The sequence below is a fragment of the Ictalurus furcatus genome, chromosome 21 (assembly GCF_023375685.1).
Source record: "Ictalurus furcatus strain D&B chromosome 21, Billie_1.0, whole genome shotgun sequence".
NCBI classification, from domain to species: Eukaryota; Metazoa; Chordata; class Actinopteri; order Siluriformes; family Ictaluridae; genus Ictalurus; species Ictalurus furcatus.
In genome coordinates this window covers 13,800,320-13,944,498 of record NC_071275.1, presented here as the reverse complement: position 1 = coordinate 13,944,498, position 144,179 = coordinate 13,800,320, and the positions used below count along the sequence as shown (strand labels likewise).

At 39.1% G+C, this 144,179-nt stretch overlaps 2 protein-coding genes across 3 annotated transcripts in view; both read left to right on the top strand.

The window, feature by feature from the left end:
• foxp4 (forkhead box P4) overlaps nt 1-36,098 on the top strand; it is a 146,482-nt gene extending 110,384 nt beyond the window's left edge. For both annotated transcript variants that reach the window (XM_053652984.1, XM_053652983.1), the window contains exons 9-18: nt 1,803-1,907; nt 11,440-11,527; nt 15,551-15,634; nt 18,034-18,235; nt 18,370-18,446; nt 18,949-19,050; nt 23,394-23,515; nt 25,319-25,385; nt 29,409-29,581; nt 30,706-36,098. In XM_053652984.1, the coding sequence (XP_053508959.1) occupies nt 1,803-1,907; nt 11,440-11,527; nt 15,551-15,634; nt 18,034-18,235; nt 18,370-18,446; nt 18,949-19,050; nt 23,394-23,515; nt 25,319-25,385; nt 29,409-29,581; nt 30,706-30,853 (1,168 nt within the window). In that variant the 3' untranslated portion in view covers nt 30,854-36,098. The remainder of the gene's footprint in view (nt 1-1,802; nt 1,908-11,439; nt 11,528-15,550; nt 15,635-18,033; nt 18,236-18,369; nt 18,447-18,948; nt 19,051-23,393; nt 23,516-25,318; nt 25,386-29,408; nt 29,582-30,705) is intronic.
• A 6,635-nt stretch (nt 36,099-42,733) lies between these two features.
• Nucleotides 42,734-102,849, top strand: mdfi (MyoD family inhibitor). The gene is made up of 5 exons (XM_053652608.1): nt 42,734-43,357; nt 44,246-44,392; nt 72,149-72,280; nt 96,021-96,311; nt 97,602-102,849. The coding sequence occupies exons 2-5, from the start codon at nt 44,284-44,286 to the stop codon at nt 97,853-97,855; spliced, it is 786 nt and encodes a 261-aa protein (XP_053508583.1). The 5' UTR covers nt 42,734-43,357; nt 44,246-44,283; the 3' UTR covers nt 97,856-102,849.
• The last annotated feature ends 41,330 nt before the right edge of the window (nt 102,850-144,179 follow it).

Below are 144,179 nucleotides of genomic sequence, written 5' to 3'. Positions count from 1 at the left end.
AAACACATCACGCACGTTTGGTTAGCACGTTTGCCCCGCACCTCCGGGGTTGGGGGATTCTAATCCCGGCTCTACCCTGTGTGTGCACAGAGTTTGCATGTTCTCCCCATGCCTCGGGGTATTCCGGTTTCCTCCCCCAGTCCAAAGACATGCATTGTATCTAATTGTACATAGTTTGTGACTGTGTATGTGATTGTGCCCTTTGATGGGTTTACACTCTGTCCAGGGTGCCCCCTGCCTCGTGCCCAGAGTCCCCTGGGATAGGCTCCAAGCTCGCCGCAACCCTGTGTAGGTTAAGGGAACAATCACACGCACATTCACACACTACCAATACAATACTCATGTACATGTCGAAAATGTCAGAAACATCCAATCAATCTGGAAACATATCATAAGGTTTAAGATTAGAGAAGTTAAACAGAAATTGCATGTATTTGACGCACCCTGCTCGTGATATGAGACAGCGGTGTATTGGCCTGATCGGAGATAAACACACGACTCGGCCTGCTTTAGGAGATGATGGTTTTCATTTAAAAGCTATGCAGCAGATGTCAGAAACCTCGCACCATTGCATTGTTCAAGCCTTTCATCCTGCAAAAGACACATGCAGTATAGACAGTAAGGCAAGTTTGAGAGCCAGCATTAAATATTATTGCTGTGACACTCACACGGTGTGGCTAATGTGCTGACATGCGGTTACTGTATAGCTAAAAGCTATTTGACTTGCTATTGCGCCTGGAGTGTGTGTTCAGATTATGTGTGTGTGTGTATTGGTGCAGTTGGCCTCTGTTTGTGTAACCAGACCAGTTCCTCATTCAAGGTGTGTTTGGGGATCATTTGTCTTATGACAAGTGGAAACAATGACCTTTTTGTGGGTTTTTTTAATTAATTTATTTTTTTAAATCCGCTTAAGCTTCGGCAGTTACAATTTGCCTTATTGTAATCTTAAGAAATCTTGCATCACCGGCATTTCTGAACCCTAATCGAAGAACTCCTTCTTTTATAATTATAGTATGTTCTATTTTCTCTTTCTGTAGGTATGTGGAAGTTTGATTCGAGTTTGAAATGATTCTTTAGCTGTCTTGATTCTCAAGTTTTCATTCATTTTGGATTCATTTTTCTCTGTTTAGTTTTATTATATGTCTTCAGAAATGTTACTGTTGTTACATAAATGTACTTTTGACAATCCAAAAAAAACCCCATAAGCCTGTGTAAAAGTCATTCCATGATGTTTCATGCATCAATGCAAAATTAATACATATGAGAATTTAAATATTTTGTTCTCCTTCCTATTCCTGCAAGATAGATAGATAGATAGGTAGATAGATAGATAGATAGATAGAGTCAGCATGGTGCTGTACAGGTGCAATAGATAGATGGATGGATGGATGGATGGATAGATAGATGGATGGATAGATATATGGATGGATGGATGGATAGATAGATAGATAGATAAAGTCAGCATGGTGCTATACAGGTGCAATAGATAGATAGATAGATAGATAGATAGATGGATAAAGTCAGCATGGTGCTATACAGGTGCAATAGATAGATAGATAGATAGATAGATAGATGGATAAAGTCAGCATGGTGCTATACAGGTGCAATAGATAGATAGATAGATAGATAGATAGATACTTGTGTAATTCTACATAATAAGTAAGCATTTCAGAGAAAAGAAACCGTCATGTCTGCTGTTTTATTTATTATTATTATATTTTTAATTCAGCTGTAATGATGGAAGACTAATCACACCTCTTTGTTTTTCTCTCCCTCTTTTATTCACCTCTCTGTTTTCTCAGTTCATCCCATGAGGAACACACAGCTTCACACCCACTCTACGGCCACGGAGAGTGTAAGTGGCCCGGCTGCGAGGCGCTCTGCGAAGACATGGGCCAGTTCATTAAGTGAGTGACGCGTGTTTGTCCGTCCCCTCAATACACCTCGACTCGGTCATCCACACATGCCACACACACACTTAGATCTGTCTAGAAGGACCTGAAAAAGGCTAATCGAGAGAGAGAAGCCATGTTTAGGTGCAATGTTTGAACAGAACGAGGGATGAATTCCACGGCGAGGTGGAGGATTAGGCTGCTACTGCCTGTGACGGAGTGAGAGATTCTTCGTTGCTGTGGGATTGAGCGTTGTGTACAAACACACAACGATGTTAAATGAAGCGCTGGTAGTGCACTGATCATGTCTTTTTCCAGGTCTTTGTATGGTTTCCTGTACCCTTATGTTCAGTTTATATAGAATAGAGATTATATTTCAGTCCTTCTGAGCTTATACTAGGAAGATAGGAGCAAAAAAAAACCTCACATTCCATCACAAGCATATGAAGGAGTTTCGTCTGCTTATTGCCATTAATATTGTTTATACTGCTAATATAGATTTGTATCTGGTCATTTCATGGAGCTTAAGCATCAGGGTTTTATCTACCTAGTGCTCGTTCCTATAAAAATACAGGTGCAAGTGTTTGTTTGGTGGTTTTTTGTTTGGATAATAATAATAATAATAATAATAATAATAATAATAATAATAATAGTTGCTTATTAGTAGTAGTAGTAGTAGTATATTAATAATTATATAATAATAATAATAAGTAGTAGTAGTAATATATTAATAATTATATAATAATAATAAGTAGTAGTAGTAATATATTAATAATTATATAATAATAATAATTAGTAGTAGAAGCAGCAGCATTAGCAGTAGTAGTGTTTTTTGTTTGATTTGATTTATTTATTTTTATTTTCATTTTATTTTTAATTTAATCTACACATGCCATAGCTGACCATCGAAACCCCTCCTAGAATTTAAGACAAGACTGACTGCCCACATTGGCACCTTCCAGCTAAATTTTAGGAAAATTCCAAACACCATGCCAAATCCTGGGAAGCATCGTTTGGATAAAGCAGCTGGAACCAGATGTTAGAAGTTGAGTTTCTCATTACATTTCAGTCTGTCTACATTTCAATACTTGGGCACTTCATTGACTACAAGTGTACAATGCTCTACAAGTGCATGTGGTCCAATCCAGATACTAGACTTATATTCATATGAGACAACCATGAAAAAAAAATGACTTATTATTTTGCCCAATTTGGAACATGCATTGATATCTAGCGTAGAGTAAATGTGGGTTAAAACGGAGCTTTCATTCCATTTTTATTTCACCTTACCTTTCCTTCTGACTAAATCAATGCATTATGAAGGTAAAATATTCAGAAATTTCGGTGATTTTTTTTTTCTCTCAATCTTCAATGTTACTTTCTTTTATGAGTTCCTTCCCAAAAGAGGCACTTAATACTCGTGCAGGAAGCCAGTCTACACACGTCCAGAGGTCATGCCCTACTGAGCAACCATGGTGTGACATATCCCTTGAAAACCTCTTTCCTTCCTATTGCCCTCTTCTCTCTCTCTCTTGTGTGTGTGTGTGTGTGTGTGTGTGTGTGTGTGTGTGTGTGTGTGTGTGTCAGTCATCAGGTAGCTGTAACTTCTTGAAGCTGCCAGGCCCTGATTAACTCCCTGCTCCCATCTTTCCCTCTCACGCTCTCTCTCTCTCTCTCTCTCACTCCCTCCTTCCCAGCATCCCTCTGCCGGGTCAGGCAAATTGTTTTCACGCTTCGTTAGCGGCTTACTTAATTAGCTCATTTACAATTAGAGCTCTTTGTTTCTCGGACGCTAGCAAAGACATCAAAAAGAAAGCTCCCTCTGCTCTTCTCCATCCCACCCGCCCCCACCCCCCCTTTATTCTCCACATCCCTCGCTCTTTTGGAGCGCAGTGCAGTCTTTGGGGATGGAGGGGGTTCGGCGAGATAAAGAGAGGAGCAGATCAGAGCAAGGACTGGGCCGTAAACAGCGCCGTTGTCTTTGTGTGTTAAAATAATGAGACTTCACAGCGGAAGAAGGCTGACACATCCGCCTGTCATATGAGGCTGAGTCACTGCACTGCCCTAGAGGCCTGTACGCCTCTTCTGAGTCTCTCTTCTCTTCTCGTTCTGTATCTCCCTTCCTTTCCTTTTTTTTCCTCTCCTTTCTTTCTTCTCTTTCTGTTTAGTGAACATGACAGATTTGTCACAATATTGGTAAAGCAGGAAGGGAATATCAATACCAGTGTCACGCGTCTCGTCATCTTTTGTGATTTTCTTTTTTCATGAGGAGCGTTTGCAGATACTGTATGGGTTAATATTGGGAAAATGTCCCTCGTAAAGGTCACAAAGGTTAAGTGTGAGAACATTGTTCTTAATTGTTAAATGTTTTCTAATAAATTGGAATATACAAAGTACAGAACAACAGTCATCAAAATTCCTCCTGTATTTGAAATTGCAAACTATGCATACTACTCATACTACATTTACATTTATATTTATTCATTCAGCAGACACTTTTATTCAAAGTGATTTACCAAATGAGGAAATACAAGCAAAATGATATATCAAGCGGAGAACAATACAAGTAGTGCAACCATACACTAAACAAGTTCGAGTCACAGTGACTGATAATAGTTAACAGATAAATACAGTGGTCTGAGGTCATTCTGAAGGGAATTCGACTGGCAGGTAGTCACGCGATAGTAAACCAAATGATAATTCTAGCACACCACATGCTACTATGAGGGAGTTTAAGTAAAATACAATACCGAGGTAGTATGCCGTTTTGAACATAACCCCTCTCTCTCTCTCTCTCTCTCTCTCTCTCTCTCTCTCTGTGGACTTCACTTCATTTATTTCTGTCACGATATTGACAGCTTACCTCTGTTAGCCTCTGATTTTTTGTATACGAGTCGCTCACGTACAAAGTGTTGCTCTCATTCCCTCATTCCATGTGTGTTCTTTACCGGGCCTAACTAACCCCTAGACCTGGCAGACATGACAGGTGTCTCGTCCACATCACCCCGCTTTAGATGCAGAGGTTTAGCCTCGGGCTCACGGGCTCCGCCTCTTCCAAGACATTATTCAAATTTCCCGCCAGCGTCCCTGGCGACCGGCCTGAGGAACGCGCTCAGTGCGGGCGAGGGGGTTAAGGGGGAGCTGGAGTGGCGGAGAGATGACGGCTGCTGACACAAACATCAAAGAGCCGGGGAGTCTGGGAAAGTTTTAAAAGCAAAGCTGTTGTTTGGTTGCATGGTGTCTCGTTTCACAGAGCCCCGGGGCATGCAGAGAAAGGGATGTTAGGGGAAAAGAGAGGAAGAGAAAGAGAGGGAAAGAAAAAGATGGAGAGAGGGAAGGGAAGGGAAGGGAAGGGGGGGACAGATAATGCTGTCAATCCTGCCCTCTGTGGCCCAGCCAGCGGTTTTTATTCATCGCTATCAGAAGAAAGATAGCATAGGGTGGACTTTTTTTTTTGTACTCCCCCTTCTCACTTTTTTTCCCTGCTGTATAGATCCATCTGGCTGCCTGCCACTTGTAGCGTCTGTTCCTCTACTGTGTTTTTTTTTTCTTTCTTATAGAGTAGTGCAAGTTTGATAAAATGCCCATTCACTACTAATCCCTGTCGTTTCCCTCTTTTCGCTCTCCTGCCCCTGAGCTCTTAAATGATCTTTAGTTTTCTCTGGCATGTCCAGACTACATGTGTTAGAATACTCAGGCCTTTTTTGTTGGCACTTGACTTTTTTTTTTTTTCTTTTTTTTTTTTTCTCAGTCGTCGTAAATGCAGCTTAGATCCCAGTGAGTAAACAGTACCTCATTGTCGGCTCCGTCGGAAGAAAAAAAGTGCGGCTACTGTTTATTATATGCCATAAAGCATGTGGTGTGTCTCTCGGTTCAGAGAGAGAGAGAGAGAGAAAAGAGAAGGGAAAGCAAAGAGTGAGATCATGTTTTTATCATCATTCACATGTAGAAGGGGGAAAAAAAGCTATCTGCGTCTGGCTTAGTGGAGCATATGACATCATTGTTTTCATTTAATTTCCTTGCGTCTGCCTCCTCGCGATTTGAAGAGAGAAAAAAAACGTGGAAGAAAGAAATTTCTAACACTGTTACTGTACTTCAATCACTATGTGATGAAGAGATAACCGAAGATGCTGGGATCAGAGGATGAGCGATTTGCGACGGCACGGGAATTTCCCGATGAGTAGAATGATCGCAGGAGATTTCGACCGAGAGTGATTTGTAGACCAGTGCTTATGAGATATGACTCAGCATATCTCAGTGAGAACGGGGTACGTGTGTGTGAGTGTGTGTGTGATGTAGCCTTTGGTTTTTAAGATCAGGATTTCCCCATGGGATCAACTAATCCCCGAACCTTTGGACCCCAGAGAGAGGATGCGTTATGGGGCTTAAACGTGCGGATGAGAAAGTTTTTTTTAAGTTTCTTTCCACTGAAGGACATCTTAAAACACCTTTCTCTCTTCCCTGGGCTTTCTCATGACCTCTGAACTCTAGGTAATGTCACCCCGCCAGGTGTGTGGTCATGTGACCTCTCCCACACCTGCGGTTTATGACATCATAGTTGGCGCTTAGTGGGCAAAGGACTACTGTATCAGCGAATTAGAAAGTGGAAAGTTTGTGTGTGTGTGTGTGTGTGTGTGTGTGTGTGTGTGTGTGTATGTGTGTGCACTAAACTGTTTGCTTCCTGTAACGGGGAATGGCGGGAGACCTTGTGATCTTTCTCAGCATGTTTCTATCCTGCCCTATCCGGGTTATTTACAGTTTAACACCCAGACCTTCCATATTCTGGACACAGTCACTACACACACACACACACACACACACCAAAGCTCTTGAACCTCTTCTGTGTATACTTTTCACTCCAAATTCTCCATGTCTCCACATTCTTCCTTCCTTTTTTCCAACTTTCAACCCCTTGGATCCTCCGCACTCCTCTCGCCGTGACTTCATCACTCTTTCCCGCACTCTTTCAGCTTATCAACTCTCCGTCGTTCTCGCTCCTTCTCTCTCCGGGCATCATCTATTTGTTTTGTTTTCGGCGAGGTAGATGATTGCTTCATGAAGAAAAACACGGTTTGGATGACTCGCTGATTGGGAACTGGATTTACTGACTATTCCCTGAAAACAAATGATATCATATCCAGGTGTTTTTTTAATTCCCCTTCCCACTCAATAAAGGTCGTGATCTGCAGCGACTGATTCTTTTTTTTATTATTATTATTTCTCCAAACATAGTTTAAGTGAAAGAAAAAAACTTGTCTTTATTGCTTTTCCAAGATAGGACTCGGACATCTGTGACATTTATTTATTTCTTTTTAATAAGCGACGTGACTGGGTTATCATGCTTGCTTATTTAACAGTCCACACTAGAACTGAAAAAAAGAAGTGGTTTGTGTGTGTGGGCGTGTGTGTGTGTGTGTGTGTGTGTGTGTGTGTGTGTGTATTCCTGTTTCCCCTCCTAATGTTTATCCCAAAACAATTGGCCAACACTATATTGTTACATGCTCCCCACACCCAAGCACACACACGCAATACTACACAATACTACACTCTTTCACTGCCCCTTTCATGTGCTAATATTATTTATATTTTCACAATACAGGAAATAGAGTTTATACACGCGTCGAAAAAGTGTTTCTTTGGGTGGAAATCCGCCATTGTGGAGCGTTTCCTTGAACGTAGAGCCCAAACGAGCTCGGACACAAGCCTCCTCTTCTCCGAATGGGAAAATAATCAAACTATCTAGCGGCTGGATTTTTTGATGTGGCTGTTTGTTTATATGAAGTCATGCTTGGCCGGGACATCTTCGCTTGGATGCGACCTCCGTGTTTGTGTGTGTTGTCAGGCTGCGGTGGCTGCAGCACTAAATACACGCTGCATACGCCCTAATCTGTCTCCACAGCAGTCCTAAAAAATTGTGTGTGTTTGTGTGTTTGCGTGTGTTAAACGGAGGCAGGCAGCAGACATACGGATAGCAGCAGATGCGTTGGTGAAAGATGCCTCAGCATGTTGGCAGATTTCTCTTTAAGCCCTCGGGTATATTTATGATCTTCTACAGGCAAAGCTGGATAGAGTTTCAAGTGTGGTTTTGCGTTTCTGTTTGTAGTGTTTAACTCTTGTGTTTTTTTTTTTCTTTGGCCCGGGTGAAAAGGTTCCTTTGGAGTTTAGTGCGGAATTATTTTTGTAAATTTGTAATATATTTAGCACGCTATATTTAAGTGATTTTGTTTGCATGATCCTATTGAAAATTTTTAACTTTAGCAAAGGAATAGTTGTAGATGAATCAAGTTTATTGGAACAAAAGGGCGAAATTCTTCATTCCAATTAGACACCCTCTTAAAATAAAAGTTCTTCGGTGGTTCTTTACCACACCATAGGTTCTGCAAAGAACCTTATTCTTGTCGAGAACCATTTTTCATTGTATAAGGGTTCTTGAGTTGAGCTGTATGGTTTATGCTTCATTATAGGTTCTTCACTGCAGTCTATTAGTTCTTCAAGGTAGCGTATCATCCCTTAACAGGTTAAAGTGAACCCTATAAGGTTCTTTGTGGGACTGGAAAAGCTTCTCCTGGCATCTCTTTTATTTTGGTTCCTTAAAGCACTAGCTAAGGGTTTTTTAGAGAACTTATGATAAAATAATTCCTTGTGGCACTGCTGTGAAGAACCATTTAAGGGTTCTATAAAGCACCAGTAATTAGATGCTTCTCTAAATAATTTGAGAGTGAAAGGTTCTTTGTGCAACTTAAAAGGGTTCTCCTATGGCATAAGGCTTGGTTCTACGTGGAACCTTTATTTTTAAGAGTGCACTTTTGGCCACAGATTTGTTTGAGATGTATAATGAATAAGAATAGCACCAGCCTTTAAAAACACACTCATTTAGAGTGTGTTATTTTGAACTGGTAGATAGATAAATACTGTAGATTATGACTGGATTATGATCTGAGAGTGAGCCGTTGAGGTTTCCTGCTATTCCGTATCATTTTGTTTGGTCTGTGCCAATAATAATGGTTAAACTGTAATAAAACAGAGTGATCGTTCAAGTTATTCAGACCTGAGAGTAACGAGGCAAATTTAAAAATATTACCATGGAAACATGAAACAAAGTAGTTATTTTAATACCTGTCACATAACCTAGATTTCTCATTTACACTCACACCTTTGCACACAGATCTTCACTGTTTATTTGTATTGTCTAGTTGACGTTGCGTTATTTAATGGCATGAAGCACATCTTTAGCTGTAAGTAGAATAATTGCACGGAAACCCAACAAATCATCAATGATCATATTTCTCTTTAAACTATGCAACCAGCTATGGGGATATGTGCCACTGACGGCTTCTGGTTGCTTCAGCTTCGATTAAATCATTATGTTAATTCCAGTGGAAACATTGTGTAGCGATGATAATCTTACACTTACTTCAGATTAGGCTACTCCCAATATTTTTCATTCTTCATAAAGAAAGACATTACAAATGTATTATGCAGTACTATCCAAAAATACCTGTCACTCATTTGATAAGAATTTATAAGGGAGGCCAGACATCTACTACAGACCGTAACACACTTTTTGATTTGATCACCATCTATGAATCGTTTGATTCACATTGATGAACCACATGGACAGAATTTGACTCCCAGCTTAGCGGCTTAGCAGTACAATGTCTAAGTAAAGCTCTGACTGGATAATAGTAGCTGATCCAGAATGCATTATTGAGGTACTGCACTTGAATGCACATGAATGACTATGCTGGTTGAATCAGCAACAAATGCACTACACTAAAGCAATCAAATATTATTTGAATAGGTGAATTGTATGCAGATAGGCAAATGGGCAATTTGATGGCACAAATTTAATCATTAGCAAATATCTGTCATGATATGGAATCTTTTTAATTATTTAAGGTTTTTTCAAAATTTTTTGCTGGTAAAAGTATCATTAAATTTAAGTAAAATTATTACTGTTTTATATATATATATATATATATATATATATATATATATATATATATATATATATATATACACGCACACACACACACACACACACACACACATATAGTGCCCTCTACTAATATTGGCATCCTTGGTAATGAGCAAAGAAGGCTGTGAACAATTGTCTTTACTGTTTAACCTTTTGATATTTTGTTAAGAAAAATTCACAAAAATGCTCTGCTCTCATGGACATTAAACAATTGCAAATAAAACACAGGTATATCCAAAACAATATATCTTTGTTAAATATATGTGTGCAACAATTATTGGCACCCCTATGAATTTATATGAGAAAAATGTAATTGATGTATATTCCCATTGATTCCCATTTTATATATTTTTGTACATCTGGGTGACCAAGACAGGAATTTGTTCAACCATGACCTCCTGTTTCACAGGGGTATAGATATGAGATAACACATAGGCCAAATTCCATTAGTCATTCATAACAATGGGTAAGACCAAGGAATATAGCTGTGATATGAGGCAAAAGGTTGTTGAGCTTTACAAAATGGGAAGTGGCCACAAGATAATAGCACATGCATTGAAAATGCCCATTTCCACCATCAGGGCAATAATTAAGAAGTTCCAGTCAACTGGAAATATTAGATGAAACCAAAATTGAGCTTTTTGGCAATGAACACCAGAGGTGGTTTTGGCACACACAGAGAGGTAGCCAAATGGAAAAGTACCTCATGCCCACGGTTAAATATGGTGGTGGCTCTTTAATGTTTGTGGTTGTGTGGTGGGTGTTCTGGCGCACTATGGCTGCCATCTCATTATCCAGGTGGATGCTATACACTGATGGTGGTTGAGGAGACCCCCTGCACCCCACCTGCTTTTCTGCCAGAGGACCTGGACATTTTGTTAGGATACATGGCATCATGGACTCTATCAAATATCAGCAGATATTAAATGAAAACCTGACTGTTTCTGCTAGAAAGCTTAAATTGGGCTGTGGTTGGATCTTCCAGTAGGACAATGATCCAAAACTTCCATCAAAATCAACACAAAAATGGTTTACTGACCACAAAATCAAGGTCCTGCCATGGCCATCCCAGTCCCCTGACTTGAAGCCCATATAAAACCTGTGGGGTGAACTGAAGCGGAGAGTGCACCAGCATGGACTTCGAAATTTGAAAGATCTGGAGAGATTCTGTATAGAAGAATGGTCTCAGATCTCTTGCCATGTATTCTCCAACCTCATCAGGCATTCTAGGAGAAGACTCAGAGCTGTTATCTTGGCAAATGGAGGTAGCACAAAGTATTGACTAAAACCTGTGTTTCGTTTGCAGTTGCTTGATATCCATGAGAGCAGAGTATGTTTGTGAATTTTTTGAACAAAAGATCAAAAGGTTAAACAGTAAAGAGAATTTTTCACAGCCTTCTCTGCTCATATTTACCAAGACTAAAATAGTGGAGGGCACTGTATTTTGCTGCAACCAGTTGTATGTCTATAAATAAAAAAAGAAATCAAGCTAACTTGGATGTATTTTGCTAAATCTTGAACGTGAGGATTAACTGTTTTTCCTGTGTCTTCTCTTTTGTTCTCTCTCAGACACCTCAACAGTGAACATGCCTTGGACGACCGCAGTACAGCCCAGTGTCGGGTGCAGATGCAGGTCGTTCAGCAATTGGAGATACAGGTTAGATGCACACACACACACACACACTCACTCACACAAACCGTTTCCTTATATAGAAAGGGAATATATATATATATATATATATATATATATATATATATATATATATATATATATATATATATATATATATATATATATATATATATATATATATATATATATATATACACACACATATTTGGTATTACACAGAAATGCAATCCAAAATGATATTATTTCATACCACAGAGCTGCCATAAGCAGTCATATCATGGGTAATTCAAATAACCGGTTTATATCAATGCACTTGTTCTAATGCATTATAGACACAGGGACGTGTATAGTGGACACACCACACAATCTATCACAGTGGCTTAGTGGTGAGAATGTTTGTCTCACACCTCCAGGGTTAGTGGTTCGAATCCCGCCTCCATCCTGTGTGCGTGGAGTTTCCATGTTCTCCCGGTGCTTTGGGGGTTTCCTGCAGGTACTCCGGTTTCCTCCACCAGTCCAAAGACATGCATTGTAGGCTGATTGGCATTTCCAAATTGTCCATAGTGTGTGAAAGGGTGTGTGAGTGTGTGTGTATGTAATTGTGCCCTGTGATGGTTTGGCGCCCCATCCAGGGTGTCCCCTGCCTTGTGCCCTGAGTTCCCTGGGATAGGCTCCAGGCTCCCCGCAACCCTGTGTAGGATAAGCAGTATGGAAAATGGATGTCGAAACTTTCTACGTGGAGCAGTTTATTTGACCTTTATGGAAGGAGTATCCAGTGTCAGCACTTTCTCAGTAACATGACAACCTGCATTTTTGCCTTATTAACTTCAAGAGAGAGGAAAAAAGAGAGGCTGGTGACAGACTGACGTTTTATAGCTGTTGTAACATAAGTGGCAGGAACTAACTTGTCACGCGGACATTCCCAAACATTAAATGTAACTATAAATGGATCAAATGCATCACACGTTGTTCAAAAAATAATCTTAGGCCATTTGCACTGGTTATAAAACACTTCAAGATGTGCCGTTATTGGAAAATAATCAATAATCAATATTTTTCTTATAACAGTATGTCTCTTTGTGTTTTATTTCTTACTTGAATATCACTTTCAACCCAAAAAAAGGCCTCGTTATACCAAGCAAAAGTTCTTCCTCCAGGTCAAATTGACTGCTAACACGCATCCGTCTTACTGTCAGTCAAACGTTTAGCGCACATCAAACTGGTGAGATGTTATCCAGTGATCAAACTGGATGTTGATGCTGTCTGGAGAATGTGTAGTGATGTTTAGCGATGGCGCAAACTGACACACCATTAGGTCGCATTAAGAAAAAACCCAGCAGCTACAGGAAATATAGTCTGGGAGAGAAACACACACACACATAAGCAGTTGCAGACTGTAATGCACAGCGACATGAGCGAGGTAAGCTGTCAGAGCATGGAGCGGGGGCTTTTCTTTCTTAAAGACTAGTGAGATAGCCCAGTTGGCAGGGTTTTACACCATGATGGCGCACATTAGGACTTCAGTTCTTCAATTAGCACACTCACCATATCTATCGCGCTATACTTCACAGTCCTTCTGTTCATTCCTAAAAATAAAATGCTTGTAAAAACAAGCCTTCCAGGCTCATCCTGATGAAAAAAAAGAAAAAGTATGTTGGTGTTTATCTCCATCTTGTTCCAAGGTTGCTCTCTGCCTTGTTACACGCAGATTAGCTAATGGGCAAATAAACAGGCCGGAGCTAGCGGAACACAAACAGAGTGGAAAACAGAAAGGGGGGAAACTATCCTTAAATAAGGGTTAACAACAGGAACCTTTTCTTCAGCTGAGATCTGCGGCTGTGTGCTGAAGGGCCTGTGGAATAAATACGCTGCATTATTTGGAATTTCCAAATTACATTACGCTGGTTGTTTTAGTCGTGACTGCAGTGGTGAAATATATTGCAATATGGAATGGAGTGTTCTTTATTAAATAATTAATACTGTCATTTATAACTGTAATGCCCAGTCCAGAGGTCTGAGTGCATTACCAGGAACTGGGTTTATTTAACTAGTTGTGGAAATCATAGCACGCTTTGCAAAGCATTACATCATCTAATACTGATATAAACCATACACTACATCCTGCGGTAGAGTTACAGTACAATCTCCTGGAAACGGGAAAGATGTCATATAGTTTATTGTACGTTCGACATTACAGGATCGGTAATGTATCCATCTGTTCATCCAGTCATCTGTAATGTTATGAAATATCTCGAATGATTTGAACAGGGATGGAGCAGACACGTTTAGCCGAAAACTCCTGACTTTAACATGAAAATGTATCTTTTCATACAAATCTATTTATCCATACATTCATGTAATCAATTTAGTTCTGTATCAATGCTGTAAGAATTACATGTGGCATATTTGCTTGTTGATTGAGATTTAATTATATGTGATTATACTGTATCTGTCAAATTTGTCAAATTCTACAAGATACACACTGCATGTACGGAATAAAACATAACGAGGAGTGCTGCTAAGCTGGGGTTTTACTTTTTATTCATTTATAGTTACCTTTAGGAAACCTTTTCGTTTTATCAACAGTTGTTTCACCAGCCTCTTTGTTCTTGCTAAGACACAAAAAAAATATGCTGCTTTTGTATTTACCGAGTTGTGCCGACAATGGAGACTCCTTCCAAAAATGCTAAACAAACATCACAGGATAAACAAATCCGCCTCCACAGAAAGCAACCTCTCAACAACAAAAAAACAAAAGTGCACCATATCAACGATTATACACATTTGATTCATCTGTTTATGGAGAGCATCAACCTTTCCTGTAAGATGTTACTGTAGAAGAGTGTTGAGACATCGGCTGTAGTTCATGAGCGCAGGAAGTAGTGTTTATGCAGGAAGTAGCGTTCAGCAGCGTCATACACAGTCAAGACTACCTGAGTCATGAGTCCAGATGCATGGAAAGAGAGAGCACATGAGGGAAAGAGGAGTTTTATTCCACACTTAAATATATATAAAACGGGAGATGCAACATGATCTCACTGAGCTCTGGACTAGGGTTCATAATTACAACCGCAGGAAGGAATCCAGATTCCCTCTTCCTCGCCGTCTTCTCTGGCTCTCTCACTTTTTTCTCTCATGTAATCTCGTTTCTTGTTGCCTCTCAGCTCAATTGAATTTAAACTTGTTACACTCTTTAGGCATTGTAGACTTTATACTGATGATGGGGCCCGATTTCTTGACAGCTCTCATCCCAAAATATCTATAACATGCATAAAAACATCATAAATACCCTATATATTTAGAATTATTATTATTAAGTTTACATTCTCTCATCAGTCACACTGTTATCTCACTCTCACAGAGAGAGGAAATAAAAAGGTATCTATACTGCAAAACCATGCGGCACACAAGAGGCCTCTTTTTGACCTGAAGAACCAAAACATGGAGATTGTAATGAACAGAAATAGAGCAGAATGACAAGAGGCAAAAAAAATAATAATATTTATACACAAAGACTTCAAAAAGCAGGGCAGTATGATAATATGATTATTAGACTCAGTGTGTAATAATCATATTATTGATTACATGTGACCGAGTCTGATTTGTTGGTTTTACTGTAATCAGATATGCCCACATATCTGAAAAATAAAATAAAATAATAATAATAATAATAATAATAATAATAATAATAATGGATCACACCATCTCTTAAGTCTTACATGTCATCTTAATTTCTGTGTTTATGCAAGAAAATTCCTGATTTGACTGATCCCCATGTACAGCAATCACATAAATCACATAAAACATAAGCTTTCATCTGAATGGAAAATTCTGATTTTGTGTTTCAGGGATTTTCTTTCTTTCTTTCTTTCTTCATCCAGAAAGTCTTAAATCTTGCTGAAATTGTATATGCCCAAAAACAAATAAATAATCATGCTGACTCTCTGAAACTGAATAAACTCTCATATGGTTCTGTAGTTTATCGTTCTGTCATTACTAACATTTGTGTTTGTGTGTGTGTGTGTGTGTGTGTGTGTTTGTCTGCAGCTGGCCAAGGAAAGCGAGCGTCTGCAGGCCATGATGACCCACCTGCACATGCGTCCATCAGAGCCAAAGCCTTTCAACCAACCAGTACGTATTCAACCTTTAACCCCACCTCAGTCGTTGCATCCTCTTTTAGGATCATTAGTATTTGTCCTGCGTTTTTGTCCATGTCCATAAACAAAATAGGTAATAAAATGATTGTTCAGTATGGTCCAACAAGTCAGAACAATTCAGTCTCAGTGTAACGTAGTGTGTAGTGTATGGTTAAAGTCAAAACAGTGCCCTCTGTTGGTCTTTTAAGGAACTGCGCTGCTCTTTTCCTGCAACTTTTGAACGCTTGCACTACTTTGTAGAGGGCCATGGAGGGAAAACAAAAAAGACCTGGCCTGTCTGTTGAATTTTACCGCGTGCAACACAAACGCTTAAATGTTTACCGATTATCCGAGTACACATGTTTTCTTGAGTCATTAATCTTGTGTCTAAACAAGCGTCTCAAATGCAGTTTAAACACAGACTCAGTGTTAGGCTCTACATACACCAACTAATCACTTACAGCTGGACTAGTCTCTGCTTCTGCACAAATGAAATGAGTTGTGGTTGTGTGTGCTGTCTGTAAGAGTGTGTGTGTGTGTGTGTTAGGGAGAGAGAGAAAGAGAGAGAGAAAATGTAGGCTACCTTCTCAGTTAATACAAAGCTCTGCGTAATTTTTTTCTCTCTAGCCGCCATGCAAGCCCGGCTCGCAGTGATTAGGTGTCTAATGAATATTTCATGGCAAGATTGATGAGGAGTCTTATTAAAATATGAAGATGTTGAAATTAATTGACAATTAGAACTGGAGTGTCTTAATTTGGAATAGGGATATAAAAAGCGGGACGGAGGGGCGGAACAATAGGCGGCATCTCCTGTTCTGTTTGGAGACAAATGCACACGATGGGGTCCTGTCAGAACGGTAATGGGGTGCCAAGTCGGGGCTGGATCACCGACGAGAGAACGTGAGAGAGAGGCCCGCTGAGCTAGCGAGGAGGAGGAGCTTAGAGTCATCCCTCATGAGGACGTTGTTCTCAGTCACGGCTGTTCAGCGGGCATCATGGCAAGCTGGCATGGTGCCAGTGTTAATTAAGTACCTGTTAAACAATTTTGCCCCCCTAATTACTGGAGATGGGCCAGGTTGGCTGGGTGATGAGAGGAGGTGAGGAGAGGCAAAAAAAAAAGGCGGGGGGGGGGTGGGGGTGAGGTTTAATTCGCCATATTAGCTTCAAACCCATCGCTGCTACATCTCCTTCCCCTCCTTTCTCCGTTATTGCACGTGCTTGTGATGGTTTTAATTAGAGGAAAACAAGCAGCCCTGGAAAAGCCTCCTTCCATCTCCCAGCGCTCCTCCACGCGCCCGCCAGAGCTAATTGGGCAACGCTCGCGAGGGCGGCTAACCACAGCCACGTGCGGTTTGTTGCCAGATTGTGTTCCTCCTCCTCTCTTTTGTATTGCTTTGTTTTTGTTCCTTTTGCATCACTCTAATTGCGCGCCGCTAAGGAGCTTTGGCGCATATGCATGTGTGTCAAAGATGCACAAGGGGATTTGTTTTTTTTTTTTTTTAAATCCCATCTTAGCGGATTGTCTTATAATGGAGCCTGTGTGCCAACTGGCCCTGGCGTGGCTGGCGTGGCGCTCGCCTCTCAGCATGGGAGCGATAGCAAGTTTACGGCGATTATATTTCCCTGCGCTGTAATGAGAAGGCAGGAGATTATTGTACAGCACTGCGTGTAAGAATCAAAGCCGCAATGAAACTGGATAGCATGATCCTGTAAACCAAGCGTGTTTGAACTTCTAAAAAGCAATTTTGTGGTCGACTGAGGAGCTTTGTGGTGAGAGGAAAGATCGAAATTCATACAATTGATTTTTTATAATCACTTACCAACTGTTGAGCATACTAAATCTTACACAATGTATTTTACTTTCATCCCAATTATTAGCACGACCAGTAATTTTTATGGAAATAGACAAACAAAATATAAACAAAATTTTCGTTTTCCTTAGGCATAAAAAAAAGAAGTTTTATTTAGAAGTTTTTTTTAGGGGGGACATTTTTGCTAGCAAACAATCAAAATGACCTTAAAATTCTCTGTAGTACAGTATGATATTTAAAATTATTTTCATTGCTCATTAGAAAGTTAGTATTCAATATAAAACCAATCACATTTTAAAACTTTACCGGAGCATAAAGATGATATTTTCAGCATACGAATATGAAAAAAAAAAAACAACAAAAACAACTGTGATTTTATTAGTTTTCATTCGAAACGTATTTCCAAACTATTTATGTTGATCATTATAAAAATAAATTTGCAGAGTTGACTTAAAACATTGATAATAGTGTATTTGGACCTAGACAAAATATAAGGGCTCATATGTAGTATCTAAATTCACTTTCCCCTCTCTCTCTCTCTCTCTCTCTCTCTCTCTCTCTCTCTCTCTGTGCATTTCTGTAGCTGAACTTGGCGTCGAGCGCCTCTCTGTTGAAGCGGGACAGCGAGCCTTTCCCCGAGGGTTTACCTCACCCTCCCACTTCGGCTGCAGCTCCCATCACCCCCCTTAGGCAGGGCCCGTCCGTCATCAGCTCCTCCAGCCTACACGGTGTCGGTCCCATCCGCCGGCGCAATTCCGACAAATACTGCACCCCCATTGCATCTGGTCAGCACACACACACACACACACACTTTTACACACATTGGCTACACACTCACCATATATGGGTGACCTTATTGAAATGTGTTAAATTAAGTTTTTAACTGAACTGTATGGGGGTTTTATTTGTCTGTTGGCAGAGCTCGCGCAGAATTGTGAATTCTACAAAAACGCTGACGTCAGACCACCGTTCACGTACGCTTCTCTGATACGGCATGTAAGTCACCCGAACCCGAATCTGTATAATCAGAGACAACCATCCGAAGCTAACCATTTAACAGTCACACGTGTGGGTTCAACTCTACTGTATTATAAAAAAGTTACCCAAGTGTGCTTTGGCTATATTATACTTACTACAGATGTGTAACAAAGATGCTAGTACTGAACTAAAATAAATAAATGGACAGAAAGCGAAATACGTGTTTTGAGGGTCAGGGTGTTAGATTTGGATCTTTGCACTTTGTGTTTGAGTTCTGCGCCTGAGCCTGTGTGTGGGAGGAAGAGAGGAGTGTGTGTGTGTGTGTGTTCATGTCCATAATTGTGGATTTATGATCATTTCCAAGCCCAGTGTCAGCCATGCTGAATTGCGCACCTTCAGTTCTAGCACAGTGACTGCAGATGGCTCATCAGCTAATGTGTCTCTAATAGCAGCCATTTCAATCACTTTCACTCTCTCTCTTTCATCCTCTCTCGCTCTCTCTCTCTCTCTCTCTCTCTAGGCTATTCTTGAATCCCCCGAGCGACAGCTGACTCTCAATGAGATCTACAACTGGTTTACACGAATGTTCGCCTATTTCAGGAGAAATACAGCAACCTGGAAGGTGAGACATAAAATAGTTATCATACTACTGTAAAGTAAGCAGATTTCAGGGTAATTTTTTTCCTTTTTTTCAATTTTCTTTGCCACAAGACAGCCCTGATGTTTGCTCCTGTTCGATTAAGATTTAGATTTAGTTTAGTTTCCTGCCAAGTTAAGAAAACCTTTCTAGTTAAATGATTAAGGTTTATTTGTTTGCTTTACCGTCGAGTCGTGTTTCATACGGTCATTTTATTGAGTAAGCGTCCTGGCCGTAAGGCTGGCTGCTCCCTCCCACCTAGCAACATGGCTAAACCGCAGACGCACTGAGTCAGCCCCATTGTTCTGCCTGATGCAAACAGTAGTAAATTCCGCCCCTGTGCCAAGGGCCACATTCTGATAACATGCAGCCGTAATTAATGATGCCAACTCTGTTCCCGGCCGGCCAGGGCACGACCCCGCCCGCTTTCTTTTCCGTTCTGTCTATCCCGCTCTTTTGTGTTGTCCCAATCCGCCGTCTCTATTGTCTCCTGTGTGACTGTGGGAGAAAAAGCAGGCCAACGTTCTGCCTGGTGTTTTGTAGTGGAGAAATATTCGCCTTTTTTTTTTTTTTTTTTTTTTTTGCTCGTCCTCCTGTAAGTGTTAATCATGAGATGCCGAGACGATATTCCTGTACTGAAAGCAGAAGCTTTCCCTTTCAGAAAAGGTTCCAAGTAGAAACTAGACAGCTAGAACCATACTCCTTTTTAGAAGTGCACAGACAAATTCATGGTACTTACAAAGTCAGTTTGTTTGAAGAGATGCAGGTTCCGCTTAGGTGTAAATTGCTACCTTTTCTCACAATTTAATTAGAGTAAAACTGAATCAAATACAACCAAATTGCCCTTGATTGAATTGAAAAAATAATTTTCTCATGAGATCTGGTTGATATGCCATATCCAGGTGTTAATAAAAAGAAACAGATTAAACCACTTCAAAAAGACTCTGTTAAATGTAATCATACTGTAGTCTTAATGCACAGCTTTCAACTAACAGGATAAAACTTTTGGAGAAAAACGGTTATATCCGGAGGGAACCTTAATGGTTCTGTGTAAATCCCAAGATCCTAAAGTGTTTCCCAGTCAAAGAGGAGTTCAAGTTGAACAACTTTAGAATGCAAAGAACCCCTTAACTATCCACAAAAAGCCTTGAGGACTTCTAAAAGCTAGATTGCGTCACTCTTCTCTCTTCACTGCAAGTAAAACCATGCAATGAGGTTTAGCGCATGTGTGTGTGTGTGTGTGCATGAATGTGTGTTTTTCATTAGGCTAATTTCATTTTTCACAGAAGGCCTACATGTCACTGTTTAATGTCAGCCTTGTGATTTTCTGCTCTCAAACCCAAGCTGAAAGCGAGAAAAACTTTAAAAAATAAAAGTGCACCACACCTTTGGAACTTTGAAAACTAAAAATACAAGTTTGATATACAACAAGAACACACACAACATAATGCTCACTAAGCACCAGTTAGGAATCACAGGTCTAAACTGGTGGGGAACCGGATGGCCTTGAAGTTTGAAACTATTCCGATAGCTGAATTCATTTCACCGTATGTGAATGCATGAGACCAGGACTCCTGCTCTGTCACTCTCAAACGTGTCTCCACACTCACACACACACAAACAGAGTTGTTTTATCGCACCACGGGCACGTCGCTCCCTTATCAGTTGGTTTAATTCGGTCCGCTGATTAGCGTCCTGCTCCACCGTGCCGCTCTATCGCAGCCCTGCATCTCTCCCCAGGAGCCTGGTACTCCTCTGGGCACCACAGCTTGTATGTCTTGTCTACACTGACCCCCTATAATCATCCTACTACTCTGTGTGTGTGTGTGTGTGTGTGTGTGTGTGTGTGTGTGTTTAAACCACATGTGATTCACATAGACAGGTAAGACCCGACACTGAAAAAGAACAGAAACTTCCTCCCAGTTCTTTTCTCTTTAGTGAATTTCTGTACATTCCTCTGTATTGCTCACTTGGTTGTTGTTGTTGTTATTGTTGTTGTAGCTTGTCAACAACACCATGCCAGTATTAGGCAAACCTCAAGACATTTTAAGGCCACTTTAGTACTGCGATCTTATAGAACTTCTGTCAGGTGCTGTCTGTACAAAGAAAAAAAAATTACATGGAAGGGGGGGGGGGGGAGGTAGCAATGACTTAGCCCTTGAGAGCAGTTTAGAGAGGTCAGAGATGGAGTGATGAGGAGAAGAAAAGAGAAGACAGGTGGCTTGAATATCTGTAACGTCTCATTTCACTTTTATGAAATTTAACAATTAATAGATGCAGTTCCTCGTGTTCTCATCTGCCACTGTCTTCCTCCCATTTTCACCCTCTCTTTATTGTAATATATCCACACAATCTCTCTCTCTCTCTCTCTCTCTCTCTCTCTCTCTCTCTCTCGCGCCAGTCATTTGGCCGCAGTATTAAATATAGAAATGGGGCTCTATGTTCTCTGGCTCGGTTAATGGCCATTCATATTTCATGGAAAGAGCAGGGGGAAGTCATTGATCAGTCACAGGCTGTCCCTTAGGTGTAAAGATGGACCTAGCCTAGAACCATGATTCGTATCTATAAATCTTAATGCTCTTTTCTTGCAGCACACACTCCTGTCGTGCGTTTGCAGACGACTGTTTGATCTCAGGTCAAGTGTTTCTTGTTACACTTCAAGCCCAAACAGTCCATCTTTTTTTTTGTTTTGTTTTATTTTTTTTTGTCAAACACAGCATCAAAGAGGGACAACCGTCTGATCTGTGAAGCTCTAGGACCACTTTACTGTAAACACCGCTATTTATTTAGGCTTGTTATGTCTGGTTAATTACTCAAGCGGAATTAAACGTCTGTTGCACTGAAGATCGACTACTTAGCCTCCTGGTTCAGAATTTAGTCACATTAAAGTTCCTCATATCCTGGAGTGTTTAATTGATGGAAAGCGTTTAACTGGACATCCGCATTACGCCGATCGGTATTTAAAACCGCTGTAAAACGGTTAATACGGCCACGGGAAGAGGAATAGCCAACCCTGATGAGATTCTAAAATGGCGTCTGACACGCCAGTTCCTTTGTGCGGGCACTGCCACTCGAGTAGGCGAGACCCGTTTGACACCCACGTCACGAGTTCCATCTTTTCTAATATCGCTGCCCCTCTCCAGAGCATCTACGCCGTCATCTCTCACACGCCACGCGCACACACCCAGCCAGCAAAGCATTTTGTTTATGTCTGCCGAGGCTGACCCCCTTTAAATTGCCGCTAATGTTTTAACTGGGAGAATTAGTCTTTCATCACGGATGGGAATGCAAATAAAATTGGCGAGGTGGCAGGCTGAAATTGGGGTCATACTAATTTGCAAAACTAAGCATCATCGCTCCTGCGCCGGGAAATTTATTCAAAGGAGGGAGGCCTCGTCTGATTATGGCACTTGTAATTACGGTTAGGAGTGATTCCGGCATCAGCAGTCCCTCCCTCATGGGCTGTGGAAAAAAAAAAGGAGCGTGTCAGAAAAAATACACAGGATTTAATTATACACGAATTAAAATTGGTAATGAAATTGGGCATGAACAAACTACAAATAGCAGATGAAAAGGAAGGGGCTTCCCTCGGGGGTGTTATTCTGGATAGTGGCTGATTAGTGAAATTTAAAAAAAAAAATTATGGGGGTTTGCTGGTGGGGGAAGAACGGCACATCTTTTATTTATTTTTTTTTCTTATTTTTAGCATTTGGAGACAAAAAGCTTTTTTCTTCTTCTTCTTCTTCTGTTTCTCCTCCTACTAGTGTGACGGTGTGGCACCCCGGTGTCACTGCTACTCGGTGGAATATGCACTTAATTGGTGCTGTCTGTGTGTGTGTGTTTGTGTGTATGTGTTTGTGGTGGAAGGCATAATCGTGTGTGTGTGTGTGTGTGTGTGTGTGTGCAAGGAGGAATATGAGATGAGGAGATAAACTCACATCCCTCATTGAACTGAACTATGCAACCTTTTTTTATGCTTATCACCACAAGCAGGCTTTTAATTAGAAAGCAGGTATACGATTTATGCCGTTATTAAAGACTGTTTAGACAAAGCAGTGCTGTAATTGCATTTCAAGCAATAACATGTGACCAACGCTTATTGTGCCTTCTCTCTCTCTCTGTCTCTGTCTCTCTCTCTCTCTCTCTTTTGCATCTCGTTCTCTTCCCATTCATATTTGCTATAAATATTCAGACTGAATTATTCAAGCTTGTTACTGTTAATAAATTGTCATCTGTAGCTGCACCTTTTGTCTCATACGCACCTTAGAGTATTTCTAATTGTTTAACTCTCTCTCTTTCTCTCTCTCTCTCTCTCCTGACTTGCCCAGAATGCCGTGCGCCATAACCTGAGCCTTCACAAATGCTTTGTGCGAGTGGAGAACGTCAAGGGTGCTGTTTGGACTGTGGACGAAGTGGAATACCAAAAGAGGAGACCACCAAAGATGACCGGGTAGGTTGTTTGTTTTTTTGTTGTTGTTTTTTTTTTCCAGAACAGAGTTTTCCTACCTTTTTAAGAAAATGCTTATAGGTTTTATTACATCCATGTCCATGACTTATACACACAACTCCTTTGCGGCTACATAAAGTCAATGAACATCATATAATTGACACGAATTGTCTGACTTGTAATTAAACTTGCCAAATGTATTGCCATTCAGAGGTGCCAGTACGTACCACATTTACCATTTTTGATCATGATGTCTCATTGAAACGTTTTGCTCTTACTGTGCATCCATGGTGTAGTGGCATTTTTGCTCACTGCTCTGGTCTTTCTGGAAAGTTTTAAACCTTTGGTGGCTCCGCCCCTTCAGCTTCGTAAAGCAGACAGCGATCTCTGAGTGCAAAACGTCTAGCAATCTCCACTTTTCAGTTTTAGTAAAATGATCAGCGTATTAACACTACATCATGTCTCCTCAGGTTTCCCAGTGTGAACACGCTACTCAAACTAGAAGAAATACAGAATTATAGTGCTTGAAGTAAACAGGACAGGAAAAAAAAACCACTGTGCGAACTCTTAAGTGAAATCTGTCATTATGAAAGCATTAAGCATTTTGAACCCTTGCAACAGTGCTGAAATATAATTTCTTGCTTTTCTAGCTAAATCATTGGCCATAGCAAACATGAATAAAATTGCCTGGAAGAAAAGGTTGTTCAATGAAAGGGAAAAGAGTGCCCTGGTCTTGTAAGCCAATCGAAAACAAGAAGGCGGGGTCTCTTTGATTGGTAAAAAAATAAAAGTAAAAATTGAGGAGCTGCTAATTATGAAGTAGCGTCACACCAGATTTTTCCTCAGCATTTTCTTACTATTACTTGCTGCACATATAAACAGTATATAGCCACTGCTGTGATTTCCTAGCTCACAGACCGAATGAAAGGAGCGAAATTGATTAACTATTGCAGCTGCTTGCCTAACCACACCTTCCCATAATAAGGTGCAGCTTTTGCCGATGGTTACATAAACACGAGAATCTATCAGGCACAGCCAGGTGCAAACCCTGTGATCATATCTCTGATATTTACTTTGAGTTACGATCATGAAAATGGAGCCTTTAGGCAGAATGGATTAATGCCAGCTATCAGTGAAGCTGATTCCTGAAGTCAGCACTCGCATTCCTGCAACATAGCTGAGGTTCCTACTGTAGCTCCTACAGAGAGCTACAGTAGGAACCTGTAATAAGTTTGTTTATCTGGTATATTCTTAATAAAACTGCATATGGATCTGGTGCTAGTCTAAGGTGTAGCAATGTGGTAATCGTTATTGGCATGCAAGATTGCCTTAATAAGCTTCCTATCATTACCGTTTTACTTCAGAGGAATCACAACGGTCCGTTGTGTGTATGTGTGTGTGTGTGTGTTTCCCTTCAGTGTCTTTAGCATTTAGTGCACAAGGCAAGCAGATGCAGGGCAGAGAAGCACTCCTGCTTACGTTTGAGCAAACAGATGTTCGAGACCTGACAGAGCGATGACGGCAAATTACCCACCAGATTTCGTGTCCTGTAGCACACATGATGTGTGTGTGTGTGTATGTGTGTGTGTACACAACAATACGCTGTCAGAGAGAATAAGTGCAGAGTCAGCTCAGTTCTCAGTTTATGTTTGCGGGTCTGCATGGACGCATACAAAATGCTGGAGTGAAACTGCTAATCGTCAGTTTTCTTTTCTTTGTGCCTGTAATTATTCCATCCATATTACTCATTTCTCATCCTCATCCTCTCTCTCTCTCTCTCTCTCTCTCTCTCTCTCTGTTTTCCAGAAGTCCCACTCTGGTGAAAAACATGATTTCTGGATTGGGCTTTGGCTCCTTGAATGCCAGCTACCAGGTGAGTGTGTGTAAGAGTGTGTGTCTGTTAGATATCGCTCGATCCTTGTACACACACACGGCCGGATCGAGAGCGCAAGGGCCCTGATATCAATTTCCTCCACTAATTAGCACGTTCTCCCAAACCTCCTCTCATGTCCTCCCCACCACACACACACACACACGCACGCACACACACTGAGCTGTGATTTATAGCATCAAGTATTTGTCAATTAAGGTCACAGCATAAAATTAGTGTCTGTCCTAGAAAATCCATTTGAAAGCCACTGTGTCATGTGGCTTATGTTATTTCAGTCGGTGTTCAGAAACCTCAGTAGTGTGTGTGTGCGTGTGTGTGTGCGTGATGTACTGAAGTTGTACGGTTCTGTAAGGTTCATGGGATCATGTGAGTGTGACTTTGTGTGTCTTAGTACTTGTGTGTGTGTGTGTGTGTGTCTTTCCCGCACTGTGAGGGAACAGAGATGGATCTGGGAGGTCAGCCCCTGTGTGCTCAGTCTGTAAGTGTGTTTGTGTGTGTGTGTGTGTGTGTGAGACTGTGTGTGAGTGTGTGTGTCCTGCTTACTCACTCTCTGTCAGGTCTGTACCCATCCATCTCCTCACAGGACAAGCAATGTCGGCGCCTGAAAAACAAACAGCCCAGCTAATCACGGCCACACACACACACACACACACACACACACACACACACACACGTACGCTTCATCTCGGCCCAGTTTGTCCCTCACTAACCCCGCAGGCCATCACTATGGAAATGGGACTGCTCATCCCGAAAAGGCCACAGATAAACAAACCTTAAACAAAAGAGCTGCACGGATTTACACAACAGAGGCTCAGCAAGAAAAATGGTGTTAAGTTCTTTGTTTTTTTTCTATTACTTTACCGTTTTTTTTTTTTTTTTAATAAAAGGAGCAACTATTTCTATATCCAGTTAAGAACAACAAATCTTGTTTAATTTTTGGAGCTTTTCAACATGCAGTGCGTTTTCACACAAATGTTAGAATTAACGCTGTGATCTTTTGAGCTAAACACATCATAACATGCTGGAAAACAGATCCGGTTCATGTCATTTCTAAAGCGCACTTTATTACATCCACTGAAAGTTAGAATTCATTCAAAGTGAAAGACGTTGGACAGTTTAACACTATGTGCTGGACATGTGCCATTTTCCTGCTTCATTTTAAAACAGTTTTAACACACTACGACACACGTCGTGTTAAAAATGTAAACTGTAAATGGAGTGTTGTTAATCAGCACGTGAACAGCAACTAACATAAGTAGAATTAGTATAACTATCTTTTAGGTTTTGTTCAAGATGTAGAATATCAGTACATGTTTTAATTTTTAAACATGAAACGTTCACTACTTGGCAGATCAGTGGAAGAACACTGAACATATATGTAACAATATTAGTGGCGAGGGGGGAAAAATCAATACTTCATACACAATATGAAGTAAGTCAGAAAAAAAATTTAAATTCTAAAAAAAATAAAACAGATATTTAAAGAAATAAATAAAGAAATAAAACAAGCATGATGAGAAGTATGTCATATTTAAAAAAAATAATAATACATCTAAAATATAATATAATTTTGGCCAAACTATTTATTTTTTTATTTTTTTTGAGTTACGGTTAGGCTAGCACATACAGCATGTGTACATTAGAAACGATCTAAGTTAGCTAGCAGATTTAAAGATGACAAACACCGATCTGTGCCTTGACTTTGAAAGCAACTGTTTGCAGATTTTATAAATAAAAAGGAGAAAAAAAAAGAGTTGAACACGAGTCATGCCATGTCATACCGAGATAAAATATTTCAGGAATACAATGAACATGTGAAATCCTAACGCTTGTTTCCTTCCTGATTTGGAGGAAATGGAGAACACTCGAGCAAGCGGCAGAACTTCTACATAATTCAGAAAGGGCAGCGTGAACTCAGCAGGTCAACTGTGTGTTTCTTCTCAAAAGCATTTGTGCCTCGATGTTGCCGTCGCTGAAATACCTAGGCTCCGGCTCAGCGTTAGACACGCCGGAGCCAAGGTACAGTGTTTTAGGTTATGCTTTAAAAGTGATTAAAAGGAAGTGATAAACCATTAGTATTATAATCACGATGCACAGAGAAGGATTTTATAATGGCACCATGGATTAAAAACCATATAGGGGAAATCATAGGGGACATAAAAATGTGCACCCCTTAAACAAATCATGCTTATATCATGTGACTTCATCGTGTGAAACAAACACCATTACGTGATTGGATGACGAATACAGGAGTCAGCTGATATCTGTCCTGTTGTATATTGTGTATGAAAGAAGCTTATTGCACATAATGAATGTTCTCTGATCGCACATGAATATTATGTCCGGTATACTGTAGACTTTACTTAACTTGTTGAGATGTAGCTTTGCAGATTTAATGTGTCATCATCAGCACGTCAGTATGAATAGATGGCACACACTTAAGCATTTTACCACGTCTATAAATGCCGATTGTTTCTCGTTTTGTCATTTTCTTTAAACAAAACAAAAAACATTATTTTCAATCAGGTCTGACACGGTCTGCATGTCCCACCTCCACCCTTTCCCTCTGAAAACGATATGGACGCCTATTTTTCGCCCTCTCGTTCTTGGCTCCACGTTTTGGCACGTCGTAGCCATTTGGGTTGGCATGAAATGCACATAAAGTTCTCAACTCTGCTTATTCTGAAACCACTGCGCCAAAATGGGAGACACTGACCAGAACTCCTTTCGTCTCAGCATTAAAATGTCAATATGTGTGTTTTTTTTTAATCCCGCCAACCATCACTTTACACTTCCCTTATACTATTAAACCCTTTTTCCATTTCTCAAACTAGGAACAAATCAATTTTATGTGTTGGCATAAGATTTCAGCAAGTTATTAATTTATATATGGTGGTAAATGGTACAAACTGTTGGCTTATTTATTTATTTTTTACTTTTCTATGAATTGAGTCTTAATTATTTTTTTTAAATGCTGTCTTTCGTAACATAGTTTTGAAGTAGTAGTAGTAATAATAATAATAATAATAATAATAATAATAATAATAAGGCCATGAGTAAGCATGCTCTAAGGTGACTAAAAACATCAGAAGTCTGAGTAGCTGAGGATTCAAAACATTTGAAAGGACGCACGTCTGAGCGAAGCCTCTGAGCAGAGCCGAGCTGTTGTGCGTCTGCTGTGTGGAAGTGAGGGGACCCCTAGTGGTGACATGTCTCAACCTGCACTTCCAGTGATCCCATCGACTCAGCTTCATCAATCTTTAAGTATTGCACTGGCATTAAATTAGCAGTGCATTTAGTACGAAATTTCTGATTAGTCAGCTTTTGTGCCTCTATTAACTGCTGTTATGAAAATATTTTAACATGTTCAGTGAGATTCCATCAAAAGGCCACCAGACACCAGCCATGTTTAAAAAACTTAAACAGAGGGAATTGTAAATGTCAACAAGAAAAGATGTGATGAAGCCTAAATGTTACTAGCTATTTTTGAAATTCATCTACTGTAGATGCCTTTCTGATCTCAACTGGTAAATCATTAGATTATTTTGAAGGTGTAATAAAAAAAACCAGAATAAAATAAACAAAATAAAAACAGAAAGCTGCTTCACCGTGTCTTTTCTTGTTGACGTTGGGTACACTGAGCAAGCTCTGAGATGCAGCGTTACAGGTAATACAGGAGTAGAAACACGGCGTCTGAACATCAGTTAAAAGCGTGGAAATGTTCAGGCCTGTACAGAGCGTCCGTCATAAAACAGGCCAGCTTTGTGCTCCTGTACTGCAAGTCACTACCTGTTCACAACATGCCTCCACCGCCTCTCAACTTTAATACGGCTATAAATCCTCTCACTGCCTACTCTGACCTGTGCCTGCTGGTCCAGGCATACATGCTCAAATGTGAAGTTTTAAGCTGACACTGTATCATGAATGTGATATCTCCACCCACTGCATGATTTATATTATTAGCACACATCACTAATAGGTGTGTCCGTGTGTGTGTGTGTGCAGGCGGCGCTGGCGGAGAGCAGTTTGAGCCTCCTGAACAGCCCCACGCTGATAAACAACAACACAGGAGCCAGCCTCAACATGCTGCACATAGGTCATGATGATGTGAGCAGCACCGTGGAACAGGTGAACAGCAATGGCAGCTGCAGCCCCGGCCTGTCTCCACAACAATATGGGTAAGACAGGACAAGATATAGACACACACACACACACACACACAAATACATTTACATGCCTCACAAATCTGCATTTTCCTCCAAATCTTACCAAAATTCAAATTCTGAATACTTCACTGTGAAACTACATATCACAGGTCACCTGAGAGTATAAAGGTGAAATAAATGTGTCTATTTTTTTGGAAATATGAAACAAAAAGCTCATTTTAGTGCCTGTCACATGACCTAGTTCTTAACTGCACTCGCATCTGTAATCTGAAGGGCAATCCTATAACATAGGAAGTAGATTATTTCCATAAATGCTGTTTATGTCACTGATAATTGCACTGAAGATAAATAAATGCTGTAAAATCAGAAGACCTCAAAATGTCTCAAGCAAACCGGGTCAGCGAGGCCGCTATGTAGGGAATTATACACAACAAGGTGTGATCTAAAAGAAAAATAATCCATGATGCAGCCCAATGCGAAAGCAGTTACAGTAACTTCCTATTCCTTCCAGTAACTTCCTATTTTTCCTATAAGAACACATCCCGAAGTGTTTTAATCCTCTTCTACCACAGACATTTACTAACAATTAATGAATTTTTGATTTATTAAAGAATGACGTATACTTTTTATCCATTTATAGTTAAATTTAATTTTATGGAACGGCCACAGAACAAGTTCATTCTTGTTATCGGTTGCAATATATCAGCTATAAACCGTATTTCCCTCACTAGCCTGTCTTTCCTCTCTCTGTTGAAGTTAATAAGACAAAAAACAAAAACACAGTTTGTCATATTACAAAGAAACTTGAACATGCGAAGTCCTGAAGACTTTCCATTGGTGGAAAACTTACTGTGCTGACACTGGAGACGCCATACAAGTCCTAGAGATTTACTGTAGCTGTTACTACAGAAACAGCAGCACTGATTTGCCTTATAGCCGACACTACAGTCAGAAGTTATGCTGATCTAACCAATCAGATTTAAGAATTCAACTGAACAAGATTGCCACCTTCTAGAATTCATACTGGCAATTCATAACAGATTATGAATCACAGCAAAACGTATATAATATGGTAAGTGTTATTGAATTTGTGTGTGTGTGTGTGTGGGTGGGTGTGTGTGTTTTCGGTGCCTCAGACACCAGATCCACGTGAAGGAGGAACCCGCAGAGCTTGAGGAGGACAGCCGGCCCGTGTCCCTCATTGCGTCCGTCACTCAGAACCTGAGCATGCCCAGTGACGAGCGCGACATGGAGGAGGAACTTCCCACGGAGGAGCTGGAGTAAAGGTGGGCGGGGTTTTGCCGTGCCCGCCTTTCCTTCTTGCGCAAGGCCTAAATAACCACAAAGAGGAAAAACAAAGAGAGATGATACATAAGCAACCCCAACACCAAGAAACCAAAACAGGGTGTACCCCTCATCAGTCCATCGTGCATTTTATTTTTTGTCTTTTTAGCTTGGTTTTGATTTTTTATGTCTCTCTACTTTTCCTCAGTTGATCTCTTCACTAAGAAAATGTTTTAAAGTCCCAGAGACAAGTTCTAAGCCACTCGTGTATTTGAGACTGGTGCAGCCGGTTTGTATCTCGTACTCGGAACAGTCCGTCTCAGACTGACGGGCAAACGCATCACGAGTCCCCCAAAGCGTCTCACTCTGCTCTTACTGTCTTATCAGCTTTAGTTCATTTTTTTACTTATTTGTTTTGCCTGAGAACTGCTTTGGGATAAAAATGCAGCTGTGGTTTACCTCGGAATGACGTTCACACATCCAACAAAGGAAAACATGAACTAAACCATTAGAATGAACTGGTTCAATCCTGGACTTTTAGGTTCTGTCAGGGGTGTGATGCCCCTTTGCTGAACAAAATAAAATTGAAAAAAAAAAAAAAAACCACCAAGGGATCAAAACATGACCAGAGCAACTGACTCCCTTTGTCCTACCCTGACCTTTGACCTTAAGATTTCTGGACTCTTGAAAAAAAGAGGGGTGGAGTTTTCCAGTCTTGGAGCAGTGTTAACATTTTGTGATGGCTAACCGGCTCAATCTGTCTTCGTCTGACATCTGATGGCGAGAAACCAAACAGCTCTCTCTTTCTACTTTTGTTAGACCAGTCGAAGAAAAAAAAAAGATGAAATTGCCGTCGTCCCCCGGAAAAAAAAGACATCTTTTTCAGGAAAAGGAACCAGGACCAACTGGTGTGTCAGCACTGGCAGCAATGATGAGGCGTCAAAGCTCAGAGACATGACTTAACTTTGATTCGAACGTGTGTGACGTAGCTTCTTGATGCTCTTTTAAACATTTATTTCACATTCATTATTTCACAGTCAGCGACTTCTACAGGATCAGCCTTTCACATTGTGGTGTACTTTAGTTATAAATATGTAGGTTGATTTTCTGTTGTTATTGGGTTTTTTGGTTTTTTTTTTTAAAACTGATGAATTGTTATCATTCCAAATGGGCTGGGTTTTCCTTTACCCAAAATGCTCCATTACCTATTACTTAAAGATTATTGAGAAGAGCACTTACCATCAAGGTAGCAACAGAAACAAGGACTACAAAAGAAACAGAGGACATTTAATACCAGGAACATAGGCTCGATCAAAGTGGGTTTGAATGTGCAGGTTCTCTGTAATATCCCTCCCTACAGGCACTCTTTTTTTTTTCCTTTTTTTATTTAACATTTAACATTTAATTTCAGAAATTCCTCTTGAAATTCAGCTGCGATACAAAGCGTTGTTTTAAAGAGATGATATTGTGGTCACAGAATACCTCAATCCATGGTATTCCCTCGCAATGTCAGGGGGATTCTTACTGTGGCCTAACTATTTCAAAGATTTATACATCATCTAGATATACGAATGCTTATCGAAATGTCTGATCAGCATGTGAGATTTACAAACTTTAGCTTTCACCGAACTTGGATAAACACATAAACATTCATGGCAGTGGCATACCAAATTCAATTTTTAATTTCATTTCTTCTTTTTTTTCTCTCCCAATTTATTTTCGTTACAGGTTACCAAAGAGATTTGTAGTAAACCAAATACCCTCCGATTTTTAAATTTCTTGTCTTTTCTTTTCTTCTTACTAAAGAAACTGTCCATAAAAAAGTTATTCCTTAAATTATTATGCTGTTATTTTATTGTTGTTGTTTTTTTTTTTTTAAGTTGAATATTAAGTGATCTGTTAAAGACTTCTAGTGCAGAACATTCCAAAAACCAAAGTGTGAGATGCAAAAGAGAATTTGGTGGTTACACTGTTTTAAATATAGTATGTAAAGTGAATGAGTTAATCCTATGGGGTGTAAGGCCAAAAAGAAGCAGTATTGTCAAGCCTCTTTCAGTTCCTTAGATGATAAAGCACTTAACAAAATAAATAAATAAATAAAGCTCTACCCTCTCATGCTCAGGCAACGGCAAAGTGTTAAGAACACAACCTTCGAAAACGCCTCAAGGTCTCAGATATGAATACTTTTACAGACATAAGGCACTTGAATGACAAATGCTCAATATACAAATACTCATTTTTCATTAGATTGTTTTTATTTTTCAACAAAACACTCATTTTTCACATTGCCTTTGGTTTTATTGACGGAGTCCATTGAACATTACTGTTTCAAACATTTCAAACGTATTCATCTGAAGGATAACCAACAGGAGATAAATAGACATCTGTTCAAAAAAGATATACAAAACAGACATTTGAGGGACAGCTTCAATGACAATTGCACTTCAACAATCGTGTTTAATCTGAGAGGAACTTTTTAAACAAAACACACTCATTCTTTTTTTCTGTTTTAACTGAGGTTTGTTTAATGCACCTGCTAAAGGAATATTTCATTTCATTCTTTACACACACAAAAAAAGATAAAAACCAAAAATGTTGCTACCTCCTTTTTGAAATAGTCCACAGAATAAATGGCCAATGAAAAACATCCATAGTTATATACACCGTCTTGTTTCCCATTCATCCTTTAAAAAAAAACCACAAAACCAAAATATGCTTGTGAACAAAAAGCTTGTCTGGCGATCCTTGATCCTGAATTCATTTGCATGAATGAAACCAAGCAAACAACACACACCATGCTGACAAAAAAAAGTAATAACTACCTCTCCCCTTCCAAAAAAAATAAAAAATGCTGAGTCTTGTTAAGTGCGAAGCATTAAACGGTTACCATTATTTAAAAAGGTCTATTCCAAATTGCGCGTCCACCATCTTTAAGCGATCTATTAGCATAGTGTCTGTGTACAGGTCTGCGGCGAGGAGGCATTAATTGCGCGCTCTAATTCCGCATGCATAACGAGGGGCCAGGCCCTGCTTTAAGCCAATGAGGCGGCCGGTCATTAGAGTGCGCTCAATGGGCCAGTGTCAGAAATGATGATGGGCAGAATGCATTAACGCAGGTCCTCTCGTTCAAACACCCCAATCCCCCCCCCACGTCCGGCTTTCCAATTAACGCAAAGCATGGCTTTATGGCGGCTTCGGGTCAGGGGGAAAAAAAGAGCACAGACGCCCGCACTGAGCAGCGCAGTTGAGTGTAGCAGTGACTAATGACTAGTTTTTTTTTTTTATTTTTTTTTTTTTGTGTTGTTGTTTGTTTGTTTTGTTTTTTTTCATCCTGTAGATCACTCAAAAGACGAGCTGCAAAGAAGCCGGCTAAGTAGTGCTGGTGAAACCAAAATATCCCAAAGATAAACATAGAGCTTAAACGTCCATGCTAAAGATGACTACGATAAGGCATATAAACAGGAATTGTGCTGAATCTCTCAGTAATAAGGAACTGCTGCATTTACGCATTTACGAAAGAACGTCAATCGTGCTTTAAGGTACACACCTGTAAACAAAGTTGTTTTATAAAGATGTAGACTGATGTATGTCAGTGGTATTAGCGATCACCATAATGTTTTTGTTAATCTTGTTGTAATGATGTATTATTGTATATTACAGCTTGGCTTAGCTCTCGAGGGCATTTCTCTCCCCCATACTTTTTGTCTTTATATATTTTCTGCAGGTTTTTTTTTTTCTTATTGTTAATTTCCTACATCCTTCTAGCTATTGTAAAACTTCCTATACTGTATTGCTTACGCTGTATCTATTTATCATATTATGTGCTGCAGGTATCATTATTTTCACTCCTGTTTTATTTTTTTTCTTCACAAAACATCTGGGACGATGCTTTTTTTAAAAGTGTATTATCTCAAAAAAAAAGGAAAAAACGACGTAAAGATTAAAAAATTAGGTTATGTGGTTTAGGTAAAAACACCAGTTTGTATATTTATCTTAGTTAGGTCTATTTTGATACTTTTTCTTTTCTTTTTTTTTTTTGTCTCTGTATTGCATTTATGCATTTTTAAGGAAAAAAAGAGAGAAAACAACATTTAAAAAAAAAAGTTGAATTCATTGTTGCAATGATACCTCAGAAGGACTTTTTTTTTCTCAAAGGACAGGACCAAAACCTCAAACAAGGAGAAAGAGAAAAATACAAATCCTGAAGAAAAGAAAAATATGTAGCCCTCTCTTGCTTTAAAAAAAAAAAGAACTTTGAGGTGTTTGTTGGTCCTTTTTAGGTGCCAATAGATGTATTTGTACAGATTCCCTTTAAACCAAATCATTCCTGTAGTTTGCAGAAACGTCTCAAAGCTGTCGGTCACTTGGCAATGGTGTTTTATATTACAGCGAGTCTGTCTTTATTCGTCACGTTGGTTCAGAGCCCAGTGGACTGCGCAGCAAGGCTCTCGTTAGCTTAATTGGCATTAATGGCTTAGTAATTAACAAGAAGCTGATGTGTTGTTGTCGTTTTCATGCCATCACTGATTCTATTGATTCTTTATACTTTTTTCTTTTCTTTAAATACTGTCCTCGATCTCTAAAACAATGGGACCATGATTTCTGCTACAGCCTGTTCTTTTTCTGAAATCGGCTCTGTTGATGGTTATTTATAATATCATCGAATTCCTTCCTAGTCAGTGCTAATTGGTTAGAAATTTAAAGCTTTTGCATTGTGGGATACCAAACATGATTCCAGTGTCACTGAATTACACTTAATCTGAGTTTAATCATGTAGGTCACCTCCTTTTTTTTTTTTACCATTACTTCTATTGAGCTGTCCATCGAGCTCCATTTCTGTGTGATTGACAGCTTTAATGTGACGTTATCCAGGAAATGGATCCTTACCGAGGAGCTTTGCCTGATGGTATTATTATATTATTTTATTTTTTTGGCCAATCGAATGGATCTACCACTTTAGCTCTTCTTTCATTTGCATCTTAAGAATGTGTGTACATTTTTTATCAGCAGTGATTTCTATGTACTTAGTTTAGTATAAATATATATTTTTTTGTTTACCTTTTTATTTTGTTTGAAACTTTCGAATGAAAACTTTAGGGGAAAGAACACATGGTGGTTCTGAGATGGTATTGAAAAAAAAGGCAACTAGCCAGCCACCGTTATTGTTTTTAACCCTGGGGTGACCGTGTTTATGCCAGTCACTGCCATTTTTCTTCATGCTGTATAAAAAAAAAAAAAAAACACATATATCTGTGTATTTGTAACCTGAATCTTCTTGTGTCTGCCCATGCAGACAATAAAAAAACTGTACAGTAGTTCTAGTTGCATGTAATCTGTACTAATTATTGACAATGGCATTATAAAATGCAATAAAATACTTATTACACTGTCCACAGCTGTGTCCACTGTGTGCGCTCATTTACAGACACAATGGTTGAAGTATTTTGGTTTAATTCAGGATGATGGATTTTAGAGATAATCATATGGAAAACGTGAGAAGTGCTTATGTGTTGCATCTGTCTTTCTGTACAGCTGCAAAAAAAAACAACACACAACTGCCTTTGGTCCAGAAACAAAAATGTGTTCTTGATTAGCAGCAGACAAAAGAAAGGGGAAAATGAGCACCTTATTTGACTCTAACCATATCAAGTTTGGCATGAGCAAATTATTGGACCTCATTTGCTCACACCAAAGGCCCTGAAGCTGTTTACGCAGCACTTGCTATGCAAATTTTAAGATCTGGACTGACTGGTGGACCAGGAAGTGGAGAGGGGAAGAAGGGAAGCATCCGTTTGATGGGCTTTCAGGCGATGTCATTTGGTAAAAACATCTGGAGAGAGGTCTGTCCAAAGCCTGGCTGGAACAGACCTCCTTAAAATTAGAGTAATAGGGTAATGTTTACAAGTGCCACTTTTGTCTAAGAGGATCAAGATAATGATAGTTATTTGCTTTTCATTTTTACTCTCATTGCACGCATGCATTTTTTTTCTGAACTCCTCTTACAAGCTGTCTGAATTGCTGCCAAGAACCTTCATCTCAAAAGGACGAAAATAATATGTAGATATTGTTAAAATGATAGTGATGCATGACTCATGAGTTATCAGGCTTTACAAAAGTACATTTGGTCAGATACAAAATTGCAAATCATGCCTGTAATCAACCGATCCAAGGCAGTGACCCCTTCGGCAATCTATTGCTTTAGCTTAGTGATTCACAATGATTGGAAGGTGATTCAGGAAAAAAAAAAAAAAAAGAAAAAAGAATTTAAAAGGAAATCGGGTTGTTTAAGCAACAAATGAGATGTTTATGGACATATAGTTGAATTTGAATGTTGTATAATTTAACAAAAGTTTGTGTCTGAATTTCTATTGAAATAATGAGTTTTTCCACAGCCAAAAATGAAATCATAAATCACAATATAACACCTTTCACACATTAAAATTCTGATTTTTATAATGCTTTAGAAAGAAAAATAAATTGAACAAAAACAATATAATGGAACAAGCAGAAAATGATGTAAGAAAAATGCAGTAAATTAAAAATAATGAAATAAATAATTGGTAAAATTGTATAATAAATAAATAATTAAGACAATGATAAAAAAAAATGGGGTAAAGCGGGAAATTTTAGCTTCAGGAAAAAAAATTTAATTAATATTGAATCCAAATTTAAACAAACAAATAAATAAATCAATAAATAAATAAGAACTGAGACGACAAATATAAAACTAGAGAACAGCTAAAGTAAAACATGTTTTACGGTATATGGTTTTAATGCATCTTCTGTTCAGATCTTCCCCTGTGCCTCGGGGCATGATGTCATAGAGCGCGATGCAGAAATTCCGAATGCCCCATGGCCTCAGTTGCTGTGTTTCAGGCTCCGTCCACCAGGAGGGGTAAATAAACCAGCCAAAAAAGTGAGTGCGGCGAAAAAAGAAAAAAAAAAACGCAAGGAAGAAAAAACAGAGCAGGACAGGCCCAGCCAGAGTCCTTTCACACTCCTGAGAAAATCTCATGCTGACACACAGACAGGGTGTGGAGTGTTATTGCAACCTGCTTAGACTTGGGATCGGGTTCTCTTCTTCAATCTTGGCATATGTCAAATATGCATAGCTTAAAAACCTGAAAAAAGATGCACTGAGTGCTTGAGATGGGGTTGTTAGAAAAAAAAAAAAAACAGACTGGGCGTTTTTTTTTTCAGGTGCAAGCTGTGATTATTACATTTCATTTATTTTTCAAGAAAGAATGGTTTGTCAGACCAGTCAACAGAAAACAAGAAAGGAAAACAAAGACAAACATCCCATTGCACAGCAAACAAAATGATGTTACATGAATTCACAATTGATGTAATGCACCTATATTGACTTAATCTCATAATGCACACCGATATAAAGCCCTCATGGACTTCATGACTTAGAAGTATAGACTGCACACCTGCAAGACCATCCACCCCAGACTCTGACTCTGTCCCAGAGCTGTTTACATAATGACTATGACTATTAAAAACCATCTTACAACACACTGTCCACATCATGTCCCAGACTCTATTGCACAATCCGTCTTGCACTCATGGCCACCCTAATGAGTGTAATTAAGAAGTCCCTGACAGACCAGGACTGGCCTGGATCACTGGCTCATACAGGTCTCGAGTGGGAGAACAAAAGCATCTTTGTGAGTGATTGGAACCACATTTTCATCCAGTTCCTTTTCTTACTCTCGTACCATTCCAAACTGCTCAAAGTCCCTGAAAACAATCAGCATCAAAAGGTTAAAATAACACCTCAAAAAGTCCTTCTAGATATCTGTGGAATGTTGTGCATTTCTCTCGCACTACCTTGCTCTGCCTTTTATCTTTTCTTAAAACACCTTTCTCTAAAGGCTACTCAAATTGCCATTGGTTCAGTCTAACACTCTGTTACATTCCATCTAAAGTATCTGTCTCCTCTTCTTCTCCACCTTCTCCATCAATCTCATGATCTCATACACAACTTTATGAAATAGACTTGTTTGCTGTGTCTTCATATTGAATGGGACTGCTAAAATTCTACCATCAGTAACTTGGCATTTCTATTATGAAACCATTATGATTGAGCCTTATAGCACGGGATCTCATTATAGGCATACAACTATTAAATACACACATAGACACATACACATTGAAAGACAGATAGGCAACACCATTTGATCTGAATCATTTTCTGTGTCCATTTGCCTCTGTTGTGTAATTGTACTTCAATTGGACTGTGCTTACTTAGTCTATTTACTTCTAGATTCTCCTCCAAAGCCATTTTGAAAAATCAATTATCAAGAAAAGAATCAACCTCATTAATGTTTATTACAGCTGCTATGATCTCAATAACTGATGATGATGTACTGTATGTGTCAGGGCATCAAAGCAGGTTTAAATAAATTAGCTCCAATGCACAAAATGTAGGAGCCTTTTTTGTTAAATGTGTGTGAATGTACAACCTGGGCTAGAAAGAAATCAGCCCCAGCTTCAACTTCATACCATTCTGTGTATTTTACGTTCAGTGGTTAGTGGTGCTATTGGTGGCTTAGTGGTTAGCACGTTGCCTCACACCTGCGGGGTTGGGGGTTCGAATCCCAAATCTGCCTTGTGTGCACAGAGTTTGCATGTTCTCCCCGTGCTCCGGGGGTTTTCTCCGGGTACTCCGGTTTCGTCAACCATTCCAAAGTTATGCATTGTAGGCTGATTGGCGTTTCGTCCGGCTTGTGCCCCGAGTCCCCTGGGATAGGCCCCAGACTCCTCTGCAAACTTGTGTAGAATAAGCGGTATGGAAAATGGATGGATGGTTAGTGGTGCTGTTATTCTTGGTTCTACATTTGTTAACAGAAAATAATATGATGCATATGCCAAATAAGTATGCCCTTTATTTTTTTATGTATGTTTTTTTTTCAGTGCAGAAAAGGGAGGTCTTAGCCCTGCTAACACATCTATACCAGCCAGCCCTGATCATAGCAGCTATTGGTATGAATGAACTCTAAGGTGTTACCACTGCTTATCTTAAACCTGCCAATTTCTGAGAAACTCCCAAGCATCTGTAGACAAAACCTGAACCTCCAAGTTTAGGTATACACATTCTTTTATCTGGACATTCCAGGTACCCATACTGCATGTTGATATACATTATAGTTTTATTTAAGCTTTTCTTTAAGTAGATAGCATGTATAACAGTGCTGGTGGTTAGCCAAGGACTATTAGGTCTGTTCTGGGTCATATTATTTCATAAAAACTGTGCCTATAGGGAGGAATAGCATCCCATGGTCTCCACGGACCAACGTATTAAACTGGGTCCTACAGAACCCAGGAAGATGCATTTGGTATGCATTATGGAAGGTATATAGTGTTTATTTTTGTCTCAATCTCACTCAAGAGAAGCGTAAGTGATCCTTTAACTGAAAAAGTGATAGTTAAACACTTTTAAGTTTAACAGTGAACTGTAATGTTTGGTAGCTATACAAATGAAACTAAGTTGTAATATTGACTCATTCATTTTCAGCAATTGCTCTGATCACAATCAGAGTTACGTTGGATCCAGATCCTATCGTAACACTTGGCATGAGATTGGACTACTTGCACAAACACTTCTGCATTATAACTAAAACGGCACTTCTGCTTCTTCCACTATAATGGCAGTGGCGCTACTTTACACACGGTCTCCTCAGGAGTAACAGAATTCAATGTCAGTGATGTTCATCGTATGTGTAAGAACCCTTGCAAAGCTCCTTTTAGTAAGCTGGAGAAAGGCATCAGACTGTATTCTCCGTCATACATAAACAACCATGATAGCTAGAAAATCTGTTAATAGGATGCAAGAATGACATTATTGTAAGACTGGAAAAAATTAATAGATACAAGATTCTCACTATTTCAAGACGGAAATACAGCATAGCCCTGAGTGCAAGCAGCCCATTTCACCCCAGATGGGATGGTAGTCCATCACAGTGCACATACACAAATTACACGTAGGGGCAATTTAGCACAACCAATCCACCAATCTGTATAGTTTCGCACACTGAGAGGAAACTAGAAAACCAGAAGGAAACCAGGGCAGACACACGGAGAATATGCAAACATTGAGTTCCGGATTGAGGCCTCAGGATCAAACCAGGGACCCTGGAGCTGTGAGGCGGCAATAATGTAATAATCTTTACTCATTTTTGACTAGTTCTTTAGTGCAAATGTCAAGGTTTGCCCATAACACACATGGTCTCACACATGCAACATAACATGACAATTTCCTAACAACTTGCACTACTCAGTGGTTATGAAAATATTCAAAAGTTAAAGTTCATGCACTTTAATATGCATGAAATCAGACAAAACAAATATTTTGTTCACATTCACATTTTTACAAACAACAAACTTTTAAACACCCTCCATATACAGTATATATACAAATGTATAAATTATTTGTCATGAATTTGATAGATGCCTAAGAAATATCTGTGATAGTAAAAACAAAGGAATTCAAGATTAAAGCTGACAAAATAAATATAAATTGGAATGCGTAAAATCACCCAGATAAAAACAAAGCGCCGACAGCAGCTAAAACTGATTTACGAATCACAAGACACCAGCCATTTCTTATCATGTCAAATGCACCTGTGATTCTCATCTGTTGAACTAGAGACAGAATAAGATCTGAGGGATGAGCTGATTCTTGCATAACTATAAACCATTCGAACAAAATATTACAATCACAAAAAACAAAGACTTGGAAATCCGTGTACACCAAAGATCACATTGTGTCATATTATGTGTATATAGCGTGTTTTGCATGTAAAATGTGAATGAACAGTAGCTCTTTGTATGAAGAAATAAATAAGAACATTAATTATAATGTAAGGTGTGTTATGGGCAAAGTGATCTTATGAGAAATCGGGAATAAATTTCATTCTCATATCTTGCACTAGAGACTAAATGAAGTCTGAAGGATGCCATGATTCTTTTAAGTACAACTGTAAAATAATTTTTTAGGAATAATATTAATAATAATAATAAACATCATCATCGTCTTCCAGGGTCACAGATTCAATTACTGAGCTTGGGTTACTGTCTGTGCAGATTTTCACATTTTCTCCTTGTGTCCACATGGATTTCCTCGGGGTTCTCTTGTTTCCTCCCATCTCCCAAAAAAATGCCATGTGAATGAGTACTACGTGTGAATAAGTGTGTGAATGTGTCTGTGTGTGCATGGTGCGATGGATTGGCATTCCATCCAGGATGTGTTGCCGTCTCACGTCCAGTGTTCCTGGGAGAGGCTCTGGATCCACTATGATGTTGACCAGGATAAAGTTAATAACAATTTATTATTATTATTATTATTATTATTATTATTATTAATAATAATAATAATAATAATAATATGGAGGTTTAAATCCCGCCTCCACCCTGTGTGTGCGGAGTTTGTATTTTTCCCCAAAAGCTTTCGGGGTTTCCATCGGGTGCTCCAGTTTCCTTCCCCAGTCCAAAGACATTCGTTGTAGGCTGCTTGTCACTTCCAAATTGTCCATAGTGTGTGAAAGTTTGTGTGAGTGTGTGATTGTGCCATGCGATGGGTTGGTGTCCCCAGCCTTATATTATATATCATAATATTATATATTATGTATTATTAATAATTATATTATACCATATAATATTATTATTATCCATCACTGGACACTACTGGGGGAAAGGTTACTGCTGTGTGATCACAATTAAGTTAATAAGTAAATAACAACAACAATAATAATTAATATTATTACTATTATTGTTATTATAATTATTATTATTATTAGTAGTAGTAGTAGTCGTAGTAGTAGTAGTAGTAGTATTTTATTATTTATTTTTATTATTCTATATTACTTATTTATTTGCGATCACGCAGCAGTAACTTGCCCCCTTGAATATTACACTGTATAGTTTTCCCTGAAGGCACAGTAATCAGGCTCGGATGCAATTTCCTGTTGAAAACTCTCGAGCACTCCGTGTGTGTGTGTGTGTGTGTGTGTGCGTGTATGTGTGCGTGCGTGCGGTGTGTGTGTGTGTGTGTGTGTGTGTGCGTGCGTGCGTGTGTGTGAGAATCTCAGTTTGAAAGTCTTCAAGCTGAAACTTAGAAATCAGAGCGACCTGAAAACAACACGGCGTGTTAAACTTTGTGAGGACCTCCTCTGATTCCGTTGTGTTTGTTTGCTTGCTTCTTTTTAAACGTTTCTTGGTAATAACGTGAACTTTTTTTATTTATTTTTTTTTATTTGATGTTTGCTATACCGAGAGGGCTGTCAAGTCTTTGGAAGTTCGTGAAGGTTGAGCGTTGTGTGGTGCAGACTGTCATTAGGGGCAGTTCAGAGAAAAAGTTTCTGACACACATGTTGGTAGAACAACATGACGAGGACGCGACTTTTCACCGCACAAACGGGACTTTCTGAAGTCCGCTTAAAGTCGCTGCAGAGGAAGAATATGAGTTACTGAAATAGCGGTAAATAACGACGTGTCTCAAAGGTAAGGCTTGAATTTGGACATGTTCAGCAGGTTTGTAGTCCGGGCTTAAGACTTTGTCAACTTGTTTGGACTTGTTAGAGAGCGAGATTAGTAAGAACTGGATATTATACTTATTTGATTCATTTTCTAATCAGTGCTTTTTTTTTTTTTTTTTTTTTTACATATAGGCTGAGTTAAAGACATATAGATTGCCTTTGTCTTTTTTTTCAATTCAGAACTTCTGTTCACAGTCAGTATTCTCCAAAAAGTCTACCATAAGAGCTCATGGTCTCATGATCTCATGAAGTTGGACTTCAGTATTATCTAGTTCCATCTGTCAAATTTGTGTTTGAACATAGGTCTATAGAACTTTATAATACAGTCACAAAATTCCAGCAAATGAAAAAGGCGATGTTTTTGGATTTTTATCCATTTTACAAATCAAGTCATAAGAAAAGATACGAATGTTAACCCTGACCCAAACTCTAACCATACCGTATGATTGTAAGGATGTATCATATGTAATGTGAATTGTTATGAATGAAGTGCAAACCCATGTTGAAATGAATAGCATGTTCTCAAGAGCAACATTTTAAATGGTATAGTTTGAAAAATTATTATTATTAAAAGGGGGAAAAAACACAAACAAACAGAAATTTGATTTGCCTACAACAAATGTTCAGCCTCAGTCCAATTAATGCTTGGCTCAATGATTATGCCCACTTGTGCCCATGCTTTTGCTTATTCTACTACATCTTGCCAATCATCACACCCCATCCAACTTATTGCTTTAAAACTATGGGAGATTTCCAGTAATGCGAGTTGGATTGCCTAAAATGCCAAACACAAGGAGGGCTTGTGTTGGCAAGGTCTCTGGTAAACCATGTTCTTGGCTGTCTGTGTGTGCAGGATAGATTCTGGTCTCCTGACTCTCAGCTCCAGAGCAGATGTGGGAGGAGGACCGTAGCCCTGGTGCCAGCTCGCCTCAGCCTCCAGATGGTGCCCATCTTGGCCCAGAGAACTCGCCAGTGGTGGCTCCCAATGGTCCCAACACAGGTGGGCACATCAACAAAGTTTTCTGCTTTGTTGAGCATGCTTGGTTAGGACACAAAAATGAAAATATTTGAAATTGGCCTGTATGATCTACTACTCCACTAGCTGCTTTTGTATGCAGGCTGATCTGTAAATAATCTGACAGGAAACGGAATCGTAATGAAAAACCTTCATGTATATCTAATTCGGAGGCAACAAAGTTTGTATAATAAATATCATGATTTAAATCTAATTGCCAGGTTGAATGTGTATAAGATTTTGAGAAACTACATTTTCTTTCTTTCTTTCTTTCTTTTTAGTAGGGTATTTGAAGTATAATTTTAAACAAATAATTTGAGACACAAGTAAGGTGATTGAAAAAAAACATTACATTAACATTAGACACTCTGATACATATCACATGCTTCTCATTTTTATGGCAACATGGATACTAAATGCCATACCTTGCATGCACATACTGTATATTTGGTTTAGATAACATAAAGTGTACTTTCTTTAGTTCCTAATGCACTCTTGAGCATGCTCAGTGAAGACATACAGTTTTCCAAAATGTACATTAAATGGCAGCATCACCTACATAATTTGTATTAGTTTGCAATAATTATGATAGAACGTGGATGTGATCTGTTCCGTGTTACAGAAATCACAGAAAGTATTTAAAGGAAATTTGGGGCATGTCAGATTATAGCACTTCTGCAGTGTGTTCTGAATCATGTATTCTTTTAATTCTGCACTGCATATTCTGCAGTAAAAAGCATGAAATATGTTTGGGATAAGTGACACAAGAACACATCTATCAGAGCACAAAAGTGGATCTAGCATTTTTAATTAAGAGTTTGCAATGCAAACTGAATCCATTGAGTTATGTATCTTGTACATAGTAGATTTACTATTGGAGGAATTTTCATTATATTGGGTGGAGACTGATAATTTTGTTAACAAATTGAACAGCTCTGAGCAGTTTGCTCCTCTTACTGGTAGTCTTGATAGGGAAATTGTTCTCACCACCAGCTCCCACTGATCCAGTTAGATTGTGCTGTTTTGTTGCCTGTGTAAATATCACTTTATTATTCAATATGCAAGAGCAACAGGTTGCATGTTTTTTTAAAAATGCGTTTAACCACATTTCTGATTTGAAACAAACTCGGATGTATCTGTCTCAGACACAATTCTACCTATTCTAAATAACCCACGCCGTTTTGACCAGATGCATGCAGTCAGAATTGGGTGGCCTGTTATTTTACTGTGGTAGGATGTTTATAGTACTTTGGTTGGGTAAAAATGCTGTCAAATGCATGAAAATGAATCGCAGATTGGTGACAGATGAGTTAATCCAGTACCTGATGTCTGGACGCTCAATGTCTGGATTTTTCTTTGATCTCAGTCACACTAAGGAGAGTTGAAAATAGTCTATTTGGTTGTTTATGTTGTGTTTGTTAGCATACCCTCTGCCTATGGCGCACAGATATCCAGCAGTGGCCTGTGCCCACAGCTTTTGGTGTGGCAGAATGACATTAATAATAATGACATAGACTCAAACAAAATTAAATCAAGAGGCTATCATACATGACTTATATTATAGGTTACTATAGCAACCTCGTAATAGACATGTTGAAAGACGACAACATACAGTCATCCAGCGTAAAGTCTAGAAACTCATTTTGAGATGTTTTTTTTATTTTTATTTATTTATTTTTTTTACCTTTGCTCAACTGTGTTCACTACAGCAGGTGAATTTGGAAATCACCACTGAAGCATACATGCCAGAGCTAATATAATTAACCAGGGTTGCCAGATTTCTGCAAAGTTTCCAGCCTAGCTATATCTCAAAACCACACAATGGACCTGAAACTCTGCAAAAAAAAAAACAAAAAAAAAAAACAGGCACTGTAAAAAGGTACACATTTGGTGCACATGCTTTTCTGACTTATACACATTTCTGATGCATGTTCATTATCCACTTCAAAAGCCCCTGTCCCAATATTTGCAGTATAAAGCTATACCATTTTGGTGTAATGTGGCAACCCTGCTTTTACCTGTCCCCTCCACTGAATATGTTTATAGAGCAAGCATGGGGCAGCATGATTCCTTCCCCAGTAAGCCTCCAGTTCTGATTTTTGACCATTATGTGCAATAATAACACTATGGAGCTAAATTACATTTAAACAGTTGTTGAACTGTTGATATATACAGTGGCGCCCTGCCACTATAGATGAGCCACCACTGCTAATATCTTTTGTACATTTCACAACAAACTTCAGAATCCACACAAACATTTGACTTCAGTGGAGCAGTTAAAAAACAAGGTTATTTTAGAGTTTTGTTTGAAACAGTATTAAGTAAACATGGGTGGCAGTTTGCAGTCAGTCAAATGTTTAGTGATGAAAAATACCAGACGCTGGCCTGTGAGACTGTGTAGCATAGCATTGCTCTGAACATTGGGTAATGGTCTGAAAAACGTGGAGTACAGTAATGGAGGAATGCATAGGATTATAGGGTCTGTGATTTTTTTTTGTACAGAGGAGACTCTTGGGAATAAAACAGTTAGGAATGATCCTTTCTGGAATGACTGGCTGATCTTGCTGGCAGTGGAACCTGATCTGACATCCTAATCTTAACCAAAGGCCATTGGTTTGTGCAAGTGTAGAAAAGCACTTATGTGGTCTGTGCTTCCATGTGGGTATGTGCATCCGTGCATTCTTGCATCAGTGCTTGTATATTTAAGTGTGTGTATATTTCAGGCCTCTGAGTGCAGCAAGCCTGTATGCTACCACACTTGTTTGCCACTGGAGTTTGCTTAGCAGGCTGAGTTTAGCAAGTCTTGGCCCAGCGCTTCATTTGCACCAATCCAAGGCGAGTCAGTTCCTGCACGACTGCCACAGCCAGTAGGCCATGGAAACTCAACCACAGTCAAAAATTTGCCCACTAGGCCTTGTTTAAGTCTGCCTCGTACCCACTAATTACATTCAGCTATGCATTGTTCTTCTCTATGGCTTTGTCTTAACATGAAGCGTAGTATTCAGTATTCAGACTCACACCTTTCTTTGCCTTTTGCATCTTTCTCGCTATTATACTCTTTCGGTGCATTTTATTCTTCGAAATGGCACATCAGTTGTGTGGGCTAGCTTGGCCTACTTCTGAAAGCAAACACCTGAACTGAACTCACACATGACACAAAAGCGTCCTTTCATTGCTTGACCTCATAGGATTGCACAGTATAGAACGCTGTTTCTAGATCTGTTCTTATTAATGACTCAGATCAGTGCACTTGGAGTAGATCTGATCCCAGATCATCAGAATAAAAATGTGTCTATTTTGAGATACATTAAAAGTACAGGCTTCAGGCCAGAGCTTGATTGAGAATATGGAGCTTGTCTGAGCTTCAACACTGACTCCATTGACTTAGCTGGCGTGTTCTGGTTTCACAGCAGTGTGTCTGTCTGCTCTCTGTCCTCAGTGAAGATCAATAGTGAATGTTGATGCTTAGATGCAGAGGTAGATGTAAGATTCCTTATTTTACATAATTACGATGTGGGCAATATGTGTTGACCATAAAGCAATATACTGCCTGTTTAGTGAAGTCATGAAATTAATTTATAAATTGAATCTCAATTGCACCGATCAGCCCTAACATTAAAACCACTGAAAGATGAAGTGAATAACCTTGATTATCTCATTACAATGGCACCTGTCAAGGGATGGGATACATTAGGCAGCAAGTGAACAGTCAGTTCTCGAAGTTGATGTGTTGGAAGCAGGAAAAATGAGCAAGCGTAAGGATCTGAGCGACTTTGAGAATTGTGATGGCAAGCCGATTGGGTCAGAGCATCTCCAAAATGGTAGGTCTTGTGGGGTGTTCTCGGTATGGTTATTACTCACCAAAAGTGGTCCAAGGAAGGTCAACTGGTGAACCGACAACAGGGTCATAGGCATCCGAGGCTCATTGATACAAGTGGTGTGCATAGGATTGCTCATCTGATTAGTTCTCTCAGAAGAGCGACTGTAGCACAAATTGCTGAAAAAGTTCATGCTGGCTATGATAGAAAGGCATCAGAACATACAGTGCATTACAGCTTGCTGTGATGACCGGTCAGAGTGCCAATGCTGACCCAAGTCCATCTTAAAAGCGCCTACAATTGGTCCGTGAGCATCAGAACTGGACCATGGAACAATGGAAGAAGGTGGTCTGGTCTGATGAATATCATGTGGATGGCCGGTACAGGTGCGTCACATACCTGGGGAAGAGATGACACCAAGATGCACTATGGGAAGAAGGCCTAGTGCTAATTTTAATGTCATGTCATATACTTTTGTACAGTTTAAATATTTTCTACAAGTATAGTAAGACAAATTGAATGAAAAACCTGAATAAATGAGTAGAGAAACAGAATGAGTGCAAAACTGTTATACAGTTAAGCAATTAACATCCTACCATGCTCTGTGACATATATAAAATCCTGAGCAGACCTATTTGACCTTGATTTTGGATTAAGAGGAAAAGATCTAATTCAAAAAGACTGCACAAGTGGCTAATGTTTCAATAGGAGGAGTGAATAAAGTGACAGCTGCATTTAGATTTATGGATAAATAAGGCTGGAAATTGTGGTCGAAAACACACTGAACATGATCCTTGTTCATTCGTGTGATATGTAAGGAAAAACAGAAGAGCAACTGTTCTTCAGGTGACTCAGAATGTCTAGTCTAGGGTGTGGTCAGACTGTAAGAACAGTCTAGAGAGGGATATTATAATAGCGTTGCAGTGCATAAAGTTCAAAGGTAAGAGTGAGGGCTGGTGTGTGGCATAAACCAAGAGAACGGTACAGGCCGGTTATGCTGTGGAGGAATTTATTTTGCTGGCATGGTTGGAGTCCATTTGTGCCCTTAGTAGGAAGTCTCACTACAGATGAATACAAAGTTCCCCTGAATGATCACCTTTAGCCTATGATGACACATTTCTATCCTGATGGGTGTGGTCTCTTCCAGGATGACTCTGCCCCATCCACAGTTTTGATTTCAAAAGGGCTCACTGAAAGGTCTGATGAGGATGAAAATGATATAAATCATATGTTATGGTCTTTTCAGTGACCACATCTCAATTGAAAACCTATGGTAGTTTTAGTCAACTAGGAAGCAAATATCTTTTAGGAGAATGGTGTTCATCTCTCCAATACAGATGTAGAGACTTGTAGAAGCTATGCCAAGGTACACTGAAGTTGTTCTGGAGGCTTGCGGTTGGCCAACACCTTACTAAGACACTTTGTTTCTTTTTCCTTTAATATGTCACTTGTCCGTATATCGTAGTATACTGATGGCCAGATGTGTGTATGTCAGAAGGTGGAGGTCAAAATGTAACTTGATGCAGATTCAAAATGCTGGCTCAGTGTGTCTGAAATTAACGTTTATATTATTAAGGCTGTATCTCATCAAGCAAACTGCGACTGGGACTGCCTAGTTAATGCACACGGTGTGGGGAGCTAACTGTGGTTGTTGTGCAGTGGTGAAAATGGTGAACCACAGAGGCATGAAAAAGCTCAGGACTAAAGCGGAAATGCAAGATGGCACAATAAAGTTCTTATTAAATAAAGACTCTGGTGCCAAAACTTGAAAAGGTTGTTGAGGTTTAGTACAGGGGTTATGACATTTGGCTACTTATTGGTTTCAATCAACTAGCTGCTGTGTGAAGAATATGCTGCTTCATATAAAAATGTGCAGTTAAACTCTATTTCATTTTTTGTGGACGACTGTGACTTCTATAACACTTGGATAAATGGCAATGTGACAAAAGTCCTGTTTAATGTGTTTAAATTCTTGACGTATGTGCTCTGGGCAGGGTTGCCAGATCTATGGGAGTCCAACTGACAAGCAGTATTAAAGGCATTGTTACCCTAATAGATCTTTCAACAAGGTCCTAAAATAGTCTTATATAAATTAGTATTTCTCATACTTATAAGTATTTATGAGGCTGAATAAAAACCCCAAACCCAATTCTGTGAGAAAACCTTGCACCTGGCAACTCTGTCTATAAAACTTACATAGTGTTAATTTACACCTGGATTAGGAAAATTAGACAAAATCATGAAGAAAACTAACTGCCATTAATTTCCTGAATTTTGGTACATTTGAACAAATTAAATTCAGCCTAATCATCTCCACCAGTTTGTATTGATTTCATATTTTTGGCATGATCCTCCTTCAAATAAATGGGTATGAGTGAGAGAAGTGCAGGGTTTTTTTTGTTGTTTTTTTTTTTGCTTCGTACAAATCGCACAAGGATTTACAACAGCTTAGTACATATGGGTAGTATATAAAAGAGAGAACATATGGTTCTCTCATGTATATCCTACCCATGTGCTTGCTCTGTAGTTGCTTCAGACTAAACTGGGAGAAAACATATTTTTAAGTAAACTCATTACATTTTTTAAGTTTACTGTGAAGAATCATTTAAAAATACTATTTGATTAATAGTATGAAGAAAGTAAACTACATTTGAGCTCATTTCTGAAAAAAAAAATGCTTTATAGGGAATTATATATACACACATACACATATATACACATATACAGTATCTCAGAAAAATGAGTACACCCCTCACATTTTTGTACATATTTGATTATATCTTTTCATGTGACAACACCAAAGAAATGAGACTTTGCTACAATGTAAAGTAGTGAGTGTACAGCTTGTGTAACAGTGTAAATTTGCTGTCCCCTCAAAATAACTCAACACACAGCCATTAATGTCTAAACCGCTGGCAACAAAAGTGAGTACACTCCTAAGTGAAAATGTCCAAGTTGGGCCCAAAGTGTCAATATATTTTGTGGCCACCATTATTTTCCAGCACTGCCTTAACCCTCTTGAGCATGGAGTTCACCAGAGCTTCACAGGTTGCCACTGGAGTCCTCTTCCACTCCTCCTTGATGACATCATGAAGCTGGTGGATGTTAGAGACCTTGTGCTCCTGCACCTTCTGTTTGAGGATGCCCCACAGATGCTCAATAGGGTTTAGGTCTGGAGACATGCTTGGCCAGTCCATCACCTTCACCCTCAGCTTCTTTAGCAAGGCAGTGGTTCTCTTGGAGGTGTGTTTGGGTTCGTTATCATGCCGGAATACTGCCCTGCGGCCCAGGTCGACCATGGCGAGGCCTGTTCTGAGTGGAACCTGTCCTGTTAAACCTCTGTATGGTCTTGGCCACCGTGCTGCAGCTCAGTTTCAGGGTCTTGGCAATTTTCTTATAGCCTAGGCCATCTTTATGTAGAGCAACTATTCTTTTTTTCAGATCCTCAGAGAGTTCTTTGCCATGAGGTGCCATGTTGAACTTCCAGTGACCAGTATGAGGGAGTGTGAGAACGATGACACCAAATTTAACACACCTGCTCCCCAGTCACACCTGAGACCTTGTAACACTAACAAGTCACATGACACTGCGGAGGGAAAATGGCTAATTAAGCCCAGTTTGGACATTTTCACTTAGGGGTGTACTCACTTTTGTTGCCAGCGGTTTAGACATTAATGGCTGTGGGTTGAGTTATTTTGATGGGACAGCAAATTTACACTGTTATACAAGCTGTACACTCACTACTTTACGTTGTAGCAAAGTGTCATTTCTTCAGTGTTGTCACATGAAAAGATATAATCAAATATTTACAAAAATGTGAGGGGTGTACTCACTTTTGTGAGATACTGTATCCTATCATTTAAATAAAAACAAAATCTACTTAGTTCTTACCTTCATACAAAAATACACCAATACACTAGAACTAATGGCATATTTTAACTAGGAGAGGAGGCCAGACATGCTGTAGCATCATCAGGATACAATATCCTGACCAAAGGCCTAGTGCCTTACTCTTGAGACGTGGTGTTTTGAATGAATTCTTACATTTCCAATAGTTTTTTGAATTTGTATCTTTTTTAATTTGTAAAAAAATAAATAAATGTCTTATCTCTTGTGTACTGGTTAGTTTCATCACTAGTATTTAGCACATTTAAAGATAAAGTGTTGCCTGCTTTATCAGTTCATTCTCCAAATACATTTTAAAATACTTGATAAAATGTATTCTTACATATTGTATATTTGATTAAACCTTACAAACATAAATAAACTAATACATCAACTATGTGGAGCTCATGCGTATATAGACCTGTATATTCAGTTTATTCAGATGTAAGATTCATAACCATGTTATTACTTGAGTGTCTAAAAGTAAACAATATGCATACTTTTTGCTACAATTCCCAAGTATTGTTACGAAACGGGGACTCGAGGCGGATTCAGGTGCAGGTCAAAGTCTTTATTAATTAGCAGACAAACCAAACACAGGGAGCGCGGTCTCTACTGACTATATTTAAACTCTGGACATCTAGCTACGACCGCTAGCATGCTACACGTTAACACATACCGTCATACTTCCTCGACATGACAAACGTAAACCAAATAATACTGCGCGAAGTGCGCAGTCACCGAGGGGTTTAAATAGTCAACATAATCAAACCAAAACATGGACACCTGGGGCAAATCAGAGACATGATCAGACTTAAATCAATGTCCAAGCAGGAAGCAAACGAAAACAAAAGAGTCACGTGACCAGTCAGAAGCCGTGCCGCAGTGCCATCTGCTGGTCGTGGCGTAACAGAACCCCCCTCCAAAGGGTGCTCCTCCCAGAGCACCAAGAACCCCCCTCCAACGGGGGTCCCGGGCCCCTGTGCAAGCTGTCTCTCGCTGCCACGGAAAGCGAGGCAGCCTCCATCGGGCAGCAGAGGGGCGGAGCAATCCCCCCACCGGGGTTGAAAGTCGGAGCACCGCCCCTGGCGGCACTGGAAGTGGAATGCAGGGCGCCACCCCCCGCGGCTCTGGAACGCAGGGTGCCGACCCCGGCGGCTCTGGAATGCTGGGTGCCGGCTCTGGAACGCAGGGCGCCGCCCCCCACGGCTCTGGAACGCAGGGCGGCGGCACTGGAAGACTGGGCGCTGCCCCCGGCGGCACTGGAACGCTGGGCGCCAGCTCTGGAACGCAGGGCACCGCCCCCCGCAGCACTGGAACGCAGGGGGCTGCCCCCGGCGGCACTGGAACTGAAACGCTGGGCGGCGTCCCCAGCGGGACTGGAGGGCTTGGCGGCGTCCTCGGCCGGGCAGGGCAGCGGGACGGCTTCCTCGGCCGTGCAGGGCAGCGGGACGGCCTCCTCTGTTTTGCTGGACAGCAGGACAGCTTCCTCGGCTGTGCAGGGCAGCATGACGACCTCCTCGGCTGGGCTGGACAGCAGGACAGCTTCCTCGGCTGTGCAGGGCAGCGGGACGGCCTCCTCGGCCGGGCTGGACAGCGGGACAGCTTCCTCGGCCGTGCAGGACAGCGGGACGGCCTCCTCTGTTGGGCTGGAGAGCAGGACGGCCTCCTCGGCCGGGCAGGGCAGCGGGACGGCCTCCTCAGCCGCCTCAAGCTGTCGCTCTGAGGTCGCCATGTTGACCTCAGATGGGAGCTCCACAGCTGAGGCCTCCCCGTAGGCCTCAGGCTGGAGCTCTGCTGTCCTCATTGCCCCCCCCCCCAAAAAAAATTTCTGGGCCAGCCTTCACCTCTGGACTGCGCAGCATGGTGCAATTCCCCTGCAGTGGGCAGCCCCAGATGCTCAGGTCACTTTGCTGGCTGCGTTGCACGGCGTCACTCTTCGGCGGCGGGGACGGGGTAAATGACGCGAGGGATGACGCGGCGCGCAGCTCGGCTTTGCACTGAGCAATTTCCTCTTCTAGCTGTTTGCTCATCTCCAGGGACGAACGGTAAAGCACCCAAATCCTGGCCTCTTCGGCGGCGCTCATGGCTACCTGCTGCTTCCGCATTTTGGGCTCAGTATTCTGTTACGAAACGGGGACTCGAGGCGGATTCAGGTGCAGGTCAAAGTCTTTATTAATTAGCAGACAAACCAAACACAGGGAGCGCGGTCTCTACTGACTATACTTAAACTCTGGACATCTAGCTACGACCGCTAGCATGCTACACGTTAGCACATACCGTCATACTTCCTCGACATGACAAACATAAACCAAATAATACTGCGCGAAGTGCGCAGTCACCGAGGGGTTTAAATAGTCAACATAATCAAACCAAAACATGGACACCTGGGGCAAATCAGAGACATGATCAGACTTAAATCAATGTCCAAGCAGGAAGCAAACGAAAACAAAAGAGTCACGTGACCAGTCAGAAGCCGTGCCGCAGTGCCATCTGCTGGCCGTGGCGTAACAAGTATATACAGTGCCCTAGGGATGATCCTCGCTTTATTTGAAATGAACAATAGCATAGGTTGCACACCAGCTTCAGAGCATCAATTATATGTTTGCTGTCATCTGCCTTGAACGTGAAGTATTTTCATATTCCATACCACCTTTCCTCTCAACAAGTCGGGGCAGAGCTAAACTTGATGTCTTCTTCTGTAGTTTTCCCCATGTGCTTGTAGGCGTTCTTCTTCTTCTTTACCACTTATGGACCGAATAAAACAATTACGCGTATTTGCTGCCCCCATCAGTTCCTGAAGAATTGCAACCTTGGTACCTTCATTACCCATGGTACCTATGCTACTGTAGAACAACAAGTACCGTCACGTTTTAAGAATGTTGGTACCGACTTGGTACAAAAGTATCAGTTCTTGTGACATATCTACAGTGCCCTCCACTTATATTTGGCACCCTTGGTAAATATGATCAAAGAAGGCTGTGAAAAATTGTCTTTATTATTTAACCTTTTGATCTTTTTGTTAAAAAAAATTCACAAAAATACTCTTATCCTATGGTTATCAAACAATTGCAAACAAAACACAGGTTCATTGTTAAATATAGGTGTGCAACAATTATTGGCACCCCTATGAATTCATATGAGAAAAATATATTTGAAGTATATTCCTACTGATACTTTACTTTTTTGTACACCTGGGTGATTAGGAACAGGAAATTGTTCAACCATGACATCCTGTTTCACAGGGATATAAATATGAGGTAACACGTAGGCCAAATTCCCATAGTCATTCATAACAGTGGGTAAGAGCAAGGAATATAGCTGTGATGTGAGGCAAAAGGTTGTTGAGCTTCACAAAATGGGAAGTGGCTACAAGACAATAGCACAAGCATTGAAAATGCTCATTTCCACCATCAGGGCAATAATTAAGAAGTTCCAGTCAACTGGAAATGTTACAAATCAACCTGGAATTTGGACATGTGTCTATATTGTCTCAACGCACTGTAAAGGCGATAGTTCGAGTGGCCAAAAAATCTCCAATGATCACAGCTGGAGAATTGCAGAAGTTAGTTGCATCTTGGGGTCAGAAAGTCTCCAAAACTACAATCCGAATTCATCTACATCACCACAAATTGTTTGGAAGGCTTTCAAGAAAAAAGCCTCTACTCATCCAAAAACAAACTCGGGCATCTTCAGTTTGCCAGACACTACTGGAACTTCAAATGGGATCGGGTTCTATGGTCAGATGAAACCAAAATAGAGCTTTTTGATAAAAAGCACCAGAGGTGGTTTTGGCACACAGAGAGGTAGACATATGGAAAAGTATTTCATGCCCACGGTTAAATATGGTGGTGCCTCTTTAATGTTTTGGGGCTGTTTTTCTGCCAGAGGACCTGGACATTTTGTTAGGATACATGGTATCATGGACTCTATCAGATATCAACAGATATTAAATGAAAACCTGACTGCTTCTGCCAGAAAGCTTAAAATGGGCTTTAAATGGATCTTCCAGCAGGGCAGTGATCCAAAACATACATCAAAATCAACACAAAAATGGTTTACTGACCACAAAATCAAGGTCCTGTCATGGCCATCCCAGTCCCCTGACTTAAAACCCATAGAAAACCTGTGGGATAAACTGAAGAGGAGAGTCCACCAGCGTGGACCTCGAAATTTGAAGGAACTGGAGAGATTTTGTATGGAGGAATGGTCTCCGATCCCTTGCCATGTATTCTCCAACCTTATCAGGCATTATAGGAGAAGACTCAGTATTGAATAAAAGGGTGCCAATAATTGTTGCACACTAGGGATGTGACGATGAGGAAATTTTCCCACCGGTTAACCGATGTGTGACAACACCGGTAATACCGGTATCACCCGGGGTGCAGGGCCGAGGGGGGTGGGGGTGTGTGTGTTTTCCCCTTGCTTATTAATGCCCATGGTCTCATGCACATTTTAATTTCGCTTTCGAATTAGCGGCAATTCGGGGGTGGCAATTGCTTGAATGGTGGGTTCATTATTATTCTTAATGAAAAACACAACAACTGCAAAACAGTACAATGACAAACTTGCTTATATTAAATATAGAAATTTTTAAACCAAATCATCCGCCGTCATGTTGTCAGTCAGCTCGCCTCACTCTCACTCGTGCTAAATGAAATCTGATTCTTGCTGATCTGTGCTGCGACTCTGACTCATTTGGCTCATGGTGAATTGACCAGACGTGTTCAGTTTTTAATTGTAGCGTCCGTTCTCTAACTGAACTAAATGATATTTATTACTGTAAAAAGGCTAAATGACCATGGGGCCGGTGCCATGGTGGGCAAGTGATGTAATCGGTGTGCAGCCCCAACATTGGGAACACCGGCTCTCGGTGCTAGATTTTTTTTGTTGATAAACCTGTGTTTTGTTTGCAATTGTTTTATATCCATGAGAACAGAGCATTTGCGTGAATTGTGAAGATCAAAAGGTTAAACAATAAAGTAAATTTTTGACAGCATTCTTTGTTCATATTTACCAAGGGTGCCAATATTGGTGGAGGGCACTGTATAGACATGATATATAAAACTAGTATACTAGACACTTACAGCTCTATTAGTATACCCATAGTAAACTTCCATAAGTTGAAACTTGGTGATATTAAAGTTTTATATTGTTACTTTTTCATAATTGACTGGTTGAATAATGTTCTTTGAGTAAATCATGGTCCAAAATGGGATCAGATGTATGGTAGAATAACGCTCCATGGTCATTCAGATATACAAAAAGCAGTCAAAGAGGTTTGAATGAGCTACTCTGCCAGTAACAGACTCTTTCACTCACATCAGCCAGAAAATAGTGATTTGCTCTCATTCTGTTAAAGATACAGATTCCTTTCTGTTGTTGTTTACCTGGAGGCAATTGTAGACTCTAAAGTTCTACTGGTAATATCATCTATCCTCTATTTTTCTCTGTTGTATAGCACCCTCATTTCTCCATTTTCTTTCACATTTTGTCTCGGGTTCTTCACCAGGCTAATAGTAGTTCCCGTTCAAAGGGAATTCAATGTCGTGTGAGCTTCACATTTTGAGAAGCGCCCTCAAACCTATCTGAAGCTTGTGTAACATTATGCCTATTTATAGGCTTGCTGTGATCAGATGACGTGGCAGTTAAGCGCATTGCGGTAGATCTCCTACTTGCTGGAGAGATGTCAGGGCCAGCAGAAGAGCTACCTTTAGAGTCAGAAGCTTCTCAGAGGCTCAAATGGGGCACCTGACAGACCTCTCAGGACCACAGGAAGGTCCCAGGAAGGTATGCGTGGTCTGCAGATAGGCCTCAATGCCTGACACCATGCATAAACCTCTAAGTTAGAGGATGTTGCCCCACAGTAGGGGTGTGGCTGGTCGAAATGGTGGCCACCTAGACCCTGAAACGTCCTTATAAGAACTCCAGGACTGTAGCTATTGCACAGTTCACTGGGTCTAGCTGATGTTCCTCACACCATGAGACAAAAAGTTTCCACTTGAGTGCATACAATTTCCTCATAGGTGGTGCTCTAGTGTTCAACATGGTCTCTACAACCTCAGTTTCGAGACCAGAATCTATGAGCTGGAGCCCCTCAGGTGCCAGACCCACAGTTTTCATAGTTCCGAGGGTGATAAATCAACTGTAGATCCCTGTGGACGGGAGTCTCCCAAGGAGTTCCATCTAGCAGGGATATTATCTCTGAGAACCATGTTCGAGCTGGCCAATAAGGTGCTACTAGCAGCAGACGTAGACGGTCTTGGCGAACTCTAGCTAGAACATGTGGGAGCAGAGTGACTTGGGGAAAAGCATACAGATGTGCCCTCAGCCACTTGTGCACCATGGCATCCAGCCCCAATGGTGTGCGAGGAGTGAGGGCGAACCCCAGCGGACAGTGTATCGTCTCCTCAGAGGCGAACACGTCCACTTTGCTTGGCTGAACCTCCGCCATACAGATTCCACCACTTGAGGATGGAGCCTCCAACCCCTGAGCCTCGGCCCCTGCCTCAACAGGATATCTGCCCCCACGTTCTGGTTGTCCGGAATGTACATTGCACTAACTGACAAGAACTTTCCCTCTGCCCAGAGAAATATTAGTTGCGACTGCCTGAACAGGGGTCGTGAACGTAACCCTCCTTGATGGTTGATTTATGAGACCACTGCTGTGTTGTCTGTTACAACTAACACATGGTGACCTCTTAATTTTCTACCCTTTTCTTTGGTAGACAGAACCCATGGAGACACATTTGGCAGCAGTTCCCAAGCTGCCAGATGGTCTTTTAGTGATGTTATGATAGTGATGGTAGGCCTGCAACACTGTCATTGAATGCAGTGACCCACAAGAAAGACCCACTGCCTCATAGGCCTTGCCCACCAATGCTGAGGTGGCCTCACGTGGCTTGGATGGCAAAGCCCCCCCCAAATTACCTGCTGTCGATGGAGAGAGGTAGCTCGCAAACGCCTCCTCCACATTCGGCATAGCTAAATAGCCTTGCTGTTCATTCCCCGCGATGGCCAAATAATCCGTGTACAAATGTCAGGCAAGTGGCACTGACTGTGAGGGCGGGTTTCACACACATGCATTGTGAGTGTTTCACACATCGTGAGGTTAAAGATACGGCTTATGTATGGTTTTCCCCAGAAGCGTGATATTTCGTCATGCACTTATGGACAAAGGGGAGTTTTCTGCGGTGTGAGGAAGATTTGTTTTCAGTGGGGAGAAAAAAGCTTGTCCAGCCTTAGTAATCACTTCAAGCAGCACTTTATATTCTGGAGAGCTGCTTGGCACACCCATCTGGCTCCTCGGAGTCAGAGAGGAAATTTAGAATTTTTTTTGGCTTTCCATAGCCATAGGAAGGAGGAGTCGCAATGCGCACAGTCAGACCTCTTGAGGGCTGCCCTGGCATGCTCCAACCCTAGACACTTCACACAAAAAGTATGTCCGTCCTCCCTCCGTGATGAAATGGGAACAAGGCGTAACACACTTCCTGAATTCTCTCTCACTCATACTTTTCTCTCTCTCTCTCAAATCAAAGAGATATTTTTCTTTCTTTTTTTGCGAGCATTATACAAACGACCGACATGCAGTTTCGCAGAAGATAATAAGTCTGATGGCGCAGTTCAAAGGTGCCGTTTTCATGTCACGTGATGTGCTTAATTTAAAAGTCACCTGATCACAGCAGGCCTATAAATTGGTCAGTCACGTACAAGGGCACTTCCCACAGCTTAAAGCTCACACAACGTTGAGTTCCCTTTGAAAGGGAACAAAAGTTATTCAGCTGTCTGGCAGGAGAGACTGTTCTTATCAAGAACATGAGATGCTGCACTGAATAGGCTCTCACTCTCTGTGCTGGTGCTTGGGGTAGATAAATACCTCACAATCCTCGCAAGTAATGGAAAACCTAGCTGCAATTTTTGTGGCACTGCTGTGGATCAGGGCGCTTTCCTGTAGAATCTCGTCAAACATGTTAAAGTGAGGGAGTTTGTGCCTCATCACTTGTACACACCCATTTCTCTGGCACACTTTACTCTGTGCTGTGTGCCGATCCTTCAGCAGATGCATTCATCACCTCTAACTCCGCCTATATCATTTCCTGTGCACGCTGCTTTTTCTCCATGACAAAATAATGTTCTGTAAATCACGGATCTAGTAATGTTGCAATGCAATGGTGACTGTCAGCAAGATTGAGAGTGGAAACTGAGCGCTGAGCACTCAGGGGGGTGAGGGGTGGGGCATGGCGGCATATAATTTCAGCCCATGTTTTCTGCCTTTTTTCTCTTTCGGCCAAAAATCGAAATACCATTTTCAGCGGAAGATTCTCGGTTGCCAAATTTTGTTGCATCCCTAAACCGTTGTCAACGAATCTCATTATCAATTAGTTGGTCTGCGTGCGGCACGAGGCACATTTACTCATTTTTGCGTTACTTCTGTTCTGAAAATATGCATCAGAAATATGGCAGAGAGTACAGGCCAAAGTTGTGTCCCAAATGACATACTATACACTTACACTATGCACTATGTCCTCCACCGGCTAGTGTATGAATTTTAGAAGAGAAGTATCGTCTCAAATGGAACACTAGGGTTTTTTTTATTAACCAGAAGTATGAGCTGTTTCCAAGTCGATGGCACATGATGTCAAACGCACGTAATGCGACGCTGCTAGCATTAGCTGAATACCCAAAGTCAACGGCAATGAATTTCTTAAGTTTACTGTTTATGTAAACGTTACCTTTAATGCCCAACATGATTTCAGTCAACATCAGACAGAGGCCTAATCATAAAATGACAGCAGAAAAAAGTGTGCAACCTCCAAGTCCTGAACTTGTGTATAGTTTATATTTGTAACACTCAGTTTGTGGATTTTATTTTAAATAACCAAAAAATATGGTATTGAATTAAAAAAACAGACATATTTGATTAATCAAATAAATAAATAATCGGTCGATTAATCGATTATGAAAATAATCGTTAGTTGCAGCCCTATCAGTGACCCCTTTAAGAGTACAGTAATACAATTCTATGGACTCCCTCCGAACGTAATCCGATTATACATATATTTTCATTATTTAAATGTGTACATTTTGTGTATTTATTGGAGCCATAGCTTTTTTATTTCTGAACCTTCCACTGACAGAACACAGTAGGTCCACTTTGACATTATTTATAGGTTTATTTGTTTTTGAGGTTTTGAATAAACCTGTTTAATTATAGTGGCCAGTTATACAGGCTTTAAGATTTCAATAACAAACATGACCCCAATTCGAAAACCACTGAAGTGTTATACTGGAGTTCTTTAAAGTGAAATTGTTTAATTTTGCACACCTTTACAGTGTGACATTATTATGATTATCATAATGATTATGATTATTATTATTATTGTTGTTGTTGTTGTTATGAGTATGATCATTTTCAATGGTCATTTTAAGAGAAGTGTTTCAATGTACTAATTTTAAAATTGAAAATAGCAAAAAAAAGTTTGTTAAAAAAGTTTTTAAAAAAGACTTCTGTCTCGACTGATACCCAAATGATATATAAATGTCTCTTGTGCATGAAAGCATAACAATGTTTCATTATTTGAAACGGCCTTTCATGTCCTGCTGATGGTTTTCAGTCATTTTGAGAGGAATTAGTCAGTGTGTGAGTCACAGCCAAAACCAAGGGATGAATAAAATCTCCCAGTATCCATATTCCACATGCAAGGTGGCAGACTCAAACTGCTGTTAGTCTCTCCTGGAGTGCATTTTAACCTCTGGAGACACAACAGAGGAAAAGAAAAGAACTAGAGAGAGCAGGATTAGTGGTAATTTCCGAGACTGGCCAGTCACCAGCATTGTTTCACTTTCAGCTTCCTGTTGATTTGTGCTCGCCAAACGTACAAGATTGTATAAGCATGTGTTTTTGTCTTTAAGTACACGTAGACAGTTGCAAAGCACAACATCTGCTTGTGTGTTGTTAAATGTAGATATCACCCCCTGGCCTCAAACTCAAGACGTAGCTTGAATAAATCCATCTGGAGCCTGTTAAACGCCACGTAGTTTCTCATATAATGAGCTTACACTTTTTCTTCCGCCCCGCGATCCCTATTCTTTTCGCTAAATTGGCGTATTTGGACAAATTCCAGCATGCAGCTTTGAAGCTTCTCGTCGGGTATCTGTTTTCTCTCCTGGCTGGCTTACAAGCGCCGATTAGGAGCCTATTGTCTTAGACCCGGGGCTTAGTGAAGACGTCGACACAGTTATCAGTGCATCTCACTGCCAGATCCGTCTTGGAAGAGCAGCTAATTATTTTCTCTTTACCCATTAATTGTACCCCTGAGGGGTCAAAGTGGCGAAATCAAGTAAAATTTTGCAACAGACCTGCGCAACACGCAGGGGAGGAAGATGGATGCACACCTTGATACCAGCCACGGCGTCTTTCTTTTAATCCATTCGAGACGTTCGGTTAAGCAGCACCACCTGTTTCTCACAGCCCACTGCGCTGCATTTACAATCCTGCAGCTGGATAGGAATAATTATGTGACAGCCATTGATTGTCAGAAATGGTGTCATTTTGCATGGGTTGATTATTTCGATTCTTCATATGAGGAGAGCCTAGAGGGGCATCGCAGCATGTAAAATGTTATATGACGCATGCTAATGCTGTGAGGGACCATTGAAGATGAAGCATGTGTAGAGAACTAGGGCTGAATAGTTGGGTTGCATGGCTTCACGCGATCCTGATTTTTGAATGGATGAATAGAGAGAGGGTAAGAAATGAGAGACAAAGAGAGAGTGAGAGCGAGGGATAGAGCAGGAGAGAGAGTCAGTGGGCTTTATTGACGCACTTTCTCTGCTGGAATTGCTGTTTTCACTGTATCTATTCATCCACTACATTCCCTCACAGCCCAATGTGCACGCACACAAACACACACACACACATAAACACATGTAGAAATATTTTCACACTACACACACTCTTTAATCCTGTCTGACCCATCACATACTGAGATGCTCACCATTAGGCTTTTGTCCTGATTCACAAACCATGTAGATTACAGATTACAGATGCCACACTTACAGATCACATGCACATAATTCACGTATATTTATAAATTCTTCAAAAATCTGAAATTTGTGTACTTTGGTGTAACTTTCTTTATAAATATTTATAAAGAAATCTGGAACAATATCGATCCATGATTTTATCGCAATTTTTTTTTTCTTGTTTGTTTTTGCACAATATTTTTCAACCAAATTAATTTTCATGTTTCTGAACATATAGCTCTATAATGAAACCTAACCTCAAACTAAAAGAATAACAGAGACACCAATTTAGGCTGTCCTTAGCAACAAAATGTAAACAATTATTTCTCTAATGAAAAAAAAAAGTCACCAAAGCAGATCACCTCTAGTAATGCCTTCAGTATGTAAACGTGCAATAAATGGAAAGTTGATTGACAGGCGAGTGAATATTTATATCTGTTTGAATATTGAATACATTATTAAAGTTGGTTTATGTTTGTATTTAGCATTTTTAAAATAAGCTATTTGTGGTTCATAGTTTTTGTTTTTTATTCCATGTCTCTCTGTGTTCTTTGTACAGCTGAGGAATGGCAGTGTTAGAAAAATATTTGTGACTCGTGTGTAAGTTGTAAAGAGGCACACTTATTTTTAGGTTGCTTAAAACCCTCCTTTTTGACCATTTTGAAGGATGTGAGTAATGTCTTTCCAACGCTTATTTGTTTTCTTGTTTTCAGCGCTGTTTCTCGCTGCACCTTGTTATCTGGATTGCAGCACATTCTTTGGGGTGTTTTTTTTTGGTGGTTCAAACAACCATTGTTTGTGCTGTGCGTGTGTCATTGTGTGAAATCCACTAGTTCCATATAACTGATCTTGAATATTTCAGGCACAAACTCCCCCATTTTGTCATCCATACTATTATGTTTCTAAACAAATCATGAAACAAGCATAAGCTACTAGTAAGGAACCACCTACTCTCGGCTATTATTGGTTTGTTCACATGTCACAAAAGTCTGGTTCATAAAACAACTTGGGATGTCTGATTGAACTGACGACATGAGATATGTGTGTAAAAACAGATTGTGGAGACATTTTAATTGTTCACGATCTAAGATCATCAAATCACCCACCGCTACATACAGCTATTCAACAACTTGGTCAAAGTGTGACATTTGCTGTTTGAGGAATACATATTTAGCTAGCAAGATTTTAGATATCTTTAATAAACTATGTTTTATTTTTTTTGTCCGACTGGCCCTGTAGACAACATGATCTTTGCAGGAACAAACACAGCATAGGCAAGATTAAAAAGTCAACAAAAACACTGGCACATTGTTTAGGTGAAACATGTTTATGGTTTCTTAACATTGAAGGTCAAAGTGTATATGTTACATGTAGGAAAATTAAAAATTAGTAGGTAAATGTCATATTTTTCCTCTTTTGTGGTAGAATTAATCCACATCGACATCCGAAGGGATATTAGAAAAATAGAAAATTACTCAGATGTTTACTCAGATAAATGATTACCAAATGATTATTAAGTTTGTCGCATTATCAGTTACACATATTTGAAATTCTCCATCGATTCCTCAAGCCATTACATCTCTACATCTCTCCTTTGGACATTTATTTTATTTTTTTTCAAAATGTTTGGAATGCTACAATGTATTTTGCGTAATGAAAAGTTGTATACCTTTAATATATTTTTGTAGTATTTAGAAATCCAAATCTACTCTTAATTAATTGATGTATGTCTGTTAAAACAAGACAGTGTGACTTGGTGATATGACTAATGCTATTGCAAACCATCAGCACTGATATTAGACACTTTATATCACTCACTGTAGTATATTGTGGAATGAAGTTAATCATTCCTGTTTATCATATGGCCATTAATTTCACACCTACATCTTTACTTTTTGACCATTTATATATTTATACATAGAAAGTCTTGATGAAAAAGTGTATCATGTTCTTTTAACTTTTTAATTTTTTTTTATTTTAAATAACAAAGATTTTCTAAGTTGGATTGAACCTAAGTGTTAATATTTTTAAATGAAAAATATATTTCGTGCAAGTTTGCAACGTTTCCCAGATTTAAAAAAATAAAAATAAAATCTCAAATGCCAGCTTGAAAAGTTTTGAAAAATTGATTATACTAACAATAGGCTAATACAGTGTGCATTTTTTTTTTTTATAATTGATGTGTACTAGTGTGCTAATACACAGTGTGTGTGTGTGTGTGTGTGTGTGTGTGTGTGTGTGTGTGTGTGTGTGCATGCTGCCCTGCATTGAACTGGTCTCCCATGCAGAGTGTATTCCTGTCTCATGCCCACTGTTCCAGGGATAGGCTTCAGACACTGTGACCCTGAATGAATGAATAACTAAATGATAACTTTTCCATATGTGAAATGTACATACACAGCATTCTGCCACCCTGATTAAGATCATTGACTAAAAGCTGCCTTGCTTTATTTGAGCATGTGTATCACCTTCAGTGTCTTTTTAACGAGTGATGGTTTTAATCAGACTAGGTAATTAACTTCCATTGCAAACACCCAGCACATTGGTCTTCAAGGTCCACCTTTTGCTTTTGGCAGAGATTGAATAGTTTGTCTCTGCTCCAGCCTTGGTATGAAACTGCAATTGCGACATTTAGGGAATTAAAACTGAAAAGGTTTTCAGATTGATGTGGATAATTGTGTTCCATTAAAAACAACATGTTATTTAATAGCTGCTATGTCCTCAGGAAGGTCTTATGGAGCCTAAGTAAAAGTTTTGTGTCTGCAAGACTTTGAGAAAGTAGGGTTGTTTTTTTTTAATTTAAGCATCACTCACTCACTCTTGCCAAGTTCACTGTTTCAGCCGGGTGTAAAACATCCCTAAGTCTCTTGTCTGTTTTCTTTTCTTTTTTTTTTTCTGTTGAGACGACATGTCTAAACCAATGTACTCTTTTCTCTTTCGCTTCATTGACTGACTTTGGAACAGGCATTAGTGAGGAGTTATTAGGAGACAAAGCAACTCTGCCACAAAAAGGGGGATAGGGAGGGTTTGGAAGGACTGGAAGAATTTCAAAGTGTCCCTGTAAAGCCACATGGCTCCTCTGCCTCTAATACCAGACCTCATACCTGCCTACTCTAAGCTCCTAAAAGACTGACTGTGCTCTCACAGGTCTCCAGAGAGTAAATAAGGGAGCACTCCCTGCAGGTATAAAGTCAACGAGAGAAAAACTTGACAGAGGAGATGTTAAGGTTAGCCAAAGTCTCTCAAACTTAACTTTTTTCAAGATCTTAGCCAAATAACTATACTGCTATTCTTTCTTAAGACATACGCCATACTTAAATTTCAATTTAAAGGGACATCTATCAGTATATTTGCTACATGTGTTTGCTTGCATTTTCTCTCATTTGCTGTGATCTCTACCACCCAGAAGTGACATTTACACCACTGTTGACTTCCAGACACAGATGGCTATGGTATTGCTGAGATTCAAACTCATTATTTCCGGATGATAGAGCAAATACTTTTCTGTTGTGCCACTGTGAAGTTGTCACCCTATAGATATGTGAGGTCGAGTCCTGTCAATGCCAAGGGAGCAAAATTGGCTGTGCTGTCTGGGTGGGAGTGATGGAATACTCTCTCCCCTGGCAATCACAACAACACTAGCCAATCGTGGGCATCTGTGAGGTTATGTATGTGGAAGATGGTATACAGCACTTTTCTCTGAGTGTGTTATGTTGCCATGTGATGCAGCATGAGCAGCAGTTGTGGTTGGCTGGCTTCATGTGCCTCAGAGGAAGCATGTGTTAGTCTTCAGCTTCCTCGGTTGGAAGCTGTTGTAATATTATTAAGGAGAGTGAGTGGGAGTTTACATTTGACCAAATTGAGGAGATAAATGGGGAAAAACTAAACAAAATAAAAATAAACGGTTGATTGACCACTCACAGAAATTCCTTTGACAGGGTTGGTCAGGCTGAAGTGGATCCAGAGCCTATGCTAAGAACACTGGGCATGAGGCAAGAATAAACCCTGGAGGTTGAGGATTGAACCATTTGAACCAGAAATTTTGCATGTAAGGGCAAAGCCAAAATTCTTGAAAGTCACCCTGTTGGCTAGGTAGTGTGGGCATGTATTGCTGGGTGTAAATCCCTTGCAGAGCAGTTGGAACATTAAATCAAGTTTTTATTTGGTCTAAAAATAAGTGGAATTAGTTTTCATTTTTACACTCCATCTTGCAAAAGGATACTTTGATTTGTTTCACTTAGGGTTCTATGTAGAGCCCTACAACAGGTGGTTTCCCTGTCTGATAGGATAGGCTCCTGAGTAGAACAATGAGATTAAGTACCTTCAGCTTTCTTAAGAACTCTTGAGGAACCCTTTGTTTCATGATGGATCTAATTCTTTGGTGGTTTCTTTTTCAACAAGCAGTTATAACAAATCTGAATTCTATCCAAGAAACAAAAGTATAAATGCCAATCATACTTGTATACTGGTTCTAGAATGATCAATTTATATGGGTATATACATACTGTGTCAGGTCAAGTTTTTTTCCGGTTCTTTTTTTTTAATGCTCTACCAAAGACAGAGTGGTAAAACACTAAACCTTGACTGTAGTATACGTCTCTATATTGTTGGCTTCTTGAACCCTGCAATTCAGTGTAAGTGGTACCTATTATATCTTAAAGTGGGATATGCTAGTTGCTACTTTATAGTTTCCAAACAGCAATCTAAGATACTAGCCTGTTCCTGTTATTGTGGGGGAAAATATAATAAAATTCAGCGAGCCTCGTACGGCTAAACAAGTGGTCACATAGTTTACCAGGTCTTTATGACCAACAGCCATAACAGTATATTTTTTCATACAATTTTTTTTATTAGGAAACGTATGAGTTGTGTTTACAAGATGAGTAAAAAATTCCATATGTTTCTCACCTCAGGGGTTCATGCATGTAGCATGCACATGATGCATCCTAAAACCATGGCTTCAGTCTGATTCTAATTAACTCTGTCTCACACATGTCTTGGAAAGGCAGATATGGGGGCAAGAGTGTAAGATGTTCTCCTGTCACTTTTGTTCACTCATTGCAGAAGCAACAGATTGGTATCGTGACCTGAGTTGGAGTAGTAATTTTTCAGGTAAAGATACCTTTTACTGCAAGTGTCAATTTGCATTGAGTGACTGTTGCTTTTTCTAAACTCTCAAAAAATTATAATAAAATATTGCTTTACTTGTTACTGCATGTATCTGAGGTGATAACCTTGAGGGTAAACCTTCTTTTACCTTTAGTTTGTATCATTCACTTGAGAAAGCGGTTGTAGTGTAGGGTTCCTAACATTTAGTCCTGGAGATTGATTATCCTGCAGTTTGAAATTGTCCTGTTCGCAACTTAATTAATGATACTCATGAACAACTTGATAAATACAGTAGCTGGTCTGTGTGTAAGCAATACTCTTTAGAGCAGTGGGTCAGCAGAACTGGGGTTGAGATCCCCGAATGTAAGGTGCATATGTAAGGGTGGATTTGAAGATGCACCAAACCGTTAAGGGAAAAAACACAAGACTTTCTGTGTTCTTGCACTTAGCTCAGCTCTGAATATGACCATCCATTCCATCTTCCATACCATTTATCCTACACAGGGTCGCAGCGGAGCCTGGATCTTATACCAGGAAACCCTGGCCAAAAGGCGGGGGACCAACCCATCGCAGGGTACTCATCACGTACACATTCACACACCACTGATAATTTTGTAATGCCGATCAGCCTACAGCACATGTCTTTGGACTGGAGGAGGAAACCGGAGTACCTGGAGGAAATCCCCAAAGCATGGGGAGAACATGCAAGCTCCACGCACACAGGACAGAGGCGAGATTTGGCCTGGAGGTGTGAGGCAAACATACTAACCACTAAGCCAACGTGCCCCCCCTTGAATATGACTATAAATGAACACAAGGAGACACTTTAGCTACATTAAAACATTTTTAGTGAGAAAATTTTGTCATACTGGCTTTGCCATATTAAGCGAGTCCCATAGAGACCAAATGATCTGATATCTCATAATGCATACTCCTTTTTTTCTCAACTGTGAAAGAAGCCTTTTTGAAAGCATAGTTTGGGTTTATGTGATCTCCCTGGACTGCATTAGGAGTGGATTATGATGGAGTATTATGGCATAGCACTTGATAATGGCTCAGCTCCAGTCGTTAATACCCACTGATCCAGACCAGTGGGACTGTAGCAGCCGTGAAGCCTGCGTTCATGGGTAATGAAGGCTATTTTTTTGGGTCATGAAGAGGAGCCGAACATGTGACGCTGAACATAATCTCAGTCTGTTTTCAGCTCCAGTTCCTCTGTACCGCACACAAAGAAAGCCACAGTCTAAATCTACCCTGTAATTCAGTTCTAGGAAGTTTCTCAGTCTCAGTTTCTCTGTCTTTGTCTTTTTGCTTACGTCTTCACAGTAAGATGTAACACACACACTCATACTTTCACGGCATCCAGTCCGCAACAGGCTTTGCGTTTAGATTTGTGCGTCCCTTGACAATGAATTTCGTGTAGATCCTGGCACTCTCAATGGTGGTAATGAAAGAGGCATGGCGAAAGGGAAATAGGTTTCTTTGAAATGTGGTCCACATGGTGAGAATATCCAGAGAGAGGGGAGTAAGCAGCAGTAAGTTCTTGCAGTGGTAGTTGGAGGAGTATCTCAGCTTTGGGTTCAGAGAACACTTACTCTTAGGTAGCACAGGTTTGTGTGTAATGTAGCACACAAAGGCTAAAATAATACCTGTACCTGTGTGAGCAGTGTCAAGATACTGGAAGACATTTTCATGAAACTCAATGTACTGTACTGTATATTTAGTTGATATACATACACTAGTTCGAGCAAAACAAGACAAAGTAAGGCTAGGCTTTGAATGTAATTTAGAATTAACATTTATGAACATCTAACCAAAACCATTTAACCAGGCAATTGAAGAAAGGTGAAACAATTCGTACAAAAATTTATTCTAACCTCCAGTCAGCCACTTAGACTTGGTCAGAAATCCCAAAGATACTGCTGATACTCTTAGAATGGAGTACAGCCATTGCAAATGTTGAACATATTGTTGAACTGTCCACCTTCACAGTATCCTGCTGAATATCATCACATGCTCCTTCAGCAACACTTCAAGCTTTCTTGGAAATTTCTGCCAGTGTCTTGAAATGCTGAGAAATGCCATCAAGCTCTGTATGTATAAAGAGCTGAGACATGTCTCCATGGACAGTTTTTTTGGAGAGGAAATGGGGAGGAAGTTCATTATAAGTTGTCTCGGTAACGAGCCGCATTCGTGTGTGTGTGCGTCTGCTGAAAAGAGAAACTGGCTTGAGGAAAAACAAATGACAGGACAGCTTCTGGTGTCCGGATGCCATGCTGTCATCATCTAAGTCTGTCTGCTTCATGTTGTTTAAGAAGTACAATAACTCTTTGACCCCTCTCCTGTGCTCCATTGGCAGTAAAAAAATGTCTTTCCTGTCCTCAAGTTTGTAAAAAAAAAAAAAAAAAGGTATGTCGACAAGAAAAGAATAAGGAACGCAAGTGAAGGCTGCCAAGAGTGAAGAAAAACAGGAGTCAGCGAGCGCGAGTGACTAAAGCAAATAAACAGAAAGGCGAGCAGTGGAGCTGCAAAAGGGGATGCTGGGTATTTACCGGACAGCAAATAAAGCCCAGCTGGCTCCCATTTGGCCAGGAATGAGAGAGAGGCCATTGAGCAAAATGCAGTGTAGCACTGTTTTAACTCTCATTTTGTTTTTTCTTCTCCTTTTATCTCTTATAAGCTTTCCACCTCCTGTTTCTTCTTTTCCCTATCCTTGCCCTTGTCCTGTTGTTTATTCTCCTCTCGTCTTCCATGCTTTCCTGTAATTTATTCTCCACTTCTCTCAATCCTCTGTTCCTTTTTTTTTATCTCTGCCCTTCTTTTATGCCCTCCTTTTGTTTTGTTTTCTTTCCTTGTTCTTTCTTTTGTTTTTTCCTTTCCTTTCTCCTCCTTGGCTTTCTTTTCCTCTATGTTTATCCTTTGTGCATGCGTTCCTCTCAATTGATTGACGGTTCCAAACTCTTTAATCCGCTTTCATATTCCTTTCCTTACCTGTCTGTTCTTTTCCTCTGTTTTTGTTATCCCCTAGCATCCTTTCCTCTCATTTCCTTGCCATTTCTGAACTCTTTGATCCTATTTCAGTTTCCTTTCCTTTCCTTTTCCTTCCGGTTCTTCTCCTCTATTTTTATTATACCCTTGCATCCTTTCCTCTCATTTCCTCACCATTTTCAAGCTCTTTAATCCTTTCCTTTCCTTGCCTTTCCTTGCCTTTCCTTTCCTCTAAACTGCTCTACTTTTCTTCTCCCATCCCATGTGTTTCCTCTCATTTCCTCACCATTTTCAAGCTCTTTAATCCTTTCCTTTCCTTGCCTTTCTTTTCCTCTATGCTACTCTACTTTTCTTCTCCCATCCCATGCTTTACTTCTCATTTCCTCTCCATTTCTGCGCTCTCTTCTCTCCTCAACGAAGCCTAAACCTGCGCCACTTTGATGTCTGCCCAGCTCAGGCTCTCTGACAGCGGTGTGTAATTACCGGGCCGCATAATAAGCCCGTTTGGCTCCAGCATTTGCGTATAAAACACATGCTTGCCCACACACACACATAAACACACACACACACGGAGTGCGCATGAATGCTCCTTTGAATATAAACATGCACAGTGCACCCCACATGCACACACTTACACATGTACAAGCACGTACTGTTGTGGCTACAAAAGTGATGACCATGCAGAAACGTCTCGGACGTGCAAGCATTCGTGCCATACGGCATTTTTCGAAACAGACACTGTTCCTGGTAGGACAAAAGCGTTTGTTTCCTGTCATAAAATTAGCAGCTGAAAATGTTGCGAGTTTAATATTTACTCTGTGTTCCTTATTTTGCCCTGAACTCATTAACTGGATTTGGAATCAAAACTGGTGTGTGTTTTAATGTGTGTGTTGTCCTTTCCTGTGTTGTGCTTCAGGTGGGGATGGAAGCAGCGAGCACGCCGAGCAGGAGCCACGCATGGAGGAAACAACAAACATGGACAATTTCGACAACAACAACAGTGTATCACAGCTGGATTTCAGCAACACGCCCAGCAAAAGCATCACATGTAAGCTCCTTAGCCAATAATAGCCAGAGTACATGGTACTTATATGGTACATACCATCTAAGACTGACCTAGAATTCACACTGCACACATTCAAAGTGACGGTAGGAATAATTCACACGACTTCTGATTTAATTGTAGCTGGAATTTTATCAAGAGACGTACTGTACCCTTGCCTGCCACTTTAATAGGAACACCCGCTCATTCATACAATTATCCAGTCATCACCTGGTCTTTTTCCAATCATTAACTGTCCAGTTTTGGTGAGGCTTGTGCCCACTGTAGCCTTAGATTCCTGTTCTTGGTTGACAGGAGTAGAATCTGATGTGGTCTTATGCTGTTGTAGTACATCCACATCAAGATTTGAAGTGTTGTGCATTCTGCTCACCACGGTTATTGAGACTGGTTATTTGAGTTACTGTTGGCTTCTTGTCAATTTTAACCAGTCTGGCCATTCTCCTCTGACCTCAGGACTTTCTTCTCCTCTCATTTAAACTGTGGTATGGCTCAGTGAAACAATGAAGAAAAAGTGTATTTTTGTTTATTCTGGTCACAATTGCTGATGTAATGAGCATTAATACTGTTGTACAAAATTAAGTTCAACTCAGTCTTATTTGTCAAGCACTTTTAACAATAGACATTGTCACAAAGCAGCTTTATAGCAATCTGAAGATTTAGATCTAATTAGCAATTCAGAGGGGATAGTGGCAGCTTAACTCCCAGAGAGGACATGAGGAAGAAACCCTGAGAGGAACCAGACTCAAAAGAGAACTCATGCTGTACTGGGAGACACCAGTAAGTGGGATTATATAATCATTATTGTATACTGGTATAGAGGAGTAAAGGCAACTTGTTATAAGTGGCTTGAAAGGATGTTCAGTATGAACATATTGTGAATAAGAGTCATGGGTTGGTCACAGGACAGTCTTTATGATTACAGCAGCAGTACTTAAAACATATAGAAAGTTTGCTGGTGTGATTTGAATGGCTCTCTACAGTATTAACACTTGCACACTGCACAGAAGTAAAAAAAACCCCAAAACAAAACAAAAACAGACTTGATGCATTAAAAAGGACCAGGATAGATAGACAGGAGTTACATTTTGATGATTGGTCAAACATTGGTTGTTTACAGGATATTTCAAAGATGTTTTAGAGGCTTTGCACTGCTTGATCTGTATATGTGCAGCACAGTGGTGCAGCAGGAAGTACTGGTGCCTCATAGCCCCAGGGTCCTCAGTTTGATCTGGAGCACCTCCCAAAAACATGCTGTTGCCTTCGGTAAATTGTAGATTTTAAATTAAGTGTGTTTGAGCAGGGTGATTCCAGGGCAGGGTGAATTCCTGCCTTGCACTCTGTGTACTAGGAGGAGGCTCTGGGTTTACAGCCCTGACATGTTTAAAGCATTTACTGATGATTCAGTGAAACACAAAATGCTGAATTTGGAAGTGTAATCCACTCAGCTATATCAAATTTTATTGTATGCTTCCTCAAAGGCATCAAATAAAATGCCAGGTGCCACACTGCAATTCACAAAATGTTATTATCTTCTTTTCCTAATCACATTGCAACTGCTTATAAACCATACAAGATGTGTATTGATAAAATATAATCACTATCCAATTATAGGTGACTGGAATAACTCAGACTTATGGAAATTATCCATTCCTGGAATTCAATAATTCCAATCCCAACCAGGAATCCAAGAGAGCAAAATTGGTCATGCTGTCTGGGTGGGGGGGGGGGGGGGGGTGACATTCTCTCTGTGCCCTGTCAGTCACAGCAAAGCTAGCCAATCATGGGCATCTGTGAGTTCATGTATGCGGAAGATGGCAGATAGCACTTTCCCTCAGGTGTGTTATGTTGCCATGTGATGGAGCATAAGCAACAGTAGAAAAAAGCTTCGGTTGACTGTCTTCACGTGTCTTGGTGGAAGCTTGGTAGCCTTCACCGTCCCTGGTTGGTAGCTGTTGCTGGTGAATGGTAGCTAGGAATGGGCCAAGACAAAGTAGGGCTCAAATTGGGTAAAAATCCCCCCAAATTTTTGAATACAGCATTTGTTTTGATATTAAAAGAAACTTTTGTTAAAGGGTTTTATTTTTAGAGCCTCTTAATGGCGTTGAAGATTTAGTGAACTTACCTACTTATTGACTATGGGATTTCCAGGGGTATATGTGGAGACAGATGGCTGTGGTTGGCAGTTTAAACTCATCCTCCTCCATTTAGGGCACTAAATATTGACAAGTGTGAAGTGATTATAAATCAGCATTTTGGTGTACTTGAAGCATCCAGATAGCGTGTTCAAAAACGTACCAGCTGAATCATCATTGGCAAAGTGTGCTCCTACTTATCAACATGTACCAAAAGAACCACTGATTATTGTCCAAGAGAAAAGAAACAACTTGTGCAGGGAATTTGCCTTCAGCTTATTCGGTTCTCCTTTCAGAGACTGCCTGCCTTTCTATAAGACCCATATGTCATTCAGGCAAACTAGAAAGATTACAAATCCTTCAAATGATGACTGAATGCTATAGAATGTGACCCTACGCTCTGACCCCAACTTCCTATCATGCTGAGGTATGTGAAGAAAAGTGAAATTTCACTGTGCTGCAATATATATATGACCAATAAAGACTCATTATCATTATCATTATACACACAGGAGTGTAGATAGTATAGATTTGCTCATATCATGGTGACAGCACGCTGGCGAGCCGTGGGAATTTTAACAGTATAAAGTATACGAGGGTGAGACGGCTGATAATCTCTAAAATTATTGATATTAGAATACATCTCATCATAAAACGATAGTTTAATTTATATGCTTACCTTGAACAACAAACGCTCTTAGTTGGCATAGTTGGTAGTTGCTACACAGACACCATGGATTTTGCCCCTCTCTCGCCTCCTCACCTCTCTGATCGTCTTCATTTTGATGTACATTTTGAGTAATGTGTTCTATATTATCCTCCTCACATGACGTGTTTATATCGCTGTAGGGTTACTAGAGAATCAAGACCGTTGCAACCATTTAACATCAGTACCCAGAATGCACTGCGACGTAAACAACAATGGCAGCCTACGAGTGCAAGGATGTTTATTTTTTATTTTTTAACTGACATCTAGAATGTTTTTGTAGAGCAGATTTATATAGCGAATGTCAGCGTTAATTTAATGAGCCATACAAGTCTTCGTAGTCGGGGTTCCCTTTAACCGTTTTGGAATTTCTGACATATTTTACATAGTTCCTCCATTTTCACTGTCTCAAAAGTAATTGGACAAACTAACAGAATTATAAATATAACCCATGCACATCACCAAATGCTGAGTTTCCTACCTTGAGATGCTTTGCCAGGCCTTTACTGCATCCGCCTGCTTGTTTGTGGGTCTTTCTGCCTTCAGTTTTGACTTCAGTATGTGAAAAGCATGCTAGTTGAGGTCAGGTGACTGACTCTGTCATTTTTGAGCATTCCATTTCTTTACCTTAAGAAGTTCTTGGGTTGCTTTTGCTGTATGTTTTTGGGGCATTATCCATCTGTGAAGTGAAGTGAAGTACTGTGAAGTGCCATCCTATCCCTTTTTGCAGCATTTGACTGAATCTGAGCAGAAAGTATATACTTCAGAACTCACTCTGCTACATCTATCAGCAGTCACATCATCAGTAAACATCAGTGACTCAGTTCCACTGGGAGCCATACATGCCAATGCCATAACACTTCCTCCACCAGGTTTGACAGATGATGTGGTGGATGGCATATACCTTCCTTTCCTTCTCCATACTCTCTTCCCATCATTCTTGTACAAGTTAATCTTGGTTTCATCGGTCCAAAGTATCTTTATTCCAGAACTGGGCAGGCTTTTTTTTTTTTTTTTAGATGTTTTCTAGCAAAGTCTAACCTGGCCTAGTCTGTATTTACATTCATGAAGGTGTGTCTTCATTGTAGACATTGACAGTGATATACCTAACTTCTGGCACACGGTGGCTTAGTGGTTAGCACGTTCGCCTCACAGTTCCAGGGTCGGGGGTTCGATTATCACCGTGGCCCTGTGTGTGCGGAGTTTGCATGTACTCCCCATACTGCAGGGGTTTCCTCCGGGTACTCCAGTTTCCTCCCCCAGTCCAAAGACATGCATGGTAGGCTGATTGGCATGTCCAAAGTGTCCGTAGTGTATGAATGGGTGTGTGAATGTGTATGTGAGTGTATGTGAGTGAAACCCTGCGATGGATTGGCACTTTGTCCAGGGTGTACCCCGCCTCGTGCCCGATGCTCCCTGGGATAAGCTCCAGGTTTCCCGTGACCCTGAAGGAAGGATAAGCGGTATAGAAGATGGATGGATACCTAACTTCTTGAGAGTGTTCTTGACTTGGCAAGATGTTGTGAGGGCTCTGTGGTCTTCCAGGCCTTTAGGTGTTGCTGATCTCACGAGTGCATTCCTTCTTTTTAAGAATGTACCAAATTATTGTTTTGGCCACTCCTAAGGTTTCTGCTGAGAGAGTTGAGGTCTGTTTTGTTGTTTTTTTTTCAGCCTAATGATCGCTTCAATCACATTTTGATTGCTTCATTTCACATCCATTGTGGTGACAAAATTACAAAAATTGTGTCCCTGTACAAATATTTGTGGACCCAAGTATTTATCTTCTTGTTTTGTAACTCTATATCCATAAATTGATATGTAAATGCTCACATACAGTAATTCAGTTTTGTTAAACGGCCACATGAGTGTGGAATAAAGTCAGATAGAGTGAAGAGAAAGCTTTATGTGTTGTATTTCTAGATTTAGCAAAAGTACACAAGCGCTTGCTAAGACCATATGTATTTTCACCCTGTGGGACAGCTAGTGGAGGAAGTTGCTGATCGTGCATTTTTTTCTCACGCACACAGTACCACCAACAAGAAACCTGATTCTTCTGCTGAGTTCCAGCGTCTGTCAGTGCTGTGTGTGTGTGTGTGTGTGTGTGTGTGTGTGTGAAGCAATTTTTATGTGTTATATAAATTCCAGATGTAATTAAGGCTACATAACTAGCTTGCTGTGCTGTTAGGATTGCAATAGCGAATTGTTTTATATATTAAGCATGAAACTATTGACTTGGAAGAAAGGTGTTTGGAGTTTTTTTTCTCCAGATTTTTTAACAGTAGAATGTGTGTAACAGAACATATGCAGAACCTGCTGTGAATTATGGGAGACATATTTCCTTTAGTCAAAAAGGGTGATCTTGTGTTGTGAGATATCGCAACATTCTCAGACAGTTCCAGATGCATACTGTTTACTGTGTTGTAGTAACTCAGACAAGCATGTCATTATAGAGTTGAGTTAGACTAAATGTGGTTGTGGGTGTGTGTTTAGGTGTGTGAGTGTGTGTCGACAGTTGGGATAAGACCACCACTAGACTGTGACTAATTGTTCTGACTAAAAGTGCATTGATGTAGAGATTCTGTAACTGAATCACACTGAATTTCTGCAGTCTGTTTTATACCAGCACGGACCTGAGGTGCAAAAACACTCACACACACACACAAGATTACTGCTGTATATTGTTCTGTTTATCCACCTGTCTAATATATTTCACACGTGTACAGTATACAAATGTTGATGATTCAGAATGCAGTAGCACGTCTCGTCTTCAACCTGCCCAAAAGGACCCATCTCACACCCCTCTTCATCTCCCTCCACTGGCTTCCTGTAGCCACCTGTATCAAATTCAAGGCCTTGATGCTTGGTCCCTTTCCAGAACCTTAACACTAACTGTCCCTCAGTGGTGGAATGAACTTCCAACCTCAGTAACGACTGCAGAATCTGTCACTATTTTCAAAAAACAGCTTAAGACCCACCTCTTCCGTGAACACGTAACTAACCTATAAAATTCCAACCCCACATTATACTAAAAAAAAACAAAAAACAATTTACTCTGGCTCTGACACCTCTACTCTGCGCACTTTGCTTCTTCTAGAACTCAATTAAAAGATCTTGTATGGTAGCACAATTTGTATTGTTCTCCGCTTGATATATCGCTTTGCTTGTATCTCCTCATTTGTAAGTCGCTTTGGATAAAAGCGTCTGCTAAATGAATAAATCTACATGTATACATGATAGAGCAAATTCATGGGTGTCACTTTCTAACTTTTTCTCATCTGTTTTGGCAATATATCACTATTTACTCTTGACTTATCAAATATAATAAGTTAAATATCCCAGTCCAGAGTTAACCTCTCACCTTGTCCATGATTATGTTTAATTGCGAATGTTTTCTGTGGTAACCGCCATTGTTAGGACGTTGCCTTGACAGCAGCGATAGCAGAGTTACGGTGCTATGCCACTGGCACTTAGCTCAATCGCGCTCTCAAGAGCACATAATCATTCGTGTTGAATGTTTGGTGTTTGCATTTCATTTGGTCCATAAAGTGTGAGCTTATGTTACTTTTGATTCATTATTCAATCATTCAGCAGGTGTCGACCAAAGACATACATACGGGTTTAACTCCTCATTCAGTCACAGGAAACTACTTATATGCCTTTGATGATTTCAGCTTGGTCTTTTTCTTGATTTTTCACAGACCATTACTTTGGACACATTTGAAGCTGTAGTGTGTTTTGTTCGAAATATATATATATAAAAAAAACAGCAGGGATGAACAAATGGTAAATATATTAGCTAGTGGAAGTGCCAGTTAAAATCATTAATACAGACTAAGGGGATGAATGAGTTTATGAAGTCCTGGGGGGAAGGAGACTGGGTAGCCATAGTCCTTATCCATAGCCGTAGTCCATGATAATGTTTTCAGCTAGCACGATTGCCTCGCACCTCCAGAGTTGGAGGTTCGATTTCCGCCTCCACCCTGTGTGCACTGAGCTTGCATTTTCTCTCCGTACTTTGGGGGTTTCCTCCGGGTACTCTGGTTTCCTCAAGTCATGCGCTGTAGGCTGAATCACATCTCCAAATTGTTCATAGTGTATGAGTGTGTGTGTATGTGTGTGCGCGCGATTGTGCTCTGCGATGGGTCAGCACCCCATCCAGGGTGTCCCCTCCCTTTTGCCCCGAGTCACCTGGGCCTAGGATCCAGGCTTCCCGCGACCCTGTGTAGGATAAGTGGTATGGAAAATGATGGATGTCTAACATTGAGGTGACATTTTGTGCATGTTGTGCTAGCTGGAGAGTTATGTGACAGCTTTGTGCTGCACTTTTTCTCGGTTTCATCACATGCCTGGTGTTACACTGTTGTGGAGTGTCACATGACTCTAAAATCCATTATGTTTAAACATACATACCAAATAAAAAATATGTTTTGAAATAGTTTCTCTGACAACTTTGGGCAACTAAGAGTAATAATAAAAAAATTATTATCCTAGATGACAAATCTGTCCTAGTTGCCTGGGCTATTGATTTGTCCACCGATGTTTTTGAATAAGTGGAGAAAAAAATGTTCCTGAGCTACTGTAAGTCACCCTAGCAATTATGTAATAGTAATTCACCTTCAGTATAAGCCACTCGATATGTACTTGGAGTTGTTGATGAGGTCATATTCTGCTTGTGCAGCCAAAGCTTGTCCCACTGACACACTGCAGATCTTTACTACATATTATTTACCTAATCATATAATGTTTTGGTGAAGCAGTTTGCTAATAGCAGTGCTAATCGCTGATCATACAGAATGTCTAAGACTGGTGTGTGAGTAACAATGCTGCAATCACTGTAGAAATAAAATTCCTAACACTAAAAATTAATATTGTCGTAATGGTTAGAAATGTTGAAAGTTTACTGTCGGTTAGTTTTAGCAACTTTGGAGCAGGGAGAGGCATGTGGAATGTGACAGAGCCTGGGGGAAAGAGGTGGACTGGGCGAGAGGGTGGAGGCGGTCTGATTCGGTGCATTGGCGAACGAAGAGAGGCAGAATGAAATGAGATATTTGGTGAGCTGATAAAAATGGCACCCCCTCACATTATTCCTCATTCCAGTGGTGCCAGTGAAGTATTTTAACTCTTACCCTATTCTAATCTATCCTCCTTGAAGCCTTCAACACAGTCATCCACTGAAACTCAATCATTTTAACTTTTAAGGAAGCCAAATAGGCTTTGGACCAGAAGCATACACATTTGTGTCTCATTGTGTTTATTTAAGAGGAAATAGAAATTCAAATTTCCATATCAGTAACCTAAAAAGAGTTCGTTGTTCAATCACTGTGTAATAATTCAAGATTTAAAAGTGCACGCAAGTGAAAAATTATCCATGTGCTCTTTTTCATGAGTCCAGGAATCCTGGTCATGATACATAGCAGGGGTCAAGATACAGACATTTCAGACAATTCAAATACATCAACAAATACACATGGGTCAGAACAATAAGGAGCATGAACTAGAACACAAGAACTACAGTGTGGTAACATAAGAAGGATAGCACAACGAGGACACAAAACAGGTGAACACAATCAGTAACAGACCAATGAGAGCAGGGGAATGAGACAGGACTAAAACAGCAACAAAGACCTAATAAGTGGTCTAATAAGAAAAAGCACATGGAAAATTAAAAACAAAACATATGGCACACATTCAGCGCTGGGATCTGTGTTGCATGCTGACAAGAGGAATTCATGACAGTAAGTCAGGAACAGTGACTATCATCCACCAGAGCACGTCATTAAACTGTGGATATGTCTTAGTGCAGTGATATAATGTTGGTCTATTACTAATTTGGTTTAAATTGGTGACATTGAAAAAAAAATCACCTTCAAGGATTCTCTTATTGCAAAGTTAATGGCAAAACAATATTATACTTCACAAAATAATTAATGTCCTGTTCTGTTTTTTACAGATCAGTGCTGGCTGCTAAATGTGAGTTAAACAAGAGGAAATAAGAGGAGTGGAGTTGGTTGGACTACATTTGTCAGGCTACTGCCTGAAAATACCAAAAAGAAATAGCAGAAATATACAACCCCAATTTCATAAAAGTTGGGACGCTGTGTAAAATGTAAATAAATTTTTAAAAATGCAATGATTTGCAAATCTCATAAACCCATATGTTATTCACAATCGAACATAGAAAACATATCAAATGTTTAAACTGAGGGAGTGTACATTTTAAGAAAAAAAAGCAATTTTGTATTTTATGGCTGCGACATGTCTCAAAAAAAAGTTGGAATGGAGGCAACAAAGGGCTGGGAAAGTAAGTGTTACTAAAAAGAAACAGCTGGAGGAACATTTTGCAACTAATTAGGTTAATTGGCAACAGGTCAGTAACATGATTGGTTTAAAAAGAGTATCTTAGAGAGGCAGAGTCTGGCTCTGCTCAGTCTATCACTCACACACAGTTCTTTAAACTTATTTATTCAGACAGTGTCAGAATAATTCTCTGACATGAAATGAGGAAGAAACCTTGAGATATAGCAGACTGAAACTTGAACTCATCCTCTTCTGGGTGACACCAGATAGTTGGACTATACGTCATCACAGCATACAGGTGTAGAAGATTAAAGGCAAATGCCACTAAGTGTGTTGAAAGGATGTTCAGTATAGTATGTAGTTCAGCATGTTGTGAATAGGAGACCTGGGATGAGCACACAACAGTCTTTATGATTACAGCAGCAGTTATTAGAAAGTACAAATCTACATTATCCAGGTGAGATTATACACTGAAGAGTGAGTTTAAGTCATTTTGGGGAAGTGAGAATATTTAGGATATTCACAGGGTCCCATCCATAACAGCAGAATGTGAGTCACCAGTTCCAGGCAGAAATAAAGCATCAGGATGAGTCAGGCAGATTTGGAGGTAATGAGAAGTTATGAAAGTTACACTATGAGTCACACTAATGAACCAGGTTAGCTCTGTTGATTCAAGGTTTTCATTTAACTTTTCAATTTCTGAGTATAAAATCGAATTATAAGTCTCTTGCTTAATACAGTCACATGAGGGTATTTATATTGGCATATTATGTTAGGACTAGCCATTTTATCCATCAGAACAAACTCCACACTGGCTTCCATTAAATTAAGCAAACTCTGTGCAGCTGAGTGTGTAAAAGCATGCAAGGACTCATCCATATCAAGAATCTACAGTAGAGTAGTGCAGAACTAAGCCCAAATTGTAGGACTTAATCCTCTGCTCTCCCAGAAAACTAATCATGGAAATAGGTTAATGGGTGTATTATTGTTTTTTATTACATAGAATTTGTATCTAATTTTATTATACATATTTTATTAGAAGGGATATACAGTATACAGGCTTTAGGGATAAGTCATTTATAAAAGTTAGTACAGTAAAAAGTCCAACACAAGAACAACATGTACAGTATATTAAGTAAAATATAGAAAACTTACAGAACCAAATGAGTAAAAAGACCAGTAGCAGGCATAGTATGCAGGTGTGATTGCATCAGAGATTGGATGGTAGGTTCTCTCTGAGACACAAGATCTCTCAAGATCACCCAAGCTCTCCCGCAAACTTTGGGGTTACAACCATTTGATACTACTTGAGTATACTTTTAAGTCATTATACAGTTATTAACCAGTTTGTCAACCACTCCATACATTTTCATGACAGGATGAGCCAATTGGGCTATAAACAGAAGACCCCCGTTGAAGTTGTGATAAGTAAGGAATAAAACACAACAGACCATAATACACAAAAAAATAATAGCACGATGTGTTTTGCTTATATGACCGCAGTTTGCCAATGATTCAATTAAAAAAATGTATTAATCATTGACACATCACTATTTAACTGTTTATAGTTTATAATTTGTTTATAGGGACAATAGTATGCTGTACCACAAGGTTCTTTTAAACAAATCAGATTGTTTTATTATACGTGTCACACAGAGAATATAAGATAAATGTTCAATCACCACATTGTTCACCATGAAATGACGATAAAAATGACAGCTGATGTGACATAAAAAGTATCTGCCATGCATACAAATGATCAGGATTTTTTATTCATATGGTCTTTCTGACCTGCATTCCTGATTTTTTTGTTCCAGCCAGTCCCAATTACTGCCAAATCTTATAAATCTACTACAGTAGATTAGAAATTTCCGACTCCTTAAAAGCCGTTCATGGCATTAGAGAGTTGTGTAATACCGTGGACCACATGTGCAGTCGCACTCCTTTTCCCGTCTGGTTTCCTGTGACGATAGACATGTGAGAAGTGTCTGTTTGGAGCTTGTAAAATAGTGAACACCATTGCTTCATCGGCTTTATGGGGAGAGTGTTTCTTAATAGATCCGTTCACTCTCTGAAGCATGTGCTTACTCTTGTTTTTTTTGGGGGGGGGGTTTAAAAAAAATTTTTTTTGTACATTCTGTGACCCATTCATCACATGACTGGTCAGTGAAAATAGGAAATAAGCATGGGTTATCGAGACGTGCGTCAGATTGATGCTGACAGCAAAAACCCTGAGGTCATATCACGTTCCACGAGGTCCAGATGCTCGGGCTTGGAGCGATGATGTCATGAGGGTTGCATGCATCTGGACAGAGTGCCTGCGGCCAGTGCGTCTGTGAACAAAGTGCAACGAAAGCCATGAAATGCTGCTAAACTGCTCTTTCTTGCGTGTCTGTGTGAGATCATCAGTTCCCACACATAGTCATGTGGATAAAAGAAAGCAGAGGTTTTGTCTTCCTTTCTATTTATCAACATTTAGTCACGTCTTTCCAGAAATCCTGCTGTTTCCTGACGTAAAGGAGGTGCATATTTTCCCGACATGTGTGAGATCATTTCTAAGTTTATCCTCAAACCTCAGCCATATGTCCCACATTTGTCTGGAGGAATAATAAAACAATCATGTACCTCAATTCCAGGGTGTTTATACTATCAGAGTTTATACGTCTGATAGTAACATTTAATGTATTTTCCACAGGACTAACATGGAAGCAATTTGAATTAATCTAAATCTATTGCTCTTCGCCTAAAATATTTAATAGCACTGATGGGAATACTTACATTTTTGCCATTCTCCCATTAGCAGCCTACAGCAGACATTGTCACAAGTACTCAGCTTATCTTGGTTTTAAACAGCCTCACTGTTCACAAATATCTGCTAAGAAATTGTATCTCCCATGGTCTGCTACACTAATGTTACATTAAGAAAGATTGTCTAACTGTCTTCCATATGTTAGAACTGTGACAAATGTTTTTAGTTGTTTTTTTTATAACTGATAAACTCAGGATGACTATTTATTTATTTATTTGCTGAATTTAACAATTATTCCCTGTCCCAATGATAATAAGTCATTTAAATTACAAATAAGGGATTTGACAGTCATGCAAGAAAACTAAAATTGTTTTTATATTTTTATCTAAACTGTATGAAATCAGTACATGTCGCTGTACCATTACTCTTAAACCACAACTGGACAGGCTAAATTTATCTGGCCTGTTTTAACCATAAACTGCTGTGCTCATAGTTCACATATTTTGCTCGTTTATTTATACACCTGCCGATCAAGATAAGTGGGGCAGCTGCTGCTCAGGTGGCAGAGCAGGTTGTCCACTAATCGTAGGGTTGGAGGTTTGATTCCAAGCCCACGTGACTCCTCATGTCAAAGTGTCCTTGGGCAAGACACTGAACCCCAAGTTGCTCCCAATGGCAAGCTGGCACCTTGCATGGTAGCTCTGCTGCCATTGGTGTGAGTGTGTGTGTGTGTGAGAATGGGTGAATGAGAAACAACGTAAAGCTCTTTGTAGAACCGCTAAGGTCAAAAGGCGCTATATAAATGTAGACCATTTACCATTTACTTTTCCAACCACGATTTCCCTATAGGCAGAATTAAATGTCAGATCAGTGATGGCCTATTTAAATGCAGCATCGAAACTATCAAATGTTGTAGAATCCATTATTTTTAAAAAAAGGTTTTGATCATTCCAATGCCTCATGCAAATTTACTTCTGATTCTGTGTGTGTGTGTGTATATGTGTATATGTATGTATATGTATATATATATATATATATATATATATATATATATATATATATATATATATATATATATATATATATATATACATACATATATATATAGCCAGGGTGATTTTTTAAATTTATTATTTATTCTTTAGCAGACCTCAACTCTCAATCATCCAAGTTATTATATTTATTATTAAGCTCCTGTGATTATCAGCTTTTTTGACTGGACACATGAATTAAATGAGTTTAAAACCAAACCTCAGTGTGTAGGTTTTTAAATAATTTCATCAGTAGTGTTGCTTAATGGGTTCTGTTGGTGGAAAGTTCAGAAATACTGTAAAAATCTCTTTGGCTCCAACAAGTATTATTGAACACAGTTAAATCATAAGCCTGATATTGGAATACTTGGCTTATATTCATGAAAAAAAAAAATCTGCATTGACGGGGACTGTGGAACATATTCTGAAGTTGAAAGAGGTTCTTGTCTGCAAAATTTTGAGAACCGCTGATCTACAGCAACACACACCACTGATAGGACACACAGCAATCAATCTCAGTTAGATTCTCTAACATGCAGCGATTATTTTAATTGCCTGTATGTCGTTGTTTCAATCTTTCTTGCCCGTCTTCAAATGAGTGTCTTCATGAAGTTTTCCTAGTGTGTGTTACATTTAGATTTGTGTGTGTGTGTGTGTGTGTGTGTGATACAGATTTAAAGAGGTTTTTCTAGGGGTGGTCCTTAGTAACTTCCTGGTCCCTATGTTCCCTATGCCAATTAAACTAGTGAAAAAAACAGTGATGTAGCTGAGGTTGAGAAACTGCCAGAGCTAGAATTCACACACCATGCTTTTATCCAGTGTTTCTGGTAGCAAAACAAAATCTTCTTGTTTCAGCCACACCCATTTCAGGTTCAAATTCGAATACAAATACAGATGCAAATATTAGGAGCACTAAACAGATACAGATACTTTCGGATTGCATTACACCCCTAGTGTGTGAGTGAGAATGAACATGAGCGTGTGTGTGTGTGTGTGTGTGTGTGTGTGTGTGTGTGTGTATGTGTGTGTGTAGTACTGAAAAAGCCAGAACAAAGGCCTATGTTAAGACTTTCGTCTAATAGCCCATCAGGGATTTATATCCTTGGCTAAGAATATGCTCATCTCATCTCATGTGATGGAATGCTTTCTCTTTTTCGCTCTCTCATCTCCATCTCTGGCACAGACGTAAGAGAACATTTATTCAATCTCAGCAGGACTTAAAGCTCAATTCCGGCCATTTTTCATTCATCCATTATCACCCTTCAGAAGGGCCCTATCAGGGGAAATACACTCCTTTAAAGCAGGTGAAAAATGATGGCTTAAGCCTCAGCTCTGAAATTCTCTAATTAGACTTCTCATCACTAGAGATTGTCATTGAAATGAGCCATGGCAAGTGTGGATTAAAGTCCGATTTGAACTCCTTCACCGTCTTTTTTAGGAGTCGTCCTCTCAGAGACTCGGATCATCATGAGGGGTCCAGGCAACATATGTATAGCAACTGCACCCATAGAAGAGATCACACACTGTTCATGAGATTTGGCAGACTGATTTGTACTGTCCAAAAGAATCTTGTCATAAATTTTTGGGTGTGCTGTTTAATCCCTCTTGTTCTATCAATAGGCCGAAGTTGGACACATTTTAGCCTATAACTGGGTGGATCACATAATCAAAATAAAGTGTGTGGAACCAAATCGGCCATACGTCTCCTACAAACATAGTGCAGTGATTAAACTTTAATCAGATAATATTTGTCAGTGATGCACTAAATATGACGTGAAAACATAATCATACTGTAATATGTAGTATATAGTATACTCAGCACGTTCCCCTCACGCTGCCAGGGTTGATTGTTCGATTCCCGCCGCTGCCCTGTGTTTTGTGTTAAAACATTATAAAGCCTGAGTCAGATAGTGTTGTGATGGTACTCGATAAAAGTTAGAACATTTTATAACATTTATTTAAAGAACGCACTAATGCACTCAACAGCAAGGACTTTATACTGACTCAAGACCTTAAATGTCTTTGGTACCTATGCTCATTAGGCGTGCTGTAGCCATGGGGTTCATGATATAGTCCATGATATTTACATTTGAATAGGTTTAATCCAAAGTTCAATAATTCAAAAATAAGTTGGCCTGTAAATCATGGACATAATGTATTCTATGTGTGGAATTGGACTATGGCTGTAATAAAACATCCATCAAACCATTTTCCATACCGCTTATCCTACACAGGGTTGCAGGGAGCCTGGAGCCTATCTCTGGTAACTCTGGGCACAATTGGGGGACACCCTGGACAGGGTGCCAACCCATTGCAGGGCACAATCACACACACATTCACATACTATGCACAATTTGGAAGTACTGATCAACACATGTCTTTGGACTGGGGGAGGAAACCAGAGTACCTGGAGGAAACCCCCGAAACACACGGTGAACATGCAAACTCTGCAGACACACAACAGATGCTGGATTTGAACCCCTAACCCCAGAGGTTTGCCACCATGTCTACCATGATACTGTATAAACCATAAATCCATTTAAATCACAGAGTCTAACGTGTTCTGTGTGTGGAAGGTTCAGAAACATAAAACTCTATGGCTCTAATAAACATACAAAATATTATTGTACACATTTAAATAATGTTCATGAAATAAATCTGTACTGAGGGGGTCCATGGAATTGATTTTATAGTTAAAGAGGTCCTTTGTTAAAAAAAAAAAAGTTTGAGAACCACAGCTGTAATATTTGACTGAAATTTCAGATCCTCTTTTATGTAAACATGTGCCATAGAATGGACGTTTATGCATATCACTATTTCATGGTGGAGGCGAATGAAAAGGATCAAGCCTAACATTAGGCACAGTGTTTTAAGCACGTATCTTTAGCTTTGCATGGCTGTGTTTTTACTAATTGTGTGTATTTGTGTTGTACCCCTTCAGCGTGAGTCAGAGAGCATTGAGAGCACTGAGTCATTGCTCTCTGCTGCCATGTGTCTGAAAAACAGGAGCAGCATTACTCACTGCATTTTGGATGCATCAGGAGATTAAGGGTTGTGTGTAGTGGTACAAAAGGCTCTTTTCTTTGTGCATGTTTGTGTGTGTGTGTGTGTGTGTGTGTGTGTGTGTTTTAGGAGTAGTATGTGCTGTTTCAGGGTGGAGTAGTCATCACTGGCTGAATCACCTTGCCTTTGACTCACCTCTAACCCCCTGATGCTAGGCTGCCAGGCTGATGTCCACACCCCTCTTGTCATCTTTTTTTTTTTTTCTCCAATTCTTAACTGTTTGTCCCTCTATCCACCCTGTCTGTGAAGTTCTCTGTCATTAAGGGGCAGAGTAGTGTATTTTTAGCCACCTGAGGGCTGAATCTCATTCGTTTTAATGTCTAAACAAGGTTCAGGCCTGCAATAAGGTGTTCTTTTTTTGGTCTGGTTGGTCTGCTATCTAACACCCCGCGCACACACCAACACAGACATGCACACACTCTTTTTCTCTCCATAGTGCACAATTGGGAGTTGGCGAGAGATGGACAGCTTGTCTCTTTTGAGATGTGTGACCCATAAGCCAGACAAAGACCCCTTTCTCCTGAGTGTACAGCACAGCCTGGGTATGCAGTGGTTTTGTGTGTGTGTGTGTGTGTGTGTGTGTGTGTGTGTGTGTGTGTGTTTCTGACAGAGAATATTGCAGTGGTTGGGAACTGGCACTGTGGTCAGGTTTTCAGCATTGATGTGCATTCTGCCCTCGAGCTTGGAGCACAGATGGTCATGGCCACCACACACACACACACACACACAAACACACGCTTGACTTACTATCCTTTGTAGGACCTTCCGCCAATATAATTATTAATGTTATGCCTTAAATCTTACCTTAACTTCAGTAACCAAAAAGAAACCTTTTGGCTAGTTTAGATTTATAAATAAGCTAAATATTCCAATAAGGTTAATACTGTCAGATATAGAGTAGCTATCATTGTGGGAACATTTGGTCCTCACCAAGATATAATAACATGCCTACACACACATGCACACAACCAATGTAAGACAGTATATTTGAAAATGTGCCTCTTTTTAGTCACCATTTACAGTCCTTTGTCTAGTAAGTAGGGCTGGGAAATATATCGATATAATATCAATATTGTGATAAAATGATTACACTTTGAGATCATTGGTATGGTGATGTATTTTTTTGTTTTTAATAGTTGCAAATTAAATGGTATTGAATGGATGCCGTTGATTTGATGTAATCTTTTAAAACGTAATCTTCTTTTGTCTTTGTAGGCATTAAAGAAAAGTATCGTCGAACTCAGTTTAACAGATTTTGTTTATTTTACTACTCTTTTGCAGACAGTTTGTTATCTAAATTATATACCGTGATACGCATCGTGTATCGTAGAAATGTCCTCAAGTATCGTGCTATGATATTTTTTTGTCATATTGCCCAGCCCTACTAGTAAGCAACATCTTAAGAGGCTGCTCAGAAATCTCAAGTCCAAATCTTTAACAGAACGAGTATATAAAAAATACTTATAAAACTCTAACATTTTAAAAACTGCAACTTTGTCCTTGAAGTTTGACCATTGTTGATGTTGATATTGAAGTCTTCATTTTTAAATATTGGATCGCTTTCAGATTATTTTTGAGCAAGGATATCATTTTTTGTACTGTATATGCAGTTGTCTTTCCTTCACGGGTCACAATGACAGAGACTTTACATCTTTGTAGCCCTGATCACCATCGAAAATGAATCCATTAAGGATTTAAAGGGGATCACAGTTACAAAACATTATGTTATACAGTTCTAACAAAATGTTGAAATGTTTGTGTTTAAAATGTACATTTCCTAATGCCATCAACACAATCCCACTGAGGGTTAAATCACCTTGACTTTCTGCGGTCGTAAAGCCTGAAATGGACCAGATTATGGAAATGCCGTTAGACTGTTTCCCAAAAAAGTTTCAGTGGTAAGCGTGTAAGCAGCGGGTGGTTCTATTTGTGTGTGAGAATGTAGAGGGTGTTTAATTTAAAACTGAAAAGCAGTGCGGTTTTTCTAAGACTGGTTCTTGTTAGTGTATAAAGCCATAACTGTGTGACTTTGTGACTTTGTTTTTTTTTTTTCTTCTTCTTCTTTTCCTCATACTAATGAGAAATTGGCTTTTTCTCACTGCTCATATTTGAAGTCGAATAGGGAACTGGGTAGAATAAATTTGTGGAGAAACTGAAGGAATACATATGCTTCCAGACAGGTACAGCATGATACTATTATGCAATTAATATCATGCTCTGTCGTGTATAAAATTCTGAGCAAGCCTAGTTGATCTCAAGTTTGGATTTGGAAAGAGGGTTCATTGATGCGGTCAGACGAGTCATCCTTTATCATATTCCTGACGAGTGTGGAGTACAACAAGAAAGCTATATAGGCCTGAATGATTGACCCCTACCCCTTCATTGGCTGTGTTATAATATTGGAAGCATTTTTGGGTCCACTTGTTCCTGTAGACACAAGAGTCACTCCAAATCAATGCAGTTCTTCTGACTGATCACCTTTATTCTATGATGAAACATCTCTATCCTTATTGGAGTAGTCCCTTTCGGTATGACCCCGCCCCCACTGACAGGACCTGAAGACTCACTGAATGGTTTGATTATTTTGAAAATAATGTAAAACATTGTAAATCACATTCTGTGGTCTTCACAGTCACCAGATTTCAACCTTCAACACTTATGGGAGGTTTTGGAGCGACTCTAGACAGCACTCTCCACCACTATTATCATCAGTGGTGTTACAGGGTGTAAGGGAAAGACCACTGGAAATTGCCAAAGGATATTTTAGAGCAGATGTATTCAAACAAACTGTGTAGGTTCAGCCACATAAAATATTTTGCTTATAGATCTAGATAAGCAACTAACATCTGGATAAGCAACTAACATGACTGGAAGGCAACAACAGTTACTTTTTAAAGGTTAAACATTAATTATGATTTCCTGGCTATAAATAAGGCACCAGTTTGAAGTGGTTATGTTTTGTTTTTGTAGTGGCTCTTCACATTACCACTATCGACTAAAGGCGCGCACTGTAAACAGACAAGGCATCTGTTTTGAATTTGAAGTGGAGAATATTCACACACTTCTCTGTCCAGTTGTCTTTAAACAATCTGTTTTCCTTTTCAAAAACTGAGCAAAATCTGCACAAACTTTCTGCTTCCTTGATGAACTGCTTTCAGTCAATGATTTACATAAATGCATGTGATTGGCCACCACAAGCCACAACAGAGGGTATGCTACAGAAGTCGTGATGGTTCATATCAAAAAAAGAAAAAATGAGTCACTGAGTCGCTGAATAATGGCCAGCGAGTTTGCATGTGATTGGTTCGATCCACTAGTGATTGGTTCGCTCTCTAGAGCGTGACTGAAATATAACCATGTGGAATTTGATTAAATAAATAAAAGTATGCAGATTCTAGAGGCTGGGATAAACTCCAGTAGTGTTAATAAAAAGAAAAGAATTACAAAACAAACAGAAGCCCTCGATATAAGGAGCCTAATAAAAATAAATAATAATAATAATAATGAATAATAATTCCTTACATTTATAAATCTCCTCAACCACTACCAATGTGTAGCATCCACCTGGATGATGTAACGGCAGCCATAGTGCACCAGAACGCTCACCACACACCAGCTATTGGTGGATATAATAATAATAAATAATAAGAAGAAGAATTAAAGATGCAGCCAGCATTTTTGGGGACCAAGCACCCAGACTCGGTGAGCCACTGATTCACAGACGTGCTACAATTGTTGCCTAAACAATCACAGGAAAGAAGAGCCATAACTTTAGGCAAAGGGATGCAATAGTGATTTGTAGTTTCACTCATGATGTGTATGTTTTTACCAAGGACAGTGGTTGAATTCTCTGACAATAGGAGGAAAGGTCTAGATGAACAAATTGCTGCTGCAGCTACCACTACTGCCATGACCTGTGGTGTTGTATGTTGCTACTTTGACCTGTGGTCATGATTGCTACTGCTTTGATATTAAACCCTGTCAGTCACATCAGTCACATTTGTAGGAGGAGTAGCAGGAAAAAAAAAAACTGTTTTTAAAAAAAATCCAAGATGGTGGAAAATCTAATTAGCCGAAAATTGATTATTATAGGATGCGTCTCAATCCAGGGAATCCAGGATTCCATGGCTTTTAAATTTTGGACACATGGTTCAAAAAATGGTTCAAAAGTTATGACCATAAATGCACTTAAATGTACATAAACGTTAAGCTTATCTTTGACCTGATGGTGGCGCTAGAGCATTGGTGGCACTTGGCCCAAATTTCCTTAGACCCACCCCAATCAGTGTGCCAAATTTCACAACGTTTTACTAGACACTTCTATGGGCTGCCGTAGACACCCTAGCCAGAAGAAAAGGAAAAAAGAATAATGATAAGAAAATGTAGAATAACAATAGGTTGCCTATGCACCTTCAGTGCTTGGCCCCCTAATTTTTTTTTAATTATTTAATTTTAAAAAATTCCCCCCAATATTGCAAAGACACTTGTTGTCTTAAGATGAACTTGGTTAAGAATAAGTGTGATTGTTAGAAACTGTCGCTAAAGATATCCTTGTGACCAAGATCAAATCTGAGTACTAGAACTTTCTGTGTTACATTTCAGTCTCCAGCTGTCTTTCATCTTCCTATCTATCTCACTTTCTCTAATGTGAACTGTGTTGTGCGTTTTTGCGGAAAACCGATACTCACTGTAAACATGGAAAAGCCAGATGTGTATACATTAGGGCTCTGGTTTTTATAGGTGGGTTTACGGAACAGTGGGGGTGGTAGCCAATTACCAGCCCTCGGTTTTTCTAACTCTAAACGTATGGATCCCATAGTTAAATGCGGTCATGTGATTGTTTTCGTTATGGTGTAGAGAACGAGAGACGGGGGCCTACTGTGACTTTTTAGCAGCTTGAGGGATTTGATGTGCATAAATGCAAACAAAAAAAATAATAACTTCTCTGTCTTTCTTCTAACAGGTCAAACATCTGGAAGTTTGAAAAGGCTGAATGAAAAAATATTCAGTCACACTAGATTAGTTGTTGCATGACCTCAATGGTTTCCCAAGAACAACAGAGCTCTACTGGTCTAATGTATGCTTCTTTTTTAAGTACTATTTCATATGTTTCAGAGTGTGGCATTAGAGAGAGATGTGTTAGTGTTTGTCTTCCCATAGGCTTCGGGACGAAATACCTCTTCTAATGAAGTTCGAATTTCAGTTCCCTCTCAGGATCTTTTCTATGTGACCCAACACCACTATGCTAAGGTCACAAAAATGCTCAGTGCTACAACAGGATTCTATAAAGTCTTATCATAAGTTCTAATTTAAAATTTTTAAAGGGGTATTTCTCTTGGCAGCAAAGGTGTGCTTTTCACTTAGTTTTTCTTTCGTCCGGCATAATTAGAATGCGGTGCTCGGGAGTAAAATATATGCAGGTCTGGCAATAAGCTGCCAAGAACAACTCGCCAAGCGGTTTGTGGAGGAACACTAGAACATTTGTAGGCTGTAAACTTACGGGGAGTCTACGTCTGAACTTCAAAAAGCAAAGAAAGGAACTGGAGCGACTAACCCAAACTATACGCCATAAAAATAAAGAATCAAATAAAGAATCCTAGCGCAAGTCAGAATTTGAGTTTTCAATTAATTGAGTAAAATCTGTTGCCCACCACATCAAGTCCAGGGTTTAAGTATTTGGTTTATAATTACGCTATGGGTATTCAAATTCATATATGTGACGATACAAAGTCCTTGCTTACAAAGAAACTATCACGACTGAATAGTCACAACAAATACTTTTTAATGCTTGACCACTGGTGATTAGTTCATTTAGTTTATTGCTATAAATAAGACAATTTGAAGTGGAAGTGGTTGTTTTGTTTTACGTTGGTGCTTCATGTCAGCAGTTTTGACTAACGCCATGGATCACGTGTCACAGCTTTTAAATCTCATCCCTGCCCATCCCCTCAGTTATTACTTCGGATCGTACCTACCCGTATTGGATATTTCTTAAAGATACTTTCACACATGCAGCGACAAAGCACCTCCCGTGCTTGCTAGCTATGATTTTTGCTTTAAACATCCGCAGATAGACGGCCGCAGTGGCAAAGAGCACACACTGCTTCTCCTTCATCTCGTAGGATATGATGCATATATACAATGGTGAATTTTATATACAAACGCTCTCCCTCCAAAATATTTAATTTTATCAGCAAGAAAACTCGTTTGTTGTCAAAAGTGGAATGCTATTTGTGCCACGCACTGATAGTGACATGGCAACAAGTAGTAGGAACACCTACTGGCAACTTCATAGTACAGCTACTAGCGACTGTGTGAATGTAATAATCTTACTTAGTTCTATTTCCTAAAATATAAACAGGACACTGGGCAGAATCGAGCATTTATTAAAGACGAAGGAATGATTACGATAAATGCATCTCGAGCAACCTGTATTCCCGTGTTAATGAATGTGAATTCTGACCACCTGTATTAAAAAAAAACCCACAAATACTGTAACATTTCTAAGCAATTCAGTTGGAGCATGAACCAATCGAAACCTATTTTGTCAACTGGTTTTAGTTATTTATGCCGTACTTTATTTATATTCTGCAGTTAATTATTCAAGTTATTTGCCTGTTTATTTTTGTGTCCTTCAGGTAAAGCAGAACGGTTCTATGAATACAATTTGAATTCTCTCAGCTGCTCCTTGTTTATTCTATTGTTTACACAAATGCTTCTGGAGTTTTTAATGAGAATGCTAATCTGTTCATGCCTGATATTATTTTATTAATGCATGTTTGTTTAGCTATGTGTTTGTTTGTTTTTTGGGTTCCTTTGCCTCACAGAACAGTGGTCAAGGTTATATAAATATAATTGTTAAGGACAAAGAAGTAAAATAATTTAAAGAAGAAGCTGAGGAGAGTTTGCGTTTGCATATGAGTAGAGTCTAGTAGATATGCTTTTATTTAAGCAAGATCAAGCAAGATTGTACAGGCCTACGTGAATCAGTGTGGCTAGCTATCTCACATTGGTATTCCTGTTGAAGGTGCTTCCAGTAAAATTGGCATGCCTTCTTCCTTTTAATTTTTATCTGACGAGCTTTCATATTTTAAGCTTCGATTATGTGGAGGATCAACCATACAAGTCCTTGTGAATGAGCTGTTTAATTGAATTACAGCCGGAACTACTGTCAGAGCCATGCTGTTATAGAAAATTAATCAACACCTTCAGGTTTGAGAATTCAGCAGCTCAGTGGTATAAATTTAATTGTAGTGTTAACGTATGGTTAGTTATTACGGGATGGATATTACAAACACATGGCCTTATTCCATCAAGACATATGGCCTTCCTGAAAGCTGAAGGTCCCTGAACTGGTGTAAATCTCCTACTATCTGACCTTCCTCTGAAAAAGACCACTATTCTCTCAGCGGATTGTGGGTATTCATGGGAAGTGTATTTTACATATGTTTAAGTATCATTTGTGATATAGCACACACTTGAGGGTTTAATTGAAGGCTTTGTACTTGTACTAATACCGTAGCATTCACTTTAGTGTTCATTAGCATTCCAAGAGAAACATTGTTAAGCCTATTTTAGTGGAGGAAACAACATACTGGATGCGAGTGTAATCCACAACTATGGGATTATTTTTGTGTCCCTAGGCTATAAGAGGAGAATAATTGCACAGTGGAAGACCTTGTATTTTAACAAAGTGCCTGGCCACAATGATTATCATCTTTGTTTGTATTTTATCATTTGCTTCTAGGTCAACCTCAGGCCAGGTCATCGCCCTTGCCGAAGTCATTAACCAGCCCCTCTGAGTCTGCAGTGCTTCTGAAAAATGGCAAGTCTCTGAAACCCCAGGTGCACAGCAGTAGCGTCAAGAATGGAGCAACACTCTTGCGGGCGGCATCTTCGACATCCTCGTCTTCGTCTGCACATCATAACAACCCCAAGAAGTTGCAATCGAACCCATCGATCAACAGCCAGAGCAGCAAGAGGAGTAAAGGGAGCTCCAAGTCCAACAGCTCACAGATCCCTACAGAGGCCCAGGATGGTGGGTACAGTTTACTTTTATATTCACAGCATTTAGCAGATGCTCTTATCAGTTGACGTTTCTGTCGAAAAAACTTATTCTCCTGAAAGTATACGTAGGCCATGGGCTAAAAATATCAAAGCTAAAACCCTGCTAGTTAGAGGAGTTAGTGTGAGAGTTATTACAGCAAACAACACAAGGTGAAGAGCAAGGAAAATGGTATAGAATATTAGAATAAGACTAGGGGAGCAAAATTTTGGTGTATATTTAGACAAGGTTAAATACTGCTTTATGCATTTATTTATATTGTTTCAATTGGACATAGCATTTGTTCTCCTGTTGCTCCATAGTATTATTGGACCTTATGAGCTATCTTCATCAAATTGTACCATGATATAACCTTAAACAACCTAATTATACAGACCAACTGGTACCTCGACCCATTTTAAAAGGTCACATGGCCATTTTGGGGCAATATCTCATAACAATTTAAAAAAGCATTCACCAGAATTACCCATAAAATACAACCATGGAATCGGTCTCCCTAGATTCTAGTTACCATGAACAAACATTTTGGAAGTAAATGTTAAATGTTGCTCTCTCTCTCTCATATATATATATATATATATATATATATATATATATATATATATATATATATATATATATATATAATCATTTCCTAACTCTATTTCATGTTATTTTCTGTTTCTATAAGTTCTTAAATTACACTGATAAATCTGTGTTATTGATTCATGGCATCAACAGGGAGTTTTACTCTGTGTTCACACTAGCATCCATTTTATATCTCAAGCCATTCGATTTTAGTCTTTAGTGTCTTGAGTTACTGTCGGTTGGCACGGTTTCTCGGGTAGCACGTATGAACCTATGCCAAACCATGCAAATGGAACCACACAAATTACATATATTTCAGACAGAAATAACAATTCTTGGGCTTATCTTGGGAACACTGGGCACAAGATGGGAATAAATCCTTGGTGGGATGCCAGAACATCAGAGGGCACCATGTACACGCATGTTCAGATACAGGGGCAAGTTAGCATACAGTATGTAGTTAGTCTTGACAGTATGTTTTTGGGAAGTGGAAGGAAACTAGAGAGCCCTGAGGAAATCCATAGAGACATGGAGAGAATATGCAGAACTATGCAAATGAAAGACTTCAGCAGCTTCTGCATTGGTGCTGGTGTGAACACAGGGTTAATGATCATTAGACAAGTATGTTGTGCTACACATATACATGCCATGGGTTGACTTTCCAGAATCCCCTAATGTGATTTCTGTGTGTGTCAGACTGCTGTGTGCACTGCATCCTGGCCTGCCTGTTCTGCGAGTTCCTAATGCTGTGCAACATCGTGCTGGACTGTGCAACCTGCGGCTCATGCTCCTCTGATGACTCGTGCTTCTGCTGCTGCTGCGGATCGGAAGAATGCGGTGACTGCGAACTTCCTTGCGACATGGACTGCGGCATCATCGACGCCTGCTGCGAGTCGGCCGACTGCCTCGAGATCTGCATGGAGTGCTGTGGCCTCTGCTTCTCATCCTGAGCCTCCTGTAGGGGGCATTGCAATGTTCGCTCAAAACTTCTAGAGAGAAGTTCTAGGTGAGAAATGTGATCGGAGAACTCCATACTGGGCTTCAAGGCTGGTTTGCCAATGAGAAGCATGAGAAACGCTGCGACTGAGGTCCAGTTGTGTTTTCCCGAGTTTGGCAATTGGGTTCCAGTTTAGTGTGCTTAAAGTCAGAGACTCTTAGAATTGTCCTCAGATTTTGCAAGAATTCTGGGACATTCTCTGTTTTCTGCAGTCTGCATTTAGACTCTTCCTCCAGATCCAGCTTCCAACTTGATTGGAAGAGAAATCTTTAAGACATTGAACCTTGCTAACAGTAGGAGATGTTGTAGGCTAAACAGGACATTTTCACTCCTTTTTCTTCAAATTCCAGTCCTTTTCAAATCACATTTCTTTTCAACTTCACATTTATTCAAAGAACGAATCTCACCACTGTTGCGTAATGTTTTGATGCACCAAATCCCAATGCATCCATGTGAAAATTCATATTTTATGTAACAAAATCATGGGGGAAGTTTTTTTGACTATACACAGTGTAACATGAACAGTGTCTTTTAAAATCTTCTAAGGATTGATTTTTATTTTTATTTTTTTCCAGGGGATCTGCACATTATTATTAGTTTTATTATTATTATTTTTTACCTTGAACAGTCCCACTTCACATTCCAAAAAAAATCATGCTTGAAAGAGAAGTCACTGATTTTATTTTTATTTTTAATATGATGTCATCTTTTTGAAGCAGCTTCAATTTATATTCTCCAGGAAACTGTAACCAGATTTGACTTCATCAGTTTGGCTATGCTGACAGCACTTTCTGTGTTCTAAGATGCAGACACAACGTAATGCAAAAGAGTTCTCTCTATATATGCACAGTTACTGTAGTACTTTGCTGTCCATCAACTGTGAGCACAGGACTGAAACGGACGTGAGCTGGAGAAAGGGCTGCGTTTATTTAAATTTTTCATGCAATGTATTTACTCATGTGAACGAGAGTAACAAGAGATGTGTTACTCTATCTAACCCGTCCTGTGATTTTTTTTGTTTGTTTTTTCCTTTTCTTTCTGTCTGTGATTGAGTTTATCGAGTATTAATTCCTTGGATTTCTAATTGTTCTGTAATGCTGGAGGTTTGTTAAAGCCCTGTTCAAAATGCCAAAAAAGCTGTGCAAGCATTAAGTACACATGGTTTTTTGTGTTTTGTTTTATTTTGTTTTTAAGTAGAAGTAGTGATGCACTGAAATTTTGGCCACTGATTATTTGGAGGCAAGAAATTAACAAAAATATGACTTTTAACTTTAACTTTTACTTTAATGCTTTTAATTATTAGTTTTGATTGAAAGAGACTCGAATTAACTCCAATAATTTACAATGTGCAACAACAACAAAAAACCTAATTAATATTCATTTTAAAGGGGTCATATTTTGCTTTTTTAACGTTTTTAAAAGTTCATAATTTTGTTTATTGGCTGTAATTGAATAGGTTAACATGCTTTAATGTTCAAAAAAACAAAAAATTATTTGTCACATAATGTACATTACTGCAGTACCTCTATTTCCAAGCTGCCTGAAATGCTCCGATTGAGTTACGGTTTCTCCAAAGCCCCTCCTTCCGAAAAGCCCAGAGTGCTCTGAATGGCCAGCTGACCCTTTGTGTTGTGATTGGCCAAAAACCTCAAGCATGTGTCGGAAATGTAACGCCCCTTGGGTTAGCTTCAGCTTCCAAGGGTTCTAAAGCAATTTTAAACTCCTGAGCAACATGACGTCAGTTTTACTGCATCAGTTCGAGCCCGAGTCAGATTCAGAATATGCGAATGATCAAATGAATCCAAAGTTGCATGCACGACTTGAGCAGAATGTTTCACAGTGGTTCTTATTTTGTAACTCTCTTACCTTTCAGATGTAATGTAAATTCCACTGGCAGGCTGTTGCATTGTTAAGTGCAAAAGTATGCTACTGTATGTACACAACTTCTGTGTGTACATAGGTACTCATACGATATGCCTTTGGAAAGCTAAGATTCTTGTGATTCGATTAATATAAACCGTTTCAAGATACATTCACAGCAGCAGCTACAATCAACATCTCTGTCAGACCACCAACATACAAACAAACATTTACAAAACTGAGGCAACTTAGCAAACTTTAGCTAGCACTTTAGCAGGGGTCTACAAGTGAGCCCTGTGCCACAACACAAAACAGTCAATAGCTTCATAAAATAATCAAACATACTTACAGTTTCTGATTCAGAAGCGCAAGATTGTCCGAGCAAAGTGGGAATCGCCCCACTTTTCAGGAGTAGCCTTTGTGTGTAGCCTGCCTTGTACTCGCTCAGGTTCAGCAAGCTGTCCTCCATAAAATGTGCTGTACACAAGCAAACGTTTAACTTGTACTGCTCCGGAACAGCGTTATAAATAAAGAGTAACCAAGGATTCGTAATTTTGTCCGTTTTTGGAAGTCCAAACAAAGCGGTTTTGCTTTTCCACCAAAACACACAGCATCTCCACGACATGGCGCCAAACAATTCACTGATGCCTCGACTTTGTTCTTCGTGGTTGCCTTTGGGCGATATTATGCTAATATTTCAAATAGTGACGTAGATGTTTGCGGAAGTAATATCTGGACTTTGAACGAGGTGTTTTGGGCAGGTCTGGAGCAGTGTTCCATGTTAGATAGTATAAATCCCTTTGGGGGAGAATATGAGCTTTTTAACTTTGCAGATCTTATGCATGCACAGACAGATACATTACACACTAGAGGAGAAGGAAATCATTAAAAAGCATAATATGACACCTTTAAATAATTTTTGAGTTCAGGTTTTTGTCCAAAGTGCCCAAAATTTCAGTTTCGGCCAATAAATTTAATATCGGTGCATCACTATGCCAGCATCCTTGACTTGTTCTGTCATTTGCTCAATTATAATTTGGTTATGACCTTTATTAACTTTTTCAGTATCGGTCTTGTTTGATCATGAAAATGCTCTAATTGGCTGTTATCAGTTAAGGTGCATTAGTTTATTGATTATTGACGATTGACAACTGATTTGAATTTGTTGGTTGGTTATTTGTTTTTATAGATTCTCTCATGACTCAAACATTTTTCAGCTTTTTAGTTTTAACATGAGGTGTGAAATGATATTCATTTAAATTTAGCCTACTCAAGTCAGAGCATATGTTAATAATTATAATTGTGAGAAGCCCATTATTATTATTATTTTATTTTATTTTATTTCATTTAACTAGAGGTCAAGAACAGAAAATTATCAAATCATGTTGTAGTTAGTAGTCAATAATGTTTACATCTTGTGGACAATCTACAAAAAAAGGAACTGGATATAAAAGATATAGAAAATAAACTTAAAACTTGACAGAGAGTAGATATTCATCATATACACTATGGAATAAAAGAGCAGTGTTGAAACTCTTGTGTTTGTACCATTATATTCCAACAGTGTCATTATTTCCATGACTTAATATCATTTATCCTTTTATTGCTGGCCAAAATTTAGGTAAATTATATACAATATATCTGATTTGCATAGACAATTCTTAAGACATTTTGATTTTGTATCCTTACTAGCCTTGATGTGTTGAGAAATAATCCTGAGCCTAGAGAATTTCAGCAATGTTGTGCCTAGATTTCAGTAGAATCCTTGACTATCCTCTGTATATGTTATCCAGTCTGCATTCAGACATTTCTTCACTGTCCACAGTACTTTCTATAGTGCTTTTAACAATAGTTACTGTCATAAAGAAGCTTTACATAACTCTGGATGTCAAGTCAAGTGTGTTTTATTGGTATTTCTCCGTATATCTTATATACATTGGAATGAAAGTTTTTTTCTTCAGGACCAAGGTACAACACATAATACAGTCAAATGAGCAAGCCAGAGGCGGCAGTGGTGAGGAACAGAACTCCTGAGACGCCATGAGGAAGAAACTTTGAGTGGAACCAGACTCAAAAGTGAACTCCTCTTCTGGGTGATACCAGATAGTTTTAGTACTATTTCGTTTCCCCAGTCTTCTTATTTCTACACTGTTGTGTGCTGTGACATTAGAAATTGTATTTACTAATACTATATTACCAAAGGTTTGTGGACACCTGATCATCACACCCATGTGTGCTTGTTGAACATCCCATTCCAGATTTAGTCCCCCTTTTGTGTACATCTTGTATACATTGGAATGAAATGAAAGCTGCTGTTATAACCTCCACTCTTCTGGGAAGGCTTTCCACTAGATTTTTGGAGCATGGTTGTGGGGATTTGTGGCCATTCATTTACGAGAGTGAGGTCAGGCACTGATGTTGGGTTAGTCAACGTTCCCAGCGTTCATCCCAAAGGTGTTCAGTGGGGTTGAGGTCAGGATTGATGTTGAGTGCAGGACATTCAACTTCATCGATACCAACCTTGGTAATCCATGTCTTCATGGACCTTGCTTTGTGCACTGGAGCATTGTCATTGCTGGAACAGGTTTGCGCCTCTTAGTTCCATTTAAAAGAAATTGTAATGCTACAGCATATATACAATTATGTGCTTCCAAATGTGTGACAATAGTTACAGGAAGTTCCACATATGAGTGTGATGGTAAAGCATCCACAAACTTTTGTCCATATCTATAGTGTATTTCAATACTGGAATCATTGCCAATTGGGTTGATATTTAAATGATCATTATGATTACTTGTAGTATAATCAGTCTTCAACAGTTCACCATTTTACCAGAGATTTTAATAGATGATGATCAAACTTGGACATGTTGTCTTAGGGCTCCATTTCAACTGCTTTTCTCTGATCTGATCGGCCTTTGTTGCGAAACAGAGAACAGTGCACTTTAATGCACTCTTTATAGGCTGCCAAAGTGGTTGAGGAGAAATGCCTATCCAAGCCAATGTGCCAGTAAGGGAGGAGCAGGTTCTTGGTTCTTTTCTTTTTCTCAGGGGTTTTTAACCCTCTAGTGTAAAACATTCAGATCTAGGTTCCTCACTTGTTTCTTAGCTGTAATCTGCTGGTTTGATGCCAAAGACTGGATTCAGACAAAGCAACCATTCATTTCTCTTCAAGAGCGGTCACTCTTCAGGAAACTGTTAACAAGAGTATCTTTGGACATGTGCATGTAGTTCAACAGTGTCCAGTATCCTTACACCAAGTGCATTGGTATTCACACACATACTTTCCAGCAATCCCCTCAAGATATTCTCATATTCTCACACTTCAGGAAGAGAGGACAAGTGGCTATTGAATATTAACCATGAAATTACAAAGCCTGCATTTTAATCGAGGTGATGGGGTCACCAGCTGTGATGAAAATCATAAATTAATATTCCTGACATAAAACTCGCCTTTGGCGCACAGAAATGCAAGTTCCCTTTTTCTCCAGAAGTCGAAATATTCCAAAGACAGAACACAGCCATCCACTTTATTAATGTAGGGGTCAACAGAGAGCAGTGGCGTCCATAGAGCTGTTGTCTTTCAACTAATCCAGTTCAGACTAGAAGTCCACTGGTCTTAGAAGTGGAGGGTGAACTGTAACCTCTCAGAAACATGAACCGAGATGAGAGGTGGTTGAAGAAGTGCCAGCTTCTTTATGTTTTACAAAGCCATTCAGAACAGTTCGTTGTAGAATCGGCTTAAAGAACGCAAGTTAATCTTACCATCATACTGCATATATGTGGAATAGAGGTCACAATCACTTCTAAATGGACTACCATCTGGGAAGAATAAAGGCAGGAACATTTGGTGAAATTCTTTGGTTTTTGCAAATGAGGACTGAAGTCAATAGCCCGGAACCTTCTTTAGTTCCCACTAATGTGCGCGGATCCAGCATATCTAGTGGTTTTTTTGTCATTTTGTGGCTTTTTTACACATGTAAATAGCACACACACCAATGCAGATCAGTTTTGAAGAGGTTTAATGAGACACAAGTGCTGTGGGATTGGAACCAGTCTCTCACTACGAGTGAACATTTTGGCTTCCCACATTAAAGAGCTGTTAGCTGCCCCAAGGCCTGTTTCAGAGCCATCCCAATCCCAATCTCTCTCTCTCTCTCTCTCTCTCTCTCTCTCTCTCTCTCTCTCTCTCTGTTTTCTGCACACACATGCCTTATAAACATAGAGGATACATGCAGACACAACCTCAGTGCACTCATTGGCAGGCCAGACCACATAAATATGTTAGAGATTAACTGTGCAATTGAGATCGAAACAACAAATACAAAATGACTTTTCTTCATGCCAATAAATTTCCTATTGTAAAAATGGGTCAAAGTTGAAACCTTCTGCCTTTTTTTGTTTGGAACAGTCCTTTGCCAACTGGATTAGGGCAAAGCTATTAATCTTTCTTGCAATATACAAAACACTGGCTTATTGTTGAGGATAGTGCCACATTTTGTCTCATAGCATGCTGTTGTGGTTATTTATGTGGGAATTTAAAACTGCTCAGACTTGCACGTTAGCTAACACAATCCTGTTTCTTGTGCTTGTTTTGCAATATTTTTTGTCTTGCTCAAAGTCGCCAGCTAGAGAAAAACAAAACTGCGAGCAATCAGCTGTTTAACTTGTACCCTCATGATAAAAAAAGAAAGTTTTATTAGAAACAGCTGTTCCTCAGATTGCCCATTGGCTGAAGAATGAGGCGTCGCTGTTTTATGATCATGAAACACTTTATTTAATCTAAATTGTTCATGAGATACGAGCAAATCAGTCAGATGAACAGCACTCAGAGCATAGGATGAGCCAGAGAAAGAGACAATACCTTATCCAACAATTCTTCCAAGTGATCATAGTGATATTTTTCAAAGCTTGCTATGTGCGACTACTCCAAACCCACCATAAGCCAACAAGCTTGGAGTAATTACAAGAATGCATATTTCCAGTTAGTGAAATCTTTGCCAGTCATACAACTTGAACCACAGTGCTTGCTTACACAAGCTCCCCAAAGGCTTAAAAAAATCTTGGCTCTGCCTTCTTGATTTGTTACTACTCCTGTATCACGGAAGCAAACGCGTGCTGAACACCACTCTGCGAGGGGGTGGAAGATTACCCTGGGAAAGCATCCCAGTCTGAGTTATTACTCAAAATGCAGAGTTTTTAGATAATTAATGAAGTTCACATTGACAGCTCAGCTTTTCTGTCTAATGAGTGAAGCAGAGGACGATAAATGTTCTTGTTTTTGTAGATGAACTGTCCTGCGACTGATAACTGAATTTTTCTGCTTTAAAACCAAAAAAATCCTGGTTGTCCCTATCCACAGTGTAATTCATCAATGCTCATGGCTCTGACATGACATACCAGCCAGGGTACCCTTTGTAACACTACCCCTTGTTCCCCTCCCTCTTGTTTTTCAAGTTTGTGGTCATGCACCAGTCCCGTGTGGCGTTGAGGCGTTCATGAGAAACACATGTTGAGCTGAGTTCCTCTTCTTAAATGCAGAAAATGGCAGAACGCATGCACATCTGGACTCCTACTGTGAGCTACGGAAAAGAATGGCAAAAGACTAACCAGCAAATGTTGGCAATAAAACCAATCAAAGATGATAATGCACCTCAACCACTTCAAATCAAAATGATTGCTTATTCAAGTGCTTTTCTGAAAAACGCTTTTTATATATACGTTAACTATGGCTGTGCCTCAGTACCTCAGTAGGTTTTTTCCTCTTCACTCTGATTTTTTTAATGTAATCATCTCCATGCATCTTCATAGATGCATGACAGAAAGATTAATCAGCCTATCCAAATATCCTTGGTGGAAGACAGATTGCGAAATAATGAATCAATTGATGAATGTCCAGATATATTCCTCTTTTTTAATTGAAGTTTGCTAGTTGGACAATGGCTACGTGCGACTGCACAATGAAGGCAGCAAGGATAATGGCGGTTCGAAGATGAAGGCGGAAGATTATTTCCAGTGGACTGTGGCAAGCATCATGGGTGAACTTAAATTAAAGGCAGAATTTGCACAACAGATGTGGGGGGCAGCTGGGAGTCGGGTTTTAACAAACAGAGCCGAGCGGACTCGTGAGGCTCTAATGACCTCTGTGCGGTGTTGATTCAGCTCCAGCCACAGCCTTCCACAATTAACAGCCACATCCACCCCCATGGCTTCTTATTTAATCAAAGACATGTCTTAGAGAGAGAGAGAGGGAGTGAGAGAGAAATTAAAAAGGGAAATATTAAAAGATGAAGGAGATACTGCAGAAGCCAGTGGCTTTAATAATGAACCTGTCGCATACGCATAATACAACATGGAAAAAAGTGAACACTACTCATAACACTAAACCTGTGGAGCTCAGAGCTGCTAGTTGTATATACAATTACATGGAATTCAATTCCGTATTTCTGTACTCTTTAAACATATTGTACTTTACACTTTAAAAAAAAAAAAGAAATTCTTTTCTAAATTCTTAGATCAGATAAATAAACATAAATCCAGCAGGGATGTTAAATTTTCAGAACTCCACTCATGAGCCAGACACTCAAGAGCATCTTCAGCAGTTCTAGAAAAGCGTGCTACGAAATAATTCTCAGCGTGAAAGCAGGTTCAAAGTCAACTTTCACCTCACTGGGTGGGAACACGCTGCTGAAAAGCCGTGAGGTTGTCTGGCATTTCCTACCCGTCACTCCTACCCATAGAGATGGAAGTGTAGGGAAAACAATAAAGAGCTGTGTTATAGCAACATTTACAAACTGCTATTTAGAAGAATCTCACAAGGATAGCAAATTACATGAAAGCAGGAGGCCTTGTGTAATTCAACATAGTTGAAGCTGGCTTTTTTATGGTTTGTTTTATTTGTTTTTGTTTTCAGAAAGCACCTTTTTACCAGTCCTAGCTAGCTTCACCAAACTAACTAGGCTAGCTTACTATCTACAAAGGGGTCCCAAAATTCAAAATGTCCATCCATCCATTTTCTGTACTGCTTATCCTTAATGGGTCGCAGGGAACCTGGATCCTAGGGCACAAGGCAGGGGACACCCTGGATGGGGTGCCAAACCATCAAAGGGCACAGTCACACACACATACACACACCCATTTATACACTGGGGGAGGATACCGGAGTACCTGGAGGAAAGCCCCAAAGCATGCAAACTCCGCATATACAGGGCCAGGGCGGAATGCGCTAACCACTAAGCCACCGTGCCTCCTAGTGTCTTCCAACATTTTTCATACTTAGTTTATATATATATATATATATATGTGTGCCCTGCAATGGACTGGCACCCTGTCCAGGGTGTACCCCGCCTTGTGCCCGATGCTCCCTGGGATAGGCTCCAGGTTCCCCGTGACCCTGAGAAGGAGTTAGCGGTAGAAGATGGATGGATGGATGGATGGATATATATATATATATAAGGGAAGCTGTCTTTAATACGCCACCCAGGAATTAAACCATGTGCCTCTATTTTTGAGCACAGATGGTAATTTTTTCAATGGACTTTAACAGGAAACATGGCAAGCACATCTCACACAACACTGTTGCCAAACCAGGAGCCAAAGTTGGGAGATACGACTCTGTATGTGTAAACAAAGTTACATTTTGCTAAAAAGTGTTAATTTCCCCTATGTATGGAGACTTATTACTAATCAGTAATAAAGAAGAAATTTTGATTGGTTTTATTCTGCCGATGAATGATCGATCATGTCCCAAAAATAGACAAGTTGCTATTATTAGTTACGTTCCAATGTTAGAGTATTGGCAGTATATTTTTTTTATTCATTATGGTGTGAATATCCTCACATTCGCTCCCTAACAAGCCTAAAATTTTCAACACTTTTGAACCTCTATGTTGTTGTTTTTTTGCTTGCTCCCAAGCAATGTTTTCAACTTTGTAAGCCCTGCTGAAAAAAACAAACATGGAGGACAATGTTCCAGTAAAAAATTATCCTTGTTAGTCAGCAAATAGAAAGTATCCACAGTATTACACTGACAGTATTCCAAACACATTTTCAAAGCAGCCTCATTCCATCCACCTTCAGACCACTCTCCATACATCCATGTGTGCTGGTGCATCAGGAAAAAAGTGTGAAAGCACCCTTAGCTAATACTGTATTTCCCTTCTGTCTTGAATGTAATGAAGTTTTCTAAGCCATGATCAACAGTAGAAACTTTAATGCCTTATCTTCATATTATCTTCTTTGTTTTCACAACTGGGATGCCTCAAAATGCATCAATGTATAGCAGGTATGACACTGAATCCTAGATGTCTCTGGGACACCCTCTTTTTAGACGAGTATATTTTAGAGTCAGAGAGTTGTCTTTGTGGGAAAATGGGTTAATTATATTGGAACACTCCCGAGGTAGAACTGTGTCATTTAAGTGTAGGAAAGCACCTGTCCTTAATACGCCACCCAGGAATTAAACCATGTGTCTCTATTTTTGAGTACAGATGGTAATTCCACCCACAGGCATGAAGAGATATACCTGTTTTATGCAGGAGTTAAAGCCGGGTTATTAGGCTTGAGAATCAGTGTTGCACTGTGTTATGGAATCATTCTGCCATTTTGAAAAGTTTATTTACATGTTACATGCATTGCAAAAAACTTAAATAGATTCCTGTTTTAGTGGTTTTTCAGACTTTCAGAGAAAAAAGGGTTGTATAGTAACAAACTCCAGATGGATGTCAAGTGATGACATAAGGATAACATTACTGATGGTGTGGATCCATGGTAACTCCCAATCAAAAAGAATTGGAGTAATAATCTGGATATGACACCCTCTCTTACATTTCCAGGCATTTCTGGTGTGTGGTTGCGTTTGTATTCTTTTAAGCAATCATGTGGCAGCAGCACAAGGCATAGAATCATGCAGGTACAGGTCAAGAGCTTCAGAGTTAATGATCACCTCAAATATCAGAATGGAGGAAAATGTGATCTCAGTGACTTTAACCATGACAGGTTTGAGTATTTCAGAAACTGATGATTTTTGGATTTTCACACAAAACAGTCTCTGGAATAGTGCGAAAAACAAAAACCAGAAACACCTTGCAGTGGCCAGACTGGTTTGAGGTGACTAGGCTATGGTAACTCAAATAACCACTCTTTACAACAGTGGTAAACAGAAAAGCATCTCAGATTGCACAAAATGCCAAACCTTAAGATGGGCTACAATAAAAGAATACCACATTGGGTTTCTACTCCTGGCAGCCAAGAACAGGAATCTTAGGGTACAGTGGACACAGGTTCACCGAAAATGGACAGCTGAAGATAGAAAAGACCAGGTGACGTTTTACCAATCTTCAACTGTCCAGTTTTGGTGATGTCCAATCATGGTTGGATAATTGCATAAATGAGCAGGTGAAGAGGTGTTCCTATTTAAGTGGCTGGTGTGTAAGCATATATTTAAGCATTATGTTAGTAAATAAGTTCTTATTAACTTCTCAGGAGAGAAAACATATAGCCTGGTGAGGGAACAACAGTTTCTAGTTGCTATAAATGATAGCAGGAACTAACTCATTCCACAGATATTCCACAACATTGAATATAACTATACATTGTTAAATAGTACAATGTGCCATTCTTTAATTAATAGGAAATTTGGACTAACTGTTTGACAGCTGATGACATAGTATGAATAAAACAAAATAAAAATAATAATAACTCAGGGAGGTTACTTTGGGGCATCACACCACCCCGTTGTTAACGATTTTCCTATAACGTCACACCCCATTGTGTCTTATTTGTTACTTAATACAAGGAAATGTGCTGCATTTAGTCGAGAGGCACAAAGTAGTATTTTATTATAGCTTGAGCTCTAATTTCAGATTTAAGTTCCTTCCTTTCAAATATGCGCTTAGAGTCCAGTTGCAAAATAACCCACAGCATTTTGAGTATCTGTGCTAAATGTCAAAGAAACCGTTTGCCAAAACAGACTGCCGTTTCACCTAATGCTGACTCATAGCTACTTAGACAAACACCGAACACACACTGCAGTCTTGTACCATGCAGCGGCCCCTCACGGAGGCTTGCCACATGTAAACATTTTCTCACAGCTAACTGCTTCTCCGATCTCCAGCTCATCTTAAACATTTGGAGAATTTTGTCTCCTCTAATATTTACCCACGCTTGATTTGAAATGTCCCACTGTGAGAAACGCTCAAGCACGCCTTGAGGAGAGTGCACAGAATGTACCAACGCAATCAAATTAGCATTCGTCTGGCTGGTTGGGAGCCATGGCCGGACTGTTGACTGGAGGTCTGGGTATTGATTTTGGAAGCATGAAAGCAACTTCATATCCAGCAGGCTTTCAGTCCCCAAATGGAGCATATATTTGTACAGCTTTGTGAAGATATGTTACAGATCAGCAGTGTCTGAAGGCCCCCAGTGCTCAGACGGAGACAGTTGCAGGTGTGTGTAAACACAATGGACTATCTGAGCGTCCTGGATAGGAGTATACACAAATTCCATCTTTCGATCTCACTGGTTTTTCTCATTTTCACTTTTAAAAGAGGCTTAAGAGTAGGCCCAATCAAGAACTGATATATTGACTCCCTCAGTGAAAATTAATATACATGTTTAAAACAAATATTGCACAGCATGAAAGGTATTTTGAGCTTAAACACATGGTTTGTATGAGGTTGTATAGTTTTATTCAAACAATTTTTAACCATGCAAAACGCTGGATTCAAAAGTGTTGAAATATTTTCTAAAGCCATCCCCTGGCCACAAAGCGACTGTTTTTCGCGGATCATGTCATGGTGAGTATGGCCAAAACATTAGATTTTAGTCTCTTGTAACCACAAAACACAATTACTATTGTAGTTTCAATGATGCTTGGTGAGACTCAGGCTCTGTGGGTTCTTTTAGTAAGAACTTATTGCGTGCAATGTTTCCAAACAGCTTGTTTACTGTACATATATGTGGCATATAATAGCTGATTTTGTAATTGACAATCCCAATTCTTTTACTATCCTTCTCACTGTGTGGGCATGTGCTTTTTTCCCTAGCAAAGGAATAGTTTTATTAATGGCCTGATTGTGTTTATTTGCATTTGTAACTGTTTATTTTATTTTATTTTTTAATCATTGTCTGACTGGTGCAGACCAACAATTACATATAATTATTTCGGGGCGCACGGTGGCTTAGTGGTTAGCACATTTGCCTCACACCTCCGGGGTTCGATTCCTGCTGGGGCCGTGTGTGTGGAGTTTGCATGTTCTCCCCATGCTGTGGGGGTTTCCTCCGGGTACTCCGGTTTCCTCCCCCAGTCCAAAGATATGCATGGTAGGATGATTGGTGTGTCTAAAGTGTCCGTAGTGTATGAATGGGTGTGTGAGTGTGTATGTGAGTGTGCCCTGCGATGGACTGGCACCCTGTCCAGGGTGTACCCTGCCTTGTGCCTGATGCTCCCTGGGATAGGCTCCAGCTTCCCCCGCAACCCTGAAGAAGGAGTAAGCGGTAGAAGATGGATGGATATACAGTTGCAATCAAAATTATTCAACCCCCATTGCAAATCATGTTTATTGTCAAAATTTACAGATTTTCAGCTGTTTGCAGTGAACAAATCAAACAAAAGCAATTAAAAAAGTTCAACGCAACGAATGCTTCAAGTGGTTTCCCCAAATTCAACTGAAAATGCAACTTATAATCATTTCTCCAGTCTCAAAATAATTCAATCCCTTCATGGTAAGCATATTTAATACTTAGTAGAGCACCCTTTTGCTGTTATGACCTGCTGCAAATGGGATACATAGCCAGACACCAGCTTCTGGCAGCGTTCCTGAGAAAACGGCCTCCGTAATATTCTTTTGTTTGCATTCTGCAACCGCCTTCTTCAAATCCCACCAGAGATTTTTTATTTTCTGCAACCAAGCCTTGGTGGAATTTGAGGTATGCGTGGGATCATTGTCCTGTTGGAAGGTCCAATGATGCCCAATCTTCAGCCATTTTCTCCTAGGATTTCCTGATACACAAATGAATAAATCTTGCCTTCGGCATGCTGCAGGTTTCCAGTGCCAGAGGATGCAAAGCAGCCACAGAGCACTACCGAACCACCACCATGCTTGACTGTAGACAGAGTGTTCTTTCTTCATTCTTCTTCCTCCAGACATACCGCTGATCCATCGTGCCTAAAAGTCCCAGTTTTGTTTCATCGCTCCACAAAACAGAATCCCAAAATTTCTGCGGCTTATTTATATGATTTTGAGCTGACCTTTCTTGTGCTTTTGGGTCAGTAGTGGTGCATGTCTTGGAGTTCTGGCATGGAAATCTTCTGTGTTTAGTATGCGCCTTACTGTGCTCACTGAAGCCTCAATGCCTGTTGCCACCAAGTCTTGCTGCAGGTCTTTTGCAGTTAGTCATTTTCACAACCTGTCTTCTCAGAAATCGGGTTGCAGCCGTTGATGGCTTCCTTTTTCTGCCCCATCCAGGTATTTCATGAATTTTCTACCCCTAGCCAATTCAGGTATTTCATGTGTTCCAGCTCAAGCACACCTGGTGCAACTAATGAAGTCCTTGATCAGTTGCATCAGGTGTTTTTAAGACAACACCTGTTTTGCTTATTTGTGCTGTTGTGAGGGATTCTCTTCAGAATAGAATATTTTTCAAATGGATGACTTGGAGCGAAACATTCCGATAAACAGACAATAAGTGTCCAGTGTAGGTGGGAACTCCTTTAATACTGTTTAAAAAAGTATTACTAAAATATAAAATTATTCAGATTATTAAATTATTATTCTGGATTTATTTTTTATCACAACATAATTACCGTAGTTACATTTGTGTTATTCCAGAGTTTTGATGACTTTATTATTACTCTACAATGTGGGGGAAAAATAAAGAAAGAAAGAAGGAGGGTTTCTAAACTTTTTACCGGTAGTGTGCGTGTGTGTGTATATGTGTATATATGTATATATATATATATATATATATATATATATATATATATATATATATAGTATTTTTTTAATATTTAAAAAATATATTTTAGGGGTGCCAATAATGCTACTAAACCCTTTTAAAAATAAATTCTTTTTCTTTTTAGAGGAAAGATGTTTTTTTGCCTTTTCCCGTGAAGGGTGCCAACAATTCTGAAGTTATTCTGTAGGAATATTGGACTGTAAATGTTGTTCCCTTTCAAAGGGAACTTCGACGTTGCATTTAGCATAACACTATGGGGAGCGCCTCTCGCACGACCGGCATCTGAAGCTTGTGTAAAATCATACCTATTTATAGGCCTGCAATGATCAGGTGATGTAGCAATTAAGCGCGTCGCGTGATATAAATATGGCTCCAGTGAACCGCACCATCAGATTTATTATCTTCAACAAAAGACTGCATGTCAGTTGTTTGTGTAAAGAAACAAAAAGATGCTTCATTTCCTCTCTATCTTTTCTCAAAATCTCTGGATTTTCTATCCCTTTAAAAAAAGAGAAGAAGAAAAAAGGAATGAGAGAAAGAGAAAAATGAGTGAGAGAATTCAGGAAGTATGTTACAGCTTGCTCCCGTTTCATCACGGGGAATAGCGCACACTTTCTGGGTAAAGTGTCTAGGGATGTAGCATGCGATGGCAGCCTCGAGAGGCTGTGCATGGTAATGCCTACTTTAGGTTGGGTTTCAGAGCCTCGCGGATCTGGGCCGGCCACTGCCGAGGCAGCTAGCCATCTCAGTTCCGGGGATCTCTTATGGATCCGGAAGAAGAGCCAGAGATGAGCGCTGCTCTATCTCTTGCTCTGTCTTCCAGGTCCGACTCTCCGTTGGATTTTGGAGCTCGCGTCGCGACTCCTCCTTCCGCTATGGAAAGTCAAAAGGGGAAAAAAGAGAAGAAAAAAAAACACACAAAAAATAATAGTAATAATTCCTCTATGACTCCAAGGAGCCAGAAGGATGTGCTAAAAACTGAGAGCAGCATATAAAGAGCTGCTTGAAGTGATTACTAAGGCTGGATGAGCCTTTCTCTCCCCAGTGAAAGTAAATCCCTCACACTGCAGAAACTCCCCTTCCTTCCAGAAGTGCATACAAAATATGTATGGGCTTGTATAATGTGACCTCAAGGTTTCAGAAAGATTTAACGGACCTTGCTTGCTAGTGGCTACTTAGGATAGCTGTGAGGAACTGTGTTGTATCATCATTTCCACTCTTGCGTTATAACAAAATATTCACTTATTTCTGCACATTTCAGGTTGATTTAAAGTGTTGATGGGAGAGCTACTACTACTGGATTGTGCCAAAGTGGTGTAATTCATCCATCTTCAGCGGGCGCTTTATCCTAAGTGGTTCTGAGGTGGAGCCAGAGTCTATCCTGGGAGCCCTGGTCTGAAAAGCTGGACACCCGAATTCACACCTATGTGTCCAATCCACCTACTGGCATGTTTTTGGGTGGTGGGAAGAAGAATCCAGAGAATCAAATGGCAACCTATTCAGGCAAGATTTGATTGACAGATTAATAATATGGAAAATTCTGTTTGTCATTTGTCATTTCTAGATAATACATTACACAGGTGCATTATATTCAATAGGATTTCATACTAAATTCAAGTCAGTTTCAGTAGAGTACATCATGTAACTATCAGTTTTGTTATCCTCCAATTTATCACTGTCTCTCATAAAGCTGATAAAAAAAAGCCTGGTCAAAATGTGAATGGAATAGCACTAGGGAAAATCAGGTTATTACTGGAGTAAATGCTACAAGGCTACTGGGCATTCATCCTCTGGGCTCTTAGAAGTGTGAACACACTGTGGTACATAATCTGTCTGCAAAGAAACACGGCATTTAAACATTAATTTTTTTAATGAAATTTTGCTCTTGGTTTGTAGGACAGCACACGAGAGTAATAAGGAAAAACATTATTTATCTAGCACTTTTTATACATTTCCTATCCAGCTAAAAAATACTGTACAAGCTACTGAGCCAAAAAGGCAAATATTTTAACAAATCATAATGAGAGCAAGAGAAGGAGCGTATACAGGCTGAATTAAATGAACAAAATTGTATTTTCTACCAAAGTAAAAGGTTTCATGGTGGTGCAGTGGGTAGCTTTCATAGCTCCAGGGTGCCTGGTTTGATTCTGAGCTCAGGTTAATGTCTTTGTGCAGTTTTGCATGATCTCCACTTGTCTGTGTGGGTTTCCTCTGGGTTCTCTGGTTTCCTCGCACCTCCCGAAAACATGCCAGTGATTAATTGGCCATGACAAAACTGCCCATGATAGATTGCCCCTAGGTGTGTGAATGTGTTTGTGTGTGCATAATGCTCTGTGATCCAGAGTATATTCCCACCTCACACCCATTGTTCCTAAGATACGCTACTGACCAGCATAAGTTCAATAAATGTACAAATAAAAGTTCAGAGAAAGAAATGGGGTTGAATTAGTTTTTGCCACAATTGATACATAATGCAAACACTGCTTCCTGGCATAATCTCATTAGTAAAAATTCCCCGTCTCGAGAAGGAACCAAGTGTAGTAGAGTTGGAACATTCCCAGAATTAAGCAGCTACTTGATCTCTTCACATAATGCTGCCAAGACAAATGGGTGGACCAGGAAATGTTTTTTGTCAACTAAGAGTTGAATAATGTTTCAATATTATTTTTATGTCAACGAAGAGTTGAATAATATTTCCGTATAGAAAGCTAGTGAAATGGAACACCTTGTTAAACTGGAAGGAACGAGGTCTTGTGTGTCTGTTTCTGGGTTGTTTTGCTCTGCATATTTCTCATTGGATTAAATGTCTTAAATACATTTTTAAGTTAGTCAAAATACACTAAATCTCACATTTTTGAGTAGTAAATCCGGATATGCGCTTCCATGTTGGATTGGTTAATTTTTTAATTTATTATAATTTTTTTTTTACATAATTCTATAATCTGTGTAATATCACACAAATCTTCAAGCACTTACCTAATGTGAAGTCTAAAAACCAGGGATGCGCAGCAGTTTCTGTCTTCTAAACTTCTAGTCTTCAAAAGTAATGACCTTCACTGCCCATCTTCACTTCTGAAATAAGTGCTCTAAGATATTCAGCACTATCTACATGTCCAATATGCCCCTTTGTCAGGTGGGAATTAGGATTTTCTCACTTCCCCAAAGACATGAGTTCCAGAGTGCTGGGAGAGACAGAGATAACTCAGATGACTTAAGAGGAGCAATGTGGACTTACGATTGTCTCGCACATTTAGTCTGGTTTCAATAGGTAGGAATTTCATACGCAATCTTCCTCTGCCTTCTTTGAAGTCCACTGAAATACTTTATTACAAAAGACATGGGCAAAGCCTGCAACCATTGAGGTGGAATATCCTAGGTATAAGCTTATATCAGGGCTTTTCAAGTGAAATTTGTGCAGGTTCAGCTACATAAAATTCCTTGCTTACAAAGGTCCAGATAAGCAGTTAACATGACTCAATGGCAACAACAATTACCTTTTAATACTTCACCATTAGTGATTAGTTCATGGCTATAAATAAGAGATATCAATTTGACACTGAACTGACGACTCTGATTAGATCTGAAGACTAAGGAATGCATACTTCTCTGTCCATTTGCCATTAAAATTGCTTTGACTTCATCATCAACTTTTTTTTAACAAGCCAAATCACTTCACTAATCAGACCTGATGAAAGAAAAGATCTATGAGTGGCTAATGAAAATGAGTGGCTTTCTCAATGAGCTGCCTTCAGATAAATAATGTACATAAATGCTGCAACAAAAGCAGTACTACAGCCATATATCAGCCATAAGTTTGAAATAAGAGAAATATTTTCTCATATGTTAATCAGCTCTGCTACAGTATTTTTTCAAGTACATGGTTTGACCCGGTTTGATACTTTTCTGGGTCAGTATCCAAGCTGCAGTATGGCTGATTACATCCCATGGCTTATATAATGGATGTTAGAGTCTATCTAGTAATGTATATTTCTTAGTCCTCACAGTGCTTTAGAACTGCTTATGAAATGTTTCAGTGCTGCTGATTACCTTTTTGAGTGTGGTGTTCCAGTATGGCGGACCAGACACTTCCCACTGGCCAGCAAAGGCATCTCCTACCTTTTTAATGAGGTCTATATTATTGCAACTGTCAAGACACTTGAACAGTGAGCCACTCCATGCCCTCCGCTTCTCAACCCCCACTTCAGACCCATTGGTTCAGCCTGAGTAACTTTGTGATGTGCTGTGCTCCAATGTAGGACAAAAGAATTGCTTTGTCTTATCTTCCAGTGGACAGAGGGTGACCTTGTGGAGGAATGAAAGAGGCAATTAATACAGCAATCACTTCTGTGGCGTCAAGAGTGCTTCACCAGGTTGTCCATGGCTAACCATTTCAGGGAGAGGCATGAAATGAAGTTGGTTGTAGTGTTTGACTTCAAGTTTGTGAAGATAACCATTTATACCAAAGTCTAGTTGCCAAACTGATTCAAAAATTTTGTGATTGGGTCCTGAACAAATATGTACATAATCTGCTTCTCCAAAATGAACTGGAGCAATATTCTGATATTCCCAATTACCATTCCAAATTAGACCTTACTTTATTTTCCATTGTCCATTAGTGATGTAACTGAATACAAATACAATTTTAGGCTTGTGGGACGCAACAAAAAAGTTGAGTGAAATGTAGTTTTTTACTTTGATGCAGGTGCAAGCAATGAAGCTCATTAAGATGAATGTATTATCATCCTGATTAGCTTTGTGGTGGTTTAAATCAGGCTACGAGTTTGTTTATATTTTGGAAAATCATACCAACTAAATTTAGTGGAAATATTGCTAGCAGGTGCAAACAGAAATAATCATTGCACAAGCAGGATTTTTTAAAAATAGTTTTACGTACATCTTTAGTTGAGACTATTACTAACTCAATTGATGTAGCTGAGGTTGAGGAACTGTCAGAGCCAGAATTCACACACCATGCTGATGATGCTGGCATTTTTACCTGTAGGCTTTTCCCCTCAGTGTTTTCCACAGTTTCTAGGGACATAGTGGTAGGGTTCATATTTCACTTCAGGTTTAAATCTGAATATACAGTACTGTAGATACAGTATACAAATATTTGGAGCACTAAAGAGATACACCCATTATCATACAGATTATCACCTTACAAACATGGATCCATTCTGCTTAGAGTGAATGACAGTAGCATTCAGCATCAGGTCGCAAGTGAGTGACACATCTTTTAGTTGAGTACATGTAGTGAGGCATAGCTGGGATGTTCTCGTCTCAAGAACTGAAAAATGAGTTAATCCAGTGCTTGTTTGTTTTGTGCCAGGCAGGGGGTTATGCTATCTCCAAGGTAAGCAGACAGGGCTGCTGTTTTGACAGAAGGCTTGTCTTGCTCTTTGTATTTTTTTGTGGTAAGCTTGGCTGTGCAGAATGGAAAAAGAAAAGTAATGTCATAGCCAAAATGATGAGAAACTGACAAACCCACTCCACCTGCTTGGAGATCAAAAAGAATGGATCGATTGTGGTGAGTCAAAAAGAGCATATGTGTCCCAGCATGCTTTCAACAGACTTTGAAAACAATTCAGTTGCATGTGTTTGTGTGTATGTGTGTGCATCTGAGTAAAAGATCTCTCTTGCATCTTCATCTTTCAGGATACATTACATTATGTTTTAACTGCCTGGCTCAGACAAGATGCTGAAGGATTCTGGGAATTATTCCCATCCGATAATAATCAGAACACTAAAGTGTCTCTTACTCAGCCAAGCTAGCATATATTTGTACTTTTAGTCAATGCTGATGTGACAGAGAAAACCATTATCAGTATGTACTGTAATACACACAATAACTTGCAGTAATAGAGTGAGTCAGTAATAAACCCAAGATCTGTTAATCAGAATGAGAATTGTTTGAACAATTTCATATCTCAGCTCTATAACACCCACTATGATTTATTTTGTCACTTGTGGAACTTTTTTTTTTTTTTTTTTTTGCAATTTTATGTATGTAATCTTAATATGTAACATGAACGTTCCTGAAGTGCCCAATATACTGTGTTATTGTGAAGCACTTTATTTTAGATGTCACTTGGTTATTAGCCTATAGGCCGATTTCTTTAATCTAACAAGTACGTTTTTCTGGATTTCAGTCATCATCAGTGTCATTAATTTGCACAATTTATAAAAATTAGTCTTGAGATTCTTTATAGTATGAGCTTTTTAAAATATAATAATTATTGTCTAGTTACATGGTCAAATTGTCTTGAAGACGCAACAAAATTTAGTATTCTAACATATTGAATAAAAAAATGTAAGACTAAAACAAAACAAAACTTTTTTAAAAACTAATGTGTTTTTACAAAGAGACAGGATCCAATCCCATCTGAATCCGTGCTCTTTTCATATATCAAAAATGAAAAAATGGCTTGCAGGGTTTCCCTTACCATAGAAAGGCTTAGGCGCAACACTTAAGTGTTTTTGTGGCCAAATGAACATAAAAAGCCATTTATTTTCATTAAATCTCAAACATTTTATTTGTTGGAATGATTCGACTTTTGACTGTAAGTACAATAAGTATTGCCAGCTTTCTTTCACAAATATAGTAAGGATAATGGTCAAAAACAACATAAAACTTAAAATAACTTTTAGAATTTCAAACCCCCCCCAACCACCACCATCCCCCAGAACCCAGACTTCACCTAAGCCCTCTGAAAACCTAGGGAAAACCCTGGCTTGATATTTTATTATTCATTTACAAATCCAAAAACAATAAGTTGTTCGTACCTTTTTCCATCATCAGGCCTAGTTGCCTTGTTCTACATTTGCTGATTTTTTCCCCCAAGTAAAACTAGACAGTATACAGGCACAATGAAAGAATGAAAAGAAGTTTTACGGTACATGGATTCATACACACCAGTTAAAGTGGGAATTGTTGCAGGCAAACACAACACATCTAGGAATTTTTATTATATATTTTTGGAAATATGTTTATGAAAAGGATGTACCGATATGGTAGTCATTTCAACCTTCTTAATCTACTCAATGTAGAGACTGTGAAGACACACACACACAAACACACACTAACTATTCGGCAATGTTGTCTGGTAAATATTTAGAGGGGAAAAAAGTTAATCTTACTCTGGCAAGAAATTTTGGAAAAGCATAAAAATCGCAGTTAAACTAAACAGTTATACTCACGAGATCATTTCTCCAAAACACTAACTCCAGTCTGTAGTTCCAGTGAACTCTTTCAGGCCCTGATATTATACTGTAATCTATCTGTATATACTCAGTGTGTGTGTGTGTTATTTGTGATTATAATTTGTTTGTCAATGAACTTTTTGTGCAATGGTTCCCAATGGTGTCATTCAGAATTTTTTGTTTATAAGGAGGGATACATTGGCTTGGACTTGGCCACACACACACACACACACACACACACACACACACACAACACCTGTCTCTCCATGTCTTCAAAAAGCATCACTCACTGTCTCTAGGTTTACGTTTGCCTTTATTTATATGTATTTTAAATAAATGTGACTTCCCATTGGGCCGCTCAGTTCCAGCATAGATGCTTTTAGTGGATTTATCTTGAAAGAACAATGTGAATTTAATCTGTGAATTTTTGGGTCACTGCTTAGCCAAGAAACACAACTGACTACAGTCAGCAAGTGAATTTATATTCTGAGTTGTCTGTGCAAGAAAAAGTGGACTATTAAGAACAGATATTAAGAAAAGTGACATTTTGGCAACATTTCCCCTCTAGCAATTAAGCTACATTGTTACCATTGTTAAGATGCGACTTACATACCTCATGATGTTTACAGTATGTACTACCTGTGTCAGTGGTTGTAAGTAACAAACTCCACATGCTCTTGTTATAGTACTTGAGTACATGGTTCACTTTAAGTGTATTATTTTTTAGTATAATTAAAGCAAAGTACTTATACATTCACTTGTTTTGTTTTTTCAAATAAAATATTCAACTTCACTGCACTTATTTTTGATCAAAGTTACAGAGTCACATGTTGTATAATGGTTCAAGACCCAATGAAAATAAAGCCTTATGTTTAAACTTCCTGCCTTAAGTTTACAGTTCAGCCCAAAATACTTTAGTCAGCGGCAGCAGCGATGTCTGAGACAGTGGAGAGAGATTAGCACCATGGTCCAATTTATCAGCTATCTTCCATTTTAAATGCTTCAAAGGAAACAGGATGATAATAATCTGAAAAGTATGCTAGCCATAACCTGAGGAGATACTGACAAAATGCAGAAACATGTACAGTACACGTCTGCCATTAGCTATAGCTGAGTGAGCTAAACTAGCTAGCCAGATTTTTTGAGGTTTTACAGTATGAAAACTCTGTATTGAACTTCAGATGACACTTTGATGTTCGCTACCTATTGCCTGTTGTGTTAAGTGCTATCTATAGGTAACGCAAAGGATAACGTATAAAGCAACTTGTTTTACTTCAGGCCGCAAATTTTATGTTGGACATCGAGTCGTGAAGTGATGAGCAAGTTTGTACCATGCATGAAATGCTTAGACCTGAACAGTGCACGTGTTTTTGATCACGTCTTTAGATTTTCAAAATTGACAATTTAATTGAATGCACAACATGACATGACCAGATTTGTAATGACTATGGCAACAGCTACAGTGAGCGTTCCTTTTTTATTATTATTATTTTTTTACTTTTTTTGAAACTATAATTTGCTTTATTGTCATATTCCTCCATGGTTTTCCATTTTGTTACGTTTCATCGTTTGCCTTTAGTTATGTATTTTTTTTTTCTAATCAGCATCATAAAGGGCCTGCGACCCACTTTTGGGTCGTGACCCACCACTTGAGAAACACTGGTGAAAGGCACATCATTTCGAGTATGTATTTACAAACATGTATGATTTAATATTAGCTTGCTAGCTAGGTAAGGAACCTTGCAAGCTACTTAAACCCCAATAGCATTTGGCTAAGTTAGTCTATCTTACCTTTCGTTATATGCTGTTGATGATGGAGGTGGTGTTCACTTCAGCATAGCTCCCTTTGTTAGTTAACAAAATTGCTCAAAAATGCATTTCACACATGTAGAACATTTTCAGAATAGTTGTGTCAATTGTAGAGATATATAAAGTCGTTCGTAAAGTAATTACTCAAGTAGTTTTTCACCAGATGACTAGTGTTATTACTGTGTATTTAAGTGTGTTTTGCACTCATTCCACCAATCTATCTGTTTCTACTGACAGAACTGAATATATGTTAGTTTTGTTTGAGGTCTACAGAGAACAATACCTGATTTATTTTCACATTAATGCATAGAACATGCATAACAATTAAAACCCACTGTCTGTAATACACTATGACCTAAATTACACTTGTACATTAGGTCTGGCTATAACAGTCATCTTAAATGTTTAAAGCTTTGGGATGTAAGGTCCTGGAAAGTGTTCACTCTGGTAGGTGTACCAATATAATATTTACTACGGTAAGATGTGGTTTGGGACATGCCTAAAATATTTGTGATTCTGAAAATAATTATAGGTTATGTCTGCAGAAGTGTTATGAGAATAAATGCTTCATATATATTATCCATATACAGTACTGTGCAAAAATTTTAGGCACCCTATTTTTTTAGTACAGACTTTGTTATAGATTTTTTATTTTATGACTTCTACGTTATCATGTCAGTATAAAAACCATTTAAGATTCCCAAACATTAGTTTTCTAGCACAAAATTCAATGAAACAGAAAAACGTTTGTATGCCATTAAAGTAAGCAGCATATCATGTAAGAGACCACTTTTTAGACAAAAACCACAATGAAGGCTGCTGGGTTTTGCTGCAAAAATAAGAACAAGTGTGACAGTCAAAGTCTACAGTAGAACTGTGACTTGTTCTGCAAGATGCTCAATAAAACTTACAGCTCATTTTCTTATAAAACTGCATTAATTGTACCAGAGACTCCTTTATTTATTTATTTATTTATTTTTGTCACACCAAATACTCACTTAGTTTCCTTTACTACTGTTTACTGATCTTTACATTATATTTCATGTAGAAACATTTAATTTCATTATTTTGAAGGTATCTTCGCTCTGTATGTATTTCTTTGCATGTGCACAATACTGTAGATCCTTTAACTTGTCTAAAATAACCAAAAAAGCAGAGAAAAGAGAGAAATGCAACATGCACCATTAGCCACTGTTGCATGCTAGCTAAAATGTCAAAAATAAAAGAGTCAAAAGTCATGAAAAGTCAAATATATTCATAAAACAAAATATACACACTAAAGTCAGCAAAGGTCATGATTGCATTACTCTCGCTCAATGTCTAACCGAGCTTTAAATGCATACAATACAGAAAAACACACATTAGCCAGTAGCTGGCCTATTATAGAACACTAACTGAAACAGGTCCATATAGACACAGATCTGTCAAAATAACACACACCGTGAGTCAATAGAAGTGACAACTAACTTTCTCTTGCCCAATTTAACTGAGTTTGAAGTGCAAAAAATACACACACTCGATCAGGTACTATTTGGCTAATTAAAACAGCTTAACAACTGCCTAATGATACAAATGTCCAAATGAGAATAAATTGCTTATCATTTACTTTTTTCCCATCATATTAAAGGACTAATGTTTTATTACCTTTTCATTATGAAAAAAAGCTAACACTCTATTAGACCCAAATCCTTTTTCCCCCTCTTATAATCCCATGCTCCTGTTTAATTTGTTTGCACTCTCACACTCTCTCACACACTCTTCTGAGTGGTAAAAAAGTCATGTTAAAGCTTTTGATTTGTTGAGAAGATCAGAATTGAAGATGTTGACTCTGTATGAAGACATTATCAGTTACTGTAACATCATCTGTATGTTACTGATGATTATATACAGTATATTTATGGATATATTGTATGTTCATGAATAAGTAGTAATGTTTTAATATAATGAAACATATGCAACCTAAATTGTTAGTATGAAAGTAAATAGGCTGAATAGCTACATGAGTGGATGCCATTACTCCTCATCTCAGAATATTTCGATACTTTTTACATTACATTTACAACCATTTATATAGTGGACACTTTTCTCTAAGTGACTTACAAATCTGGCAGAGTCTAATCCAAGTACCGAGCTGAGCAGTTGAGGGTAAAGGCTTGCTCAAGAGCCAAACAAAAGCTCTCAGGCAGTCCTGGGGTCTGAATTCATAACCTGGTCACTAGCACAGAAACTTACCCACTGATCTAGCACTGCCCAATACAAGCTTATTGGATAATGCCACTAAAATCATGTCCGATTCTTTTTCTGAAAGCGTTCCAGCGGAGGCCCTGCGCTCCCTGCTGGCCAGCGGCTTGCGCACGAGCGAGAGTGTGTGGGCGAGCAAGAAGAAAAATGAGAGCATGCCAGGCCTCATTTCAGTATTCCTCCAGCACCCTGCCCCAGCTGTTCCATAATTAACACTGGTGTAAGGAGATGCTCTTCATCCTGCCTTGATTAGATAATTAAATAATTAATTAAGCTGGGGCCTTGCATAGCCTCTTCAGATCTGTCTTTCTCTGTGGACAGAGCGAGGATGAGAGGGAGGGAGCCGCAGAGAATAGGCACCACAGATGAGTTGGTCTCCCCACTGCGAAGTCTCACAGCGGACAGGGGTTCGTCCAGTTGCCCTCCACCCACACACCAATCCACACTCCCCGATCCCCCCATATATGACAGAATTATTAAAGCAGCTAACTAATGCAGTGCCTACATCTACATCTACATCTAAACCTAATCTTAAACTCAGTAACCAAAAAGCAAACATTTTGTCTCTTTTAGTTAATTTTATTGCAGTTTTCCTCATGGGGACCAGCCAAATGTCCAAACAAGGTCAAAACTATCAGATCTAACTACCGTTGTGGAGACATTGGCGGTCTCCAGAAAGAAATAAAAACACACCTACACGCACCGACACAAGTTTAGACGTTCTAGAGACCCTGCCAATGCTACTTATATTACTTTTTGGCACGTTTTGTATCCTGTGTGTCTTCCAGTACGCAGTATGTTACAGTGTGTGTTCCAGCAATTATCTTCATCTGCCAATTATGGTTTCAAGTGAATATGAGAAGCGCTTGTTGAAGCTTCTCAAAAATAAAACGCATGGCTTGACCAGAGTTTCCACGTCCAACTGCTGACCGTAACAGATGTGTAAACGAAGAGTGACTCTGAAACAACATATGGAAGGCCTGGTCACGCCCACTGTGTAATTAAGTGGGGGGGAGAAAAGGATAAGCAGCTGAGAGAGAAAATAAGTAATAAATGTCACTGCTTGCTTGTGGGTCTGGAAGCTTGAAGTCAGTAAAAATGTAATAATAATAAAAGAAGCCCAAATGCAGATGTAATGGCCTGTATTTATGTGTTTCATTTCGTCTTCAAAGATGGGCTGAAATGAAACAAACGTGCTGGCACAAAAGGCCACTTTAAAAATAATCCCCTACTTATTTTATTTTATTTTTCCGCCCAAGACCGATCTCATCTCTGGTTCCAAAGAGAATAGAGCTAACAGCAGTGTGAGCCGACATTAAGAGATGAATATGTGCACAGGAGAACAGAAGAGAGATGGAGAGAAAGAAGAAAGAAGCAAGAGAGAGCGAGAAAGAGAGAGAGTGCAAGCGATGACAAAGATGTTTTAATCCCCGTTATTTCCGTCTGCATCAGGGCCCCCGCACCTTCACACAAAGCCTGCGCCACTTCCTCTGCGGCTCCATTTTAAACACTCCTTCAGCCATAATCATTTTCATATAATTCACTTTCATACAATTCTTTCTCCTAATCATTATCAGGGCCACTAACGTCTTAATGACTTCATAAATTTAAGCTATAAAAAGTAATGGAGAAAGACAAATGAGATAATTAGGAATAAATCTTGGTGGAAGCCCATTTATCAAAACATCGAGAGCCACTGAATATTCAGAATCATTAGGCCCGGTGTGTAATTAACAAAGCCCCTCAGTTATGAAGGAAACCTGTTTCCAAAGATATTAAGATCCAAAAGGCTCCATGTTATTAAATTGACCGATGAATCTGCGCCATATAATATGATGTGGATTATTAGGATCCTTTTTAATTAAAAAGAACGTTCCATTTTTTTTTTTATTATTTAAATTTTTTAACACTTTAATGGGGGGTTGAATTCAGCCCTTCAGTCTTATAGATAGAGGGCAGTAGGGGTCTCTCTCTCTCTCTCTCTCTCTCTCTCTCTCTCTCTCTCTCTCTCTCTCCCTCTCTCTACATGGAGTTGAAATAACATACAGAAACCTTGCCCTAAGTCTCAATATTTTATCCTCCCATGATGATGTTGTACAGCACATGGACAAAGCGCATATTTTAATTTAACACACTTTTAATCCCTATTATCTTTAAGAGTGTCTAATGAAATGGACTGTTCTGATTAGGGCAAGTGAAAATAAAAATTATGTTAAGTGCTGCTTTTTTTTTTTTGTGCAATAAATGAGAATAGCCCAAATATTACAGTTTTTACAGCAAAGTATTCAGTACTTACATCACACATTTATAAATTATTTATAAAATCAATTTTCATTTCAGATATACAGATATACTCTCCAGACAAATCTTTTATATTTTATATTTTGAGTTTGGGTTATATATTTAACATTAATAGCTTACACGGGTCCTGTGAGAAGTTACTTAGTGAAAAATGACTAACCTTCGAGTTCAGAAGGTGAGAAACACCATCTTCACCTGTTACAGGTCAACTAGTGTGAGTTCATTATCAAGATGATAAAATAAATAAATCACAGGACTGATAAATTCACATGAAGATTTTCTGAGAATGACGCTGTTTGGATGTGAGTAATAATCACAGGGCTCTGTAACCCCCTGAAGAACTTTATGGACGTGTAGTCATGTGGCTCTTCTTCTCTACAGATAATATGTCATCAGCGCACATCTCTCCCATCGGCTTCACTGTGCATGAGCTTATCATCGGAACACGTAGCAGCTCGTTGTTAGAGCATTAATTGAAAAAGTGTAATTAATCCAGCCACACTGGCCGCCTGGACCCCTGCCAGCTTCATCTGGTTGTAGTGAGAGAGAGCAGGATTGCCACACGGCTGCCATGGGCTACCTTGCCGAAGGGTGAGAGAGAGTGAAGGATGATGAAAGCTCGGTTTACTGTAACTCAATACTGCCCCCTGTTGTCCATCTAGTGGTCTCCATGGATTATGTGTGGATGGTGTGAGGGATAAAGCTATCTACTTCTCTCCCTTCTTCTTAGAATGCTGCAGAACGCCTGTGGCGAATGAACGCACCTCAGACTGACACCCCAATGAGCTGCAATTACCCCCCTGACCAAACCTATTGTGTTCATGTCACCCCCCTGCTGACTGCGCACTCTAAGCAATCGTTTCTTTTCTCCTTCAACATTTGTACAAATAGCTTCCAGGAGCATTTGAGACAGGCAGAGAAATTAAATATTATTTTTTTTCTCCCCTGCCTGACAGGCGAGTGGCAAGTGGTGAACAGATACACCTGGAGAGTCATTTTGAGTTACATTTGATCACAGGGACCGGTCTTGCAAAAGAAAATATAAGTGTTGCTAACGCAGGGGCTTTGGGAGAATTCAATCAGTCAAATGTGTGATTATTCCAATCTGTATGTGGCATGTTTTATTGTCGACCGTTATGCTTGGCTCAGGAGAGTACTTGGCGTTTTCCGTTTACCAGTGCCCTCTGTTCAAATCACTACTTTATTGCTGCACTGAGGCCCATGTGACTTTAAGATGGCGTTGAAGCAGTGCTTTACAAAATCTTTCTAGATTTAGCCCATGTGTCAAACAGACACGTCATAAAAAAAGTTAGTAAGTGTGATTTTTCTGCAGAATCAGGATTTCAGGCTTATAAAAGGCTTTAAATGGCTCAGATTTGTTTGATGTCAACTTCCAAATCATCTCACAACTTCTTCCCACACAATCACATGGACATATAAAAGCCTTGTGGGCTTGAATCAACTATCTTTTTACTCATATCCATGTTATTGTAAGATACATAAATACATAAAAAGAAACAACCGATTTCACTTTTCACAGTCACCAAAATGAAGTGTAAACAGAACAGGAGTGGTGAAAAAACCCATCCTACAAATGGCAATGTGATAATGACAAATATGAGTTTAATTCATCATTCATAGACACACAGCAGTTTCTGAAAGCCACGAAGTCATTTAAAAGGCAATTAGTAACAAAAGAAAAAGTGCAAATTCAGGCCAAAGGGTGCCAATAAATTCAGAAAATCTAAAGATATTACAGAAGACAAGCAAAATCAGGGCAGAGAAACATAATGATGAGTTATCCTAGATATGTCTCAAGAGGTAGGTCTTTAGATACAGTTTGAAGTTTAGGGAAGTATTTTATTAGTAAATGTGGACATGTTGCTCTTTCTCATCTTTAAATAGTAAGGTATCATGTTTTGCAAAACATTTTAAGGAGTACGCCATACCTACACTGGCGTCCAAAATTCTGAGACTACAGAAAATTCTTCTATTGTGCGATCTTTTCTAATTTAATATCAGATTTTTCATTACAAATGACCTTACCAGCAAAAACATGAGTGACAAGTAGAATCGTCAGATAAGTTTCAGAATTTTTTAGTATTTGGTACATCCCCCTTTTGTTTTAATGATAGTGTCCATGCACGAGTTGGACACCGGACTCCACAAGTTAAGTGTAAAACCGGATGATCCATGTTAGAATGAATCATTTAAGGATCATTTAAAAATGCTCTTCCGTGAAAGGGACAAGACTCAAGGAAAATCCAACCTTACAAAGTTACACAAAGAGTTATATAAAGAATTGTACAAAGAGTTAACATGGTCAGTATGACAAATTTGCTTACATTTAAATAGTGACCTAGAAATTGTCCAGAATATTGAATATTCAAGATATTGAACATTTCCATTTTTTGTTCTACATTTTTTCTAAAACTTTCTGTTTATTTCCAGACATCCATTCCATCCAAACATATTTTAAACGTGGTCTCAGACGTTTGGACCAAACTGTATATACAGTATACTATTATTTATATATAAACTATTATTTGTGACACATTGATTTTTATTGTTATAATTAAACTGCTTAAAGTTTCAGGATTTGTCAGTGAGTCAGTACATACATGCATATTCTCATAATACATGCCCTTCCTATTACTTTCACTGTACTTAACAAATATTCCAATAAAACTATTGTCTTGACTGTATTAAATATTTCTCTTTTTTTCTCATTTTCATATTTCCTCTTGATGTACCATCAGAACAATACACCGTCACACCCCACCAGTGTCTGCTGTGTGTGCACACCCTGTCAGAGCTTCCTCTGGCCTCGTACCGAGTTCTCCCAAGAGAACTCCTTTTAACACACTCATATGGATGAGGCTGTAATTGGCTAACCCTGGACATATAGATCCTTCCGCAGGCTTAATTAGGTTGGCAAAGTGTCCCCATTTCTCCCCTCCTTTCTCACTCCACCAGGCTGCGAATGGCAGATTGTGATGTGTGAATCGTCATGGCAAAGCAGTGTTGTTTCTGAATCAGTTTTTCGACTGCAGCTTATGATGAGACGGGGATTACGACTGCAGGAAGACGAGGTCCTAGATCAGCAGTCTTATGGATATCATTAAAAGTGCACGCCTTGGATATGGTCCAGAGTAAGAGATCAGAGCGGCTAGTGATGAGGTCATATTTTTATGGACACTGGCTGATGATGTGAAGTAATCAGACTCTTGGCATGGACTGCACGGCTGGCTTATTGATACTGCTGAACCTTGAGTTTGCTTCAATAAACGTCACCGGGCTGTTTTAATTGAGTTAGATGGTGTCATAAAGTTTCTCATTTCTTGTCATTCTACACATCAAGTTTTCAAGTAGTGTAGTACAATAAATCCACATATATAAACAAATAAATAATTATAGCTTTTCAATGGTTAATAAAGTAATAATAAGTTATATTCATATATAATGTATGTGGTGAATCAATGATTGGTGTGCTATTTAGCCCTTGTCACGCTTAAAACTTAAAATGTATTTATTTTTTAAGGACCTTTTTGACATTAAGAAACCAGAAACCATCTATTTAACCATTCACAAAATATGGTAACCCATCTCAAGCAACAATATCTGCTGGCATTGGTTGCATTTGGCTTCAAAATGTGCTTGTATGTTTTTAGAGTAGAATTAGCAAATAAAATAAATGTATCATTTATGCTAATGGCATGAGGACATTAAGGACATTCTAATGATAATGAGAATGTTCTTAATAATCATATCAGTTCATCATCTGCCATGACCTGCTTAATTTCATCACTTAAAAACGTTTTTTAAATTATTTTTTAAAACGTATTTATTTACTTTCATTTTTAATACTCGAGTACCTCTACTTTTAATTGAGTAGGATTTTTTTAAAATAATTATCTATACTTTTATTTAAGTATAACTTATCTGTGCTTTTTCTACCCCTGGTGTTATCAGAGTTGAGTGAATGTTGTGGGACACAAAAGTACACACATATACACAACAGTATAATGGACGACTCATGGAAAAATGTTTTAAGCATGCAATGTTAAATGGATTAACAAATAAATAAAAAAAGATCATTTGTGGATTAATTTTGGAGTATTTTATTGATTGTATGCCAAAGTAAAGTGGCTTGGGAGTTCTGTACACAGGTTTTGTGAATGTTTTAAGTTTATCTGAAATTTACACATCGTCTGTTTTGAAGGAAACTTTACCTGTGTTATGTAATGTAATGTAATTCACCTTTAATTTACATGCATATTTATAAATGTAATATCAGTGGGACACAAATGGCACCGCAGTCATGCAATCAGTCATATATACATCTCATGCAAGCCTCTTTGCAAATCCAGGGGCATATTGTTTCATTTGCTGCAGGATATTGTGCACATGATATGCAATACATGCTATTTACACTGTCCAAATGATCACCTTTCCCTATGCAGGTGGAAATTAATAAACACCTCCTCATTAGAATTTATACTCTGCTTCTCTCTCGCTTGCTAAGTCAGGCAGGCATCATACAGAGACACAGAGGAGGGATTCTTTAGCCGGCTTCCTTTTGCGAGTAAATTAGTGGAGGAGCAAGGCTGGCTTACTTTATTATTATAATCCGCAGTGCTGTCTCGGTGACCTTTCACGAGATGATTGTTTCTCATTTATGAGTTTGAAGGTGCAATTTACTGAACGGTTTGATCCATAGGACCTGACCTTTGTAAATTGGCTGTTAAGCATATCAGGACCCTGCCCCACACATGCTACAGATACACACATGCGTGCCCAAAAAACCAAGATGCTGTTGGTGATAAGTATGACATCTCTAATTTATCCTAAACAAATAGCGCACCATTCTCGCTTAATTGAGACCTGTGGCATTTTATGCTTTAATTACCTTAAAGTGCCTTGCCTCTCTGGTGAGGTTCTCCTTAACCTGAAATGCACATCCTAGTAACAATTTCAGGCTTGTGTACAATCCTCTAACTTGTAAAACTATCAAATTGTACATTTCTTATGAAGCTGATTTTATGATTTTATATTATATTATATTACACGCACCACTTGCTTAGTGTAGCTCATAGACCTGGAAAATTGTATATTATGGGCTTTTTTTTTTTTTTTTTTACAATGATGAAACAATGCATAATCGTTGAGAAATTTCCATTATAAAAGAGCACTAAATTATCATTATGTTAATCAATCTAGAGCCAATTGAGTGCTCTTTTACCAACACGCTCCAGAACAGAACAATATAGCTCACAGCCATGCTGCAGGCGAACTATTTAAGATGGAGCACCAAAATCATTTAGCTGAGCAATAGATTCAATTACCGTATGAATTACAAACCCACTTGCCCATAAGAGAGATTGCTTCAAACCAATTAAATTTCAGTTATAGCAAGTGGACCTGCATCTTGCACCTTCTGCTAAATAAAGTATAAATACTAACTGTATTTTCTCTCATTCTTTTCTTTAGACTTGGATATCCAGCAGGCCATGCTGTAATATTTCCCAAAAGCTGTACGATTGTGAAGGCTATTTTCTGGGATTAAAACAGCTGATTTCATTATGGATTCATGGGTGTCGGATGTCATTTCATGGATTAAATCTTTGCCGATTAAGTCGTTAGGGATCGTCTGGGGCATCTCATTAATATCTGATGTCAGTAACATGTAATTTGTGCTGGTAATCATTTGGATTATTCGGGTAAATGTATGCAGAGATTGAATGGAGAATTTGAGCAATGCGGGATACGGGGAAAAAAGAAGAAGCCTAAAGCTAATCTCATATCTAATATACATGGATGTCAATGAAGCTAAATACTTTTGCCACTGAAAGACCTCATGAAACATATGTGTCCAAGTAGACATTCAAATTGTAGGTAAATCTGTGTGTTGATGTGTGATGACCAACTTAAATTTCAAGATTTCATCAGCGTCATGTCGCCCCAAGGGACATGATCCTCGTTTGCAATAGAGCACCTTCTTATGACAGGCGACACTCTTTCATACATGAAGGACAGACGAGGAGGAAACAGTTGAATGGTTGAAGGGCAGGAGGGACTCAAGAAGAGGACAGAGACGGAGCAACGAGGCCACTTGGTCACAAGTTGGCTGTAGGAAGCAGAGACATGTGAAATTAATGGTGATCTTCCTGCCATTAAAGAGAAAGAGAGAGTATCAGGCATTTTGCCCCATAGAGACCCGTTCGAAGGCATATGCCTCTTGCCAATCAGCGCTGCCTGGAAGCTCTATGGCTTCACTGATGAAATATGGACAATGGCGCGCAAGGTGGGCACAAGGGGAAGCTGCCGACTTAATGAGGCAATTTCTCAGATAATAAGATTGGAGGATATGCTAATATTTCTACCTTAAGGAGATAATTATGATGTAGAATATTTTATCTTAAAGAAACAGTGCACTAGTGCCTTTCCTTTCTCTGTCTTTTTTTTTCTTTCGGAGTTGTTGTTCAGGTTAGAGTTTACACAACAGGAGAAAACAAAGTCATTTAGGGATGCTGAAAAAGAGAGAAAAAATGAGCGCCGACCTAAACAATTAAGTGAGAATTATTTTGGAGCTCAGTCAAGGAAAAAACATGTTTGTATGCACTCATGTTTGGTTAATTAACCCTAAAGACTATAGAAGGCACACAGAACACAAACAACAAAAACATACCTGTGTTGCCGGTCTCCTTAAAATCTGACAGCATGTTTTACTGATTTTCATTGTTTCATTATCATTCACGCAGAAACTACTAATACCTTTAAAGAGATGCATCCTTTCCCAAAATCCTCCACTAGCCATAATGATAAGGGCACCCAGCATGCATCAGTGAACCTGTCACATGGGTATTAACCAGGTGAGATATCACATGATGACTCTCGGGTCGTTAATTGGTCAGCAGTTGAAAAGGGTCTATGCTAATACGGGTGCATATCATTTGCATTATAAAATGGTTGTTTGTCTCCTGTTGATAAAAAACTGAGGGTCACAGTGAGGGTAAGGTGCTCCCTGGGCTTTTTGTCGCTGCCCCCCTTGGTCCATTCTGGATTTTATTGCCCTCCTTCTGAGGACACGGCCGCTTGTGCCGAACCGCTCCAATTATAGTCCATAATGAACCCATCAAATAATTAAGAGCTCAGCTGGACTGAAAAACAAGAGGCCAGAGCTGGTGAGCCTTTTAAACGATGATGACAATCTTAGCCGAGGCTCTGATTAGGGATGGAATTATAATGAATAATGGCGGTATTAAGAGAATGCATGGTTTTCAGTATATCACATGTTCAAAGAGGATGACATTAAGTGGCAGGGAAAGTGTTACATTATTTGGGTAGGGAAACTACTAGAATATTTTCAAATGCACTTGCTCATAGTATTTACTGATTTACCACAACAATGTAGAAATATATGCTTTATTTCATTTCACCTGATATGTCATGGGACATTTTTCAATACATGAACCACACCTAGTTGGTTTGTTTGTTTTCTATTTATTTTGTTTCATTCATTATTATTTGTGCTATTAAATCAACAGCTAGGTTCTTACTGTACGTTCATCCCTTTAGGAGAACTCTTAAACCTCAACCAAGCCTGTTATACAATTAGAACTATTATGAATTATTCAGGAACTACATTGAAACTAATATGAAATGTGTTGTTATGAGTTTGAGGAATTTATGTCTTTACCCACTAGTGGATCTTGGGCATTAACGCTAACATTTTTATGTAGGATTTTAGTTAGCTAATAACCTTTACCCATGCAAAGAGTTCTAAAGGCTCTTGATGAGAGTATCAGTACATGGAATGGTTAAAAATTAAGAATTACTCATTTCGTCAGAACGAATGGAGCACACATCTGGATTTTTTTTTTTTTTTTTTTTGGCAAACGTAACAAGCTGGAAAGTTCCAAACTTTCCAAGTTAATCTGTAATTATTAGCTAAACCATTTTCAGCTTTATATTGCAGATTGTGTATAAAGATTTACTGACTGATTTGTGATGTCCCCTGACCCTTATAGAAAAGTCTCATGAACCTCATATGTGAATAATCACATGATTCATGTGTGAAGTGTACACTTGTGGTTTTAGACACTTCACAAGTTTATGCTTACACATTTTTTTTCATGTAATCATTTCACATGACACTTTCATTTTCACAATTCCTTTATATTCACGTTAATTTGATACATTTCTTTATTTTCATGTTAGTTTTATAGATTTCTTTTATTTAATATGTTAATGTTCACAATTACTTTATTTTCATGTTCATTTTCAAAATTCCTTAATTTTAGCACGTTAACCTTATAGACTTCTTTAATTTAATGTGTTAATTTTTTCAATTATTCTCTTTCCACATATACGTTTCCACAAGTCCTTTGTTTTCACATGGAGATTTTATAGATTCCTTTATTTCCACATGTTAATCTTCACAATTCCATTTATTTTTCACATGATTTGTTTTCCATGATTCATTTACCATCACATGATAATTTTCACATGTAATGCTCAGGTTTTCGTTTTTACATTATGTTCACATGATGTTGCAGAGATATACTTGAGTTCACATGTGCATGGTGAAATGGATCACATATTTCTCACATGTAGAAAATCATATGATCACGTTAAATGTGTGTGATTTTTTTTCTGTAAGGGGAAACACATTTCAATTTGTTATTCAACTTAAAAAATGGAAGTGCTGTCACACTACATACAACAATTCCCTCTTTAGCATATTGACTGATGACTTTGAGAGCACTGGCTCTAGGCAGCCCGGGATCCTTTTGTCACCCGCCTCCAGTGCATCTAATAGAATAGTTTTTTTTTTGGAAGCCTCGCATTCTATTATACACAGCAAACTAGGTACTTTATCCTTGACAGCACCTGGCGTGCTGGCAAAATATGCACAAGCCAATCTGCCAAACACACCCTGTTCAAATCAAATTTATTTAGTTAGAGGCACTTTCAAAGGCACCCTTGTAAGCTATCATGTAACACTGTGATTAGAATACAGACAAGCAAAAAAAAAAAAATCATTTTGATTCGGGTCTGCCTGGCTGCCTATTATGCGTCAGTATCAGTAAATTGTAAACGTGCCATCACAGCATTACAATTCAAACATTGTTAGTTTTCAAACACCTGATTTGAATAAGCTGGGGGGGGGGGGGGATGAGAAGAAGCAGAAGAAGAGGAAGAAGAAGAAGAACTGCTGCTACGGCCTTTATGTCTCAGCCGAGAGAAAGAGTGGGAGAGATGCAGGAAGCAAAAGGCACGTGAGCAGGAGCGAGGCCTCTTTCGGAAAGGCGATGGCTCTGTGATAGCGCCCAGGGAAAGTGGCAGCTAATTTCAATGCAGCACCTGCAGCACAATTATTATTATTATCGGCAAATCAAGGAAATAAATTAAAAGAGGTGCTCCTAAAATAGAGCATCTGGGCCTTTGTACTTTGCAGGTACACCCAGCGGGGATTCAGAGAAAGATGACTTTGCCTCATTATGTAGTGTGTGTGTGTGTGTGTGTGCATGCATGTGAGTGTGTGTGGTAGAGGGCTGGTGAACTTGCATTAATGTGATCATGCAGTAGAGCCGCCACCCTTCAACTGATGAGATAGGGGCTGTAATTTGAATGCCGGTGGGGGGTAATTTAAACACACGGCTGACAGAGAACACCAGGGCTGGGTGACACACACACACACACACACACACACACACTGATCAGGACTTGCCTAGGACTACTTTCTCCATAGGAGACTGTTCTCCTCATCAAAAGATGGCTCTCTTAGGCAAAGGAATGATAAGTACACTGTGTAAGTTCATAAAAATTCACATATGAAAAGTGAAAATGCTTAAGGTCAAGCCAAAGCACAGACTTAGCGGTGTTAGGATTTTTCACGACTGTTAGACATCCTATGAATTTTGTGTGAATGTGAAATGACTACAGAGGCATAGATTGTGCCTTGTACATTATGTTAACCCCTTAACTTCCGTTTCCTGTTAGTTTTACAGTAGTAACTTATTAGAGCCCAGAGAAGTCAGAGGCACTTTTGGACAGTGTTGATGTATGCCTTAACTTGCATCTGTGGATGCAGCTGTGAATGGTGTTGACTAACAAAGGTTTACCAAAGTATTCCCGAGCCCATATCAGGATATCCATTACAGACTCATGACGGTTTTTAAGACAGTGACATCTGAGGGATCGGAGATCACATGCATTCAGAAGGGGTTTTCAGCCCAGAAATGCCCAAAATCCTACGATTTTTCTTTGGGGAATGTTGTTTTCAAAGTGTTGGATTATTCTCTGATGCTTCTGTTGGCAGCTTGCAGAGCCTGAACCCATCCTCGCTCTTGAAGGACTAGGCCTTTTTTTGGAGGCTCTTTATATACTATGATTAGTTGATTGCCTCACCTGTTTCACATCACCTTCTTATTTCAAATTGTCTCATCGCTATTAGTTTTAAATTGCCCCTTTCCCAACTTTTTTTGGAACATGTTGCATGCATCAATTTCCAAATAAATGTTTATCTTCAAAAAACTATGTAGTTGATTAGGTAAACCATACCTTGTCTTTATACATTTTTTGTTTAAATACAAGTCAAAATACATTTACAAATCACTTCCCTTTGTTTTTATTAGCATTTTCCATACTGTCCCAACTTTTTCAGAATGTTTGTTGTAAATTTTGTTATTTTCAACTACATGATACTTTCCACCTGTCATGTCACGGCAAACTAGCGACTCCATTTTCCAGAATGCACCACGAACTACAAACATGGCCGCCGACTACAATTCCCAATGGAACACACAGACACAGCACCTTCTTCTGAGGACTAATCACACACACCTGTTCCCAATCACACTGACAATCACAACACACTACTTAAGTGACTGCTCATGCACAAGGTCTTCATGAAGTAATATGTTCAGTTGCCATAGTCTCTATACATTACCCAGCTGTCCCATTGTTTTGTATATTCTGGTTTTGTTACTGCTTTGCCTTTGACGTTGCTTTCTGCCTTACCAGCTCTAGCCTGTTTGCCTGATCTCCTGAGCACTGTGTGGCTTTCTTTATGTCTTTTGCCTTGCCCTCTGGATATTATAATCTTCATTAAAGCTCTTAACTGCAACTGCATCCATCCTAACCCTCATTACATGACACCACCATTGCACATTGTTATCATATGGCAACAATTTACCAACTACCCCCCCCCACCCCCCGCCAAAAAAAAAAGGTAAACAAATTACTTTAATTGAACTAATAAGTAAAGAAAATCCATAAAAAAAAGAAACATTTGTTGATGTAAATGTAATAATTCATGCAGTAGAGGGTTAAGATAACACAACTGAATAATATGGTAAAAATTTAAGGTATTAAAACCCCATAAATTATATAACTATAAATCTATAATATTTACTCTTCAGAATACTGCATATATATATATATATATATATATATATATATATATATATATATATATGTACTGTATATTTGAATATATGAATACTGCATACTGTAAGCAAAGCTAAAAAACAATATATTTTTAGACATAATTGTTTGTGTGACATGGGTTTAGTTAGTGATTATTCAGTTATTATTTGGTTGGCATTTTATAGTGGGCAATTGTTCCAGTCGCAGTTAGAATCAATAGCAAGCCAACACGATCCTGGTCAAAATTCCAAAAAATTTGGTGAAATTATTTATAAGAATGAAGCTATTACAAGCTCTGACCACTATACACCCACCCCTCATTCTAATGTAAACCTGTCATTGTGAAAACAATCACAAAAGATTAACCAAGCAAGGGTTGCATTGAAGAAATTGCAGGATATATGGTTTGCTTTTATACAAATAAAAGAAGAGAAAGATTCAAAAGAGAAGGCTACTCTATAATACTCTATCCTTAATCATAGTAACATTTTGTTTGAATTGAGCCATGTGAAATGTTACAGATTAGCAAGGTTAAGACAGTGTGTTCTAACTTTAACCATTCAAAACTTTTACTACCAGTTGACTTGAGTGTTGTTGTTTTTTTAATGATACCTACCATGATTCCTTTTACATGTATACAGTATTTTTGGCAGTAAGTGAAACACTTCCTTTGCTAGCAGTTGACCAATTTGGGATTTTCGCTAAACAACTAGCCTTCCAGAGTGAGCTACATGCCAAGTTAGTAGTTTAGTATCTCTGTCCCTATGAAATGGAGGTTAAATCATGAGTGAGTTGTGTATATGCAACAGCAAAAAAGCATCTGAAAATCATACAATATAAACCTGGCTTTACACCAAATATCCCAAGCAGACTGTTCACAATCAGACTGAGTGCTGTCTGGCAATATGTGTTTCTCATTTGCATAACAGACATTCTCAGCTATGTAAAAAAATTTTTTTTCCTTTTTCTCTTGCTTTGTGCTGCTTTTGGTTCCACTAAACTCTGTGCAAGAGTTGTATGAATGTGAAGTAGGCCCAAACAATGGTTTGTGAATGCATAGCTAGGAACCTTGATACACTGACACTATTATTTAGCATTTTCACTGTTTTAGTTCAAACCATAATAAAGAATTTTTTTTTCCTATACCTTGGTGCATCTAAACTTATATTTCTCACTCTTGTTACCATTGCTACTTAATTAGTTACAGAACAAATAAGGTTTAGATGGATAACTAAATAATAAACCTGGAGTTACATGTGAGTTACAGCCTTCTCCTGTTGAAAGTTGAAGTGTTGTACTGTACAAGAATAAATGGTAAATCGTAAATGGCGCACTTACATAGCACTTTTATCCAAAGCGCTTTACACTGTGTCTCATTCACCCATTCACACACACACTCACACACCAATTGTAGCAGAGCTGCCATGCAAGACGCTAACTTGACATCGGGAGCAACTTGGGGTTCAGTGTCTTGCCCAAGGACAATTCGGCATGTGGAGTCATGTGGGCCGGGAATTGAACCACCAACCCTATGATTAGTGGACAACCCGCTCTACCGCCTGATCCACAGCCGACCCAAATGTGCAATTATAAATATGATTTTCAAAGCAATTGAGATCAAATGTAAACACTTGTCACATGATCATAAGCTATACCTTTATTGTCATTTGACACTATTGTGTGCTCTTAGTAGACAATCTACTGTAGAAACTCAGAACAATGTCCACGTCCTGTTACTCATCTGCAGGAAACAGTATAGTCCCATATTCAGCAAAATACTTGATCAAATAAGACAAGACAGGACATCTGACAGTATGTCCTTCTTTGTGAAACAAAGCCTCCATTAGTGTGCATAAAACACAATCATGAAGATATTAGTGTAGTGTAATCTAATGCAACACCTTGTAGCTACGCATATAATGTGAGGAACGTTAGATCAGCTAATCAAACATGCTCAGAGTCTGACAGGGCCTGTCATCGTCCATCCTTCTCTCTGTCTTTTCGGTGCATGTGTGTGTGTGTGTGTGTGTGTGTGTTCTGGTTAGGTGCTTGGCTCTGCACTCTTGCAATATTCTACCCATCCAAAAGTCAGTGATTCATTCCTCCTCGTATCCCCTCCATTCAGTGATTCATGGACTTGAAGCAGGGCCCCCCATCTCCCTGGAGAAATTAACAGTGATTTTAATTGCACCAACGTCTCCAATTCATTACGTCCCACTCGTCCAAATTTTCGCCCTCGCAGGTGTCAAATGGCACTTAACATCTCTGCCAATCACCGCAGGAGTAGAGGAGAGCTGAAGGAGAAGGGACAGGCGAGTTATCTTTGGTTCAGGAACGGCACGAAGGGGAATCTACACCTCCTTTTAGTACATACAACTAACACTAAAGCAGTGCAAATAATTTAGTTACAGATCGAAAGGCAAACACACAAAGCCACTGAAGATCTCAACTTGGCCCATACAACGTTTAAAGAGTCTTGTTGAAACCTGGGTCTTTTCAATGCATGGATTTTTATTTGATTCCTTATAGATATTATTTAACAAATTATATTTACTAATGGTTAATTTAACACTTACTGTACATCCACTCAAAATCGCCCTCCAGCTCCACTGACGAGCCCTGCAGCTGAGTGATGGCAGATCAACAATTCAAATAAACAAACAACACCATACATGAGTGCATATTGCATATTCAATTCATGTGTGTTTACTGACAGGCAGAGATGTAACTCGTGCGTTTTGATTATTAACAATACATAGATTTTGCGTAGGCTGAGTGCAACAGGAAAATGACTGCACATAAGATCATGATTTGCTTGCAGGAAAGTGTATGTTGTTGTTTTTTTTCTAGTGGCAGTAAGGTAAAAATGAAAATGCATGGAAAAAAATTGAAATGAAATTTCGTGAAAATGAAAAATGTAAACATTATGAAACAGAAGAAAAAATAATCGTCACTTCGGCTCGCAACACCGCAAAGGAGCTAAAAAGATTAGTGGAATAAATTGAAGGAATTTAATTTGCTGTAATTGGAGAAATATGTCACAGGGGAGGGAAATGGTTAACAGTCTCTTTCTTTTTTTTTTTATTCAAATGTAAATTTCAATTTTATTGAGTGCTCCATTCTCTTACATATATTTAGCTTTACAGTCTATCAGTTATCACAATGATCAGAAAATATACAGTATGAATAAAACAAATAATGGACATGTTCACATTATCACATTTTGCCACACTAAAAAAGAATCTGATGTCAAGTAAAAATAAATAAATTAATTAAATAAAAAAAAAAACCAAAAACAAACAAAAAAAAAACATTGAACAAATAAAATTGTATACACCAAAAAGTTAGGACTAAAAGAATTAAAGGCTCCTTTGTGACCAATGGTTTATTGAATTCTACTTGCTCTGATGACAGATCATTTATTTATATAAAGTTGGTGATCTTATCTTATGTAACTTGTAATTTTATATTTGTATTGTATGTATTGTTATGTATTTGTATTTGTACTGCATTTGTGTAAATTCATGCTAAAATTTTGTATTCATGTGGTTATGTCATGGCACTTTGCTGAAAAAATAGTTTCCCCTAGAGGGACAATACAGTTGAGTTGATTCAGGCATTTAATAATGTATATTACTTTAAATAGGATAGTATAGGATAGTTCTTATAAATAAATATATCCAGTATAATTATCAAAAATAGCCTTGAAAAAAATTCTTGCTTTTAAAGTTTTTAATTTCTTTTTTTATTTTTATTTTATTTTTCTATTTTTTTTAATAGATGTTAAAACAAACAATTTACAATTTACAAACAAAAAGCTATTTCTGTATTTATATTAGCAAGTAATGTTTATAAATTGCCATTTAAAATTTTTATTTACATATTTATTTTGAAGGATAAAGAAGCCTATTTTTGCAACTACAAAGGAAGCAGTCTACATTTTTACAGAAACAATATTCAAGTTTTTATTTTTTTTTTAGTACATTACAGATAATGTAGTCTAAAGGAAAATTGCTGTTGAGGAAGCTATGGATTAAAATGTTATCGTGGAAAAGATATTTGATTTAGTGTGAACCTCTCAGGCAATAGTTTTTGCTTTTCCATCTTGAAAAACAAATTTTCCCTTTATATAAGACCTTATTGCTACTTTAACTTACTACTATTGCCTCTATTATGCATGAGAATAGCTTTGCTGCCTCACAGTTCCAGGGTTGCCGAACTCGATCCTGAATTTTGGCTACTGTCACGTTTTCCCCCATGTCCAGGTGGCTTTCCTCCAGGATCTCTGGTTTCCTCCCAAACACATGCCAACAGGTGGATAAGCTACTCTGAATTGTGCTTTGGTGTGAAAGAATGTGCGTTTGTGCAGGTGTGTGATGGATAAAGAAGTCAGTAAAGACGCATTCATAGTAAAAAATGCAGTATGTCTTATGCAATAATTACACTGCTGTAACAGATTTAACAGAAGCGTTCCCAGGAGATTTCTGTAGTGATTTCCAGGACGTCTGGATCCTCGCTCATGTCTGACCTCAAACTGACAAGGAAACGCAAGGACAATTTGCAGAATGTTTGTTTTGGGTCAGGTTTTTTAATTATTTTATTGACTGGGAACGAGAGACATGTTTTTGTTGTTAGCGTCTGGTCTGCTAAAGAGAACAAGAAGCTGATGCTCTGCAGACAAGCCTGCTCATCATCAAGAGAGACAGAAGGATGGTTTGCCGTTTAAACATTTACTGTAGGAGCGCTTCAGTGTTTTAGACTTTGATTAGCATTACATCCTTCACATTAAATGCTAAGTTTCTGCTCCATAACCAAGTGTACTGTTTGTGGGTTTAGCTCCTGTTTTAGACATCATGTCAAATGAGCTGTAATAACAACAATAATAAATATCAATGACAACAACTTCTGAACAGTGTAATCTTAATACGCTTCAACTTCTGTTAAATGGTGCAAATTTTGGTTTGTATTTTGTCGACAAAGTCAAGATTTTGACTTGAAGCTTATAACAGTAAATAAAGCTTAAAATATGAGGTATGTTGGTATAGGAGAATAATCAATGTCTAATAATAAATATGCCAAAGTGTTTTATTCCACTTATACCACAGAATGTTGACTAAAATTTTTAATTTATAAATTACTTTTTATCTGCTTGTAGTTACAGTTATTGTTGTGGAATGTCCAAGAAACAAGTTGGTTCCTGTTGTTACATTCTAGCAGCTATAAACAGTCATTCCCTCATCAGCCTCTCTTTTCTCTCTCTCTCTCCCTCTCTCTCTTGAAGTTAAGAAAACAAAAACAAGTCCTGTCCTGAAGAAATTCCAGTTTTATTTACAAAGCCCTGACACTGGAAACTCCTTCCATAAATGGTAAATAGACATCTCCTTACCAGAAAATTTCACTATATCACTGATTATATGTTCATGAACTACATTACCCACCAGCCCCAGCAGGTCACATGACCATGTCACGTGTCCTAACCAACATCACCTGTATCTCGTTGCACTCTGTTTTAGCACCCCTTATCAAGCTTCTGTTGTTGTCGTGTGTGTGTGTGTGTGTGTGTGTGTGTGTGTGTGTGTGTGTGTGTGTGTGTGTGTGTGTGTGTGTGTGTGTGTGTGTGTCATTGTGGTTACCACAGTCCCCTTTAATGCCTGGTTGTGTTTGCCTGGTATTCTCTGTTCTAGTTCTTGTTATTGCTTTCATGGTTTTGGTTATCTGGCTGCACTTTATTTAAATAAAATCTGCACTTGCATTTGCCACCTCTACAATTCCTTGACAACGTGGAGCATCCACCATGCGAGTCCCTATTGTTATTGATGTGAGATGATATTTATGTGAGATACATCATTGTTACTACAAAAACAATTGCATATTAATATAAACCTGTGATTAGAATTTGAGGCAGCATTGCTCTCAGTGCTGCTGTTACAGTAAATTAACCAACACCTAAATAATCGGATTCAAGAATTCAACAGCAACGTGGTATAAGTATCATTTAAGAAATAATTACAAGGCTATGTCCATATACATAAACAGGTCCTGTGCATTGGATTAGAAAGTGCAGACAGATTCCTAGTAAATACGTCATAGCTGTACATCAAGTCCACGCATTTGTATTATACTGCTCTGGATAAAGAAATTCATGTTGGCTTTTTGGGGTCAGTCTGCTGAATGTAGTCTCTGTGGTACACTGTGGGTGGGAATGACACATTGCTCAGGGTCAGGACGCAGCATGCTGGGAGGCCTTGTCCCACCGGTGAACCACACAGGATTAATTGTTCCCCATCACACGTAAAATAGGTGAGCAATCAAGGCACTGAGTGCTGAAGGCCATACGAGAGTGTCTGTGTGGTCCTCTGAGTCAAGACTCAAGAAGAAAAGAAAAAAAGAGGATGTGAGTACTAATTACATTAACGTTCCTGTTTTGTTTATTGTCCTCATCCTTTCTCGTGTCCCTGAAAAAAAACGAGTCACATT

Bases quoted from the DNA above. Each gene is read 5' to 3' on its own strand.
- mdfi (XM_053652608.1), top strand. From the start codon at position 44,284: ATGTGGGAGGAGGACCGTAGCCCTGGTGCCAGCTCGCCTCAGCCTCCA. The intron at 44,393-72,148 runs GTGGGCACATCA...GTTGTGCTTCAG, and splicing joins TCCCAATGGTCCCAACACAG to GTGGGGATGGAAGCAGCGAG. The intron at 96,312-97,601 runs GTGGGTACAGTT...TGTGTGTGTCAG, and splicing joins CCCTACAGAGGCCCAGGATG to ACTGCTGTGTGCACTGCATC.